The sequence below is a fragment of the Gorilla gorilla genome, chromosome 8 (genome assembly GCF_029281585.2).
Source record: "Gorilla gorilla gorilla isolate KB3781 chromosome 8, NHGRI_mGorGor1-v2.1_pri, whole genome shotgun sequence".
NCBI lineage: Eukaryota > Metazoa > Chordata > Mammalia > Primates > Hominidae > Gorilla > Gorilla gorilla.
Window position 1 is genome coordinate 94,131,751 of NC_073232.2, and position 112,613 is coordinate 94,244,363.

The 112,613-nt window shown below is 38.3% G+C and overlaps 2 long non-coding RNA genes across 5 annotated transcripts; one reads left to right on the forward strand and one right to left on the reverse strand.

The window, feature by feature from the left end:
- Window positions 1–24,655: 24,655 nt before the first annotated feature.
- Window positions 24,656–71,839, reverse strand: LOC129525060 (uncharacterized). 3 transcript variants are annotated; one of them, XR_010135256.1, is made up of 7 exons: window positions 71,742–71,839; window positions 60,172–60,293; window positions 56,450–56,520; window positions 49,573–49,648; window positions 48,622–48,662; window positions 36,819–36,988; window positions 24,656–24,912 (listed from the first exon to the last, which is right to left on the reverse strand). It is a non-coding gene; the product is annotated as an uncharacterized lncRNA (long non-coding RNA). The 3 variants fall into 3 exon arrangements; XR_008669090.2 differs by lacking the exon at window positions 24,656–24,912 and adding an exon at window positions 31,155–31,251; XR_008669091.2 differs by lacking the exons at window positions 24,656–24,912; window positions 60,172–60,293 and adding an exon at window positions 31,155–31,251 and having other exon boundaries at window positions 71,742–71,836.
- A 74-nt stretch (window positions 71,840–71,913) lies between these two features.
- LOC109028513 (uncharacterized) lies at window positions 71,914–105,103 on the forward strand. Of its 2 annotated transcripts, XR_002007523.4 has the most exons (5): window positions 71,914–71,982; window positions 73,001–73,138; window positions 79,542–79,725; window positions 80,044–80,113; window positions 104,665–105,103. It is a non-coding gene; the product is annotated as an uncharacterized lncRNA (long non-coding RNA). The 2 variants fall into 2 exon arrangements; XR_008669092.1 differs by lacking the exons at window positions 79,542–79,725; window positions 80,044–80,113; window positions 104,665–105,103 and adding an exon at window positions 77,307–77,640.
- Window positions 105,104–112,613: the final 7,510 nt, after the last annotated feature.

Consider the following 112,613-nt stretch of genomic DNA (forward strand, 5'->3'; position numbering starts at 1 on the left):
TGAGTTTCAGCATATTTTCATTGATTCTTTCTCATCTTCCTGAGTTTGTCTAATTTTGGTCTTCGAGGCAGCTGACCCTTGGATGGTGTTTTTGTGTGGGCTTTTTTTTGTTGTCATTGTTGATGGTGTTGTTGTTGCTTTCTGATTGATTATTTTTGTATAAGGTGTAAGGAAGGGATCCAGTTTCAGCTTTCTACATATGGCTAGCCAATTTTCCCAGCACCATTTATTAAATAGGGAATCCTTTCCCCATTGCTTTTTTTTCTCAGGTTTGTCAAAGATCAGATAGTTGTAGATATGTGGCATTATTTCTGAGGGCTCTGTTCTGTTCCATGGATCTATACCTCTGTTTTGGTACCAGTACCATGCTGTTTTGGTTACTGTAGCCTTGTAGTATAGTTTGAAGTCAGGTAGTGTGATGCCTCCAGCTTTGTTCTTTTGGCTTAGGATTGCCTTGGTGATGCGGGCTCTTTTTTGGTTCCATATGAACTTTAAAGTAGTTTTTTCCAATTCTGTGAAGAAAGGCATTGGTAGCTTGATGGGTATGGCATTGAATCTGTAAATTACCTTGGGCAGTATGGCCATTTTCACGATATTGATTCTTCCTACCCATAAGCATGGACTGTTCTTCCATTTGTTTGTATCCTCTTTTATTTCGTTGAGCAGTGGTTTGTAGTTCTCCTTGAAGAGGTCCTTCACATCCCTTGTAAGTTGGATTCCTAGGTATTTTATTCTCTTTGAAGCATTGTGAATGGGAGTTCACTCATGATTTGGCTCTCTGTTTGTCTGTTGTTGGTGTATAAGAATGCTTGTGATTTTTGTACATTGATTTTGTATCCTGAGACTTTGCGGAAGTTGCTTATCAGCTTAAGGAGATTTTGGGCTGAGACAATGGGGTTTTCTAGATATACAATCATGTTGTCTGCAAACAGGGACAGTTTGACTTCCTCTTTTCCTAATTGAATACCCTTTATTTCCTTCTCCTGCCTAATTGCCCTGGCCAGAACTTCCAACACTATGTTGAATAGGAGTGGTGAGAGAGGGCATCCCTGTCTTGTGCCAGTTTTCAAAGGGAATGCTTCCAGTTTTTGCCCATTCAGTATGATATTGGCTGTGGGTTTGTCATAGATAGCTCTTATTATTTTGAAATATGTCCCATCAATACCTAATTTATTGAGAGTTTTTAGCATGAAGGGTTGTTGAATTTTGTCAAAGGCTTTTTCTGCGTCTGTTGAGATAATCATGTGGTTTTTGTCTTTGGTTCTGTTTCTATGCTGGATTACATTTATTGATTTGCATATATTGAACCAGCCTTGCATCCCAGGGATGAAGCCCACTTGATCATGGTGGATAAGCTTTTTGATGTGCTGCTGGATTCGTTTTGCCAGTATTTTATTCAGGATTTTTGCATCAATGTTCATCAAGGATATTGGTCTAAAATTCTCTTTTTTGGTTGTGTCTCTGCCTGGCTTTGGTATCAGAATGATGCTGGCCTCATAAAATGAGTTAGGGAGGATTCCCTCTTTTTCTATTGATTGGAATAGTTTCAGAAGGAATGTTACCAGTTCCTCCTTGTACCTCTGGTAGAATTCGGCTGTGAATCCATCTGGTCCTGGACTCTTTTTGGTTGGTAAGCTATTGATTATTGCCACAATTTCAGATCCTGTTATTGGTCTATTCAGAGATCCAACTTCTTCCTGGTTTAGTCTTGGGAGAGTGTATGTGTCAAGGAATTTATCCATTTCTTCTAGATTTTCTAGTTTATTTGCGTAGAGGTGTTTGTAGTATTCTCTGATGGTAGTTTGTACTTCTGTGGAATCGGTGGTGATATCCCCTTTATCATTTTTTATTGCGTCTATTAGATTCTTCTCTCTTTTTTTCTTTATTAGTCTTGCTAGCAGTCTATCAATTTTGTTGATCCTTTCAAAAAAACAGCTCCTGGATTCATTAATTTTTTGAAGGGTTTTTTGTGTCTCTATTTCCTTCAGTTCTGCTCTGATCTTAGTTATTTCTTGCCTTCTGCTAGCTTTTGAATGTGTTTGCTCTTGCTTTTCTAGTTCTTTTAATTGTGATGTTAGGGTGTCAATTTTGGATCTTTCCTGCTTTCTCTTGTGGGCATTTAGTGCTATAAATTTCCCTCTACACACTGTTTTAAATGTGTCCCAGAGATTCTGGTATGTTGTGCCTTTGTTCTTATTGGTTTCAAAGAACATCTTTATTTCTGCCTTCATTTTGTTATATACCCAGTAGTCATGCAGGAGCAGGTTGTTCAGTTTCCATGTAGTTGAGTGGTTTTGAGTGAGATTCTTAATCCTGAGTTCTAGTTTGATTGCACTGTGGTCTGAGAGATAGTTTGTTATAATTTCTGTTCTTTTACATTTGCTGAGGAGAGCTTTACTTCCAAGTATGTGGTCAATTTTGGAATAGGTGTGGTGTGGTGCTGAAAAAAATGTATATTCTGTTGATTTGGGGTAGAGAATTCTGTAGATGTCTATTAGGTCCGCTTGGTGCAGAGCTGAGTTCAATTCCTGGGTATCCTTGTTGACTTTCTGTCTCATTGATCTGTCTAATGTTGACAGTGGGGTGTTAAAGTCTCCCATTATTAATGTGTGGGAGTCTAAGTCTCTTTGTAGGTCACTCAGGACTTGCTTTATGAATCTGGGTGCTCCTGTATTGGGTGCATATATATTTAGGATAGTTAGCTTTTCTTGTTGAATTGATCCCTTTACCATTATGTAATGGCCTTCTTTGTCTCTTTTGATCTTTGTTGGTTTAAAGTCTGTTTTATCCGAGACTAGGATTGCAACCCCTGCCTTTTTTTTGTTTTCCATTTTCTTGGTAGATCTTCCTCCATCCTTTTATTTTGAGCCTATGTGTGTCTCTGCATGTGAGATGGGTTTCCTGAATACAGCACACTGATGGGTCTTGACTCTTTATCCAATTTGCCAGTCTGTGTCTTTTAATTGGAGCATTTAGTCCATTTACATTTAAAGTTAATATTGTTATGTGTGAATTTGATCCTGTCATTATGATGTTAGCTGGTTATTTTGCTCATTAGTTGAGGCAGTTTCTTCCTAATCTTGATGGTCTTTGCATTTTGGCATGATTTTGCAGTGGCTGGTACCGGTTGTTCCTTTCCATGTTTAGTGCTTCCTTCAGGAGCTCTTTTAGGGCAGGCCTGGTGGTGACAAAATCTCTCAGCATTTGCTTGTCTGTAAAGGATTTTATTTCTCCTTTGCTTGTGAAGCTTAGTTTGGCTGGATATGAAATTCTGGGTTGAAAATTCTTTTCTTTAAGAATGTTGAATATTGGCCCCACTCTCTTCTGGCTTGTAGGGTTTCTGCTGAGAGATCCGCTGTTAGTCTGATGGGCTTCCCTTTGAGGGTAACCCGACCTTTCTCTCTGGCTGCCCTTAACATTTTTTCCTTCATTTCAACTTTGGTGAATCTGACAATTATGTGTCTTGGAGTTGCTCTTCTCGAGGAGTATCTTTGTGGCGTTCTCTGTAGTTCCTGAATCTGAACTTTGGCCTGCCTTGCTAGATTGGGGAAGTTCTCCTGGATAATATCCTGCAGAGTGTTTTCCAACTTGGTTCCATTCTCCCCATCACTTTCAGGTACACCAATCAGACGTAGATTTGGTCTTTTCACATAGTCCCATATTTCTTGGAGGCTTTGCTCATTTCTTTTTATTCTTTTTTCTCTAAACTTCCCTTCTCACTTCATTTCATTCATTTCATCTTCCATCGCTAATACCCTTTCTTCCAGTTGATCGCATCGGCTCCTGAGGCTTCTGCATTCTTCACGTAGTTCTCGAGCCTTGGTTTTCAGCTCCATCAGCTCCTTTAAGCACTTCTCTGTATTGGTTATTCTAGTTATACATTCTTCTAAATTTTTTTCAAAGTTTTCAACTTCTTTGCCTTTGGTTTGAATGTCCTCCCGTAGCTCAGAGTAATTTGATCGTCTGAAGCCTTTTTCTCTCAGCTCATCAAAGTCATTCTCCATCCATCTTTGTTCCGTTGTTGGTGAGGAACTGTGTTCCTTTGGAGGAGGAGAGGTGCTCTGCTTTTTAGAGTTTCCAGTTTTTCTGTTCTGTTTTTTCCCCATCTTTGTGGTTTTATCTACTTTTGGTCTTTGATGATGGTGATGTACAGATGGGTTTTTGCTGTGGATGTCCTTTCTGTTTGTTAGTTTTCCTTCTAACAGACAGGACCCTCAGCTGCAGGTCTGTTGGAATACCCTGCCGTGTGAGACCTCAGTGTGCCCCTGCTGGGGGGTGCCTCCCAGTTAGGCTGCTCAGGGGTCAGGGGTCAGGGACCCACTTGAGGAGGCAGTCTGCCTGTTCTCAGATCTCCAGCTGCGTGCTGGGAGAACCACTGCTCTCTTCAAAGCTGTCAGACAGGGACATTTAAGTCTGCAGAGGTTACTGCTGTCTTTTTGTTTGTCTGTGCCCTGCCCCCAGAGGTGGAGCCTACAGAGGCATGCAGGCCTCCTTGTGCTGTGGTGGGCTCCGCCCAGTTCGAGCTTCCCTGCTGCTTTGTTTACCTAATCAAGCCTGGGCAATGGCGGGCGCCCCTCCCCCAGCCTGGCTGCTGCCTTGCAGTTTGATCTCAGACTGCTGTGCTAGCAATCAGCTAGACTCCGTGGGCGTAGGACCCTCCAAGCCAGGTGTGGGATATAATCTCGTGGTGCGCCGTTTTTTAAGCCCGTCGGAAAAGCGCAGTACTCGGGTGGGAGTGACCCGATTTTCCAGGTGCCGTCCGTCACCCCTTTCTTTGACTCGGAAAGGGAACTCCCTGACCCCTTGCGCTTCCCAAGTGAGGCAATGCCTCGCCCTGCTTCGGTTCGCCCACAGTGAGCGCACCCACTGACCTGCGCCCACTGTTGGGCACTCCCTAGTGAGATGAACCTGGTACCTCAGATGGAAATGCAGAAATCACCGTCTTCTGCGTCGCTCACGCTGGGAGCTGTAGACCGGAGCTGTTCCTATTCGGCCATTTTGGCTCCTCCCCATCGTATTTTAACATTTTAAAGAATTATATTTTAAATATATTTAGTTAAACTCCATTTGTCTTTTAAATTTATGTTTTTACCTGTAGTAATTACTTTCATCTTCTTACCTCAAGTATATTTTTAATCTGCCTTTTTATGACTTCCTCAATTACATGTTTAGTTCATTTACTTTCACATTTTTCATTTAATAATACAAAGGAAGTCAAGATATGATTTTGCCAACAAGTACAACTTTGACCAGATGCCTAGACTCCCCATCTCCCTCATTTCTTAGACAATATGTCTTCTCAAATGTAATTGAGAATGCGTTTTTTCCTTGATTCTCATGGGTTAAGTCTATTAAGTAAAGATTTTTCATTGTTCTTCATAGAATAAAATCTACATATTCTCCTGATTTGAAATGGATTTTGTCACAGATTTTATAGGCTATGCTTCAAAGATTTAAATGTAAATCATAGCGATGAGGAGAATGTTATAATGTCTAGAGATTTTATTATGATAGATAGAGGCTCTACTAAGCCTATTAATTACTGAAAAGGACTTAAATTTGGATGCAATTTGTTGAATAACAGTTTATGAGTTACTTTTTCCGTGTGTAGCAGATGTCTTTAAAATCTGCTCTTTTAAACCACAGGTGATTGCAGTTGCTTCTGCTCCTAAGGGAATTATCTCTAGAGGTGACAGCTGGTTATATTAACAAAATCCTTTGAAATTGGGCTGTGCATGTGAAAAGTAAAGTCCATAGAGTTTAGATGGAGTATCAAAACAAATAAATATTTAAACTGTTTAGCTAAAAAGTAACAGGGACATTTTCAGTGTGGGAAAGTAGGGAAGGGAAGTGAGACAAGTGAGCTGGAAGGGAAGGAAAAAGGGACAAGCTGCATAAAGAGGCAACCTGAGAAATATCAGCCCCTGTACAATTCAGAACAGTCCATGAATATTTATTTATTTACTTATTTAAAAAATGTTTTTGAGACAGAGTCTCACTCTAGAGTCTCACTCTAGAGTCTCACTCTGTCACCCAGGCTGGAGTGTAGTGGCGTGGTCTCAGCTCACTGCAACCTCCGCCTCCCAGGTTCAAGTGATTCTCCTGCCTCAGCCTCCCAAGTAGCTGGGATTTCAGGCACACGCTGCCACATCCAGCTAATTTTTATATTTTTTTAGTAGTGACGGGGTTTCACCATGTTGGTCAGGCTGGTCTCGAACTTTTGGCCTCAGGTGATCTGCCCACCTGAGCCTCCCAAAGTGCTGGGATTACAGGCGTGAGCCACCACATCTGGCCCAGCCCATGAATATTTAAAAGCACTGGTGTCAAGTATTTAATCTTGAACATTGTTCCATGGTATTTTTCTGTCATCTTATTCCTTTCCATTCCACTGAAGCTTCATTAAAAGCAACTACTAGCAACAGCCTATAGTAAGAGGGATTACAGGAAATCAAGGACATTCGTTCAGTTCATATTCTTCCTTTCAGTTGTAGCACAGAGGAATGGACATGTGGTCTAGATTTCAGATACAGGAAAGTTTACCTGGAGGTGACTGTAAGAAGTGGCAAGGGCACAGGCCTCTCATCAAAATTAGGCTATTCACATACATTTTGAATAAATGATATGGATTCTAACTGATATGACTGTCATTATTAAGGTTCTACATTGTCAATATTCCTGCCTTGCCTGGCGTGCATTCACTCCAATAAAAGCTTGAAAGGGAGTTAAGGAGCCAAAAAAATTGAGCGCCAACACCTAACATATTTCTTTGTATATCTTAACGTTTTTAAGGTTAAGCTTTCCCCTTCGCCAATCATTCCATGATTTACTCTTTTTTTTTTTTTTTTTTTCTTTTTGAGACAAAGTCTCCCTCTGTTGCCCAGGCTGGAGTGCAGCGGCATGATCTCGGCTCTCGGCAACCTCTGATTCCTGGGTTCAAGCAATTCTCCTGCCTCAGCCTCCCAAGTAGCTGGGATTACAGACACGTGCCACCATGCCTGGCTAATTTTTTGTAATTTTAGTAGAGGCGGAGTTTCACCATGTTGGCCAGGCTGGTCATGAACTCCTGACCTCAAGTGATCCACCTGCTTTGGCCTTGCAAAGAGCTGGCATTACAGGCTTCAGCCACCGCACCCGGCCCCATAATTTACTCTTGATTCCAGCTTTTTGTTGCCACCTCCTCATCAAAGGACTAAGATGAGCTAAGATAGAGAATTTAAGATATTATTGTGTGCATTCCATTCCTGCATAACCATAGTGGAACTCTCTTTGCTGTCACTAAATATAGAGACTTTATTTCTGTTTCTTACTATCCAGTCTCACCAGCAATATATTTTGTAGGAAATCTGCCAAGTTTCTGACTCATAGGTGCAAGCTTCTATATTTTACAGGTTGATAGAGTTTGTTTATTTTAATATTTCTTTTTGTGTGTGTGTGAAGACCCCACATTTAGGTTACCTGATGCACAGTAAGCCCAACACTAACATATTAGTGCTTAGGAGCAGAGAAAGGTTTATTTGATTTGGCTAAAGTGTGAGGGTGGGAGAGACAAATTTGTCAAATCCAGCATGTCTTTGAATATAACTGGCAGCTCTTATGAGTAAGGTAAGTAGTGGGAGGTGAGATGCCCTGAGGATCAAATCTGCTGTGTCTCTTGGTCCAGTCAAACTTCTGGACAGCATCAAAAAGTCTCCATGACCTAAGAGTCATGGTTCTTTGAAAGAAAACCAGGTGCATTACTTTTTCAGGTAGCCACTAGGGGTTAGGATATTGGCCAATTATTCGTGACTACTCTCTACTGAAATGAATATGTGCAAGCAAGCATGCACACAGGAAAAAAAAAAGGACAAAGAAAAAGGAGAATAAGTAAAACAAACGTCTTAGATTTTTATAATATAGGCTCAGTAACAATTTTAGAAAGAAATTGAACAGTCTCAAATCACTGTTTGAAAACGAAAGCTAATTTTTCTAAAGAGGAATGAAATCCAGCCAGCCTTGTTCTTGGCTATTCGAACAGTATCTCTCTCACATTCTTTGTTTTTTCTTCCCAGTACACCATCACATGATTCATTCAAGGCTTGCAGCCTCACGCTTGGAACTTATCAGTAGACTCCTACTTCTAGTTTATGAGAAATGTCGCTCCATATTCACATTAAAGGTGGATTTTCCCTGTCCATGACATACATCAGGGAAAAGTACAGTTTTCTAAATAATATTTCTCTAAGCTCCCTAATTAAAACAGTTTACTATCTGTCATTCTTATTTAAAGAATCATTGGTATCAGTGTATAAAGAAATAAACTTATTTTGCTCACATTCGCTCAAATATGGGCTCCTTAGCAAGTGTCTATAGAATACCCATGCTTTGTGTTTTAGTTTACAGATTGTTTTTCATATGTACTACATCATGATGCTTAAGGGTCCTTCTCTGTCTCTGCAATGCGGCTCTTTAGGCCACTGCTCAATGGCATCTCTTTTGAAAGCCCACGCCATGTTCTTCATGACTCTCTCTATACATCCCTGTTCTACCACCTGGGACACTACTTCACATCCCTCAAGGACTTTAGCACCTGCCTCCCACCCTTAATTTCCAGCCCATTTGATCTCTGCTATTTTTCCCAGTGACCCACGTCATTAAGGGGGTGTCCCTGCTAACTGTCAATCTCACAGTTCCTGGGTCTTCTCAACAAAAGTCTTCAATTCCATCAGTCCACACCTCTGTGGAGGCATAGCTCTATTTCAGCCTTGTCCTCACCAAAAACATCCTACATATAAACTTTCTTAAGCAAAGTTTTCCCCTCTGATCAAATCTCAAGCGCAATATTCATTTAGCCATTCACTAATTTATTTACTGTCCCTAATGACTCCCTGCCATGTTTCATCAACCCTAGATCCACTATCAGGCAACTGAACCCCCACTTTCTGCTCATTAGAGTAGGTCCTGCTCGAGTCCTAAGCCCCAAATCTTATTATAAAAATTTAATCACTTTATAACATAGCACTAAAAGCATCTAACTGGTGAAAATTCTTTTATGCTTCTCTCTGATTTTGTAGATTTTGAGATAAGATTTTTAAGGAGAAAAATCCAAAGAAGAATGCACCCATTATTAGCACATGAGGGTACTTGAGAATGTTAACATTTTGATAACAGACAGACATTAAGAAAATATTTCATGTTATTTTATCAATGTATTCTAGTAGCCCATGTACAACATGTAAATGAACTCGTAAACATAATTTCCACATTCAAGGGAAATGGAAGACGTAATTTGTTACTTACTGCATAATGGGGAAAATGGAAATTTATAAAACCACCTAAAGAACTTTAAATATATCAGTGCCTGGACCCCATGACATATCAATTAAATCAAAATATCTGTGGAGAGGTTTAGGCATTCGTATTTATTCTAATTTGTACAGGTGAGTTATAAGACTCATCCAGGGTTGAGAAGTACTCATCTATGTAAAAGATCTACCTAACTCTGACAGTAGATTGTTCTGAGAACCATCAGAAGCCGTGGCAGTGTTAAGGGTTCACATGTTTATTTTCTATTTCCTGAGATTTAATTTGCCCAGATGGCTTCCTAATTGATTTGTTTTGCTTCAGGTTAGTTGAAAATCTCACTCATTCAAAATGAACCCAAAATGTACCATGCATTTTAATTACTGTGGTGATTTTAGCTTAAATCTAAGCTTTTATCATACAGTGATAAGAACATACAGAACTTCTGCTAATGTGGAATAACTTGAAAATTAAAATATTGGTTTCCAATTTCAGCTTTTCACACAGAATCGTGATTTTATTGTTTATTAGCTAATGTATTCAGAATGACTCAACAGTAGTCCACCTTTATCTGGGCTTTGCTGTCTGTAGTTTCACTTACCCATGATCAACTACTGTCTGAAAATATTAAGTAGAAATTAATTAAATGGAAATTTCCTGAAATAAACAATTCATAAGTTGCACACCGTTCTGAGTATTGTGACAAAATCACACGCTGTCTACTTTGTAGAGTCACTATTTGTCCAGTGACTTCATGCTGTCTGCACCACCTGCCCTTTGTCACTTACTAGCCCTTTTGGTTACCAGAATGACTGTTCAGATAGCCCAATACTTGTGGTCAAGTAACTCTTATTTTACTTAATAGTGGCCCCAAAGTACAATAGTAGTGATGCTGGCAGCTCAGCTATGCCAAAAAAGAAGCTATAATGTACTTCCTTTAAGTTGAAAGGTGAAAGTTCTTGACTTAATAAGCAAAGAATAAAAGATCATATGCTAAGGTCACTAAGCTCTATAGTAATAATGAATCTTCTATCTATGAAATTGTGAACAATATATTGTTATAATTGTTCTATTTTATTATTAATTGTTATCTCTTACTGAGCCAGTTTACAAATTAAACTTTGTCATAGGTATGTATATATAGAAAAAACATAGTTTATATAGGGTTTAGGATTCCGTATTATTTCTGGTTGCAAGCATCCACTAGGGGTCTTGGGACATATCCCCCCCAGGGAAAGGAGGGGACTACTGTAACTATTTTGTTTTCAAAGAAGCATTCTCAGTTAAGCCTGATGTTGTTTTGTTTTTTTGTTTGTTTACATTCATCTGTCTTAAATTGTATTTATTGCAGAGGGGATGGAATGGGTGATATACTTTCTAGATTCAAACTTAGGGATTTGATCCATATGTACAGTCAAAACTGCTTATAAATAAGATTGACGAACAGCTCAGGGGTGACTGTTGCAAAGAATATTATCTCATTACAGTGAGATGACCCATTTTATAGTGACATAGTGTATGTATATTTCCCTAGGAACACCAGTTGATCAGGTTACCCCCTAGACATTGCCTGTTCTCACCCCCATTCTTCCAGCCTGCCTGCTATGGAACAAAATAGGACTGACACAACCTGAACACGGCATCAAAGGTCATAGCCTGCATTATATACACAGTAACACTGCATAGCCTTGGAACCAGCTCATATACCATAGTTTCTCAATCATCATTGGCAGCAGTAGTAAATGCATGCCCTTTGTAGCTGGTTATTTAATAGAAGTGGTAAAACTGGGAGTATACTTGTTGTTCTTAAAAGGTCAAATGAATTAGAAAACAAATGCTGAGCCTTTTATATGGCAGCACACATTTTTATGACTTAAGCAAAGAAACTTGGAAACTGAATAAAATATACTGAACCATACAAGTAGAGTTCTAACAAACCTTGAACCTACTCGGCTGCCCTCTGTGAAGCAATCACTGACAAGTGTTTAAGATGCAGTGAAACGATTTCTCACAAAATAAGTAGAAAATGTATCCTGGATTTTGTGGTTGCAAATGTCTAACGCTTAGCTTGACCGTAAAAGACAAGGCAATCAACCTCAAGCACTGCACAAACCAGGGATCTCATCTTAATCCCCTCATTAGAAATATGAAAAACTGATGAGCAAAGGGGTTATTCAGTACAAAGTCACCAAATTCATGAGCTGCAGAGCTGGAACTAACACCCAAGTCAACTAACTTCTACTCTAGGCATACCCAAGATGTCTTTCAAATTTTGGAACAAGGAAATGGTCATTTGTTTAATTTTTGTACCATGGCTTTTTATTTTGATTAGGAAAAATCAATTAAAATCTTCTCAATTTCCAAATGGAACATTTCTGTTGTCTGAAGGATTCTGTTATCTTAATTAAGCCCAAAAAACGAAAGAGCTAATAGACAAAGGGTCTAGCCCCATCTCCCACACTGAAGTAGTTAGGTAAATGGGGTTGAGATAGATATACCTAAATTTCCTACTGACTTGTGATTCTTTAATCTATGCTAAAGTATCCACTCAAAATTCATTTGATATTTTCTTTTTTTCTTTCTATTTTTTTTTTTTTTTTTGGAGATGGAGTCTCACTCTGTCACCTAGGCTGGAGTGCAGTGGTGCGATCTCGGCTCACTACAACCTCCGCCTCCTGAGTTCAAGTGATTCTCCTGCCTCAGCCTCCCAAGTGGCTGGGATTACAGGTGCCTGCCTCCAAGCCCGGCTAATTTTTGTATTTTTAGTAGAGACGGGGTTTTGCCATGCTGGCCAGGCTGGTCTTGAACTCCTGGCCTCAGGTGATCCACCTGCCTTGGCCTCCCAAAGTGCTGGGATTACAGGTGTGAGCCATCATGCCTGGCCTTGATATTTTCTAATAATTAACTACGATGTAATGATTTTCTTTCAGAAGTATTCAATACTTATATTTGATTAGTGTACTTTGACTCCAAAGCATTCTTATGTATTAAAAACCAAATACTGATGTGAAAAATGGAAAAATAGCGCTTACATAACAGGGTTCAAGATAGTATCTATAGACAGCTAAAATAAGTTCATGGTAAATAAACTACCACCAATCAAAGAACATTATTATTGTAATGAACACTCTTATGCAACTCTAGAGGAAATTAGAAGTGGCTATGATAGCTTTAAATTGAAAAGTATTTGTATCTTCATAACATTACCTTAAAATAATCATCTGACAATTGTTTGTATTTTCTTAAAACCATGCTATCTGCTGACACTAGAATTGAAAGGAACACTAGAAACCATGTATTTCCAGGGAATCCCTAACTTTACCAGAACACTTTCTTCCTATTAAGGGAAAAGGTAAATGTCTACTATACATGGCTTTGAATTTATTTAGTTGAGACAGACTCTCTGTAGCCTCTTATCTTTCCACCCTCAATAATGCCTCAGTCAATCCTAAATAACACTCTTAATGAAACCACTGACCTAGTTCAACTCTCTTATTTTTTAGATGAGGAAGTTCAAGCCCAATGTTATCAAAGATGGTGAATTAGTGTTAGAAAAAGAATTCCAGTGTGCAGTAAAGGATTAACCTTGTGTAAAAAGAGGTATGGCCTTTGCCTTGGCTCCCGGGAACTAACTGCAAATCCCTTGGAATATCACTTGTCCAATGAAAGTGTGTTTGTTTCTTTGTGGGCTTTGGGACATGCATAGAGTCAATGCTAATAATGCAATTTAAGTGGGGGATGTTGGGCTTGGGACATATATCAGTTCAATCACTGGATGGGCTGGCAGCTAAGCTTGGTTACGTGGGTGGTACCTATATGTAACTGATTAAGCTCCGGTAACAATTCTGGACACCAAAACTGGGGTGAGCATCTTTCATTGGCAATACTTCATGCATATTTCCACATGTTGCTGGAAGCAATAGGGGCCATCCACAGGACTCCGCAGGAAGAGGACAACTGGAAGCTTATATCTGGTGACTCCTGGATACATCCCTTCCCTTAGCTGACTTTAGTCTGTGTCCTTTCAGTGTAATACATTGTAACCATGAGTAGAATGGCTTTTCTAAGTTCTGTGAGTCCTTCTAGCCAATTATTGAACCTAAGGGTGGGGACTCTTGAACACTGTAGGAAATCACTATCTCGACTTCCTTGGTGCATTTCTCTTTTTTTAATACCATGTGAATAACCCATACAACCCATTTTCAATGTGGCCCAGTAAAGAATAGTCACTATACATAAATACCCCCCAAAAAATAAGATTCAAAGTATAGTCTATACCCTTATTATTTTAGTATTATATAGATGAGGGACCATAAGTATAATCTAAGAAGTAAAAGTTTTTCTATTAACAATAAGGTCCACATGAATAAACTGGAATTTTTGAAACACATTTAATTTTACTAAGCATTTTTTACCTATTTATTTCATTTATTTTACTCACAGCTCTGTATAGTAGGCAATTATTATGGCCATTTGTATTGTGAGACCTAAAATTTTAACTGCTGCCTTCACATGTTTGAGCCCCACAGGGACCCAAAAGCTTGGGTGTTTTCCCACCTCTCACCAGGTATGCCCCAACCTAGTGGGAAAGGCTTCCTGCTCAGTTAGTTCCTTTTTCAGCTGGGGCAGCTGCACCCTATATGGTGCTCAATTGTTCCTCAGCAACCTAATAGGTTTCACCTACCTGCCATGGTATTCAAAGAAGCCAATCACATCCTCCCATGAGAACCAAAGGGTATCCCATCCTTTGCTACTGCAAAGCCTGCTTCCCACAGCCCCTTCTGATTCATGCTACTCCTGAGCATAACTTCCATGTACCCTGCATGGCATGCAGTGTGCTCCTCCACTGAGCTGTAAGTATCTGTGACCAAAAAACTGCTCCAGTCTCATCTGTCCAGTGTCGGGTATCATATATTTGGCCATATTGTATTATTTAGGGCATGCGACTCCTCCTTCACCATTACAATGAACAGGAGGTGATCAGAACACCATTGTGCAGATGAACTGAGCCCATCTTTTATGTCATGCACATGTATAACAAGACTTTCTAATCACATAGTTAGTTCATCATAAACATTTCTCTGTCTGCTGCATTCAGGCTGCCTTTTCAACTGTATGGCACCCAAGATGGAACAGTTCTGAGAGTTCAGTGTTAGAAAGAATAAATAAGGAGATATTTTTCTGGGGCCAGCACCAAGGTTAAAGTTTCACATGAGAACAATAGCTTCAGTTTTCTTTTTTTTTTTTTTTTCAGGCCAAAAAAATTACACAGACTTTCCTGGCAACCTGATAGCAACGGGCTAGGAAAATAGATTAATTTCAGTCAATACCAGTGTTTTTAAGAAACTGGTCTTTAAGGAAAGGGGAATCATTTCTTTTAGGTCATTTAGCCTGTTTCAGTTTCATGGCCACAGCTTACACCCATGAATGTAGCTTTGTAGCTACAATGGTGTTCAAAATGGGGGCACTGAGTAAACAAGCCCAGATGCACGGTGTAGTCTTTAAGGCAGGCAGAGGGTGGGGATCTGTTAAACTTTTCTTGGTCGCTCTGTTTTTGTAGGGAAAACCAAACCGAAGGGATTTTTCCATTCTCTTACTCAACTACAATCAACATAGAAGATTTCTGTGATCTCTGGTCATTAGGAAGTGTGAGGATGTAACCCCACTGATAACCAACGAACCAATTGTGCAGCTGGGTGTCCTAATTCAACTTCAACACCATCTATTTGGAGATAGCGTCAGACCACAGAAGTTGAGGGCTCATTCCCACAACACTGATCCCCGCTTCCAATACCAAACACAAGCCCCAATGTTTTACCTGCATTTCTGTCCAACTGGCAATAAATTGGAGTTCCCATGACCCCCTCCTGGGGTTTAATTAATGTCTTAGAGGGACTCACAGAACACAAGGAAACATTTGTTTACACTTATGAGTTTATTGTAAAGGATATTACAAAGGATACATATGAAGAGATGCATCGGGCAAGGCATGTGGGAACGGGCACAGAGCTTCCATGCTCTCCAAGGCCATGCCACTTTTTAGGAACCTTCACCTATTTGGCTATCTAGAAGCTCTCTGAACGCTGTCTTTTTGGGTGTTTATGGAATCTTCATCACTTAGGCATGATTAATGAAATCATTGGTCATTGGTGATTAACCTAATCCTTTGTCCCTCTCCCCTCCCCTGAGATTGGGAGGTGGAGTTGAAAGTCCCAACTCTCCCATCATGCCTTGGTCTTTCTGGTGACCAGCCCCTACCCTGAAGCTAGCAAGGGGCTGCCAGCCGCCAGTCAACTCATCAGCATACCAAAAAAAATTACTCTGAAGTCCAAAGATTTTTGGAATTGTATTCAAAGAGACTGAATGAAGACCAAATACGTATTTCACAATTACCCCAGACAATAATTTCTAGGATTTCATTATAGCGTACAGTGAACCCAATGGAACTGTTCTGGGAAATACTTACACAGCATCTTTAAAAAGTAATAAAGGTACTTGCTCAATGTTGTGAAGCTTCCTTTTAAAGGTAGTGGTGAGAGGTGACAGTGTGCTGGCAGCCCTCGCTCGCTCTTGGCGCCTCCTCGGCCTCGGCACCCACTCTAGCCATGCTTGAGGAGCCCTTCAGCCCGCCACTGCACTATGGGAGCCCCTCTCTGGGCTGGTCGAGGTCGGAGCCGGCTCCCTCTGCTCGCAGGGATGTGTGGAGGGACAGGCTCTGGCAGGAACCGGGGCTGCATGCCATGTTCGCGGGCCAGCGTGAGTTCCAGGTGGGCATGGGCTCAGCGGTCCTGCACTCGGGGTGGCTGGCTGGTGCCACCGGCCCCAGGCAGTGAGGGGCTTAGCACCCGGGCCAGCAGCTGCGGAGGGTGTGCCGGGTGCCCAAGCAGTGCTTGTCTGTGGGCGCTGCGCTCGAATTCTTGCCGGGTCTCAGCTGCCTCCCCACAGGGCAGGGCTCAGGACCTGCAGCCTGCCATGCCCAAGACTCCCCCAGCTGCCCTGGGCTCCTGTGCAGCCAGAGCCTCCCCGAGGAGCGCCGCCCCCTGCTTCGCGGAGCCTGGTCCCATCAACCGCCGAAGGGCTGAGGAGTGCTGGTGCAAGGCAGAGGACTGGCAGGCAGCTCTACCTGCTGCCCCAGTGCAGGATCCACTAAGTGAAGCCAGCTGGGCTCCAGGGTCTAGTGGGGACTTGGAGAACCTTTATGTCTAGCTAAGGGATTGTAGATATACCAATCAGCACTCTGTGTCTAGCTCAAGGTTTGTGAATGCACCAATCAGCACTCTATGTCTAGCTCAAGGTTTGTAAATGCACCAATCAGCGCTCTGTATCTAGCTAATCTGTGGGGACTTGGAGAACTTTTGTGTCTAGCTGAGGGATTGTAAGCACACCAATCAGCACCCTGTCAAAATGGACCGATCAGCTCTTTGTAAAACAGACCAATCAGCTCTCTGTAAAACGGACCAATCAGCAGGATGTGGGTAGGGCCAGATAAGGGAATAAAAGCAGGCTGCCCGAGCCAGCAGTGGCAACCCACTGGGGTGCCCTTCTGAACTGTGGGAGCTTTGTTCTTTTGCTCTTTGCAGTAAATCTTGCTGCTGCTCACTCTTTAGGTCCGCACTACTCTTATGAGCTGTAACACTCACCAGGAAGGTTTGCAGCTTCAGTCCTGAGGCCAGCAAGACCACTAACCCAACCAGGAGAAATGAACAACGCCAGACGGGCAGAACGAACAACTCCAGATGCACCACCTTAAGAGCTGTGACACTCATCATGAAGGTCTGCAGCTTCACTCCTGAAGCCAATGAGACCACAAACCCACCAGAAGGAAGAAACTCCGAACATGTCCGAACATCAGAAGGAACAAACTCCGGACACATCACTTTTGAGAACTGTAACACTCACCGCGAGGGGCTGCGGCTTTCTTGAAGTCAGTGAGACCAAGAACCCACCAATTCCGGACACAGTGGGACATTAAAAATTGAGGTTCTATTTTTTATTTATTTTTGATTATAAATTGACAATTTATAATTGTATCAATTTATGGGAAACAAAGTGATATTATGATTTATGAATATAATGTATAATTAAATCAAGCTGTTTAACTTTTTTGTGGTGAAAACATTTGAAATTTACTCTTAGCAATTTAGAAATATACAATGCCCTGTTAACTATATCTACTATATTATAAAATAGAACTAAAAAAATATATTCCACCTGTCTAATTGAGATTTGGTACCCTTTGCCCATCATCGCCCCAGTCTTCCCACCCTCAGCCTCTTTAGCCACCATTCTGTTTTGTGTTTCTATGAGTTCTATTTTGAGAATTGCAGGGCACTGAAAATAGAGTGGGCTTTCCATTCAGGCAACTCAAAGGTAATATTTACTTCTGCCTCTGTATAGTTTTGCATCTTTAGGCAAGGTTCTCTGCTCCTTTAATTTCTTCATCTGAAAATTGAGAATAATTATTTGGAAAACAAATATAATAGATATAACATTTTTATTATATCTAGGCACTTATTTCAAAACCTCTGCATTTGTAAGTATAAAGTTAAATTTTCTGAGAAATAAAATTAAAATGATCTAAAGATGTATATATTTTCCAGATTAACATACAAGTACAAAATTATAGAAAAGAGTCATGTGTGGCATTAAAAAAGACAACTGAGGGAATTTGCTTTGAATAAGAAAAAATAGAAATTTTTTTGTGTATTTTTTAACCATACTTGCCTGTAAGCAGAAGGGTGTTAAAAACCCTAAAAGTTGATTATTTTACTTCTGAAAATGTTGTCAGTACCATCTCTTAATTTTGTTTGAAATAATTTACTTATTCAAATGTTCCTGGGCTTTTTCTCATACAGCGTATGGTAAAGTAATGTAACTCTAGGCTTGTTTCTGACAGTCATCTGCAGAGGCTGAGGGAATCTGCAGTGAGTTAGTGTTAGAGCACAGGCACATGGGCACTGGAGGGATTTTGAAACAACCTTTTCAAAGCACAACCTATCTAGTGAAACAAGGATGTCTAATATAAAGCAGAAGCATGCCTTCTAGAGAAAGGACATTTTATGCCGAATTTATGCTGTATCGAATTTTGCAGAGTAAATTGAGAAGTGTGAGATAGTTTGAATTTCCCTTTATTGCTCCAGTCAGCAAAGACCAAAAACCCAAATCCAAGCCTTTATCAGATTATCTCCCTACAAATCCCTGACATAAGGTAAACATGGCCACATTTTTCCTGTCCTAATTCAATATTGACATGCAGCCTCACAACTGATATAATGGTTGTCTTTTTCCCAAATTTCACACACAAAAAAGTGAGTCTTGAAAAAATGAACGTTATGTGCAAATATATTTCAAAAGAGATAAATAAATATTTGAGTTGTTTTGGCAGACAATCTGGGGAGATTAAACTTTTATTTTGCTTTATGCATAATCCCATTTTGGTCTATGGACAGGGAAGCATGGAATCACCAGAGGTGATGTTGGTTTGGGCACAATGTAGACTGAACATAGAGGTACAAATAATTTTATTTTTCAGTTTTCAAAGTGTAGATATGACTGAAAATCCAAAAGTTTTGCTACAAACTGTTTCCTTTAAAATTTCAAACCCTAAAGAAGTTAAGTTCTTCTATGTTTGAGTAATTTGCCTACAAACAACTAAAAATGTTGTTTTGAAAATTGCTTAATGACTTAGGCACATTTCTAACTTTTTCGTTAATCTGTATGACTATTTTCCATGTATAAATACTCATAAGAAAAACTTTTTACTAAATGTCTCTGTGCTTTAGGACACATAATGTATTTTTCTTTTTCTTTAAATGGTAAAAAACAGCAAAGCAAATTATAAAAACATTAAATACCACAATGTTTATGCCAGTGTAAAAGAACGCTCTTATCTTCACCCGTACCCCAAGTCTTTCTCCCAGAGACAGTCTCAACAGAAAGTTCCTTGAATATTCTGTCAAAAATGTGCATGTGCTTGTAAGCATCTATATTTGTGTACTTTTCATCTTCAAAAATTACAGCATATTCTGTTCAGAGTTTTTTTCACTAACAATTTGACAGATACAAACACCAATTTTTTAGAGAGATACACCAACAAACACTTCTAACACTTCCAACAGCAACTCAAAAATTTTTTTTAAAAATTTGAAACATTTTTATATTTGTTGATTTGATTTTTAAAATATTTAAAAAGTCATATTAATGTAATTATAAGTGAAAGTTGCAGTCATCCTATAGGCTTATAAACTACTTAGATTTACGTGTTATTTTCTATTGACTTGATGGTGTTTTACAAGGTTATGTGTTCTTAAGATATTAAAATAATAAAATGCCAGCCATATATAATGCATTTTCAAATATTGTGTGGTTTTTATTACAAGATTGTTAAAGTATTGATATTCATAATTTATATACTTTTATTTATACAAATATATCAATCTTTTCCCTATGTGTCTGTATTCTGTGTCTTGGTGATCTACATCCTGACAATTATACAATGTCCATTTTCTCTCCACTGATAACTCTCCTTAGAGGTCAGAATGACATAACTAGCCAACAGTTCAATTTTATAGGTCTTGCATATTTCATACATAACCAAAACTAACTCACTATCTTTTTTCTTATCATCTTTTCTCATGCATTTTCTCTTTTCTACTGGACATGACCTCACTAGACCCCACTCCAGTACATCTGTTCTGACTGGTCAGTGTCCATGCCAGACCAGATGTTACATGTTTTGATTATCACTGCTGTTTACATTCACGCACACATGTGAAAGATTGCCTTGGCCAATGGAATGTGGGTAGATGCAGCCTCACCTTGTATGCAAGCAGAAACTCTAAAGACAATCACATGTTTCTGCCAGGTTTCATGCTTCTGTCTGACCTTGTTTCTGTAGAAGGGATATGGAGGAAGAGCGGTGGAGAAGAATACAGCTGAAAATCAGCAGAAAAGGATTTCAGTATTTCAACAATCATTTAAGTTACATCAGTGGGGACTGCATGACTATTTGTCTTGTAAGTGTATGTGAACACAACCAGCTCATATAGTTCACTGCCTGCTGAAAGGGAGACCTCAGATTCAGAACCTATCTAGACTGAAATATTTCACCTTCAATTGACCCCTCTTCATTTAGTTTCCATCTGCATTGGCAGCACCATCATCTATCCAGCCTTAACTCTTTAGATTCAGTAACTTGCCCCATCCAACTGATGAACAAGATGATCTCCTAAACAGTTTTCCAACCAACCCATCTCTCATTGCCCTGGAGCTTGGTTTAACCTCTCATTATAACTACACTTCTGCAAGGGCCCCTGAATAGCTCTTCCTGCCTCCCTTCTATAGCAGCTAAAGTAGCTTTTCTAGAAGAACAATGTGTTGACATCACTTTCCTTCTTAAGAACTTTCAATAGTTCCTCATTTTTATGGATTTAGTGGTTAGATCTCCAGAGTGTCCTATCTCCCCTCCAGAAGCCAGACCCTCTACAGCTCTGGCCTTATTGGCCCCTCCCTCCTGTACATATAACATTCTAGAAAAACTGAAACGTTTGTAATTCCTCTCACATTTATTGTTTCTCTGTACCTTTGATGTTACTCATGCTGCACTCCATTTCTTGAAAGTTATTTTCCTTTCTCTTTCCTCAGGCATTACTAAGAAAAAAAGTTTTTTACTCTTTCCCGTAGAAAAATAAGTGTCCCTTTCTTTTTACTCCCATAATGCCTTGTGCACAACTCTATTATATTTCATACATTATATTTATTTTTGTGTCTATCTTTTCCTATGACAGTTAGTTCTTTCTCTCTTTTTTTGAGATGGAGTTTCTCTCTTGTTGCCCAGGCTGGAGTGCAATGGCACAATCTCAGCTCAACACAACCTCTGCCTCCCGGGTTCAAGTGATTCTCCTGCCTCAGCCTCCCAAGTAGCTGGGATTACAGGCATTTGCCACCATGTCTGGCCAATTTTGTATTTTTAGTAGAGACCAGGTTGCTCCATGTTGGTCAGGCTGGTCTTGGACTCTCGACCTCAGGTGATCTGCCCACCTCGGCCTCCCAAATAGCTTTTTTTTCATTGATTGTAAAGGCTGGCAAATATATGTAAAGACTGGCAAATATGTGTAAATTTAATTGATTGTAAAGACTTTCCAATATATGATACATAGAGTAAGTTCTAAAATATCAAATAAAAAACATAATGGATGAATGAATAAATAAATGTGTAAATAAATGACAGATAGGGTATCATCCTTATTATATTGTATTTCAATTTCTGATTGTTATACCATTTTGCTTTCTATTTTCTAAGCTCTTAGATGGTAGGGATCATGCCTTTCAATGCAGTGTCTAAATCAATGACTCAGAGCAGTAGATACTTAAATGTTTGCTTAAAGACTGGCTGAATGAATGCTGGGAAAGTTAAATGTTAAAAGAAGAGCTGACAAGGGAGTTCATAGTCAAAAATAAGGCTTCAAACAGTAAATTATACAGTTTGGGTAATTCTTAGTGCTATTTTATTTCCTTTATAAATTCCTTTACAATATTCTTTTTCTTAATGAGCTAAGGGAATAAAGATATTATTCCAGTTGCGCGTCAGATATTTAGCATATGTAAGCCAGGAAAACAGAATTCAGCAGCTATTAAAATGTATTGAAGCTTGTGTGTATGTTTCTTAAACAAATAATTAGAATGTAAGGTAAATCTGACACCTTGCTGGTTTATTTTGTGAAAAATATTAAAATTTTCAGCATTTTAAGCAAAACTCTTTATTGCAGTTAAGATTTCATTTCAAACAAAGAGATTTACCTGTTTCTGAACCACTGAAGGCAATTCGTGTCTGTTTCAGCTGGTTTAGGAAAAGGTAGGGCAAATAGCAGAACCCAAGAGATTCATCTTAATTTCCCTGACCGAGTAACATTTAAGGAAGTTATAGGGCATGAAATAAACAAACCTGGAAGATCTTAAGAGGGGAACTATGGTTCCAAATGTGAACAGCCAGGGTAAATTCTGCTATTGGAAAGATATTAGATATAAGCATGTATTTAGAAATACAAGTTGGGATCTGGAGAGAATATCCCCTCCATTCCATTAAGACGGGCCTAGATGAGGAAAGGCATTTCCTAAAAGAGATATGGCAAAAAGGACCCTGGCGTGATTCTTCTCAGTTAGTAGGTTTTGATGTAAGTTCATTGCTCATATCTAGCATTTGAAGCAACATTGGTTAGTAAATTAAAGAGTGGAGCCTATATAAACATGGAGAAAATTAACATGGCATGTTCCTGAAACAAGCTCTTGGCTAGAATTTAAAATATTGTTTATCATTATCCATTTTATGCAAAAGAAGATGATTCATTGTTAAAGTAAATATTTCTGAGTTATTTAGGTGAATGTATATCTGTGAGTACAACAGCTAGTGAATACAATATTCCAGGGATAAAACTGTCTCAAATAGGGAGGGTCATTTCCTCAGTGCAGCCTGAGTTAACAAAGTCATGTGGAAGAAGGAAAAAATTCTTAGTCAATAAGAGCCCAGGTGGCAGCTAGATAAACAGTGCTTAGTGTCAAATGTAAAAGGCACTTCATAAATTTGTTTACTAACTTACAGGTTTGTGAAGATAATGGTCACCACTTAACCCCAACTCTTAGCATAATAACAAAACACAGCAAGAATTCAATAGACATCTTTTAGTTGAATAAATTAATAAATACATGAATATACCAGAAAGAATTTTTTTTAAATGCAAATCAAGAGTGGTTATCAGAGGCTTAGAAAACTGAAAGGAGTCCAAGCTAAGAGATTGGTTCAGTACTGAGGTCATGAGATACTGAATCCAGCAGCTCTCCTTTAAGATCAGGTACAATATATGTTGCTCGGTTGATCATTCCCCTTTGAAGTTGCTATACGGAAAAAAATAAAAATAGTTCTAACCAGTGAAGAAGCATTGACTAAAATAATCAAATAGAAACAATAGATCTATTTTTGCTTATTTTTTTAACACTATAGATTTAGCATTTGTATTTTGTAATGGTTTTCTAAATGACCCAATGTTAGACATTGTATCTTTGTAAGCCTACATTTTTTGACAGTGTATTCAATTAATAATACTGCCATCAATTTGTGAAATTTGTGTATATTTGAAGCAGTTCTGAAGTTTGCATTAAGATATTTAATTGAATAATGTTGTGACTGTAAGTATTACAAATGTTTCTTATAATCCTTTCTTTCTGTAACTGAGAGGAAAATGTATTTTACCAAGATGCTTTTAGAATAAACTTTATTTCCTCTTATAAAGAATGAAGAATATTCATTAAGAAAAAGTTGGAAATATAAAACAAAAATAATAATATAATGGAATACTGCATCGCATCCTCTTGAACCATCACTGACTGTAGTCATAGCTACAAATGACCGTTCCACTTAAGCTCAGATCACCTTCTGTTGTCAGCATTATCCTTCCAGCATCCTGATGCATATCTTTGACTTCGGCCCCAGAACTTCTCAAATGTTTCAGGAACCAACTCAGGTCTTGTGTAACCATGGGCTGGAAGCATAGGCAAGTTAACGTCCCTGCAGTCAACCATCAACCAAAGAAAGATGGGAGGCAGTAGATAAATGTTCCAACCTCCAGTCTTTCTGGAAGAGGCTCTAAACACTTTTTGGGAGTTTCTAGTGGAATAGAGTACCTGTTGGCCACAGCAACAACACTATAGGCTTTTCTGCCTTTTCCATCTCATTCTCCCCTTGCTCCTTCTCCTGATTTCACCTCTTAAATAAGCTACCTGATTGCAAGTCCTTTTTCTTAGCCTGTAATTCAGGAGAACCCAAACGAAGACACATAATAACAAGAAATATAGCTATGGTTACAAAACTTAGACATAACCAACCCTAACATTTTGGATGGCATCCTTCCAATTTGACTTCTTTTTTCGAACTCTATAAGATTATATATTTGGAAATAGTTTGAACATTACCAAATTATGCACAGCAAGTGATGAAAATTTCCTTCCACGTGTTCACCAACCACATTTCCAACTAACCTCTCTCCAAAGCAGTAAGTCATACTAAAGTTTAATATAAATCCTTCTTATTATGCTCTTTTATACATATAAATGTATAAATACAAACACATGTTCTATCTTTCTTGGTTACTATTAAGAGCACTTACAACTACGTACTTTTCTATATATCTTTGACCAGTTTTAATAAAATACGAAAAGTTATCATTTTTGTTATTTTATGAATAGTATATTATTGATCATTGATTACCTCTTTGACCCATGATATGTCTTTAGTAATTGAGATTAAATAAATAAATCACTAATGGATGACATACAATTTTTTATTTCAGAAATGTTAAGTGAATCTGAAATCAGCAACCTGTTTTTAAGTGTTCAGGATCTATGCCAATCAGCAATTGTTGTGCAATAGACTCTCTCAAAACACAGAATGAGAACAGTCACTTCAAGCATCTTTGAGTCAGCTGAGTACCAGCTGATCTTGGCTGAAATCAGTGGGCAGTGGGCAGCCTTGCTGTCTGCTTCAAGTTCTGATGGCTGGGATGGTTCTACTTCCATGTATTTGTCGTCATTCTCTATGGCTTGCCAATGTGAATATTGTTCTATTAGGTGTGCTGCTTTTACCTGAATAGAAAACCGACCAAAATTTTACCTACTGTAGAAGAAAATGCTGAATGATCAAAATGCTGTTAATCACTACTGTAACTGTGTCTCTCTCCCTCTATCATCAGTGTCATATTGTATGATGTATTGTCTCTATTATTAGGGAATAACTTTTCCCTATATACATGTATATGCCCCTTTCCACTAATTTCAATTATAGAGGCTTTTAATTCAAGACAAGTTTTGCATATTGTTTTATAAAATAAGTATATTTACTTTTTAGAAAACACATAAGCAAAATAAACAATAAGAAATGTTTTTCATGCCTGGTATCTAAAAACCCATAGCAGGGCTTCTCTGAAACACATAAAAGTTTTGTAGGATGGAATTCTATTACATAGCGACACAAAAAAGCTTGGGATCATCAAGGTCCTGTAACTTCCTCATGAAGATGAGGTCTTCAATTCATTTTTTATGGTTGTTTTCTCCCCTGTGAAATCTAGATTATGATTCAGGCTGCATCATACTCTTGCTCCAATGGAAGAAGAGTTTGTGATGACAGTTCCTATTTAAGCCAACTCTTTTTGTGACAATTTCATGGCTTCTCTCTTCTTCTTCTGACAAATGTGTTTAAAAGCAGCTACAGCTGTTAAAACCCCAATAAGCTGCTCAGTGATTTTGAGCTGAGTGGGCAGCCCTTCCATACTAACTGCCATGTCTTGCCTGTGCTATATTTTCTATTTAGTGGTTATGCCTAAACACTGGCTATTCTCAAAACCATCACAAAATCATGGCTCAAAATGAGGAAAGAGAAAAATCAGTTACTTGTGCAATGCAATTTTGGTACTAACTACCCAGAGTTAAGCCAGATTTCACAAGTTAAGCAGTCCTCCATATGACTGCCCTCACTTCAGACACCAGCTACAAACTTGGGGACTCCTAGGCCACCCACAGTTTTGAACAACTTGCTACAAATTTGGGGGTTCCCACTATCTGCTCTGCTTCAACGATTTGCTTTAATAAACTCAGAAAAATACTGTGCTTAAAATCACAGTTTTATTATAGCAACAAAGGATACAAATCAGGCCAGCCAAAAAAAGCGATGCAGAGGGCAAGTTATGGGAGGCCCCCTAGTGAAAAGCTTCTATGTTCACTCTCCATGGAACCAGGATGTATCTTCCTCCTGGCACATTCATGTGTATTACCAACCAGGAACCTTGCCTGAGCTTCGTGTCTGAGTTTTTATTGGGAGTTCGTGATGTAGACATGATGGATTGAATCACTAGCCTTGAGGTTGAACTCTTATCTCCAGCCCTCCTCCCCTCCATGGAATTTGTGTTAATTTCAAGTGGCACAAAGCCCCAATCCTCTAATCACATGGTTGGTCTTTCTAGCATGGCCAAGTCCCATCGGAATCATCTCCTTAGCATAAACTCATCTGTCATCCAAGTAGCCCACCATGAATAACAAAGACTTTCCTGTCACTCTGGGAATTCCCAAGGTTTAGAAGCTCCCTGCCAGGAACTGTGGACAAAGACCAGCCAAATGATTTAGTATATGATACCTTGGCATAATGATTGAGTATCTAAAATACACCTCTGTTATTTGATAACGAAAACAAAAAGAAGAGGAAGCAATAGAAGTAGAGAAGTGATGTTCTTTGTAAAGCCAGAGGAGCATATATAAACCACCTATTAATAATGCTCACATAAGACCCACACAATCTAGGGTTTTAACACAAATGCAAATACATAATAATGAAAGGAAAACCCAACTTTTAAAGTTGAGCAATCAGAGTAAGAATACTTAAATTTGAAATCCAGGTCTATCCTAGCTAATTTTACTTTTCAGCAAATCACTTAAACTCTGTGAACGAACTCAATTTCCTCACCTCTAAATCAGTAATAAAATATTTTCCAGGAATGTTATAAAGGATATAATTAATAAATACAAATGAGATTCAGGTTAGGGGTAAATAGCTCACTAGAGGGGAATCTGATTGTATAACACAAATTTTTTATTTCACCAATTGTGAAGATTCAGCTCCCCAATTGCAGTCACAGGACTTTTCTTCCTCCCTAACCCATATCCACCTAATCTCACAACTCTGGCTCTGAAGATGTGTTTAGGAACAGATAGGAGAAATAATACCCAACCAATAAGGGACTTTGTAACCTAATAATTGCTGGACCAGTGGCACATATGATTGCTATAAATTTTTTGCAACACTGGTTTACCAAATCTGGTTTCTTTCATCTAATTGGCCAGAAACCTTGGACATTCTCTCCGGGAGATCCTTGAAATGTAACAAACGACAGAAAGATATTTTTCTATCATATTGATGGCAACAGGGGGATGGTATCTACTCTGAAATTCCATACACAGTTGATGCTTTCTTCTACAATGGGGACAACCTTTAAGCAGCCTATTCTAAACAGCATCACAAATTCCTGCAGGCTGTTAGCTTGAAGACCTTTATTTTGTTTTGCTTTCAGTCCCTCTTAAGTTATGATTGGTAAATGATCTATAGATGGTTAATATGTTTTTCCACAGGTCTAGAGTTCTTGTAGCTAAGGAAATTAAACTCCCTCATCAACCTTAAATGTGAAATTAAAGAAATGTAGGTCCTGAACTGGATGCCAATATTCAAATGTCTTGAAACATGCTGACTTTGTCTTATACATAACTTCCCTTGTTGTTCTCCAGCCTTCCAACTGGGATCATCAAATTATCAGCCAGCAACTAGCAGCCTAATTTCTTATAGGCAGCTTCTTTGTAAGGGATAAGCAAAATGGTTGAGAAGCAGCAGTTTTTGCAATTGTGAGAGGATTTCTCGTATTGTAGAAGGAACTGATATGAAGAAAGATTATATGATAATATGTGCGATTATGTGATAATATGAAGCACCCCCAGATATTGATTGCTATGTTCCAGGTACTTTATGTACCTTATGCAATTGAGGGGTTTTACGTGCCTTGTTTCATTTAGGATTCACATGGTTCCATAAGATTAGTGTTATTGTGGTTCAGGTCGAGAATATTTAAGTAAATTGCTACAGGCAGTAAAGCCAGGAAGTGGTAGAGCCCGTTTGTATACCATTCATGCCACAGTTCTTGAAGATTATACTATACTGCTTGTGTAGGGAAATACATTTCACAGTAAATCATGTGGACGAGGCCTAATGCATGTTGTCAAACAACAGAAGTAAGATAAAATCCTGAAACTTACAGGGATGGTTAATCTATCTTAATATATGAGAAGGCTGATTAGTCAGAACTGTTCTTGGATCGGGCTGCCTATGAGTTGGTGAGCTGCCTGTTATTGATGGAGTCCAAGAAGATGGGAGATAAGCACTTTGTGGAGTGTAGTCAGGGGAACATAGCATCCTACGGACCTGAAAAAGATCCTTTCTGTGTTCAGAGAACATTCATTAATCACCAAATGTCCAAGCCCTTTATATCTATTTCCAGTCCTTCAGTTAGTCTAGCCTGATTCTTTCCTACTTATATAATTATTTTCAATTTTCCATTTTCGGTCCAGTGCTGTATAAGGAAATAACTTGATCAACTTAAGTCCCAAAGGAGAGATAACAGAAGCAATATCCTCTACAAGAATTCCTGGAAAAATGGTGTTGTGAAGAGAGTTTATTCCTAGCCTCCTAAATGGCCAGTCCTTGACTATCAGCTCAGTAAAAAACAAATCCTCCTTTGTGTCCTTAGAGATCATAATCATATCAAGTTATAATATTCACATGAATCTGTTTGTCTCCTCCTTTTCTCTACGAGTCCCTGGGAGTTAAAAGAGAGACCCAATAGCTTTAATTTAAAAAAAAATCCCTAAAATTACTGTTCTCAGTAATATGTTTAAGAGTATTTTACAAATATACACGATATAGAAACCTCCAGAAGCCTAGATTAAAGAAAATAACACAAAGACAAAATGATTAATATGCAAAAAACAGTAACTTTGATGCAGAAAAGAGATGACAAAAAATATAAAAATATTTTTGTTGTTTAACTTTAGATATTTGACAGAGAATTTCATCATTAGCTAGACCTAGTTAAATTTTAAAAAATCACAGTCAATTGCTTTCAAAATATAAAATTCAAATGACTTCACATCTCAGTTATATTTCAATGATGCCTGCGATCACAAGCACACACATCAAGGGCTCCCTACCCAGGTCCTTTCAAGTCATGCAATACACTGACAGCTGTGTAGTCAAGCATCTACTAAAGCTAGTTCTGTTCTTCATGTATCCCTCTTTAGACTTAGCCCTGGGCTCCATTCTTTATTTTCAGTACCCTCCGCCTCTCATTCATGAGAATTGTGTGAAGAGCTAATACTGGTTAAAACTTCTTATCAAAATCCAGACCTTTTTTAGCATTTGGAGGCTCCCAGATTTTAGAGATATTTCATAGCATACATATTATATATGATTTCACAGTACCAATAGTGCCTTGATTAACAAATTCATAATCAAACATATTAATAATTCTATGGAAAATTATATAAATATTTACTCTGAGAGAGATAAAGACCATTAATACCTGCACATATCTTTGGATCCAGATTCCTACCAAATAAGTCAAAAACTACTTTTGTTTTTTGGAGATTTGTGCATATCTAAATGGCAGATACAGGATGATAGACCAGTAGTGATTCTACAATGTGTCAGACATGTACTACATGCTGTACATTCATCTGACTTTGCTTTGTTGTAATACCTAATGTAGTTGCTCAATATGCCAGTTCTGCATATCATAGAGCTCAGAGAGGTGAGGTTTCTCACCTAAGATCACACAGATGGCAATCAGCGCCAGGGTGCTATGGTTTAGATATATCCCCCAGAGCTCATGTGTTAAAAACCTAATCCCCAATGCAGCATTATTAGAAAGGGAGGCCACTAAGAGGTGACTAGGTAATGAGGACGGACCCCCTCATGAATGGATTAATGCCATCATTGTTGGACTGAATCAGTTATCATGAGACTGGTGGTTTTATAAAAGGAAGTTCAGCCACCATTCTCTGTCTTGTGTGTCCACTTCCACCTTCCACACTTCCACCATGGCATAACCCTTGCCAGATGCTGGCACCATGTTTTCACATTTTCCAGTGTCCAAAATCATGAGCTGAATAAATCTTTTTTTCTGTATAAATTATCCAGTTTATGATATTCTGTTGCAGCAGCAGAAAACAGGCTAATACAAGGGTTAATGCCCAAGCCTCAGTTTGCATACACTTTACCACTAACACTTAAGCATGTTCTCCCCAGCTTTGATTCCATTTCCTTTCCATGATGCTCCAAATTGTTACCTAGGATAATACTGTAACAAAAACCGAGGATGTGTGTGAAGTCCAGAGGATTATTATCTCCAGAGAATGATGCCATGGGGTAGAGGAAAGGGAAAGTGGGGAAGTAAGTAGGAAACTCCTATGTGCTGAAGGGAAGGTTATATCACTTACTCTGCAAGTTGTATGGGGAGAGACACCCCCCACCAATACAAAATCTGACTTTCTATAGCAAGTTGGTATATAAAGAGGTAGAGACAAAAATAAAGCCCATTTCATAGATGACTCTGACATATAGCTTGGGAATCACTTGGTCAGTTGTGCTAAGTCCCAGTCCATGTTCTTAGACCTGTTGTCCAGCTTGAATTTATACTTCGCAGCCTTTGTACTAATCACAGGCAATGCAAATATGGTAATCAGAAAGTGCAATGGAAATGATAATTTAGAAAGAGGTGCATTAAATTTAAAAAATAAGTTTATGTACAGCTCAAAATTGAGCAAGGCATTTTCTTTCTACATATACACTTAAATTCACTCTAATAGCAAATATTTTGTCTAAGAACACTTTTAACCAAAGGCCAACATCATTTATTTGTGACAAATATCCCCAACAAGGAGAGAACTAGAGGGCCCCAATGAATGCAGGCCAGAGACAAGGAAAGCATCACAGATTGAGTCCAATTATGGGGACAGATAATTCCAAGAACTAAGGGAGGCATGGAGGCCTAAGGCCTTATTGGCTGACCCTTCCTTGACTTGTCAATCTAATGTGATTTTAATCAGGAGGTCCTAGTTTAGTCATTACAATGGTATCCAGGGTTCGATCCACTTCCTGATCTATGATGTGGGGCTGGCCCGGACTGGTGTCTCATCTCATTTGCCATATGGTTTGGAGCATCATTCTGGGATGTTCAGGCAAGTACCTGCTAGGCTGAGGCTGCCAGAGACTGGCATAGAATGTAATAAAGTTCTTGCCTGATGTGCTGTAGTCAATATTCGAGAAATTCAGTGTCCAAATGTAGAGAATCTGGCTCTGACAGTCTTGCTAAGTAATATTTGTGAGATAACCTTAAAAAGGGAAAAGTACAGTTTGAATTCAAACTTTTGCCCTCAAATTACATGTTTAACTCATTTAACATATCCAATTTCCCATTAACATGGACAACAGCATGTAGAAAATGAGGAAAATCTTTCTTATTATAAGTCAGAAAAATTACCTATATGCCACACACTTTGTGACATATAACATAGTGAACGTATGCATGACTTTTAACCCCACACTGCCTTGAATTTAACACCATCCTCTGACGTTTAGTAGCAGTGTGAATGTGGAGGACTATTTGGTATCTCATGCTTCTCATCTGTAAAATCTAGATAGTTGCATATCTGTCATCAAAATCTTGGTCACACAGTGCTTTGCGTGTAACTATAATTCAATGTATGACAGCTGGAATTAAAAATATTATTATAGTTATTAGTATTATTAAAGCCAAAATTAGTGATAGTCAAAGGACACAGAAGAAAAGACTGATCTACTGATTATATGCAAAGGAGAATTTATCAGGCACTATTAAATAAGTAATCGGCCAGAGAAACTGAGCTGACATCCCCAAGTCAAACAACATGATTTGAAGTAAGAAAGGACTGTCAGCCACGTGGTGAGAAGATCATGATCTTACAGAAGTCTGAATCAATTGCACTACCTTATGGGCTTCCCAAGGCAGCTAACACATGTACTGAGCTATGAAGCCACATATGACAAGGGCCGCATAATGAGGCTTCTCATGCCAGTAGACAAGTGGGTGTATCATCAGTTTACTGCAGGGGAAACAACAAATTTTTCATATGTGAAATTCTGTGACAAAGACCTGGAGCTTTTTGAGGCGGCTTTTCCAGGAACTAACTTCTCTATACTTTCCCAAAACAACTGGGTTTCTAATTTAGCCAAGTACAATTTAAATGAGTCTAAACATTGTCCATCTTCCTCCATCAGGGTTTAAACACAATATAAAAAACTCATCTCAAGTCTCACTACTGTACTATATTTGTGAATTTGTGAAAATAGTGTTAAAATCACCAGATTTAAGCAAAGATTCAGGAAAGCAAGATGATTAATATATGTCAGAATAAATCAGCTCAGTTAAAAAAAAACTATCTTTTTAACAAAAAAAAAAAGAGAGACATTTACAACCTTAAAAAGATTCAGAGTATTTTATCTACTAAAAGGAACAAACTGAGGTCAGAAATGATCGTTTTGAAATTAAAAATATTTTCTATATAAAAAATATAATTGAGTGCTTATAGGCAAATATATGTCTACCTCACCCCTCATATTCATATTTTAAACCTCAATGCCCAGTGTAATGGTATGGGCAGATAGGGCCTTTAGGAAGTGATTAAAGGTACTAGTGCCCTTATAAAAGAGCCAGGTGTGGTGGCTCACGCATGTAATTCCAGCACTTCGGGAGGCAGAGGCAGGCGGATCACGAGGTCGAGAGATCGAGACCATCCTGGCTAACATGGTGAAACCCCGTCTCTACTGAAAATACAAAAAATTAGCCGGACATGGTGGCGGGCACCTGTAGTTCCAGCTACTCGGGAGGCTGAGGCAGGAGAATGGCGTGAGCCCGGGAAGCGGAGCTTGCAGTGAGCAGAGATCTGTAGTTCCAGCTACTCGGGAGGCTGAGGCAGGAGAATGGCATGAACCCGGCAAGCGGAGCTTGCAGTGAGTGGAGATCGCACGACTACACTCCAGCCTGGGTGACAGAGTGAGACTCTGTCTCAAAAAAAACAAGAAGAGACACCCAGAGAAGCTCTTTGCTTCTTCTGCCATGTGAAGACACGGCAAAAAGGCTGTCTATAAACCAGGAAGCAAGACCTCATCAGACACTGATTTTGTCAGCACTTTGATCTAGGACTTCCTAGCCTCTAGAACTGTAAGAAATAAATTTCTGTTGTTTATAAGCCTCCCAATTTATTGTACTTTTCTTATTGCAGCCTAAACAAACTAAGAGATTGAGTCAGCCACAAATATGTCATTTATAAATGTTCAGAATATGGCTTAGTCACTACCCTGAGACAAGAACCAAGTGCTACATTTTTATTAGAACCAAATGCTACATTTCCTGAAATGAATGTTATATTTTTGATACTATTAAGACAGAACTTTCTTCTCTGAAAGGACCACATTGGGGTGAGCAGGCTCTTACACATTTTCCTCTTCAATAGGTCAAAATTTTCTCCTGAAGATGGTATTATAAAGGACAGGAAAGTGGGAGGCCCATTAAACATCTTTGTGTCAGGCACGGTGGCTGACGCCTGTAATCCCAGCACTTTGGGAGGCCAAGGCAGGTGGATCCCTTGAGGTCAGTACTTCGAGACCAGCCTAGCCAACATAGTGAAACCCCATCTCTACCAAAAATACAAAAAAAAAATAGCTGGGCATGGTGGCGGGTGCCTGTAATCCCCAACTACTCAGGAGGCTGAGGCAGGAGAATCGCTTGAACCTAGGAGGTAGATTGAAGTGAGCCGAGATCATACCACTGCACTCTAGCCTGGGCGACAGAGTGAGACTCTGTCTCAAAAGAAACAAACAAACAAGCAAACATCTTAGGGCCTTAGTTTATCCAGACTGAGGGCCCTTGAAATCAATTAGAATAAATCCTTAGTGAAAGAAATGTGCTTGGTAAATAAACATCTTTAAACATTAAATCCAGCTCGTCTTGGCTGGAGCACACTTGGCTGAATGTTAGATGGCGGATGTAAGTGAGGGATCTTCCTTTTTGCACTTGAAGAAAAACTGCAGCCTTGGCAGAAGAAGGCAGTGGCATTAGCCATGGCAGAGACCAGAACCAAGATCCAGCCAGGACATACCATATACTTCAGGCCATACTAGCACTGAAATGATTTTGTGAATGTCCCCTTCACACAGTCCTAATGTCAGGTCGGGGTGACCATATAATTTGCTATTCAAACTGGGGCTATTTTGAAAGTGTAACGAGAAACATGGGGGAACTAGGACTGTCCCAATTATACCGGGACTTCCAAATACCCTAACTTGTAGCAGAGTATTGTAAATGATGAAAGATTTTTGCCTCTGGGGCTGACAGAATTAACCTCTCTCAGCCTGAAAGGAGGAATCCTTTGAGGTTAGCACCCTGGTCTTCAATGCAGATTCCAGGGCTATGGTAGCTCATTCTTCATGAGCAATTTCAACCTAAAAGTAGCAAATTGCAGCCTAAGAAGTGAAACAGTGTGCGAGGTAGAATAACCGGAGAAAGTAAAATGTCCTCGATAATCAGGCCATATGAAGGCTAATGGAGCATTGCTGAGCAGCCTCCATTCTGAGGTCAAACTTGGACCTCCCAGTGGGAAATAGGCAAGGAGTTCCTAAAGAAGTTAGAGAAAAGCAAAAGGCCATATATTCCCCCCTCAAACACCTCTCATGCTGGAAACTGGAAGAAAAACAATACACAAGAAAGGAACTCAAGAAAAATATTTGTGTGTGTGTGTATGTGTGTGCGTACATATGTGTATAGGGACTTGTGTGAGACATGGGTACAAATCTACAATGAAAGACCTAAGAGAATAAAGTGATTCTAGAATTCAGAGGGAGAATTCCACAGTTTTGAAAGAGTGTTTATAAAGAAAAAGAGTAAGTTGGGCTTTGATGGAGGGGCAGCAATTGGGGAATTGTAGGCCATTCCGTGTGCTAAACACAACAGAAGCAAGAAGGCCAAAGACTGACTTTGCGGAAGGTTGAATTTGATCTATATACAGAAAAAGCTACAGAGAGGTTCGAAAGGTCACTATGACAGGTGCTGTCACTTTTGGCTGGTACATCAGTCAAACAGACCCTTCCAGACTTCTCTGGCTCCATAACCTGGGTGTCGACACAGTGAGAAAGTATCATCTAAAGGTCTCACTTATAACATTTTTTTTTTTTTGAGACAGAGTCTGGCTCTGTCTCCCAGGCTGGAGTGCAGTGGCCCAATCTTGGCTCACTGCAAGCTCTGCCTCCCGGGTTCATGCCATTCTCCTGCCTCACCTCCTGAGTAGCTGGGACTACATGTGCCCACCACCACACCCAGCTAATTTTTTGTATTTTTAGTAGAGATGAGGTTTCACCATGTTAGCCAGGATGCTCTTGATCTCCTGACCTTGTTATCCGCCCGCCTCGGCCTCCCAAAGTGCTGGGATTACAGGCATGAGCCACCGCACCCAGCCATAACATTGTTTAATACAAAGTGGTAGACTGCTTACTTTCTGTTAAAGGGATTGGCTGGTAGTGTGAACAATCACTCTCATTAATAGAATATATTACCAAAATAGAAGGCCTCAAGACACACCAGAAATAGTAAAAGTACTTGGGATATAGTTTAACCAAATAAAGATTCATGTTCTTAGGCAGAGAAATTACATTTCAAGACATTTTTTGACAAGAGAAAAGGACCCCCGAGGTTGCAGAATTGAGCCTCCGCTTGTATTATAATGTGTTGTATCATGTCAATAATGATAACAGCCATACCTTCCCATCCTGTTTATTCTTCTCACCATGGGCAGAGTTTGAGGGGTCTCAGGACCTAAGTCCAGCCAATCAGAACCTCTCTCAGGACTTTTATTTCAAAACTACCAAGGAATAGTTTTTGTCCCTCATTAGAGGTTCATAGTACTATAAGCTTATAAATTTAAGTCTGCCATGAGACACCCACCCCAATTCCATGGAGGAAGCTTCTTTGTAGTAGGAAAAAGTGAGTTCAACATGAAAAGATAAGCAGAGATGAAAGATGGGTGGAGAGAAGAAAAGAACCCTTTGTTTTTCCCCTTGAGATCCCATTTCCTGCCTTTTTGTCCTTAATTCTCTGAGCTATTCCAGTTGCTTTCCAAATTATGTGGGCCAATGCATCTCTTTTGTTCTTAACCTAACTTAATTTGGGTTTCAACCACTTACACATAAGTGCCTTGAAAAATACAAAAATTTATTTCATGAGACTCTGGATTTGGAGAACGTGCAGACTCTGGGATGATCATTGAAAGGACGTAGAAGATCTTCTAGGTCATCTGCAGGAACTTCTAGCTGGACACTTATAAAATAAAGAAGAGGATATGGACTGCCAGCTGCAGAATTATGAAACTGTGGCTCCTTGCTGTTTCATATTTGCCATGGGGAACTGCAGAGCAGCTGGTAAGTGGAAGAAACCGGACAGAAATCCAGAGTCCAATATACTCCAGCACTACCAATTTCATCCCTGCTGCTGCTTCAGCTGCTCCTATCTCCAAAGAAAATTAAGGACCACACTGAAAATCTGCCTTTCTCTATTCTTCCTGTGTTCTAGGATGCAAAGGACTCCATCTTTACAGAGATCTTAGCACAAATCGTTAATGGTTTTATTGGTGGAATAGTCAGAGAAGTGGATAAGGCTCCTCCTCTATAGTCTAGCTAGACCTTTTGCCTACATAAATGTTGATCTTCTCAGCAAGAATTAGCCTTTGATACTGTCTACAGGCTCTACAAAAAGCTTCCTTTGCACTCTACTTTTCTTACCTAAAACAAAAGTTTATTTTTGATCTGCAGCCACAGTTATAGAAAGAAACAAGGAAGACCCTTTGTGATAGACTCCATAATCTCTCAATACCTCAAGTGCTTCTGAAATGGTAGTCTCCACTTGCATTGTAGAACTTCAAACCGAGCTGGACTCATCTGAACTTTTTCTGGCCTCTTCACCAAGCCTTATCCAAGGCTATATTTACTGAAAATGATGCCGCTTTGTATTACTGTGGAACTCTGGATGGTGGGATGAAGAAACTGACAGAATAAAGGTAATCAGCTGTTTTATCAAACAAGATTTGAGCAAGTAGACCTAATGACAGACAGTGGCTGCTGTGATATCCACAGTTCTGAAAGCATTATCATTGAGCTGTGCGTGGGAGAAATGTGTAGATAATGCTGAACTTTGATTCTTAGCTTCACTTGGCTGGAAGTCATTGGTCCTGCCATCTCCTAAAGAACTTCTGTTTTGTTATGTTTTGTTTTGTCTTGTTTTTGTTTTTGTTTTTGTTTTGAGACAGGGTCTCACTCTGTTACCCAGGTTGGAGTGCAGCGGCATGATCTCGGCTCACTGCAATCTCCACTTCCCAGGCTCAAGCAATTCTCCAGCCTCTGCCTCCTGAGAAGCTGGGACTACAAATGCAAGCAAGCCACCAACACCCGGATAATTTTTGTATTCATTTGTAAAGATGAGGTTTTACCGTGTTGCCCAGGCTGGTCTTGAAGTCCTGAGCTCAAAGCAATCCGCCCGCCTCAGCCTCGCAAAGTACTAGGATTACAGGCGTGAGCCACTGCACCCGGCTTGCTTACTTCTGATTTCTGCTACTCTTGTTCTCTAAGTCATTTGTCAAATTCCATCCTTTGGCCTATCCTACAGCTTGGAATTCTACCCAAAGACATTTGTAATGGATATATGCTTCAGATATGAAACTGACTTTATGTCACTACCACAGCAAGCCCAAATACATAATCTATCTGGTCCAGGCAAAGGATGCCTCCCCTATACCCAAGACAAGCTTAAAACTCTTTATCAAGATATTAAACATACTTGAAGTAAAGAACTCCATTTTTTTTTTCTGAGGCCAACTGAGCATTTCACATAGATAGAAGATAAGGAAACTTCTTCTTTACATCGTGATCTCCTCTGACAACTCTGTGAGGACCATATACTTAGAAAATTGGACTATTAGGATGACTACAACTCTCTGTAATCAGGAAGGTGTGAGAAATGGCAAATAAAAATTGATCACCTGAAATGGGGGAATGGAGAGATTCATTTTGACATGTGCATTGCCCCAGTTCTCTTGTGGGGCTTGATAAGGCATTTCCCGATGACCCCCTTGATGACCTGAATGACTGCAATGGGGCACTCTCTCTCAGTTCAACAGTCTCCCAAGACATCCTGAAGTAGGATGCATGCTTGAGAGTCCAAAGTGGAATTTCTAAACTTTCCTTTTTCTAATCAAATGGTCTATATGGCTCAAGTTCTAGAGAAAAAAACAAAACAAAACAAAAAAAAACACCAACTCTGGACAAAGTTAACTAGTGATTTTCAACTTATTATCAGTGGCTCAGTTTTATGCCTTCAAAGGCCTGATAATGAGATTGAATTTTGTGTCAGGGTCTTAGAGACCGTAAGCAGCAGTGAAAACAAAAGTTTTATCTCTACACCAACCTTGGCTTATCCAAACTCAGGCCAACATCCCCAAAATGAGACTTGAAGCTATAGCACATCCAGAGGGAGCCATCTTATTACAGAAGATCTGTAGTTCTTAAAAAAAAATATCAAAGCCTCTTTCAGCTCTGGTTCTACATGTAAGGAGCTTGAGAGTTGCCATTGTATTTTAATAACAAGTAAAAAGCCAAACTGACTAAAAAATCAAACTCTTCTTGGATCTGTAAAAGGAATGAGGACGCAGGGCAAATGGCCACTCTCAAGACTGAAGAAACAAACAGGAAAATACAGGAAATCAAAGCTTACCAAAGCAGAGGCCCACAAGTGGAAACCACCACAGGAAGGAAAAGCTGAACTATAATTGATGAATCTCAGTGCAGACAAACCTGAGAGTTAAAAACCCTAGGGGGATCCAGGCACACATGGCCCCCCACAATATTGTGAAATATATCACCAAGAGCTTGACAATGTTCTCACAGTAAACATCAGGGAACAGTTGTCTTGTGCTTCCACAGCGGAAGGAGAAAAAGAATCATTTTGAAATATGCCAAAATATTTTTTCTTAACAAGTCCTGTGCTGTCAGGAAAAACTAGTTAACTAGAGCCTATCCTACTGGGGTAGTATCAAAGCCTAACAGACCAGGGGACAGAAATATCAAATTCCAGTAACTTTTAGACTTCCATGTGTGAGAAAGGAACTACTCAACTCCAGCCCACTCTAGTCCTCTAGTCATTCTGTCCCACCTAAAGAAGTAGAAAAAAAAAAAAAAAAGCTGAGAAACACTTCTGAGGTTCACAGTCCAGAGACACAGGCTTACTAAAACACTAAGACCTAATCCTAGAACTAGAGAATGCTTCCCTTCTCCCCACACCCTACCACCACATTACTAAAGGCCTATTTAGGGCAATTCCTTTTACCTGTTAGGTTACATCCAACTATCAGGAAAAAAAATACAAGGAATATCAAAAGACAAAGAACACAATTTAAAGAGACATAGGAAGCATCAGATCCAGACATGACAGGGGTATTGGAATTATTACACTGGATATTTAAAACAACTATGATCAATATACTAAAGGCACTAAGGGATAAGGCAGACAGCATGCAAGAACAGATTAGCAATGTAAACAGAGAGATGGACATCCTGAGAAAGAACTGAAAAGAAATGCTAGAGATAAAAAACACTGTGACAGAAATAGAGAATGCCTTTGATGGGCTCATTAACAGACTGAACACAGCTGAGGAAGGAATCTCTGATCTTGAGGATATTTCAATAAAAACCTCAAAAACTGAAAAGCAAAGAGAACAAAGACAGAGAGAAACAGAACAGAATATCCAAGGACTGAGCAGCAACTACAAAAGGTGAGATTTATATTTAATGGGAATACCAGAAGAAGAAGAAAAAGAGAAAGAAACAAGAAATATTTGAAATATAGAATTCCATACCCTGCAAAATTATCCTTCGCAAGTGAAAGAGCAATAAAGACTTCCTCAGACAAACAAAAATTGAGGAAATTATTGACAGTAGATCTGCTTTGTAAGAAATGTTAAGTCATTTAGAGGTAAGGAAAATAATATAGGCCAGAAACTGAGATATACAGAAAGGAAAGAAGAACATCAAGAATGGACTAAGTGATGATAAAATGAAACTTTTTCTTTTTCTTAATTGACCAAAGAGATAACATTTTTTTCAAAATAATAGCAACAATGTATTTGATTATGTATGCTTATGTACATAGCACATATACATATAACACATGTGTTATATGCATGTTAATGCATATATATACGTATGTGTATATATATGTGTGTATATATATATGCTTTTCATGCTTCATATAAGTGAGATGAATAAGAGCAATGAAAGAAAAGATGGGAGGGAAGAATTAGGTTTTCAAAATTATTATTATTATATTCTTGCACTACCTGTGAAATGGCATAGTGTTATTTGAAAATACATTTGGATTCATTGAAAATATATATTGTAAACTTTAGGACAACCACTAGAAAAAGAAAAAAAGCAATATAACTGATATGCTAACAAAGGAGAAAAAATGGAAACACATAGAATGCCAACTAAAACTACAAAAGGCAGAAAAGGATCAGAAGACAAAAAAAGGAACAAAGAACAAGGACAACAAATAGAAAACAGTACCAAGGATGGCAGACATTAATTCAACTATATCAATAATCACTTTGAATGTCAATGGTCTAAATGCACTATTTAACAGACAGAGTTTGTCAGAATGAATTAACAAATAAGGCCCACTTATGTTATCTACAAGAAACCCTGTTTATATAAAATTACATATAGATTAAAAGTAAATGGAAAAAATACATACCATGCTAACATTAATGAAAAGAAAGCTGGAATATGTATATTTCAGACAGAGGAGACTTCAAAGCATGAAAAGTTTTCAAAGATAAAGAAAGGCATTACATAATGATAAAGGGGTCAGTATTCCAGGAAGACATAATAATTCTTAATATGTATGCACCTAACAACAGAGCATTAAACTTCATAAAGAAAAAAATCATAAAACTGTAAGAAGAAATAGATCAATCAACTATCACAGAGACTTTAAGACCCTTTCATCAGAAGCAGACAGATACAGCAAGCAGAAGTTCAGAAAGAGCATAGTTGAACTCAACAGCATCATCAACCAACTAGATATAATCAAATTCTATAGAATACTTTATCAACTAACAGCAGGAATCACATTCTTCTCAAACTTATATGGAACATTTACCAAAATAAGACCACATTCAGGGCCATAAAACACATCTTGACAAATATAAAAAAGATAGAAATAATACAATGTCTGTTCTCAGATTACAGTGTAGTTAGACTAAAAATATCAATAACAGAAAGATAACTGAAATATCCCAAAATACATGGTAATTAGACAATATACTTCTAAATAACATGTGGGTCAAAAAATAAATCTCAAATATTTAAAAATTTTGAACTAAGTGAAAATTGGTATACAGCTTACCAAATTTTGTAGAATGCAGCAAGACCCATGCTTAGAAGAAAATTTATAGTATTAAATGCATACATTAGAAAAGAAGAAAAATCCAAAATCAACAATCCAGGGTTCCCCCTTAGGAAACTAAAATAATAAGAACAAATTAAACCCAAAATAAGCAGAAGAAAAGGAATAATAAGAATTAGAACAGAAACCAATGAAATTGAAAATAGGAAATCAATAGAGAAAATTAACAAAACCAAAAGCCCATTCTCTGAAATGATAAATAAAATTCATAAATCCCTATCCAGGCTAACTTAAGAGAGAGAGAGAGATGGAGAGAACACAAGTTACCAATATCAGACATGCAAGAAGGGACATTACTACAGATCCTACAGACATACAGAGCTAATAAAACACTATGAACAATTTTATGCTCACAAATTTTATAATCTAGATGAAATGGACCAATTCCTTGAAAGACAATTTTTAAAAACTCACACAATACTAAATAGACAATCTAAGTAAGCTTATGTCTCTTAAAGGAATTGAATAAATAATTAATAATCTTTATAACAGAAAGAACCATGCCGAAAGTGGCTCAGTGGTGAAGTCTACCAAACATTTATGAAAAATAAATACCAATTTTCTACAATCTCTTTCATAGGAGCAGAGGGAATAATTCCTATCTCATTATATGAGTTCAGCATTACCCTACTGCTAAAACTAGACAAAGACATTACAAGAAAACTACAGATTAATAATATCTCTCATACACATAGGTACAAAAGTTGTCACCAATATATTAACAAATAGTATTCAATAATATACAAAAATAATTATACACCACAAATTAAAGGCATTTATCCCAGGTATGCAAGGCTGGTTCAATATTCTAAAATCAATTAATGTAATTATCATATTAATTAACTAAAAAATTACATGATCAGTAGATGCAATATCAGTAGATGCAGGAAAAGCATCAGACAAAATTCAATACCCTTCCATGATTTCTTTAAAAAGTGTGGGGGGGAAGGGGTGAGTCAAATAGGAGTACAGGAGACCCTCCCTAACTTGATAAAGAATATCTACAAAAATCTTACAGCCAACATTGTATTTAATGGCAAGAAATTTGAAGCTTTCTCACTAAGAATGGGACCAAGGCAAGGATGCTTCCTCTTACCACTCATTTTCAGCATTCTACTAGATGTTGTGGCCAATGTAATAAACCAAGAAAAATAAAATGAAAAACACACTGATTGAGAAGGAAAAAATAAAACTGTCTTTTTTAGCAGATAACAGAATCATCTATGTAGAAAACCTAAAAGATAAAAGGTTAATATACAAAAGTCAATATTATTATTACTAAAATTACAAAAATTATATAGGCATGGTGGTGTGCACCTGAAGTCCCAGCTACTTGGGAAGCTGAGGCAGGAGAATCACTTGAATCTGGGAGGTGGTGGCTGCGGTGAGCCAAGATCACACCAATGCACTCCAGCCTGGGCAACAGAGCAAGACTCCATCTCAAATAATAATAATCTTGATGAATTTTAATGAATTTAAATATCATTTAAATTAGCATCTTCAAAAATGAAAACTTAGGTATAAGACGTACAAGATCTATATGAGTAAACCTACACAACTTCAATAAATAAAATCAAAGAACTAAACAAATGGAAAGATATACTATGTTAATAAGAAGACTCAATAATGTCAAGAGGTTAGTTCTTCCCAACTTGATCAATAGATTCAATGAAATCCCAAAAAGTTATTTTGTGGATATGGATAAATATTTTAAAATCTGCCTGGGCGCAGTGGCTCATGCCTGTAATCCCAGCACTTTGGGAGGCCGAGGCAGGTAGGTCACGAGGTCAGGAGTTCGAGACCAGCCTGACCAACATGGTGAAACCCCATCTCTACTAAAAATACAAAAATTAGCCAGGCGTGGTGGTGCACGCCTGTAATCCCAGCTACTCAGGAGGCTGAGGCAAGAGAATTGCTTGAATCTGGGAGGCAGAGGTTGCAGTGAGCCAAGATCATGCCATTGCACTCCAGCCTGGGTGATAGAGCGAGACTCCATGTCAAGAAAAAAAAAATCTAAAATTTATATGAAGAAGCAAAAGATTCAGAATAGCCAAGACAGTATTAAACTATATTAAAGGAGAAGAACAAAGTTAGAAGACTGACACTACTGACTTTAAGATTTACTACAAAGCTGAAGTAATCAAGATAGTGTAGCACTGGCAAATGAATAGACAAATAGATAAATGGAACAGAACAGAAAGCACAGAGATAGGTCCAAATAAATGTAGTCCATTGGTCTTTGACAAGCAAAGGCAATACAAGGGAGAAAAGAGTCTTTTCAACAAATGGCACTAGAAAACTGGATATCCACATGCAAAAGGATGAATCTAGACACCATCCTTCCAACCCTTCACAAAAAGTAACCCATAATGGACTACAGACCTAATTTAAAATTAAAACTGATAAAAATCCTAAAAGATAACAGGAGAAAACCTAGATGACATCGGATATGGAAATAAGATTTTAGGTACAACACCAAAGGCATGATTCATGAAAAAAAAACAATAAGATGAATGTCATTAAAAGTTAAATCTTGTTCTCTGTGAAAGATACTATCAAAAAAATGAAAAGACAAACCACAGACTGGGAGAAAATATTATGAAAAGACACATCCAATAAAGGACTATTATCCACAATTTACAAAGAAATATTAAAAACTCAAAAATAAGAAAACGAATACCCTGATTAAAAAAATGGGCAAAATAACAGGCACCTCACCAAATAATATGATACACAAATAGCAAATAAGCATATGAAACTATGTTCCACATTATATAGCACCAGGGAAGTGCAAACGAAAACAACAATGAGCTACCACTCTATACCTTCAGAAGGTCAGCATCTGAAACACTGACAACAAATGCTGACATGGATGTGGAGCAACAGGAACTCTCAGTCATTGCTGGTGGAAATGCAAAATGGTACAGCCACTTCAGAAGACAATTTGGTGGTTTTTTACAAAACTAAACATAAACATATTCTTACCATATAATCCAGCAGTAATGCTCATTGATATTTAATCAAAGGAATTGAAAACTTATGTTCATCCTAAAACTTGCACATGGACGTTTAAAGCAACTTTATTTATAATTGCCAAAACAAGCAACTGAGATGTTCTTTAGTAGGTGAATGGATATATAAACTGTGGTACATCCAAACAACAAAACATTATTCAGTGCTTAAAAAAAAAGAAACAAACAAGGAAAAAATATATATATCAAGCTATGAAAAGACCTGGAGGGACCTTAAAAGCATATTACTAAGTAAGATAATCCAATCTGAAAAGGCTATGACCTATATGATTCCAACAACAAGACATTCTGGAAAAGGCCAAACTATGGAGACAGTAAAAGGATCAAGCTGGGTGTAGTGGCTTATGGCTGTAAGACAAGGACTTTGGAGGCTGAGGCAAGAGAATCACTGGAACCCAGGAGTTGAGCCCAGCCTGGCCAACATAGCAAGACCTTGTCTGTACTATAAAAAAACAACAACAAAAATTAGCTGAGTGTGGTGGCACATGCCTGTAGTCCCAGCTATTTGGGAGGCTGAGGCAACAGGATCGCTTGAGCCCAGGAGGTACAGGCTGCAGTGAGCTGTGATCATGCCACTGCACTCCAGCCTGAGTAACAGAGCCAAACCTTGTCTCAACTTAAAAAAAAAAAAAAAAGAAAAGAAAAGAAAAAGTCAGTGGTTGCCAGCGGTTGGATGAAGGGAAAGATGAATAGGTGGAACACAGAGGATTATTAAGGCAGTGAAAATACTGTGTATGATACTTGAATGATGGATACATATCATTAGATATTTACTCAAACCCGTAGAATGAGCACCACCAACAGTGAGTAAAGTATGGACTCTGGGTGATTATAATATGTCAATGTAGGTTCATCAGTAGTAACAAATGTACCACCCTAGTGGGTGATGTTGATAATTAAGGAGACTGTGGATAAGTCAGGGCAGGAGATATATGGGAAATCTCTCTAGCATTCTCTTATTTTTAATTTTGATTTTGCTGTGAACCTAAAATTTCTCTAAAAATTAGTCTTTAAATTGTTAAATTACATATAATATATATTTTATATGTTATATAATATATATTATATTTTTAATATATTATATTTTATATATTATATACATATACGTGCACACACACACACACATAAAGCAAAGGCTCTACAAATAGCTAAAACAATCTTGAAAATGATTGTTTTAGCTATTTGTACCTAATTGTACACCCTACCTAATTGTAATTTAGCTACAGTAAACAAGGTGGAGTGCTATTGGTGAAAGAGTAGACATATAGACCAATGGAACCAAATAGAAAACTGAGAATTAGACCCCTGTAAATATTACCAACTTATTTTTATAAAAATGAAAAAAATCAGCAGAGGAAAGGTGGCCTTTATAACAAACGATGGAGTAATTGGGCAACAATGACCAAAAAACAACAAAGAAACACCTTAACCAAAACCTCACACATTATTCAAAATTTTTCTCAAAATGGATCATTAACTTATATGTAAAATATTTTAAAATGTAAAACTATAAATCTCTTAGAGAAAAGCATAGAGGAAATTCTTCAGAATATATGGCACAGCAAAGAGTTTCTAGTTTTGACACACAAGAAAAGATCATTAAAAATAAAAATTAATAAATTAGATCTCATTAAAAACTTCTGTTATGCAAAATATCCTGCTAAAAGGAATGAAAAATAAGCTATTGACTGGAAAAAAAATATTTGTAAGCCACTAGTAAAAGATGTCTAGTATTAAGAAGATACATAAAACTCTCAAAAGTCAACAATAGAAAACAAACAGTCCAATTAGAATGTAAGCAAAATACACTCAGACATTTCAACAAAAAGTATATAGAGATAGCAATAATTAAATGGAAAGATATTTAAGATAATTAACCATCAGAGAAATGCGCATCACAACCATGATGAAGTATCACTGCACACATATCAAAATGGCTAAAATAAAAAATAATGATCCCAGGAAATGCTGGCAAAGCTTCAGAGAAACTGGATCACTTACACAATGCTGATTAGAATGGAAAATAGTTCACTGTCTCTTACTGTGCTAAACATGCAACTACCTACAACTCAGCAATTGTACTCCTGAAGACGTGAAGGCATATGTTTATGCATTGCTGGTGGAATTGCAAAACCTTTAAGACACTCTAAAAAAGTTTGGTAATTTCTTTAAAAAGTAAACAAGCAATGACTATGCGACCCAGCAATTGACCTCTTGGTCATTTATGCTAGGGAGATGAAAACTTACGTTTACATAAGAACTTATGCATGAATATTCATAACAGCTTTATTTGTATTAGCCCAAACTGGAAACCACCTAACTGTACTTCAGTGGGTGAATGGTTAAGTCAATTCTAGCACATCCACAGCATGGACTACTAATCAGCAATAGAAGAAAGCACCCTGCAGAGTTCACGTAACTTGAGTGAATCCCCAGAGAATTAGGCAATGGAAAGAAAGTAAATTCCAAAAGTTATAGATTGTATGAGTCTATTTATATAAAAATGTTAAAATAGTAACATTTTAGAAATAGAGAAAAGATTGTAGCTTGTCAGGAATTAGGGAAGGGAGTGGAGAAGGTGGGAGAAGGAAGGTAGATAATGGCTACAAAAGGGCAACAGATGGGATCCTTGTGGTGATGGAACTATTCTGTGTCTTAACTATGATGCCGAATACAGCACACCTATCTACATGATGAAATTGTATATGAGTTTAATGACTTTTTTTTCCTACACAACAATCAACACAAGAGCATTCCCAAACCTCTTTTAGACCTGTCAGGTTAGTTTGTTGACAGATATCTAGATGAACTTTCTTTTCCAAATAAGTTATTCGCTGTGAAAGCATTTTGAGACTGCTTATGATGTAGTATTAGTAAGATTGTTTCTCTGATACAAATATGGAATTTATTCTCCATAATAGAATATTCAAACCTGTATATCTTGTTGTCTATTTCAATAGTTTTAACGATCATCTTTTTTTTTTTTTTTCACATTTGTTACTTTTACTCTGCTGGAAAATACCTTCACGCTTACAAGGATTCAAGTGTCCTTCAGAGTCCTCCTTAACAAACATGTTCATACCATCAAAATGTTCCTAAAAAATGTTGTCAGCATATGACATTGAACAAGATAAATATTTCCAAGAGGATGTACTAGTTAGTAGATTATTTTGTTAATACTAAATTAGGATGCTTTTTCTCTGTAAATGCTTTTCTTTGAAAAATATTTAAAAGCTTCTACCATGGCCAAGGCACTGGTAGAAGATAGAGATGTGGAGAGTAGATAAAGAAATAAACCAAGAAAGGATCTCTTCCTTAATTAAATCACAGTTTAATAGTGGAGATAATGATCGTAAATATATAATTATAATAATATAATCATCGTGCTCAATAGCTACAAAAAAGGCTGTATCCCACTTTCTCATTATCCCTGGTCCCTTCCCTGTGGACTGCACAGTGTGCTTTACTAGTTAACAGAAAGGAAAAATTGCTTATGGATTTCTTAACCAGCTCTACGCATTAAGAAAATACACTGATGATTGGTAATTCTGTCTGCCTGCCCTCATGCCTGACCCATTCTCCACCTATCTTCTATCTACTTTGTGTCCACACCTTGAGGCCAACCTTGACATCTCTGGGCTCCCATCCCTGTGGCTTTTAATTGGTGTTAAGAAGGCAACAGAAGGCACTGGCAGGAGATCAGAGCTAATGAGGAGAAAGATTTCAGGGTGATGGCCCTCCGCCACAGTACGCACACACACATACACACACACTCTCTCTCTCTCTCTCATTCCTCCCTGTCTAAGCACAAAGAATCTGGTAATTGTTATGACACTGTGTCTACTAGAATTGGGTGCAGCCTCCTTTCCACAGCTTCAGCTTTCAGCTCTCACCTGAATTTGGTAACTCTATTTCCTGTCCTTGCCCTTCAGGTAGACGGTGATAATGGCTTCTTGCTCTGATTAGTTCCAGGTAACTCAGTAGCACTTGGTGGTTTCCTTAACCTTGTCTATCCCTCTGTAATAGTCCCTTCCTCAGATTGCCTTCAACATCCCAGCTAAATAGTACTCACTATTTAGAAAGTTACTTACAGAAAATAGTACTTACTTACAGAAAATAGTACTTACTATTTTCTGGTAGGACCTAATCAATACACCTGGGATTATGCCTGTAATACAAAATTGGAAAGGAAAAGTGACAAATGGCATATGGATTAGAGAACTGCTCAGGTTCAGTGGAGTAAGACATCTTTTCCAGCTAGCAGATTAGAGTGAACTTCATGGATGAGAGGCAGTCAAGACAGACAAAGGTTAATTCTCTACCTTTCTAATGAGAATTATGGGGTTTTCTCCTGTGTGTACATGCATAGATTTGAACTATGCAGAAAGAAAAAAAAAAGAAAAAGAAAACAAACAAAACAGAATATTGCTCCTGGAAAGCACAACTAACTATGGGTTACAGAGTTTGCCTTTCTGATGAACCTGTGAAATGTCAGCATCTCTCTCTATGTGAGCCTGATTGGAATGCTCCTGTTGAAATGTCATGGGGCCAGCTGCATCCACAGTGGGGGGTGGCATGGCCTTAGCTGGGACTGTGCAGGGCTTCAGCAGCACCATGTGCAGAGGCAAGCCACTGTGAGCTCAAATAGAGAAGCAAATCTACCCTCCTTTCTCTCTCTGCATCTCCTCACCCTTATTTCTCCTGTAACCCTGTATCTCTGCCTCTCATAAACAGCACATAGTTTGCAAACAGCATGAGAGTAGCGGGAGGGGTGGGGAGACTTTTCTCTTTTTAAAGATCAAAACATTTTGCTCCTACTAAGAGGAATTAAAATGATATTTAAAAGGAGTTAGCACAATGATCAGGAAGAATTGCATCACACCACAGAGTTATATGGGTCATTGGTCATTCCTCTTATTTTAATTTCCTCACTCTGGCAAGCTCCAGGGCTGAGGCCCCATTCAGCACTCAAATCATGGTAATTCCACAAACACGTGGAGAGAAAACAGTAAGTAAAAATCTCAAATAACTGTTCCCAGGAGAGCTGTGGCCTTCTGGCCCTCCTTCCATTTTCTTACCTCTTGCTCTCTCTTTTCTCTTCCCTTCCTGTTTCTCTTTCCATCCACAATTCCTTCTCTCTTTTCTTTTTTCAGTCTGTTTATGTAGGAATAGGAGAGGGGAATTACAGTCATTATTTAAAATGTACCTTGGATGGTAATCAAAGCTAGAATTATTTCTAATGAGATATTGGAAGAAACAATACAAAACAACTGAATTGCTCTATAAAATTTAAAATGTTAAAGCAGCCTTACTTGGGCTTGTGTTGCTGAAGCCCTAAGACATTAAGGCATCTGAAGCTGGAGAAAAGGTCCCCATCATCCCATTTTCAAAGAAATTTAGGATCCACGGCTGTAATGAGGTCATATAATGGATTAGTGTGGCTCTTTTCCTTGTGTGTTCTCTACCTTCGAATTGGTTACTTTACAGGTGGAGCCATTAGATCAAAGAATGTGTATTAACTGAGTCACCACCTCCAGGAAGCCTTGCCTGATGCCTCTTCCTCATCCAGGGACATCCGTTATATTGCATGTCAACCTCTACTGCAACCTGCCTGTTTGCCCACTTTCCTCCCTCTCTAGACCTAAGTTCACCCAGGCAGGGACTATGTTGCATCCCCTCGGGATTCCTACTCACAGGCCAATGGATTCAGTGAGAACTCGGTGATTCCTGTTTAGTAAATAATTTATTAATAAACTGAAAGATACCTATCTGCAAAAAAAAAACAGGCATTTTTTGAATGTTTTTATCTCTTCCTTGTAGATAAAATCAACCCAGCATTCATTCAGTCTCTGCTCATGTCCTTATATTGCAAGATCTTACCATCACTCTGCAGAAAACTTTCAGAGAAATGTCAAGGGTTGCAGAACAAAGTCTGATCTCCTAAATTTGGCAAACAACAATTCCATGAAAACCCCAGCCAAATTCATCATGATCAGCACTCAGACATCCTGCCTGGTTATCTGTACTTCAGCCAAGTGAAACTATTATAGTTCTCTCATTAGGCCGGCTCCCCCCACCTCCCTGTTATCCCGCCCCATCCCCCTCCTTAGAAAGCCCTTCTCCTCCCCAGTTTCTTAATTGGTCATCTCCTTTTTGCCTGTTGAAGTTCTCATCCTTAGCTCAAGCTCCTCCTCCCACTGTTTCCTGCCCCCACTGTGATAGGGCTTCTCTGCAACCACAGATCATGTTCCCTATACAACTCCCAATGCTTATCGCACTGGGCTGTAAACAAGACTTGGTCTGTCTGTCTCTCCTCACCCTCCGTCCTCCAACCACACACATGCAACCACTCAAAATGATTTGACAGTGAGTCAGCACTGCACATTGCTTGGAAGGGAGATATTGCCCAACATGTGTTAACCAAATAAATGAATGAATAACCCAGCCAAGAAAGGAGAGCAAAGATGTCAATTTAGTCTTCAATATTGGTTTTTTGCACTGTGTTCTTATCATAATGCTAATATATGGTCATTATATTACAAATAGTAATTATTATAGTAGGTATTATTCCCCACCCTCGCTTATCTTTATCAATTAGGAAGGCAAAATAGAGCCTCATTGTTTACATTTGTGTTTTTATTATAAGTGAGATTAATTTTTTTCTCTAAAGTTTAATGTCCATCTGTAAATGTCATTACTAAATGATCTACTTGTTTTTTATCCATTTTTATTGGAGTATTCAATCTGTTGATTATTCATATATGAAAATTCTTCCTATATACAATTAACAATTATTTTTATCACATTTTCAAATAGCTTTTAAAGCTTACTTTATTCCTTTTATTTTTGTTTATTTTTGCCTGGTTAGTGAGACATAAATATTTTTAACTGTTGGAAGGCAAATATATCAATATTTTTAATATGATTTCTGCCTTTGAATTTATTTATAGAAAGGTTTTCTATTTGTTTCATTTTTAGATTTCATTTTTTAATCTTTCTGGAATTTATTTTGGCAGAGAGTATATAATTTCTCCACAGAAATAACTAATTGTCCCAGCATGATTTATTGAATAATTCATAATTTCTCCTTTATTTGAAATGTCACACTTATCAGATGCTAATAAACATTTTAGTTTCTATATATACATGAGGTCATTGCTTGCCTATCAAAATCTGGTTTTAAATGTTTATTTATATACATGAGGTCATTGCTGGCCTATCAAAATCTGGTTCCATTGAAAAAGATATTTTTCCTTCAACACAGCACTGTAAGAATTCAGTTTTTTTTTAAGATTATTTTATCTTACAAGACTTTTTAATATTTGGCAATGTAAGTCATATTTTACCTTCTCCCTCTTGTCTCCCATTTATTCTTCTAATTATTTTCTTAACCTATTCTCCAAGATTTACACTTTATATGAAATATAGGATATGTTTTGAAATTCCAAAACAAAAATGTTATATAAAACGTTGATTGAAATAAAATAAATGCTTTAAATGAACTGAAAAACATAGCACTATTATACTTCTGAGTACATCTCATTTTATATTCCTACATAAGGTTTTAAAAGCTATTTACAGCAAATACCTGATAAAGTTTATTCCAAAATATGGGATATTCTCTGCAGATTTTACGAAAGGGGCCTCTTCTCCCCCATATTAATTTTCTATTGCTGCTGTAACAAATTACCAGAAACGTAATAACTTAAACCAAATTTATTCTTATGGTCATGGAGGTCACAGTCCAAAATGGTTTTCACTGGTGTATTAATCAGGGTTCTCTAGAGGGACAGGACTAATAGGATAGATGTATATATGAAAAGGGAGTTTATTAAGGAACATTGACTCACACAAACACACGGTGAAGTCCCACAATAGGCCATCTGCAAGCTGAGGAGCAAGGAAGCCAGTCTGAGTCCCAAAACCTCAAAAGTAGGGAAGCAGACAGTGCAGCCTGCAGTCAGTGGACGAAGGTCCAAGAGTCCCAAAGCTGAAGAACTTGGAGTTCAATGTTCCAGGGCAGGACGCATCCAGCATGGGAGAAAGATGTAGGCCAGACAGCTAAGCCTCTCTAGTCTTTCCACATTCTTCTGCCTGCTTTTATTTTAGCCATGCTGGCAGCTGGTTAGATGGTGCCCATTCAGGTTGAGGGTGGGTCTGTGTCTCCCAGTTCACTGACTCAAATGTTAATCTCTTTTGGCGACACCCCCACAGACACACCCAGGAACAATACTTCGAAACCTTTGATCCAATCAAGTTGACGCTCAATATTAACCATCACAACTGGCATGAAGCGCCATGGCCCCTCTGAAGGCTCCAGGGGAAGATCCCTTTCCTAGCCTTTTCCGGGTTCTTGAGCTGCATTTTTTGCATTGCTGATCTCATATGGCCACTTCCTCTGTCTTCAAAGTCAGTGAGATTGCATTTTAAAATCTCTGTCTCTGTCTTCCTGCTCCCGTCATCACATCATCTTCTATAGTAAACTCTCCTTCTGCTCCCCTCTTAAAAGAACATTTAGGATTACGTTTAGTGCCCATGTAGATAATCCAGGATAATCTCCTCATTTTAATATTTCTAATTTAATCTTACATGCAAAATCTCTTTTGTCATATAAGGTAACAATAACAGGTTCTAGGGATTAGTACCCGGGTATCCTTGGGATCATTATTCAACCTACCACCAACACCCAGTACTTATGACTTGAAGTACATTTTAAATTTAGTCTAATGGTTTTCTAGATAGATGATTAAAGCAACTAGAAATACTGAAAGATTTTGTCTCCCTTAAGAAATTAAACTTTTTATTTTCCCTATCATATTGTATGAGGTATAACTTTAAGAAAAATAAGTAATACAGGTAATAGTGGGTATCTTTTCTTACTCTTGATTTTTAATGGAAATTCCTCAAGTGTTTCACCAACAGGTTATAATTTTTCAAAACCATTTAAACTTTCATTTTATTGATGTTGTATTATTGCATTCTCATATTAAAATAAAGGGATTAGAAATGAACTCAGATTGAAATTTTCAGATGCATTGCTCTTCACTGACCCTCTGCCTTGATTTCTATAATATTGTACTTTTGAAAAGCCAGAAAAATTACCTATTGTTTTTGTGTGGCCAGAACTCATCCTCTGACTCATTCTTTGAAAATATCTAGTGCCCCGTTCTTATGCACCATTCACTCTGTTAGGTCTTAGAAATGCCAAGGAAAACAAAACCACTAGAGTCAGAAGAAGAGGTGGTCATCTGGTCGGGCACGGTGGCTGACACCTGTAATCCCAGCACTTTGGGAGGCCAAGGCAGGTGGATCATGAGGTCAGGAGTTCGAGACCAGCCTGTCCAACATGGTGAAACCACGTCTCTACTAAAAATGTAATACAAAAATTAGCCTGGCGCAGTGGTGGGCTCCTGTAATCCCAGCTACTAGGGAGCCTGAGGCAGGAGAATCACTTGAACCTGGGAGGTGGACGTGGCAGTGAGCCGAGATCTCACCACTGTACTCTAGCCTGGGCGACAGAGCAAGACTCCATCTCAAAAAAGAAAAAAAAAAAAGGTGGTCATCAACAGAAAAATGCCCATTATTAATAAATTGTGTTCAATGTTATGAAAGTAAAAACAGTTCATTAAAATAAATGGAAAAACAGAGAAGTGGGATGACAAAGTGACAAAGTAGATCATATACAGAACTGTGTATTTTGCTTTTCAAGGCATAAAACCAACATAGATTAAGACAAGGCCTCTGGACAACAGAGGATAAAAATGTATGTCATTTTTCCATGCTTATGGAGAAAAATAGACTTTGCTGGACAACTGTGAAAATTATTCTAATTTTATAGTTAAAAATCTTTTGGGAAAGGATCTATTTTTGAGAAAGTCTTGGGCTAGACTCTTCTGTTTAGTTCCATGGCAAGAATGACATTAGATCAACAAAAAGATTTTCAGTATTGTGCTACTCCATCACTCCAAAATGACTGTTACTGGGACAGAGGCTAGAAATAGAAAGACTGATGGCTTGTAAATAATGTATTTCTAGAATCAACTGTACTTGACCTTAATAGATATCTTAGGTACATTAGTTCCCCTTTATCCATAGTTTTGCCTTCCTTGGTTTCAGTTACCTGTAGAAAATTGCAGTCTAATAAAACTAAATGACAGATTCCAGAAATAAACAACTCATGAGTTTGAAACTGCAAACCATTCTGAATAGTGTAATGAAATCTCATGTCACACTGCTTTATCTCATCTGGGATGTGAATTATCGCTTTGTCCAGTGCATCCATGCTGTATATGCCACCCACTCATTAGTCATCATCATCGCCTGCTCTTGACATTTAACCATCCATAAACATCATCATGGCTCTATCATCCAGGGTCACCAGAAGCCAATGATCCTCATTCTGAGGTATCGTCAGAAGGCCAATAGTAGTGCAGCGTTATGTCACAATGCCCATGTCATTTACCTCACATCTCATCACGTAGGCATTTCATCATCTCACATCATCACAGGAAGAAGAGTGAGCACAGTAGTACAATAAAATATTTTAAGAGAGAAAAAAGAGAGATACCACATTCACATAACTTTTACTACAGTATATTGTTATAATTGTCCTATTTTATTGTTAGTTTTTCATCTCTTACTGTGCCTAATTTATAAAGTAAACATTATAGTAAGTATGTATATGCAGAAGAAAGTATAGTGTATATGGAGTTTGCTACTATCCTCAGTTTCAGGCATATACTATGGGTCTCAGAACATATCTCCAGCAGATAAGGGAAGGCTCCTGTTTCGGCAACTGTTCTGTTTTGTGAGATTAATGTATATTTTCTCTTATCTCTTTACCTTTATTTGATTTTGAAATCACAGTAATACTTAGTGTACTGTAGTTTCTAAATTTTATACACTTGTCAAGCTTATTAGACATTTTTGAATAATGCATATTTTAGGCTCTTTCATGAAAACTCAGAATCAGAATCTCTGTTCTGGAGCCCTGAAAATATGCATTTTAAACATGTTTCCCGATAATTACATGCACACTGAAGTTTGTGACCTATAGGTGTAGTGATTAATTCCAGTGGCTTCATAGTCTAAAAATATATTAATCATCTGACTTTTGAAAATATTCTTTATCTTAATTTACTCATTTATGAAGTAGAGATGAAAAATCTTGCAAAATAAGAGAGGTTTTAAGAATTATTTAAAATAATATTTGCAAAGAACATAGCTTGGACCAAGGTCTTTTTTCACAAATACTTCTTTTGATACTTTTAAAAATTGATTTCATATTTATAGCACTCGTGTTATTATAAGTCACTACCTAATTGGGTTCCAGGTTCATATTCACATTCAGTTCAGTTTTAATGTAACATAACAACTCTCAATTTAATTTTATTTGTCTATTTCATGGCTAAAGAAATCCTTGAGTGTTTTGTTATTCTTTCACAGGGAGTACTCAAAGTCAGAATCGTTAGTATTCTGAGTCAAGGAATATTTAACTGGATAATGGATTTAGAGTTCTAGGATGTGATTTTGACTGCCCTTCCTGGAAAAGTCATAATGCCTCAGGCCATGGAAACAGGAAACTGGAACTGAGTTTCTCACATAAAGTTCTGTACCATCAAAGATCATTCTCATCGTGAAACGGGAAGTAGAATATTTTACTCACCAGTCCTAAGGAAGCACGATCAATCTAAGTTCATTCATTTTATAAAGTAGAAGGTGTAATATGGAAATGGAAAGGAGCAAAGAGATTCGCTGTCCACCTGGAGTCCTATGAGAATAGTGACCCAGGAGGAATATCAAACCTTAGCCTATGCCACGCCTGAAGGCACTGTCTGAATTTACAATACCTACCAGGTATGGGAATCTAAGTTATGAAATTAACATAAACATATTTGCACCATGATGAAAAAACTAAAGCATCTTAGCAGAGGCAAAAGGTAATCCTCTACTCACCAGAAGGACCCCTCCATGACTGATGGAACTGGAAGACCAATGGAAAACATGCCCCAAAAATGGCAAACTGCCTGTCAAATATCACAAATGACACAAAAAAAGAAATTTCTATAAGAGTCATAAGTTACAGCAAATATAGGAATATGAACCCCAAGAACTAAAAAAATTGTCAATTTGTTGTTTCAAAGTACTATAAATGTATTAATATCAACAACTAAAGAAGATAAAACATAAACAGAAGAACAAAAAAAATGATAAAACAACCAGAGGATATTTGAAAGAACCAAATAAAATTACAGAAATGAAAACAATAATCATTTGATGTGGGGAAAAAAGCCCTCAATGGACAGACTAAACAAAAGATAGGCACAGTTGATTACATAAATAGTTAGAGCATGGATTTGAGGAAAAGTCATGTAGAGAGTAGAGTAGAGAGGTTATTAAACAGAAAAAAAATTAAAAAGTTAGGAACATGGAAGACAGAAGAAAAGGCACCAAATTAAGTCAAATAGGTTTTCCAGAAACAAAAAATAGCAGGAAATGTGAAGATAATGTATTTCAAAATATAATGGTAAAACATTTTCTAGAATTGATAAAGGATAAACTCTTAGATTGAGGGACCACACAAAATACCAAGAAGGATGGATTACAAATAGAAAATGTGGTTGATAGCAATTGTTGGTAAGAATGTGAGGAGTCCAGAACCCTTGTGCACTAAGTACATGTATGGCAAATTGGTATAGCCACTCTAGAAGACGGTCTAATATTATATTGTAAAATTAATTCTAGAACCCAGTGCGAGTACAGAAACACTTTTAGAAGTATTCCTGTACTCTCTTTTAGAAGTATTTCTGACTTCTGCTTCTGGAACTACGTATCATACCCACCTTCACTCTCAAAAAATATTCTTAAATTGGTCTGTAAGGGAACATTCACGAAAGTGCTTTCCATAGTTATCTTTGGGTTAATAGAGACTTGGAGGCAACCCAGGTGTTTGTCTCCAAAAGATAATTTAAATGTAGTGGATGGTAATCCCATTTTTGCCCTAGGTAGAGCAAAGGAGCCCAGCATGAGGGTTTGACCAAATAGCTTAATCCACCATTAACAAGTAGAAGTTCCCTCACCATTTAACCTTGTCGCTTCCCCATTCTGTGGTCTTATTTCAAACATTCTTATTACATGAATTTTGAATCTTTTTATTTTACACTCCACTTTTCTCAAGCTCTCATGTTTTCCAACATTAATGGTTTTTATTTTTTTTTCCATCTGTGCTGTATTCTGGTTAATTGCTCATATGTTAATTCAGTTTATGATTCTCTCTTCATTTGTATCTAATTTGCTGTTTAAATTGTTGATTGGATTTTTTATTCCAATGACTTTATTTTTTATTTCTGGAAATTTGATTAGCTTCTTTTTACAGATATTCCTTTTATAGTGTTTGTATTTTCATGGGATTTTAATTACTGTTAAAATATTTTGGTGATATTAAACTTAATTAGTTTGTGTTCTCTTTTTAATTGTTTTATTTTCACAGTGTTTCAGGCTTCAATATTTCTGTTAATTGAGTCTACTAACACTCCATTTTGGTGCATTGTTTAACTTTTTAAACAATAAAAATCAAAAAAGCTTTTATTGTAAGCTAATCTTTTTTTTTTACTGTAAAGATCTTTTCATAGCATAAATTATGAAACTGTCTGGGTAAAGAGATTTTGTGTTTATGATGGTAAGAAATTCTAGGGCTATCACTTACCCAGAATTGGTGCTCATTTTATTTTCTAAATATTTAGAATCCAAGATATCTTTTGGTAAATTGAATCACAATATGAGAGGTTTTTGGACTCATAGAAAATTTTCTTATCCCACATTGCAGGCAGAGAGGAAATGAACAAAATATTTTCTTTTTTTTTTTTTTTGGTTTTTGGTTCTCTGTTCAATTTAGGTATAATCCTCATAGGATTAAGGCTTTTCTTTTGGGTAATACAGTTTTAAATTTTCATCCCTGTGAATCAACATTTTCCATTACTGTCCCTATAGACATAAAGCCCCACTCTCTAGACCAGGGCTGTCAACTTGAGTACTGTTGACTTTTGGCGTCACAGAATTCTTTGTTCTGGGTGGTTTTCTTCCGTACTGTAGAATGTTTAGCAGAATTCCTAGCTTCTACCCTCTGCATGCCATTAATACCATTCATACTATGCCACTCCCATAGTTGTGACAAACAAAAATTTGCGGATATTGCTTAAGTGTCCCCCTGCTTCAGGGCAAAATTATCTCTTAGCTACTTGAGAGGCTGAGGCAGGAGTACCACTTAAGAACCACTTTGGGCCGGGCCCAGTGGCTCATGCCTGTAATCCCAGCACTTTAGGAGTCTGAGGTTGTTGGATCACCTGAGGTCAGGAGTTCGAGACCAGCCTTGCCAACATGCTGAAACTCCATCTCTACTAAAAATACAAAAAAAATTAGCCAGGCATGGTGGCGCTTGCCTGTAATCTCAGCTACTTGAGAGACTGAGGCAGGGGAATCGCTTGAACCCGGGAGGCGGAGGTTGCAATGAGGCGAGATCATGCCATTACACTCCAGCCTGGGCAACAAGAGCAAGATTCCATCAGAAAAAAAACAAAACAAACACCACTGATGTATGTTACTGATCTTTATCTCTTTCAATTGCTCAATCCTCCTGTCTTCCAGCCCCTCCCCACCATGAAAGCAGCACTGCAACAACTCCTCACACAATCATTTCAGTAATTTCCAGTTTATTCTCATTTTTCTGTCCTGGTACCTGAGAAATTTCTTTAGAATCTAGCAATCTCAGCTATATAGTTTTTAAATGTTTGCTTAAATTTGTTGTGCACTTCTATATGTTTCCAATGAAAGAGTTTTTGAGTTATTTCAGCATAGCACTTATTGCACAAGCAGGAAGAAGTCCTCTGACTCTCCAAAGAGGATTCTCTTCAAAAAACCTGCTCTTTAAAAACCTGATGTAAACTCCTGATAACCCAATCAAATAATACGCCAATGGCAATTTTAAGCTTCAGGAATATCAACAACATCAAACATCAAATATCATTGCAAGCATCATTAAGTTATTGATATTCAACCACAAGTAGAGGATTACTTTTCGTCTTTAGTGTAAAGACCTCTCTTCTGAAATGTAGGCTGCACATATTTCTATTCATTTGTTACCATTCTTACAAAAGCACTACCAGGAATGTCAGAAAGACATAGTCTGAGATGGTTTGTTCCATCACCATGGCCCTAATATGTGTAGCCTATTTAAAAAGAGATAAAATGCTAATTTTGATTCTTATAAAGCATTTCTTCAATTATCAAAATATTTCTTCATAAATTCTTAGATAGTAAAAAATTTTATAGTAATGAAGAGACCATTGGCTTTAGAGTTAGAACCCTAGGATCAAATTCTGACTCTCAATTGTGTGACCTGAGACCATTTGCTTAACTTCTGTGAGCTTCAATCTCTTTTTCAGGTTACAATAATTGCTGCTTTACTGAAAGTTTTACAGATTTAATAAGACAATGTTTATATATTCTTTACTAAAATACAATGAGCTGGGCACAGTGGCTCATACCTTAATCCCAGTGCTTTGGGAAGCCAAGGTGAGAGGATCATGTGAGGTCAGGAATACAAGACCACCCTGGCAACATAATGAAACCCTGTCTCTACAAAAAAATCTTTTACATTAAGTGGGAGTGGTGGTGTGCACCTGTAGTCTTGGATACTTGAGAGGCTGAGGCAGGAGTATCACTTAAGCCCAGAAGTATGAGGTTATGATGAGCTGATCATGCCACTGCATTCAAGACTGGATGACAGGGCAAGACATCATCTCTAAAAAAGTGAAAGAAAAAGAAACAAGGAAAGAAAGGAAAGAAAGAAAGAAGAATGGATTTTACAATCATAAAATATCACAATTTATAGATGAATCTATGGGAAATGCTGAGTTTGAGGTTTTTCAAAATCACAGACACAAATAATGGACAAAATAAAAATTCAGACTTGTAAAATGATTAATCCGAATTCCTAACACTGGAGTTAGTGGCCTCTGCCCTTCACAGAAAGCTAGCTAGTCAAGAATCTGGTCATGTATAGAACAAACACCAGCTTTTCTCAAAATTCTCTGAGATGAACTAAGTCCAGCTTCCAAAATATGAGCCTTTAAATATTTGTTATTTTCTAGGTATAGCCGGTCAAATTCCTCTAAAAGATCACTGCTATTTTGGAATTCTGTTGGAAACCTGATTTCAGGTACTTTGACATGATTCTGGGTTGTGTTGCTAAAATGTTTCAGGGTAATTATAGACATAATGCTATGTTATTTGTCAGGCAGAAAGAGAAATTCATCATACCTCATCATTTTTAGACTATTTGTGGATCAACCAGTGACTTCAAGGAGGGAGCATGAATTATCTGCAACTTTCGTTGAATTATTCAGTACCTACCATGCATGATTCTAATTGTTTCAAAGGTATCTCCCTTAAAAATAAATGGCTTTTCAGCTAAATTTTTGCCTGCGTCTTTGTTCGATATGCAACAGCTTTATATCACCACTGAATTATAGAAGAGAAATTTACATTTATTGACAATATATGTGTATATACAGACACATCCACATGAAATATATATGTATATGTGTGTATTTATGTATACACATATGTAATCTATATATACACATAAATGTATGCATAGCTACATATGCATATATGTATAAATACATACAGATACACAAAGCACAAACATACATACATACATATATATACACACACACATAAATATATTCATAGCTCTTCTTTTGAAAGTGATGAACATATTTTTCCACACAGGAAAATATTTTATGGTGAGCAAAATTGTGAATGTAATAGTGATAACAAGGTAACATTATATAAGTGGAAGATACACTAGAAATCGGAGGAGCTATTGAAGGAAGGCTGTGGAGGGCACCCGTGTAATGAGATGGAGAGGAGAAAGCCTTGAGTTCCCTCTGGAGGTTGGTGTATGCAGGTGTTTCTCCTCTACACCTTTTTCTCTCATCCTTGTCCTAGGGCAGTTAGAGGAAGGCTGTTCCCCTAGAGAGAAAAATGTAGTATCAGGAAGAGAAGAAAACCTTTCCCTGTTTTATTTTAATTCCATTTTATTTTAATCCTTCTAAGTGTTTCTTAATGGCCATCTTGAAAAATGACATAGGTAATAAGATTCCTAAAGATTGATTAATAGTTCCTTAGAACACTCAAAATATCAAGACATTGCTGGAATTAAATTTAGCCATATCTATATTATATCCTAGGTCAAGCAGTGGCTGAACTCTCATTTTCCCATTTCTTTTCTTTCCTTCTTTCTTTTTTTTTTTTTAGACAGAATCTTCCTCTGTCGCCCAGGCTGGAGTGCAGTGGTGTGATCTTGGCTCACTGCAGCCTCTCAGGTTCAAGCAATTCTCCTGCCTCAGCCTCCTGAGTAGATGGGATTACAGACATACACCCCCACACCAGGCTAATTTTCATATTTTTAGTAGAGACAGGGTTTCGCCATGTTGGCCAGGATGTCTCAAACTCCTGAACTCAGGTGATCCTCCCGCCTTAGCCTCCCAAAGTGCTGCGATTACAGGCATGAGCCACTGCTCCTGGCCCCCATTTCTTATAATACTTTACTACATGCCCAGCCAGAATTACAAGTCTAGGGTATAAAATGGGTACCAGATAGCAACATAGAATCCCAGAAATATCAAATGTCACATTTTTTGTAATGCTATAAAACATGTTGTGAACTCATTATCAATTCCATTATTTGGTAACACAGAGGGAGTAAATTCTAACACAGTGATTACATCCTTATCTTAATCCTGAAATATTTTAAAAGCTTTTGTTTTTCTGTTTATATAATCCTCCCACTTCCTCCTGGCCACGTAGGAACTAAGCCAGAAACCTCTTCACCATCAGCTAATGCCTGGTATGCAAGTGAAAGTGAGGTTGCTCCTTTAACACCTGTTAACATGCAGTACCCACCCTACCTTTCTTTTTCTTTTTCTTTTTTGTTTCTTTTCAAATTCCATGAAGATATTTTAAAAATTAGAATACCAAGATATCACTGACATTATTTAGACAATGCACTGAAGATCCCCCAAATAAACTGTGACTACTGAAGCAGCTTACAATCTTCAGTACAAATTCCATCATAAAGTAGGAATATTGAAAGAAGAAAACATGACAGTGCCTGGTGTGAATTCATTGTTGCATACCACAGAGCATGGTATTATCTGAGGAAACAAGGTGGTCAGGGGAATTATAAGAACAGTAGCAAGTTTTTTGTGTTTTCATTTGAGTGTATCTCCAGCATCTATTCATTCATCCTAATTGTCTAGAATCCACCTGTGAACTGACAGGGAATTTACATAAATAATACATTAAGAACTTCTCCAATTATTTATTGCTACATAAAAACCACACCAAATTTTATGCCTTAAAGCAACAATTTATTATTTTCTCTCAGAATTCTGTGGATTGACGGGGCCTAACTAGCAGCTACCATTTGTGAGACTTCAGTCAGATGACCGCTAATGTTATCTGAACATTGACTGGGATGGATAAAGACATGACTCACTCTGATGCAGGTAATCACCATTCTCACTGGGCAATCGCACTTGCCTGGAGGTCAGGTGGGATTGTTGCCCAGAGGACCCTCACATGGCCTCCTCACGAAGGTTGGACTTCTCACCTTATGGTGGCTGGATTGCAAAAATTGGAAGAGGCCCAGAAAGAAGCCTCAAAGCCTTTTATGACCTCACCTTGGAAATACAACATCACTTTCACTAAGTAGAATCATCAACAATCATTAAGATGGCCTAGATTTAAGAAGAGGTGAATTTGATTTCAGCTCTTGACGTGAGAAGCAGCATGCACAAAAAGGTAGAAGAACAAACTGATGGCAGACATCTTTGTACACTAGCTACCAAAAAAGGTTAACTGTAGTTCTGATTTCCATACCTTGGAGAAACAATTTTTACTACTAATGCAAACTGACACCTCTTCATAACTAAAACACTAAATACTCAGGCAGAATTTTACAATGATGGTATCTCCTAATCCCCAGGTAATTCCTGAATTCCCTCACTTCCTTCAACACTCAATCTATGTATTTAATATCACCTGATCTCTATTTCCATTGTGCAAATATTCTCATTGACCTCCAACCACCACTTTTAGCTTCTTGCACTTCTAGCAGCCTAATCGTAAGTTAAGTGGACAATGTCCAAGGATACAGCCTACTTTCATACACAAAATTTATCTTGGGAAAAGCTGTAAGCAATTTCATGGTCTTGCATTCCTCAAACACACGCTCAAGCTGGCTTTTAAAAAATTTCTTCAACACAGTGGGATTCAACAATTCTTTTAGCTCTGAGCCACTGCTATTGAAAGTTGACTACATGGAGAAATAAATAAGATTTCAGAATCCTGTAAAACAATACATCCTTCTTATTACATGTGCTTCTCCCCAAAACTTTGTTGTTTCTAAGCATTTAATATTCTTCCCTGGACCATGAATAAACCGTGCTACTGAGTGAAAAATCTTTCTTCAACTCCTTTTATTTATGATTCCATTTCTTTTTTTGAGACCGGGTCTCACTCTCTCGCCCAGGCTGGAGTGCAGTGGCGTGATCTCGGCTCAACGCAAACTCTGCCTCCTGGGTTCAGCCATTCTCCTGCCTCAGCCTCCCAAGCAGCTGGGACTACAGGCGCCTGCCACCATGCCTGGCTATTTTTTTTTTTTTTTTTTTTTTTGTATTTTTAGTAAAGATGGGGTTTCACCGTGTTAGCCAGGATGGTCTGGATCTCCTGACCTTGTGATCTGCCCACCTCAGCCTCCCAAAGTGTTCGGATTACAGGTGTGAGCCACCATGCCCGGCCTATTTATGATTCCATTTCAATAGAAATAACTTCTCAATCCCTAAGTGCAACCTAATGATGAGAAGAAAATCACTTGAGACCTTCCTGAACATCATCCCACCCACTGATATCTGCTCCCGTCAAGGGAATGGATTGTACAATTGAGTCAGCTGAGACCCTAGAAAATAATTTTTATTCCCACAGACATCAGACTCGACCCAATAGATCCAAAGGGACCTTAGCTAAGCAGTGATCCATAGAGAACATTCAAATATGATCCCTTAGTATCTGGATAAAATCCAGAAACAGACCTTAATGAATAGATTTCCACACAATCTGGAATTCGCACTCTCGAGGTAGAGCTTTGCCCATGATAACATGATTCTTAACATTTAAAAACATGAATAAATATGCTCAGGCTTAAAAAATAAATGCTTATTTTCACTACCTCCAGAATCTCAGCAACAGAAACTTTCTGAGAATCAAGCCTGCTCATTGAAAGACACACCTTAAACCAAATTTCTTATTTTTGATAAAATCAACCTTGCCTTCTTTCTCTGAGCACTAGAAAACACTGTCTAGGTGGTGTTCTCTCTTACTGTGATAAGCAATAAACTTAGTATGCTCTATCAACACGTCATGCTGATGTTTAGGGAGTTGATATTCCACCAAAAGTAGTGCTCAGATGATTTTTTTTGGATTTGACCCCAAAAGCACAGGCGACAAAAGCAAAAATAGCCAAATTGGATTACATCAAACTACAAAGCCTCTGTACAGCAAACAACGAAACAAAAAAGCAATTTATAGAATGGGAAAAAAAATTTGCAAACCATACATCTGATAAGGGGTTAATATCTGAAATATAAAGGGCACTCACACAACTCGATAGTAAGAAAACAACCTGATTAAAAGTTTGTAAAGGACCTAAATAGACATTTTTCTTCAAAACAAGACATACAAATTGTCAACATGTATATGAAAAGGCACACATCATCATCAATCATCAGGGAAATGCAAATTAAAACCACAGTGAGATATCAGTTCACATTTGTTTGTCATGCTGGACCTCTACTGATTCCAATATGGAGGGCACCTTGTTGGAGAGGCTGCAGAGAAGACCAGAGACAGGGAATGAGACGTTGGGTTTATTGAGGACTTACATACAGAGGCCGTCCAGTGGCAGTGAGCTGGACAGGAGAACGGCTAACGTTTGTAAAAAGCGTGGAGTTTATACGTCATTTTTACTTAGCAACCTCCACCCAACAACCTCCATTTAACCCAAAACAAAAGGCTGGTTGCCCTGTATGCCCACATCCCAACAAGTGGGCCTGGGGTTCAGATGTCCTTCATAGATAAGGAGTGAATCTTCAGGTTGACCATTCCCAGGTTCCTTAGCTTGGAACTCCAAACACATATTCTTTTTAGACCATAGGGTCATTCTCAGGATATGCTTTTGACAGTGAAGGGATCTGTTCAGGTGGGTTTACATTCTTGGTCTTATAGGGAGGAGAAGAAAAAATCAATTGTCCTTGATGGGTCTGGATCTTAGGCAGAGAAGGACTTTGGGAGGACAATGAGTGGGGGATGGTCAGAGAGAACTTGAGGTTTACTTCAATTCAGCATGTCAACAATCCATATTTTGGTATATCTGTTTCTGAGCCCCAACATTGCTGCATATCATAAATATATACAATTTTTATTTTCCAATTAAAAATAATTAAATTAAAAAAAAATAGTGCTCAGAATGCTGAAAACAAATCTGTCAAAGTCCTAGCAGAGGGGGAATGATAAAGTTGGCACAGGCATGCAAATATGGCATCAAAAGGTCAAAAGTGTCACTACTATTTTCCCTCTATCTTAGGTCACATAAAGGATGTGCTCAAATAAGGCCTGTACTTCTTGAAATATTAAGGGTTTTGGGACACTTTCTAGATCCTCTGAATTATCTGACTTAAGGTTAGGAAATATCCAGGAAGCCATCTTTCAAGGTCTTTCTAGGTCATTGCAGATACACACACTTGCAGGTGAAACTGTCATTGCAAAGATTATGGTAGTGAGAAAAATCTAACATAGCTGACTCCATCTTGCTTCTAGCCTTCTAGGCTGGCTGTCTTCATGCATTCCTGGGCATGGACAAAGATTACTACAAAAGAAATTTAGTTTATAGTTTCACTTGGAAAAGATGATAATGTTACCGGAAAGGGATCTCAATCCAGAGAGGGTTCTTGGATCTCACACAAGAAAGAATTTGAGGTGAATCCATAGAGTAACGTGAAAGCAAGTTTATTAGGAAAGTAAAGGAATAAAGAATGGCTACTCTGTAGGCAGAGCAGCCCCGAGGGCTACTGGTTGGCTATTTTTATGGCTCTTTCTTGATTATATGCTGGACAAGAAATGGATTATTCATGAGTTTTCTGAGAAAGGGGTGGGCAATTCTTGGAATTGAGGATTTCTCCCTTTGTTAGACCATATAGAGTAACTTCCTGACATTGCTATGCCATTTGAAACAGTTATGTTGCTGGTGGGCGCATCTTTTAGCATATTAATGTATTAGAATTAGCATATAATGAGCAATGAGGACAAATGAGGTCACTTTCAGGACCATCTTTGTTTTGGTGGGTTTTAGCCAGTTTATTTACCACGATCTGTTTTATCCGCAAGGTCTTTGTGACCTGTATCTTGTGCTGACCTTCTACCTCATCCTGTGACTAAGAATGCCTAACCTCCTGGGAATGCAGCCCAGTAAGTCTCAGCCTTATTTTACCCAGCACCTTTTCAAGATGGAGTTGCTCTGGTTCAAATGCCTCTGATAATAACAGTCTCTATCTAAAACTAACTCCCTTCTTGCTCAAGGAATGAAAATCTAATGAAAGGCCACAAGATTAGGATTATGGGAGGGGCCTGAACTCCCAGTAGTCACGTGGCCAGAAACCACAAGATTGGTAACTTCCTCAATTACTCCTGTTATACTGTAGATAACATCACTATTAAAGTACCTAAGATTGGTTTTTTAAAATGTCTTTTAGACTTTTGAATTCTGACAACTGATTGACCCCACTGGAACTCAGGACTCATGACTCATCCAGTCCTGTGGCCCCCATGCAGAGGCAGACTCAGCAAACAAGAACCATTTTCCACAGCCCTATGATTGCATTCCCCAACCAATGAGCAACTCCCATTTCCTAGTGCCCTGCACACCAAACTATCCTTGAAAAGCTCTAACCTCTGGACTTCTGGAAGACTGATTTTAATGATAACTCTATCACCTAAATGACCAGCTTCTTTCTTTACTGCAAAGCCACAGTCTCAGTGAACTGGTTTTTGTCTGTGCAGTTCTTCTTGCGCAGCAGGCAGGAAGAACCCATTGGGCGATTACACACACACATTCATACGCATGTATACACACACAAATGTACATGAATACATAGAAAGAGAGAGAGAGACATGGACTGTGCCTGTTCTTGCCCCCCACTTACCTTGAATTAGGACAGCCTTTGGAACAACTCTAAAAACAGAACCGACATCTTAACACATTAAAAAACTGATACTGTATTGAAGATTCATTCCATGGGGAAATGGGGAAGAAAAAGTATAACACACAACAGAAACTTAATAAAGTCCCTTATTAGACATATTCATTCTTTCTCCTTCCAAGTTCCTTAAATTAGCAAACCACTCCTCTCTCCTTTCTTTTGCTTCCCACTTAATACAAATCCCTTCTATAGTTCAGAGCAACCCATCCCTTTCTATCTCTTAACAAAACAAAAGTCTGCAATTAGCTAAAATTCTCCTGCTTAGAATGCAATTTGGGGAATAATCATCTGCTACTCCAGCCAAAGCAAGTGGAGGGATGGTGGGGTGGGGGGGGGGGGTGTCACCTTCTCTCATAAAAGAATTTACCCCAAAATTTTACATACGCAGTTCATTTGTACAATATTCAAGTTACATCAGACCTCCGTAATTGAACTTTGGCTAAATCCAAATCATGTATGCTGAAAACGGAAGTAATATTCTACCAGAGGAAGAAGTTTTTAATCAAGACGAAGTAACAGGAGTCTATAGACAAATATTCAATGACCTGGAAAATTAAAATGAGGATTAATTTCAACCAACAACTTGCTCTGTGTGTGTGTGCGTGTAATTGCGTGTGCATGTGTGTGTGTGTGTAGGAGAAAGAAAGAAAGGGACAGAGACAGAAAGGGAAAGAGATTTATTTTAAATAGTGAAAAGCTAACTATCTTTGTTTTTCAGGTAATTACGTGTTTATTTGCTCTGCTGCAACAGAAAGTGGCTGAAACTGATTTACATTTAGGACACAAAATTGAACACTGAATAAAGATAATAATAGATAAGTTACATACATAAATGCATAGTGACACCCACATTAACATTTAAAAGATGTGATATTTTTGTTATGTCCCTAAATCCCTGTGTTATTTAAATGAGGAAAATCACTGATGCTTAGAGTAATTCAGGAGGAAAAGAAAGCATTTTGGTGAAGGGGATAGATGACTGGACTTAGAAGAGAAATAGTGTATGAGTTCTTTCACTGACTGATTGTGTAAGATTGGCCTAATCTCTTCCCAATTTAAACACTGGGCTTTCTTTTTCCAGGAAAATGAAGCAGTTGAATTAAGATAAGCCTCAACTCTGTTTTGCCTATGGACACCCTGGGTTTATAATTGTGCTAAAAAGTGTGGCCATAGCCAGAAATATGTAATCACAGTGTTTGAGATGTACTGATTTAGGAGAGGCTTAACAACAATTTGGTGCTGTGGTAGGTTGGTATTCTGTTATTGTTGCTGCTGTTGCTGCTGTCATTCTGGGAAAGCAAATATTCTTTGCTGATCGTCACTGTTCTGAGGTATGTGCATCAAATAATAGGCAGTTTTCAAGCCTCTTTGACAGGTGCAATTACATGCAACCAGACTCCCACACGAATAAGCCTGATGAAGTCAGACATCTGTTTTCCTACACATACAGCTCTCATCCCACTAGTACCTCACGATATTCTTTCTTCTAATGGGGTATGAGAAGTGGTAAGTTCTCAGGAATTTGAATACTTGAATTAATCCACAAACAGCCCAGCCATCTACCATGGCCATAGATGGACACACAGACATGAGATGACCCAAAGGAGAAACATATAGTGAGGACAGTGCCAGACCAATGGAAGAGCAGGAAGGAACTGCTGGCCTTTAGCTTCAGAATTTACCCTAATAGTGTAGGTTAACTTCCTGTGCACATCAAAGTCTCGTTTTATCTAGAGTGAGAAGGCTTAAAGCTTTAGATTAAGGCCAAGCAATTTCCACAGTCCTCTTCCAGCAGCAATGAAGAGGAAGAAGAGAATCCAAAAACACAAATTCCAAGAGATGCTGATCACAACAAGTGGATGAATTAAATAACTGTGAGAAAAAATAAAACCTGCAGACAGAGCATGAACTGTCTGCTCTTCACACTGAAGGTTGTATCCCTCAGAACTGAAACTCAGTGGCTGCCCTTGTCATGGGCTTATGGCCATTCTCTTGGAAGAGATGGATAACATGGAAGGATGTCTGGGTGACATTGCTATTTCATAATCCAGGACAATGAGGAACACCGGAGGCCTTGCTAACACAGGAGGCCTTGTTAACACAAGGGCTGGGCTACGCTTTTGCTAAACATTAATTCTTCCATTTCATAACGATTTTTACTATTTTGAACTGAATTGAATATAAAGATTGCTTTTTCATTGTAGCTGAGTTATACCCTGTTGATATATATCTATTGATAAATTACATGCAATCACATCCTCCCCAATGCCTAATTAATAAATTCATCCTTTGATAAGTTTGGTTTTATAAGTTGAAGGTCACAAAATGGAAATTTACTTCTTCTCTTTCTTTCTCTCCTAATCAAAATATTGGCTGTAACAATATTTACTATCATATAACAAATTACATTGACTATGTGCTATATCACCTGATTACTTATTTATTTATTTCTTTTATTTTTTTGAGACGGAGTCTCACTCTGTCGCCCAGGCTGGAATGTGGTGGCGCAATCTGAACTCACTGCAACCTCTGCCTCCTGGGTTCAAATGATTTCCAACTAATTTTTGTATTTTTAGTAGAGATGGGGTTTCATCATGTTGGCCATGCTGGTCTCGAGCTCCTGACCTCAAGCGATCTGCCTGCCTTGGCCTCCCAAAGCACTAGGATTACAGGCATAAGCCACCGTGCCTGGCCTTAACTAATAATTTCTATTTAAAGACTGTATAAGAGATAATTCTTTATAAATGGAAGATTAACAAGAGATTTCCATGTAAATCTTCCATAGTACATGCCCCTTAGAGCATGATTTTAATATATTTATTTATTCAATACATTTATGATGTTTCAGGTACTACAGTAGGTGTAAGGTAGGCAATACTGAACAGAGCTGAAATACCCCTGTCATTATGACATATACAGATCAACACAGAAATGAATATATAATTTTCATTTTGGCTACATGTGTAATTTTCCTGTGATAGTCAATATTACTGAACACTTATTAAGTGCCTTCTAGATGTCAGGCATTAAGTAAACAAAAGTAATAAAACTCAGACAAGCATTCAAGAGTCTTAAGCCCCAACTGGAGATAGATCCACATTTACATTGTTCGAAAAATAGTGGAATTAAATGAAACTGAAAAGTAAAATTGAGGACAGTGCCTAAAACTGTTGGTGTATTTATTTCTGGGAGTCTGGGCTACTACTTTATCTTCCTTCTAGCCTATCACATATTCCGTATTTTATATATTCTACATTTTGCAATAGAAATATAAGAGTTTGTTTATAATCTATGAATGTATAATAGCACCAATAAATGGTGAAGATAGTAAGTAATGCATTACATCAATTAAGGGAAAGAGTCAAGGGCTGGAGTGTAATGGTAGAAGTAATGTACAAGTTAGCAAAAATGATACTTAGTTGGTAAAAGTTGACAAATCTAGATAGAATAGTATAATCAATAAAGTAGAGGGAAGGAAGTCATATTCCAACTATTGAATTTAGCATGTGGAAAGGACCTGAGACTAGAATTTTAATGGTAGGATCTAGAATGCCTTCAGTAAGAGTTTCAAGTTAATATAAATGCTACATTGGAGATGAGGCTGGAAAAGTGGATTGCGGCTACCTTGTGGAGGGCCCACAAAATCCACGGTCATTTAAATAGTGGAGAATAATTTAGGATTTGAGGAAGATGGTTTTAATTAGTATTTATTTAATACTTTTTTTCTTTTTATTGAAATGAGATCTTGCTGTGTTGACCAGGCTGGTCTGAAACTTCTGGCCTCAAGAGATCTCTTCTCTGCTAGGATTATACAAGTGAGCCACTGTGCCTGGCTCAATTAGTATTTACTTAGATGATCCTAGTGTTACCAGTTGTCCTTGTTCTTGCTCCTAAGATGGTGGTGGGCTGCTTCCTAGGTGGTGGCAAGCCTCTTGTTCTCTGACCTGGAGTTCTTGGCCTCAGGGATTCCAAAGAATGGAATCTTGGGCCACTCAGTGAGTGTTATAGCTCTATTAGAAGCTGTGGGTCACAAAGAGAACCGTGGAACCCAGCAACTAGTGTTCAGCTCGATTAGGATGAACTCGGGCACTTAGCCGTGCAGGAACAATGGTGAGCCTTTAGCCCTATCGGGAGTGGCAATGGGTGCCTTGCTGGATCAGGAGCGCAGTGGACACCCTGCCAGATCCAGAGGGGCGGAAGTCAGTGGCGGGTCTGTGACGGCAGCAAATAGCAGTGGTGGATGGCGAGCAAAAGCTCAGCTCAAGTCGTAACAAACATGGACCAGAAGAGAGTGCAGTTGCAAGATTTAATAGAGTGAAAACAGAGCTCCCATACAATGGGAGGGGACCCAAAGGGGGTTTCCGTTGCCGCTAGAATGCCTGGGTTTATATCCCGATCATTGCCCCTCCCCCTGTGCTCTCAGGCAATAGATGATTGGCTATTTCTTTACCTCCTATTTGTGCCTAATTAGCATTTTAGTGAGCTCTCTTTACTACCTGACTGGTCAGGTGTGAGTTAAGTTGCAAACCCCGTGTTTAAAGGTGGATGCAGTCATCTTCCCGGCTAGGCTTAGGGATTCTTAGTCAGCCTAGGAAATCCAGCTAGTCCTGTCTCTCACTAGCAATAAAGAATAAAATGGGTTGGAAATGTGAGGTGAGCAGAGTTTAGGCACAGCCATTGACTACTATAAGATGGTTTAGTTGCTCTGACTTCAAGTGAGGACTGAATAGTGAAGTAGAACTAATATTGAAAAGGAAGAAATAGATGAACAGTTGTGATTCAGAAATAACTGATAAGACTTACTAACTACTTATGTTTGTTGGTAATGTGATAAGAAACAGTCAAGGATGACTCCAATGCATTGAAACTTGAGTGGCAGGTGCAGTGTCATAGTGAGAGAGAAAAGATAAATTTGGAGGATTAGGCAAGTTAGAAGAAACAAGATGAGTTCATTTTTGCTGTATGTAGTATGAATCTACAACAGTGTTGCCCAGGGACGTGGTACCTTGGCACACAGGCAACAAGTGAAGGTCATATATTTAGCTTTCAAAAACATATAATCAGGTAGGTGGTAATTTGATTAAGCTCTTTTATATTTTATGGCAACCTTCATCTTTGTATTCCACAGCCTATTATCTTGAATCATTTTAGAAATATAATAAATGATTGCCTAGTGAAAAAAAAAACTGAACAGATGACTGAAATCTCCAAGGAAGCATGTATAGACTTTCATGAGAAGAAAACTGAAAATTGATTTTTGGTGGAGGTATGTATTTGAGGAGTAGGGACCAATTCAAAACACTGGAAGGAGTATATCAAAAGATGATAGGGGAGTAAAGAGAGGGTAGTGCCAAGAAAGCTGAGGGAGTAAGGAATCCTAAGGAAGAAAAAGTGGAAAATAAATTAGAACTCTGCACGTACCAGAAAGAAAAGGAGTAGAAAATAGACCATAGCCTTTGGTCTAAAGGGGGCTTTTGTGGCCAAGTAAAGAGCTAGTGATTTTAATGAGAGAGAGTGGAAGCTAGATTCCAAAGGAATGGAGAATAGGAAAGCTCTGAGTATGCAAGGACAGCCAGCAAGATCTCCCAATTCAGAAGTCCTGGGGTAAAAGAAAAATGAGATGGTAATGATGGTAGCTCCAAACAGTATGAGAATTGCAGGAAAATATTTATGAAATTAGAGGAGCTTTCAGCCTTTCAGCAGAAAGAAAGCAAGATAGTTATTTTTAAGACACCCTTTTTCATTGTTGAATTTATCTAAAACTATTGCTTTTTTCCTTATTATGCTATATAATTCATTACATTTTCAGCATTAGTTATTAAAGAAATCAGTTTTAAGGACATGTTGGGGTGTGCACTAACTTACTTTCTGCTAACTCTTCTACTGACGCTGTAATCTGCTTGAAACTAATTCACTCTAATTCCGTAGAATGGATTATACTAGAAGAAGATAAATTGATTTTTTAAAGAAAAAGAAAGACCTGGAAAAGTGAATGGCAAACACATTTTTTTTTCCACTCAGCAATATCCGGTTAGCTGTAACTGATGCTCGTTATTGCAATAGATCTTGAAATCCTGCCTTAAAAACTTTAATGGGATTAGTAGATCAGTGAGTGTTATTTAAGGTTTTGCCTCATTTACTGTGATTTAGGAAGCAAGATGTACAACAGACAAATCCTAGGCACTTTATGAATGGTGCTGCCACCTAAGGCATACAGCTAGCCAATATTCATAGTGTGATATTTTATAATTTTTCCCTGATATGTGTATTTTGTGTCTATATATGTGTGTAATAAAAGTGCTTTGAGGATTGCAAAGCACTTTTTAAAAATGTTTTTACTTTATTTACTATAAATGCTGTACTCTAGATGAACTACTTGACCAAAACTATTGAGTCACTTAGTTGATGATCAGATTTTTTTTCAGTAAATAAAGCTCTCTGAATTAATTAATCAAAGAATGTCACAGAAGAACATTCATGGGAATTTTTGTTTTAAACCTGAGGTTCGCAAGAAAGGCTATCAAACCATGAAGCAATCTTTGAAATAGTAACAATAATTATAATATAAAATATGTTGTAACAGTTTTTAATTTTAAAATAATGTATTCATTATATGTTTACATGTTTTATACTCATGTCTACAAAATGAAAATGAAGCTTTAATGGATAAAAAGCCTTACTAAGCTTGGGCGAAACATCAAGGAAACATAGAATAGCACTAATCACCTATCCGAACTATGCACCTTTATACACATCACACATTTAGCAAATAGTCCTTTCTAAGGAGGCAAAATCAATGCTGTTTTTTTTGTTTGTTCGTTTGTCATTGTTGTTGTTTTTGGAGACAGAGTCTTGCTCTGTCATGCAGGAGTGCAGTGTGCAGTGGCATGATCTTGGCTCTCTGCAACCTCCAGTTCCCGCATTCAAGTGATTCTAGTCCCTCAGCCCCAAGTAGCTGGGATTACAGGCATGCACTACCACACTAGGCTAATTTTTTGTACTTTGAGTAGAGACCGGTTTTGCTATGTTGGCCAGGCTGGTCTCAACTGATATCAACTCCTGGCCTCAAGTGATCTGCCCTCCTCAGCCTCCCAAAATGCTGGGATTACAGGAATGAGCCACACCATCAGGCCCAATGCTGTTATTTTATTGGCTTTTCTTCATCTGCAAAAGTGTGAAGAAGAAATTAAAATGAGTAAAGGGATGCAGGAAAAGTCTTCCCAAACTGAAAAATAAAGTCAGTTCTTATACAACATTTACCAATGGCTACAACTTGTCTACATTTTTATTAGGCACACCCTTCAAAATGGTGACTGGAACTGTTGAAAGCAAGAATCATACAATAGCTATCACTCTGACAGTATGGAAATCAGTTTGAAATTTCTGTAAAACATTACACTTACATGTCATATTTGTGTGACAAACCTCTGTTAAATGCTTGCAAGTTTGTAGAATGGTTTATCCACACTATCACATTTAACACTGATTCTGTGAGAGGGGGCTTATTTTGACCATTTCCAGACAGGAAGCAGGTACTGAGAGGTGTCAGAAGTGGTAAAACCTGAATTTTCCATTCAGGCTTACTATCTCCCAAGCAAGGGTTCTCAAAAAGCATCTTTGTGTGGGGGTATGAAAGAGATTAGAGATCATACGGATATAAATTCAAGTCTTAATTCCAACACCTGACAGGTAACTTTGCAAGCTTTGCTACAAGTATTGTTAAGCTCTTTGAACGTTCTTTGCTGTAAGGTTTTTGTGAGGCTTAAATGAGATAATGTTTATGAAAGCACTTTGTAAGTATTAATTTTCTATCAAAATGTTAACAGTTGTGATGTATTTGCCAAAAGAAAGCTGTACTGATATTTGGAATGGCCTTGTGGGAATGATTTTAATGGGAAATAAATTGCCTGTGAAACAGTCCCAATCACGAATGCAAATCCTGCTGGCAAATGTGGCAGAGCCTGGAAAAGACACATTCAGATATTGTCTCCTTATCCCTCTAATGTCTCTGTGACTAAGGGAGTGTAGCAGCTGCTGCTATTACTATCACTGTCATAATCGTTATTTTTAAACTATTGATGGAAAACCCAAGAACAGGAAAGTGTGATGTGCATCTGTCTGTGGTGTGTTTGAAGAGTGTTTACGTGTCTGTGTAAGTTTTAACTCAATGCCCCTAGTACATAGAAAACACTCAACAAATTGTGCTACTATTGCTGCTACTGTTTTTATGCTATTTTATTCAAGAAAGCAAGTTTTAGCATCTGTTATTCAGAGATAATCTCCAGGTATAAGTAGATTCCTTGGATATCAAGAGACCACAAGGAGAAGTATTTGATTTAATTTGGCAATGGGGACTCATTTGAATAGGTAGAATTAATAATGAGTAATGTGATAAAGAGAAAATAACAGTTTTAAAATATTAAATGCGATTTTTGAAGCTGGAAAATTTAGTTGACTATGAGTTCTAAGACTGGGAGTTTTCAGAGTAGCAATAATAATCAGAAGAATTAACATTAGTTGGGCCCTTATATTATGCACCAGACATTATGGATGTTTTTTGTGTGTATCATCTCATTGGAATCTTGCAAAACCCCCATAAAGTTGGCATCACTTAGATTCTTTGATGAAGAAACCACGCACATGGATAGCAAATGGCGGAGTCTGGCTATGAACGCAGGTAATTTCACTCCAAATTGGTGTTATTACAACACTATGCTATTCCCTCTCCCAAAATACTATTGAAGTTTATACTGAATTAATGTGACTATGGTGTACAGGAAAGGAGACTTAAGGGGTCCTGTTCTGCACTTTGGCTGTCAAATCACTAGAGGCCAGGGCAAGCAATGAAAGTTACAAATAAATGTTGCCCTGGTGTAAGACAATCAGGATGATGAAGACACTTGAGTCCATGTTACATGAGAGCATTTGAAATCATACTTATATAGTCCAATAATATAAATGAGTCATCTTCAATTATTTACAGGGCCATCAGATAGAAAAGAAATTGGGAATGCATTCTTAAGGGATACTTTTAGGATTATTGGGTGAAAGTTACATGGAGATATCAGCTCTCTCAACATATGCTGGAAATTCCTTTAGAGCAGACAAAACATAACAGTCTGACTCCGGATGTCTTCACATCTAGTCCTGTGTCATTAGTGGTATTTAAGCATCAGTTTTCTTATCTGTTATGCAGAAGAGCAATTTAGATAAACAATGAGGATATAACTGGAGGATTTTAAATACTCTTCCAAAATTTGCTTTCTGCAACTTTGAGAAATGGCCAATTAAGCCTTAATAAGACTGTGCTGAGGACTAAAAATTGTGAATATAAGTGTGTTTGCAGATTCCTGCCCTGCCCCCCAAATCAAGCTAAAAGACTTATGTACCTGCAGCCTGATTTGCTCCCAATTTCTTCCCCTCCATTCTTGCAGGAAGGACAAGGATGCTATTTCCTGCAAGAGAAGACAAATCTGCATAAGAGAAGGGGCCATAAGACATGGGAATGTAGTGCTGGCTTGTATACTGTGGGTTGAAGTGAATTGAACAAAACCATCTGAGGGTTGTTCAGAAGATAGACGGGAAGATGGTCTCAGAAAAGTTTCTGTGACCAAAGTTAATATAGGAAATTCCTCTGATGTTCTTTGAGAAGCAAAAGTAAATAATTGGATGTTTCTTAAAATACGTTTGGCTGGCAAACTGTGTTTCTTCAAAATAACATCATTCCGGGGTTGAGTCATCCTTTTGGTTTTTTGGGGTAATATGTTAGAGGGCTACCATCCAGGATTTTGCATTTCAGCTCCAGCACCCAGCCATACTCAGTCAGGATGAAAGTCATCACTAAAAATGTGAGTCAAAAGTGTATTTTCATCCTTACTGCCAAGCTGTTGGAACAATGGAACTGATGAGGAAGAGTCCATCAAATCAGGAATTATACAGGAACGCTGAAGAGTCTTCAAGAGGATGATATGCTAGTAAGATTTTCATCATTTGAAAGAAGACTCTATTCAATTATCAAATTTTTCACAAGAAACACAAACCTATGCATGATCTCTAGCTTGAGCAAAACTCTGCAAAGTAACTATCCATCATGACATACCAATTTGGAGCTTGTGATTTGTTTTGTTTTATTTTTCTCCTAACTGCCACAGATACCAATTGGTATCACATGAATATTGAGAGAAGTTATGTCCTACTTGAATTGTTTAAGACATTTGTTTTTGCTTCCATGATCAAGATTGCATGATCCATCAGACAGACTCTGGAACGGTGATGGTACAGGTTACCCGTACACTTAAAGTTAAGACTTCAATGATAGAAAGTAGGCCAAGAGTTGAAACACAACCCGATACCACATGAATATACCAAATTGTATTATTAACAAATGTATTCCTCCCCACCCCCACATCTGTGGAATGGAGAAAACTTCTGTCTGCTTACTTTGGATTTGGTTGGGTACTTGCTCTGAGAAATGGAATGTGGACAACAGTTACCTTGTGTCAGCTCTGAGTGGAGATGTTGAGGGACATCCATGTGTCTTCTGGATCTCCTGCAGCCCTGCTGAGATGAGCACAGCCAAGTAGGTGGTCCCAGAAGAAGAACAGCTGAGCCCCACTTAAAACCTGGAGAATGACTGAGATAGCCTACATACAAAGTTATGAAAAAAAAAAATAGTTTTATTGCAGGTATTAAGTTACTTCCAAAAACCCCAAAAAGTTGTCTAATCCATAAGACAATGATAAAGAGGGTTAGAGATAAAGAAATGTCATTGATTGTGTACAAAACATTTAAGGGACCATATAGCCGATATTTCTTTGAAGAATACTGAAATGAATGTATGATAGTGATGGGGTTCTTACACCAAAATTAAAAAATAAATCTGTATCATAGCAATGAGGGTAAGCATACTTGATTTTTGTACTTAGACTAGAAAAATACTAGGAGCACATAACGATGTAATGGTGTGCAGAAGAAAGACTCCTGGTTACTCATAAGCAGTTAATTGAATAAATTTGGGTGCATTTAGTATCAATAATTATATTTTTTATATAATGAATTATCACAAATTTAGTGGCTTATAACAGCCCTCATTTCTTATCTCACAATTTCTGTGGATCATGAGTCTGTGCACAGATTAACTTTCCTGAGCTCAGAAATTTACAAGGTTCAGGTCAAGGTGTTGGCCAGAGTATGTTCCCATTTGGAGGTTTCACCATGGAAGGACCCACGTCTAAGCTTGCTCAGGTTATTGGCAGATTTCAGAGGAATGGTGAGAGGAAGGGAGGTAAGGAGAGAGAAAAGGAGAGAGAATGAGAATGAGAGTTTATGTTCCTTAGAGCCTTTAACTTCATGGAAGGTCTGGATCCTCTTTAAAAGAGCTCATCTGATTAAGTCAGGCCCACCCAGGATAATCTCCCTTTTAATTACCTCAAAATCAGTGGATTGGGAATTTGAATTGCCTTGAAAAATCCTTTCATCTTTACCAAATAATATAATTATGGAAATGATATCCCATCTCTTTTGCCATAGTATACTATTAGAAGTAAGTCACAGTTTCCACAGCATACAAAGCAGGAGGATTATACAATGCTGTGACTCATTGGGGGTCACCGTCAGGTGTCTATTACAGCATTCAATTAACTACCTTGGACAACATTATTACTCTGCAGAGCCCCTCAGTTTTCCCATTGATGAGAACAAGCCAGACAGCGGACAAAGAAAGATATGGTGACTTGAAAGTAGGGATGACTAATGAAGTTCAGACCGGAAGCCCTGTGAGGAGATAGGATGGCTGGGATAAGACAGCTAAAATGTGTTTCTGAAAAGCCACCAAGAAGCCATGACTGATTCACTGTGAGTAAACTGGTTCCTTAATCTCCATCAGAGACACACAGATGTCCAGAGACAGGATCATTCCCAGGTTGGAAATAGGCCCCTCTAATTTGCTAACACTGTGGTGGGGCTGGGCAGGCACCCCGGAGTATCTATCTATTTACACATCAGAGACCCCAGGAAGGATGGGAAGTGTGGTTGGGTTTCAATATTGGCTAGGAGAGACATCTAGTGGCAGCTGGAAACTGGGAGGGTTGTCATCTGGTAAGCACATACCCTTTAGCAAGTGAATGCACAGAGATTCTTAGTGGGGTTGCTGATGGTGTGTTTCTTCTGCAGGGAGCCATTCATCCACCAATTTCCAGTTGTGAGAAAAGATATTTAGAAGATCATAAACAGGCTACATCTGGTAATATTTTCAAAGGCACCTAAGAATATTTACATTCCTCTAAGGAGGTGTGCTATCATTAGAAATAATTGTAACTTCTCGGAGCCACATTGTATTTTGGAGTGTGTGTGTGTGTTTGTGTGTTTGTGTGTGTGTGTGTGTGTGAGAGAGAGAGAGAGAGACAGAGAGAGACAGAGCAAAGACTGACCGGGAGAAGATTATGATATGGTAGAACGTATACAGATAGAAAGAAGGAAGGGAAGGAGGGAGAGAGGGAATTATAATGCTCTGGCCTCTCCACACTCTTCCCAGTCTCTCAAGACAATGTTTTTTGTTTTTGTTTTTGTTTTGCTAGCTTGATTTTGCCTTCCCCACTCTCTAAGGTCTATAGCTTCCTGCAAAAATGGAATTTAGAATTTTGAGATATCTTTAAAACTGAGCAGAGGAAGGTGGGGCTTGAGAAAAGGGAAAAAAGTGAAAGATAAGAAAACTAAATTGATCTATGTAGTACAAAGCTGAGAGGATCGGGAGAGGTAGGGATAAAGAGCAGTGATGATGCAGTGAAGGATGGGCTGCAGGGATGAGCAGAGCTTTGAGTGAGGGGCTTTCATTAGCCTGAGGTGAGAGGAGGTTGTGAAGGAAGGAAAAGAGAGGAGTGTTGTTGAGTTTATTTTAATATAATTAAGATTTTCTGACAGATACAAGTTAAATATTGGAATTATTTTAATTATTATTTTGACTGGTTTCATCCTAGCAACTAGTTAAAAGCCCACATGGTGGATGTCCAATTACTATTTCTGAATAAATGAATATTATTAGTTGCCATCCTCAAAGGCCAGGTTGTACCAGTCTAGGCACAGTCAATATGAGCCATTTGCAGAATACGATGGTAGCTGATGCCACAGTGAAAACAGAGCCCAATAGTCTGGCAATGCTGCAAATCTAAGGCAGGTATCAGAGTTTTCCAGTGTCACCTCAACACACCTTTTCAATCAATCCAATTTAACATACAGTTAATGGTGGCTTATCTCATTCAGTTCACTGCAATAGTTCATGTTAGATTACAAAGATGAAAAAAAGGCACAGGAAGCCCTCAAAGTCAAGGTGTTTAAATATAACAGGTGTTTCAAATACATCTGTCCAATAAGACCTGTTCCTTCAAAGATCGAATAATTCCCATCATTTGTTTTGTTTATTGATTTATGCTTCAGTTCTTTTATCTACTTGAAATTTTTTCTCCCCCCCTGTTTACTCTTCTTCATTTCTAAGGCTCATCCCCAAACTTTTCTCATCTGTAAAATTAGCAGTTTTGAATCTTAGAAGGTTCTGAGGCTCTTCCTGACTCTCTCCTAAAACTTCCCACGGTGTTCTGTCGTCACGAAGTTGTGGCTGATATGAAGCCTTTATGTGCAAGCACTGTGCCTCACGCCACAAGCTCAAGGCTCCAGGCAGTTTAGGTCTCTTCCTGGACTCACCACAGAACTGCCTCTGCTCCTCACTGGCAGCAGCTTTCTTTCTCAGGCTTTTGTACTCGTTCGTGTGCTTGCGTCCTGTTTGCCTATTTGCTTTCCAGACTACAAGCCTTTTGAGGAAAACATACTGTCTTATCTCCCTGGACATTTTAAAGAAACATTCAAATATAAGGGAAGGGAATGCTTTAGTTATTAAATCTGGCAGGAAATCAGTTTGTCAGAGATTTAGCAGTAGTTTGTGTTACTGAAAGTATCTGAAATAGTAAAATTGAATTTCTTTGGAATTCTTCCATTATTTAAAAGTTTTGAAATTCAAGTGAAATGGAGTTTTCCTCAATTACTCCCAATTAGTAATGTCTAGTTTCATGTATAAACTATATACACATGCATTACCAAAGGATAATAAATTCTGTGGGCTTTTCATTGCTTCCTTGTCATGAGATTTTGTTATAAGAAATACTGTGTTTTTCCCCGTCCTAGCCTGAAGGGAAAGACTTGACTGCAAGTTGTTTTATTCAAAAGAATAGCAGCCCTTTGAACTCAGCGGGGAGGAGCAAGTGTTATCATGAACATTCCATTCTCTTACCTTTTCATCCTCTAAGTTAGTGATCTCTCTGTGTTTACATGTTGATTGGTAGAGTTTGAGGCAGTTATATTGGAATTGGATGGGTGTTTGTGGCTCAAGTATTTGAAATATAAAGTAAGTGTTTCATTATTGATTCCCTGCCTACTTCTAAAAATTAAAATAGGACAAGATACAATAAACAAAGGGGTTAAATAAGACTACTAAACAAGGGTAAAGAAGCAAGAATTCGATAATGTCATAGCATGCCCAGCTAGGAAAGATGGGGATTTAAATACCAGGGAGCTGACACTCTGCCAAGTGAGGTTGTTTAAAGAGCTAAGTAGAAAAAGGCAGGATAATCCACCTGGGATGCTTTCTTCCCCTTTACATTGATAATGTCTGCCATCTCACCCTAAAAGTTACTTTCTTAGACGAGACCTTCTTATACCCCCAGACAAAGTCAGGCTTACCTCTTAAATATTCTCCTAGGATTATTTCTCTTTATTTTATAGAAGTCTTTATAGAAATCTACATTGATATGTGTGACTATTGGATTAATATCAGTATGATCCTCTAGAGTATGAGAATGTGCCTGTCTTCTTTATTGTATTTCCATTGTGTTGCCAAGCATCAAGATTGGCAAAAGGAAAAGCAAGATAATTGTTGAATAAATGCTATTGAATCAATGTGGGGAAAAAATAAAGAATGGGGGAGCAGAGATATTTAAAAAGAATCCCATGAGTGAAACAAAGTCAAGCCAGAAAAAAAAATTAGCAAGGAACAACTCCAATTACAAAAGTGGGATTGAGTATATAAGAAAAGAAAATCAAAGGTCCAAGATGAGTAGATTTGAATAGAAGCAAACACAAGGCCTGGTGTGATGGCTCACGCCTGTAATCCTAGCACTTTGGGAGGCTAAGGCAGGTGGATCACCTGAGGTCAGGAGTTCGAGACTAGCCTGGCCAACGTGGTGAAACCCTGTCTCTATGAAAAATACAAAAATTAGCCAGGCGTGTTGGTGGGCACCTGTAATCCCAGCAACTCTGGAGGCTGAGGCAGGAGAGTCGCTTGAACCAGGGAAGTGGAGGTTGCAGTGAGCTGAGATTCCATGGAGCTCTGGCTTGCTTGTTTCTAACTCCAGCTTGTTGTACATTGTGGGATTGTTTGGTTCAATGGCTTAAGTCAGCATGTACGATACAGTGGGGGTAAAAATCAGAAACAAAGACTATGGGAATCTTGTCTACAACTGAATACAAGATTTACGTGAACATTATTAATAGTCAAGGAAAAGAAGAAAGTATAATGAATTCCAGGGAAAAATATAGTAGCAAATTCTAGAGAAATTTACTGTTGATGTATATAGCAGGAAGAGAGGAAACTAAAAAATAGTTATTCTTAGACTGTAGACCCAACAAATCACAACTCAGCCTTCCTCTCCCACTGCAAAAAGCAAAGTGTAGAAATATTGGTTACATCTCATAAAGAATGGCTGTTAATGCCTCAGGAGAGAAAATGCTTATGTTGCAGGGAGAATTCATAGAAAAGTCCTTATAATCAAGTCATTAAAGTGACGTTATAATTAACCATTTACATATATATATATATATATATACACATATATATATGCCAGGACATTGAAGCAAAGACTGGCTGCTGTCCATTTACAAAAGGGACTGAGTACCCTACAGTGAACTGAAAGGATGAGAGTCAAGATACACAAATTTCATCCAAAGACAATGGACCATTTTGGGGGGAAGGAGCCAGACTAAGAACTTCGAAGCGTACAGCTCCTTTATTCTTTCCATACAAATGCTCCATGGATGAATGTCAAGAATCCTCACAGAATTGAGTTGCCCTATAGAGGGAGCCACTTTGATGTCTTCTGGGCCTTCATGTGAAAGAGACAGGGTTTCAATGCCTGGCTCTGCAGGCCCATTTTATTGAAGATGACACATGTCTAAATGGATGTGACACGTATCTCTGGAAGAATTTAAAAGGAGCTGTGATCTACAGTTCCATGAGAATTAGTAGGGGCTCACTTTGTAATGGTTATTGTGACTTTATTTCTGCCCCTGCCTAAAGGTTAACTTACCTATAATTGTCAAATATTTTCTTTTCTGAAACTATTATTTTAATGACATTTTATCTTCATACTACATGCCAAAGGGCATATGTGCTATCTACAGTCATTATGACAGTTGCTCTTCTCAACAATCATATGGAAAAAGCATTATTATTCTCTTGTACAGATGAGAATCTTAAATTTACAGACACGCTATTGCTTTATCCACAAATTCACACTTAATGTGACACAGAGCTGGGATTCAAGCTCACTTATTTGTTTGAAGTTATTTCCAACAGACCATTCTGGCTCTCCCAGACATGCATTTATATTCAAGACAAACCAAAACATAACATTTGGCTTACACTGAATCATTTATCTTTGTCTTTTGGCACTGTGATTATGTAGCATTTATAAACTCTCTGTCCAGTCAGGCAAAAACTTGCACTTCTGTGCTTTGATTTAGTGCACTGGGTCCCACTATCAAAGTTACTAGGCTTGCAAATGGTCATAATCTGAGTCTAGATTTCTAGGTTTATGCTTCTAAATCACTTGGCAGAGAAAACAGTTAGTGTTAGAAAAGGAATCAGAGGTAAGATGGGCTGAACAGCCATCACACATCAATGAGAAATGAAGTGGTTTGATTTTAGTGTGGATCGTAAACAAAACACACACACACATGCACACACACACACAGAAGATTAAGCTAGGATGTAACTGATTTAAATAGGTATCCTCCAGGAAAACATTAAATGTCATAATGGCTGTTATATAAAAGTTGAAAATTTTTGACACAGTGTAACTTACTCTTTTGGTAAAGTAATGTTTAGAAATAAAATAATTTATAGCCAGCCGTAATGGCATGCACCTGTAGTCCCGCTACTCAGGAGGCCGAGACAGGATAATTGCTTGAACCTGGGAGGCAGAGGTTGCAGCGAGCCAAGATGGTGCCACTGCACTCCAGTCTGGGTGACAGAGTGAGACTCTGTCTCCAAAAAAAGAAATAAAATAATTTAACTACAATTTCAGTTTTCAAAAACATATGACTACAAAGTATAATGCAGTCTTCAAATCTTCTATAGGTAGAATCCAACTTAAACTATAAAAATCACATTTTTGATCAGAGGAAAATCTTTGATTTCTTTTTGTTTTCCATATGGCTCAAGGGTATATTTAATAAGAATTTGCTTTATACCTCAGATTTTTCTATAGTGCTACATGAATACAATGCTTGTGGATGAATTGCATATATCATACATAATCTTCACTTAGGAGATAGTCTGTCTCCTGAGACCTCTAAATCCCTAAGAATTTGAAGGCAAGTTGTGTCCCATTGAAGTCTGTTTGTTTCGTATCATGTTAAGTCATATTTGATTTACATTGAAATTTTCACCTGGAACTTGGATATTTGTAGAGATAAAGTAGGCATATTTAGAGTTTTTATTCCTTTATCTTTCAACGGACCTATTTTAAAGGGTAACAATAATACCAAATGTAAATAAACATAAGCAAAACGTTAATTTGGCACTTTTTGTTTATATAGGCATTTGTCTTTTCTGTGAGCCACAAACATGCGTATCCAATGGGCCTTTCCCACTCAATATTTTCCAAATCAAATTCATAAACTCATCACCATCCAGCACCTGTATCCTCAGAGATGGCACCATCATATATTCAGTACATCAAATCAGAATTCTAGTAGTCATACTTAATGTCTTTCTTCCCCTTATCCTTGATATCTAGCTTATTGTCCTTGGAACCCAATTTGTCCTTGAACTGTAAAAATCTTCTCTGATGTGGCACGAGAAGAGGAAGCAAAGACAGGGAGAAGACCTTGACTCCCTCCCTAAGAGTTGCCTTCTGTGGTTAATGCTTACTACATTTACCTAACAAAGCATGAATACACTTTATGCACATTTGAAATAATACTATATAAAATGGTAATACAATCTTAATTTATGCACAAAATGTGAAGTAATGTGAATCTAATAAAATTAACAATTTACTAAGAATTGTATAATTACAAACCTGAAAAATTGAGTGAACTGTAAGTTGTATTTATCCCACTGCAACATGGCAGGGCCATTTTAGTTGCTAAAGAAATCTACCTATGATCTTTACCTCATTTATTCTTAATTTATGTGATTTTTAGTTAATAGGAAGGCAGGAAAGCATTTTTCCCTTAAAATGTGGCAGCATTGTAATTGTGTATTTGTGAGAAAGACCTTTTTTTCAGCTAACATGAAAATCTTCAATGGCATTTTTTTATTTGGTAGTAAAGCCTTCTGGTAAAATTTTGTTCCATTTTTAAGTCTTCTTTATGAGCCAAATCTTTAACATGAAAACAAAACAAACAAACAAAAAAACAACAGGGAGAAGGACAGGGAAGAAACACGGAAAATTATATGATGCAACACAGCTGGTAATTCCCTGCACAATTGTTATTTGGGAATTTATTTGAACTAGGCTTTCTTGAGCATTTAAAATGGCATTTTGGTGTTGTTTCTGGCTGAGTTAAAATTTATTATTAGCATTTAGTTGCTGCAGTTTCACACAATGGGGATCTGGCAATCAGGTACTCTTAACAGGCTTATTATTGGGAGTTTTAATCAGATTTTGAATGTTAAAGCAACCTCAATTTGGCTTTACAGGGTATCTGAGAAAAATGTACTTATTTCCACTCCCTAGTTCCTATAACGATGCTTTTTTATTTTTAATTTTTGTAATTGATGCTGTATGGTCAGATAGTCAATTTGCATATGGGTTGCATCCGTTGAATCTCATTATGAATTGATCAAGCTTGGCTTCATAGATATCTTCACAAATGTAGAAAGCCAATTGTGTCCCTCATCTCTCATACAAATAATTATCTGGTTATCATATCATTCTACCTTTTCTTTCATTTTCCAAGAAGAACTCACAGACCTTGTAATAAATTCTCTCAGAACCACCTCGTCCACTCCTTGGGCTCTGGTGGCCTATCTGAACTGCACTTAGCATTATCTATGTTCCACCTAAATCTGTAAGTCTGTCTTATGATCTGTCATGGGAGGCATCACTCACCTTCTATATTTTGGTCCTTAATGCTCTTTATATCTTTTCATTGTTCATAGCTGAGAAGTGGGGAAAAGATAACTACACCGGGTTGCATAATATGCAGATAATTCTAATTAAACCATCAACTTCCTTTTTGGAAATATAAAGTTTTTTCTGAAAATGAAAGGAAGTTATAATACATACTTTAAAAAATGTAAATTTCAAAAACCAGTGAATGGAATTGTTTGTGACATCAAAATAGCAAAAACAGTATCAACTAATTAGCTCCATTTCATATGATATAAAGAATATTAAATTAGGTAGCTTTTCTCCAGTAATGATTACAACATGTCAGTAACTCTTTGAATCCCTTAGTATTATTATTTCATTAATATTGACGTTAACCATATAAAATAAAAATTATAATTACCTCCACCCTACAGTCAAGGTGGTTGAAACAGAGAGATTTTAATAAATCATCATGAAGCTGCAGGTAGTGGAGCCAGGGTCTTCCATCAAAGCCATATGGCTCCAGAATCATGTGTTAAGCTGATTCCCTGCAAGTGGCAAATAAATATATTAGTACTAGTCCAGGTTGTGTGGTCTTTGAGAAAATCCTCATGTGCCCTGTGTCCGTGTGTTCTCATTGTTCAATTCCCACCTATGAGTGAGAACATACAGTGTTTGGTTTTCTGTCCTTGCGATAGTTTGCTTGGGGAACATGATACTCCGGGGCCTGTCATGGGGTGGGGGAATGGGGAAGGGACAGCATTAGGAGAAATACCTAATGCAAATGACGAATTAATGGGTGCAGCAAACCAACACAGCACATGTATACATATGTAACAAACCTGCAGGTTGTGCACAGGTACCCTAGAACTTAAAGTATAATAATTTAAAAAAATCCTCATGTGCTCTCTCAGTCCACATTAGCTTTCATATCTTCAAAATGTAAAAGTTCTTTGAAGCTTTAATTCTTCCCTTTTTCCACAATGTTCCCTTTTCTAACACATTCTTTTTCCTGTTTCTTCACACTAAACCATTACTATCATAGGTCAGATAACCTAGAAGATCTGAGTGCACACCAGCAGACAACTAGTTAGGGAGAGAAAGAAGCTGGGAGAAAAAAGGGAAGATCCTAGCAAGGCTGTATCACACAGAGAAAAAGGATTTAGTCAAACTGGTAGGGGAAATGGGAGTGTAACACTGGTCTAGAATTTGTTCCAACCCTAAACAAGGGGAGCTGAGCTTTCATGGTTTCACTCTGGTCAGTTAAGTATAAGGGCGCCTCTGGTAGGAATGTAAACTCCTGGATAATTCAGGTTTTCTGCATGTCCAGCCAAGAAGGCTCTGACTGACTGAGGGTGGTGTCCAAGGAGGAGTGGCAATGAATGACAAAGAAAGCACACAGAAGCCAGGGGAAGATCCCACAGAAATGCTAAGAGAGTTTCCAGGGGATTCCGACAGAGAACCAGCAGTGTCTGCCATGATTACCTAATATCTATTTAAGAACAAAATTCTAAATATTTACTAATAATTTTGATTTACTAAAATTCTAAATGTTTATTAAGTAGAAAAATTATAAACATATTTGAAATTAAGCTATACTTTTGCAATGCTTTTCATCATTAATATGGAAAATGGAAAGAAATACAAATAAGATAGGTACAATCAATTGACAAAAGAGGAAATATAATTAGTAAACATATAGATAGAAAGGTGATTAGGTCAAAATTATCAGAGAAACTCAAATGAAAAGAAATGCTACTTTTTATCTATTGCATTTGTAAAAACAAAAAGAGAGAATGAGAGAGAAAGAAATAAAGGAAGGAAAGAAAAAAAATAAAATGTCCACTGTTTATATAACAATGTAGTGAATAGAACAATATTTTCCATTCTTGGGAATCTAGTGTAAGAAATACTTTTTAAAAAGTTTCATATAAGAATATGCTATGAAGAAATTGGGACTTGCTTTTATTATAGACCTATGGGACTGTGATTCATGATTAACCACTGTTTGTCAAATTACTTGTTTAAAAATAAATTAATAAGAAAAATGCTCAGGGGGAAAAAAAGGGGAAGGAAAGACAAAAAAGAATCCATATATGTCTACAGCAATAGTGGTGGTTTTTTTTTTTTTTTTTAAAGCCTATGCTTAGCCTGTTTCTGTGCCAGGAAGCAGTTCAGCTTCACTGCTCTGTTCACACCCTGTGCCTAAAGCCCTGTCTCTCTGTCTGCTTAGCTTAACTGCTATCCGACTTCTCGTTAAGCTCCTGCCTTCTGGAACTCTTCAGTCACATTAGCTTTCAGTTTCAGGTTCACAAATATAGAGTACCTATGTGCCAGTGTGATAAATCCATTAAGGGGAAGGTGGGAAAGAATTTGTTTAAAATCACAACCAAATACAGCCGCTTCTAACTCTTAAAGAGACCCAAAGAGTTTTCTCCTGCAATAGTGCATTTTTTTAAAATATGAAAACATGTGGATGGGTCACTAGGGTGTGGATAAGTGGCTAATAAAACTGAGAAAAGGAAAAGAATAGACTTGCCCTAAATAACGAAGCAAGAAGAGTGTGGATTTTCCACGAGCAACCCAGTAAGAGTGGAAGAGAGCTCCCACTTAGAGTGGGTGGAACAACATGACAAGCGGGAACCGCAGAGAAATCGGGAGAGAGAAATGCCCTGTAGAGGCGATGGCTTACAGACTTTCAAGAACAGATATATCTAAAAGTTTGTTTCAAAGTTATCTGCCTTTATTAAGTGCTGTGATGTATTTTCTTCCATTACCTTCAAACCATCTGTAAAGAGACCTACGCTTACAGCCTGGAGAGGATATTTTGGAGGTAACATTCTTCTTGCTTGTGAGCATGTCAAGTAGAGCCACAGGGCTCCATGCACAGAAGACAGCAGCGTCAGCTTAAGGTCCAGTGTGCTGCTGAGCCCTCCATAAACATGACACAAACATTTTGCCCACATTGTCTAAAAGGAAGTTATCCTTACAAATGGGAGAGGTGGGAAAAGTTATGTTACAGGAAAGTTGCATAATTTAGTCCTAGTGGGAACGTATGTAGTTGGTACCACCTCTGCTAAAAAATAAAAATAAAGTAGATATCAGGTTTTCCATGTTTACCATATTTGTAGGATTCCTTCCTGGCAGCCTCACCATTGTTTCTCAAATGTAAAATGCAAGCGAATTATATGAGGTGGTGAGCAGGTTGTTGAATTGCAGATTCTGATTTATTGGAGTAGGGCAGGACCTGAGATTTTTTACTTTACAAAAGCTCCCACGGGAATTTTTCAGGTATGAATGAGATAATACATATATAAAGTGTCTATATGTAACAGGTATTTAACAAACAATATTATTCGTATTTTTAAAAACAATCTACATTCAGGTAAGGATGTTTGGCCTTATAATATTCCTTTTTCTTCGGAAGACACTTCAATTCCATAACTATTCAACAATTTTTTCTACATACATATAATTGGATAACCATCGATACTATGTATTTCTAGAATATTTCCAACAAGCAATAAGAAACACTATACCCATTAGGAATCACTCCCCATTCTTCCCTTACCCCAGTCCCTGGAAACTATTAACCTGCATTCTATCTCTGTGAAATTGCCTTTTCTGGTCATTTCATATAAATGGAATTTTTAAATATATACTCTTTTAAGCCTGGCTTTTTCTCACTTAGTATAAAGTTTTCAAGGTTCATCTACAATGCAATATTTATCAGTATTCCATTCCTTTTTGTGACTGAACAATATTGGATTATATGAATATTCCATATTTTGTGTATTCATAATTTGATTGGTATTTTGATTATCTCTATTTTTCAGCCATTATTAACAATGCCACTGTAAACATCTATGTAAGGCCTGGTGCAGTGGCTCATGCCTGTAATCCCAGCACTTTGGGAGGCCGAGGCAGGTGGATCACGAGGCCAGGAGATCGAGACCATCCTGGCTAACACGGTGAAACCCCATCTCTACTAAAAATACAAAATATCAGCTGGGTGTGGTGGCACGTGCCTGTAGCCCCAGCTACTTGGGAGGCTGAGGCAGCACAATTGCTTGAACCCGGGAGGCAGAGGTTTCAGTGAGCCGAGATGGCGCCACTGCACTCCAGACTGGGTGACAGAACGAGACTCCGTCTCAAAAAAAAAAAAAAAAAAAAAAAAAAATCTAAATCTGTGCAAAAGTTTTTGTGTGCATATGTGTTTTCATTTATCTTGGATATATACCTATGACTGGAACCACTAGATCACAAATTAATTCCATGTTTAACGTTCTGTGGAGCTGCCAAACTGTTTTCCAAAGCAGGTGCACAATTTAACCTTGCTACCAACAATGTATGAGGGTTCCAACGTCTTCAAATCCTTGCCAACACTTATTATTGCCTTTTTAAAACTTACAGTCATCCTGGTGAGTATGAAATGATATTTCATTGTAGTTATGATTTGAATTTCCCTAGTGACCATTGAGCATCTTTTCATGTTCTTGTTGGCCACTTGTATAACCCCCATATATGTAAGGGATTCTTTAGGAGAAATGTCTATTGAAATCCCCTGCCAATTTTATAAATGGGTGGTTTGTTTTTTTATTGTTGTGTTGTAAGAGTTCTGAATACTGTACTTTTTCCTACACTTTTATCAGCTATATGTTTTTTAAATATTTTTCTGCCATTCAGCAATGGGTTTTTTGTTTTTTTTTTTTGTTACTTTCTTCATAGTGTCCTTTAAAACACATGTGGGCATGTCTAGTAAAGCCATAGAAACTCCATGTGTAGAAGAGAGCAACATCAATTTAAGGTCCACTGTGCTGCTGGACCTTATATTATTATATGCATTACATTGTAATGAAGTGCAATTTATCTGCTTTTTCTTTGTTGTTTGTTCTTTAGTTGCCATATCAAATAAACCATTGCCTAATCTAAGATAACAAAGATTTACACATATGTTTTCTTATAGAGTTTAACAGCTTTATCTCTTATGTTTAGATCCTTGATCCATTTTGAGTTCCCTTTTGTATATGGTACAATGTCTATCATCCACTTCATCTTTTGGCATGTGGTTAATCAAGTTTTCCTAACACCATTTGTTGAAAAGACTATTCTGGCCTCATTGAATAGTCTTGGCATCTTGTGGAAAACCAACTGCTGTAAATTTTGGATATATTTCTGGTCTCTTAATTGTATTCCATTGATTCATGTCTATCCTTATGCTAATGACAGACAGACAGTCATGATTAATACAGCTTTGTGGTAAATTTTGAAATCAAGGAGTGTGAGTCCTCCAAATTTGTTCTTTCTCAGGATTGTTTTGGCTTTTCTATATCCCTAGAATTTCCAAGTGAATTTTAAGATTAGTTTGTCACTTTCTGGGTGAAGAAGGGAGCTTGTATTTAGATAGAGATTGCATTGAATCTGTCCATTAGTTTGTTATTTAAACAATATTAATTATTTCAACTCATCAGGACTGGGTGTCTTCTCTAATAGCTTTCAATGATTCTGTAGTTTTCAGTGTATTAATCTTACATTTCTAGTGTAAAATTTATTTCTAAATATTTTATTGTTTAATGATTTTGTAAATGAAATTTTCTTAATATTCTTTCAAATTTTTCATTGCAAGTGGTATAGAAAGAAAACTGATTTTGTATATTAATTTTATATCCCGCAAGTTTATAAACTATGTTAAACTAGTTTATTTGCTCTAACTTTTATGTTGCTTAGTTTTGTTTCATTTTTTGGATTATTTATGATTTTTATATGCAAAATCAGATGATCTACACGTAGCAATAGTTTTACTTCCTCCTTACTAATTTAGGTGCCTTTTATTATATTTTCTTGCCTAATTGTTCTGACTAGACTATCCAGTACAATGTTGATTAGACATTAAGTTAGAGCAGACATTCTTGTCTTATTCCTGATTTTCAGAGGGAGGCTTTAAGTCTTTCACTATGACATATGATATCAGCTGTGGTTTTTTCCTAGATGCCCATTATCAGGATGAAAAATTTATCTTCCATTGCTAGTTTGTTGAGTGTTTTTTGTTTTTATCATTAAAAGGTTTTGAATTTTTTCAATGTTTTTCCTGCATTTATTGAGATAACCATGTGGTTCTCATCTTTTATTCTGTTAATACAATGCATTACATTGACTGATTTTTGGATATAACTTCCATTCCTGAGATTAATTCACTTGAACATAGTATACAATCCTTTTTACATGTTACTGAATTTGATTTGCTAATACTTTGTTGAGGATTTTTGCATCTACATTCATAAGGGGTGTTGGTATGTAGTTTTATTTTCTTGTGATGAATCAGGATGATACTAACTTCATAAAAGAGTTAAGAATTATTCTCTCCTTTATTTATTTTTCAAGAGTTTATGAAGAACTTGTGCTAATACGTCTTTAAATATTTGGTAGACTAAAAGAGAGAAGCTGTCTACTTTTGGACTTTGTGTTGTGGGAAATTTTTTGACTGACAATTCAACTTCTTTACTTGTTACAGGTCTACTCAAATTTTCAATTTCTTCTTAAGTCAGATTCAATAGTTTTTGTCTTCCTAGGAATCTGTTTGTTTAATCAAGATTATCTAATTTGTTATCACAAATCGTTCATAGTATTCCCTTAAAGTTTTTCTGTCTGCCTATCCATCTATCTATCTATCTATCTATCTATCTATCTATCTATCTATCTATCCGTCTATCATCTTGTACTAAGGTTCCTTTTTTATTCATTATTTTAATAAGTTGAGTACTCTCTTCATCTTCATCAGACTAGATAAAGCTTTATCAATTTTGTTGATCTTTTCAAAGAATAAGTTGTTTCATTAATTTTGTATTTTGTTTCTATCTTCTATTTCATTAATTTCCACTCTACTTCTTATTATATCATCCTTCTGCTTGTGTGGGGGATTTATTTGCACTTGACAAGAATATGTATTCTTTTCTTGTTAGTGGAGTGTCATATACAGACTTATCTAAAAGATATTGCTGCTTTGATTCCAGACCACCACAACAAAGTGAAATATTTCAATAAGCAAGCCACATGAATTTTTTTAGTTTCCTAATGCATATAAAAGTTATGTTTATACTAGACTACAGTCTATTAAATGTGCAATAGCATTATGTCTAAAATATAATGTATGCACCATAATTTAAAAATATTGCATTGGAAAAAAATGCTAATGATCATCTGAGTCTTCAGCTATTCATAATCTTTTTGCTGGTGAAGGGTCTTGCTCCAATTTTGATGGCTGTTGACTGATCAGGGTGGTGCTTGCTGAAGGCTGGGATGGGTTTGGCAATCTCTTAAAATAAGACAAAATTTGCCACATCATCAACTCTTCATTTCACAAAAAATTTCTCTACCATGTGATGCTGTTTGACAACATTGACCCACAGTATAAAGTCTTCCAATATTGGAGTCACTTCTCTCAAACCCTGATACCATTTATCAATTAAGTTTATGTAATACTCTAAATCCTTTGTTGTCATTTCAACATTGTTTGCTGCATCTTCACCAGGAGTAGATTCCATTCCAAAAAACCACTTTCTTTGCTCATTCACAAGAAGAAACTTCTCGTCCATTCAAGTTTTATTATAAGAGTGCAGCAATTCAGGCTCCACTTGTAATTCTAGTTCTCTTGCTCTTCTTACTACATCTGCAGCTGCTTCCTCCACTGAAATCTTGAGCCTTTCAAAGTCATCCATGAGAGCTGGAATCAACTTTTTCCGAACTCCTGTTAATGTTTATATTTTGACCTCCTCCCATTAATCATGAATTCTCTGAATGGTATCTGGACTGGTGAATCCTTTCCAGAAGATTTTTAATTTATTTATCTCAGGTTCATCAGAGGAATCACTATCTATGGCAGCTGTAGCCTCATGAAATGTATTTCTTAAATAATAAGACTTGAAAGTTAAATTTACACCCTGGCTGACTGCAGAATGAATATTGTGTTAGCAAGCATTAAAAACAGCAATAATTTCCTTGTACATTTCCATCAGAGTTCTTTGGTAACAATGTCAATGAGCAGTAATATTTTGAAAGGAATCTTTTTTTTCTCAGCAGTAGGTCTCAACAGTGGACTTAAAATATTCAGTAAACCACACTGTCGGCAAACTTACTGTCATCCAGTCTCTGCTGTTTTATTTATAGAGCACAGGAAGAGTAGATTTAGCATAATTCTTGAGGGCCCTAGGATTTTCAGAATGGTAAATGAGCATTGGCTTCAACTGAAAGGCACCAGCTGCATTAGCCCCTAACAAGACAGTCAACCTGTCTTTGAAGCTTTGAAGCTGGGCATTGGCTTTTCCTCTCTAGCTATGGATGTCTTGGATTACATCTCTTTCAATAAAAGGCTGTTTCATCTACATTGAAAATCTGTTATTTAGTGTAGCCACTTTCATCAATGATCTTAGCTATATCTTTTGGATAACTTGTTGTAGCTTCTACATAAGCACTTGCTGTTTCACCTTGCACTTTTATGTTATGGAGACAACTTCGTTCCACAAACCTCATGAACCAAACTCTGTGAGTGATTACTCTAAATTAGGCCTTGGCTTAAGAGGACATTGTAGGAAGTTTGATCTTCTATCCAGACCTCTAAAACTTTCTTTGTATCATCATTAAAGCTGTTTCACTTTCTTATTATTTGTGTGTTCACTGGAGGAGCACCTTTAATTTCCTTTAAAAACTTTCTCTTTGCATTCACAACTTGGCCTCTTTGGCACAAGAAGCCTAGTTTTCAGCCTGCCTGGGCTTTTTATATGCCTTTCCCAGCCAGCTTAATTATTTCTCATTTTTTCTTTTCTTTTCTTTTTTTTTTTTTTTTTTTTGAGATGGACTTTCACTCTTGTTGCCCACATTGGAGTGCAATGGAGCAATCTCAGCTCACTGCAACCTCCACCTCCTGGGTTCAAGCAATTCTCCTGCCTCAGCCTCCTCAGTAGCTGAGATTACAGGCATGTGCCACCATACCCGGCTAATTTTTTGTATTTAGTAGAGACAGGGTTTTACCATGTTAGTCAGGATCGTCTCAAACTCCTGACCTCAAGTGATCCACCTGCCTCGGCCTCCTAAAGCGTTGGGATTACAGGTTTCAGCCACTGTGCCCGGCCTCTAGCTTTTGATTTAAAGTGAGAGAGGTACCAATTTTCCTTTCACTTGAATACCTAGAGGCCATTATAAGGTTGTTCATTGACATACTTTCTATATTGTTGTGTCTCAGGAAAGAGAGAGGGCCAAGGAAAGGAAAGACATGGTGGAATGACCAGTTGGTAGAGTGGTAAGATAACCCAACATTATTGATTAAATTCATTGTTTTATCTAGGTGTAGTTCATCGTGTCCCAGAACAAATGCTACAGTAACATCAAAGATATCTGATCACAGATCACTGTAACAGATATAACAATAATAATTTTAAAAGTTTGAAATAGTGTGAGAATTACCAAAATGCAACAGAGACATGAAAAGAGCACATGCTGTTGGAAAAATAGTGCTAATAGATTTGCTCCATGCAGTATTGCCACGAACCTTCAATTTGAAACAGATGCAATACCTGAGAACCACAATTAACCTAACTGCAATAAAATTAGGCATGTCTGTATATGTCTATTAGGCCTAGTTGGTTTTATTGTTCTTCAAGTCTCATATTTCTTTGTTACTATCAAGTTCCTTTATTTATGATTAAAATTGGAGTATTGGAGTCTGCAAGTACTATTGCTCAATTGTCTGTTTCTCTTTTCAATTCTGAGTTTTTGCTTCATATATTTTTGAAATGCTGTTGTTAGGTGAATAATTATTTATAATTGTTATACATTCATGATAAATTGGTCCTGTCTTCATTTTACAATGCTCTTTTTTTCTAGTAACAATTTCTGTCTTAATGTCTATTTTGTCTGATATTAGTATAGTTATTCCAGCTCTCTTTAGGTTTGCATGGTATTTCTTTTTGCATTCCTTTATTTTCAGTCTATTTGGGTCTTTGAATCTAAAGTGTGTCTCTTATAGAGAGGATATATTTTGAAATTTAAAAAAAGCCATTCAACCAATTTCCACCTGCAGTGATTGATCCATTTACATTTAATGTAATTACTGACAAGATTTTCATCTGTCCTATTGTTGTTTTCTATGTGTCTTCTTTCTTTTTTGTCTCTCTTTCTCCATTACTGCCTTCTTTTGTGTTATTTTACAGCAAACCATTTTAATTTTCCTGTTTCTTTTCACTATATATATTTTTGTGTTATATTCTTTTTTTTTTTTTTTTTTTTTGAGATGGAGTCTCGCTGTCTCCCAGGCTGGAGGGCAGTAGCGCGATCTCCGCTTACTGCAAGCTACGCCTCCTGGGTTAACGCCATTCTCCTGCCTCAGCCGCCCTAGTAGCTGGGACTACAGGCGCCCGCCACCATGCCTGGCTAAATTTTTGTATTTTTAGTGGAGACGGGGTTTCACCATGTTGGCCAGGATGGTCTCAATCTCTTGACTTTGTGATCCACCCGCCTCGGCCTCCCAAAGTGCTGGGATTACAGGCGTGAGCCACCGTGCCTGGCCCTCTGAGCTCTTTATTTTGTTTCACTGGTCTATGTGTCTGCTTGTATGTCATTACCACTTGTTTTGATTATTATAACTTTGTAATATAATTTGAAATCAGAGGTGGCACTGTTTCTCAGTTGTAGCTAGAAACACAGTCAGTGAGTCTGTAACCTGGGCATGGGCTCACCTTCACAAAATGGCTTTTCTTGGTCTTGGTCTCCACCAGGGTTTCACAATCTTCTACCTGGATCCCTGAGCTTGCACAAAAGCATTCATCCATGGATGGCTGTCAAATTATTGTTGCTGTGTGAGATACGTGTGTAAAACCTCCTATCCCACCATGTTATTTAATGTCAGCCTCCTTCATTTTTAAGGGATAAATTTACTGGATGTAAAATTCTTTGTTTAAAGTCTTTTTTTCTTTTAGTTCTTTGACTATGACATCCCACTGCCATCTGGCCTTAATGACCTTTATTACCTTAATGAAAAACCAGCTGTTAATTTTATTAAGGCTTACTTGTAAATGATACTTTGTTTCTTTCATCCTCCTTTCAAGATTCTCTCTTTGTCTTCTGTCAATTTGATTATAATGTATTTAGTTGTGGATCTTTTTGAGTTTTTCCTATTTGTAGGCTGTTGAGCATCTTGGGTTTGTAGATGTTTTTCATTAAATTTGGAATTTTTTGGCCGTTATTTATGCAAATATTCTTTCTGCCTTCTTTTATTCTTTTTCTTCTCCTTCTGGGAATCCCACAATCCCATTATGCCAATTTTAGTATGCTTCCTGTTGTCTCAAAGTCTCAGAGACTCTATTAATTTTTTTTCTTTCTTTTTTTCTCTTCTTCCAACTGGATAGTTTCAACTGATCTATCCTGAAGTTTGCTGACTTTTTTCCTTCTGCCTGCTCAAATTTCTGTTAAGCCCTTATAGTGATTTTTTTTGTTTTAGTTTTTGTACTTTTAATCTCAAGAATTTTTATTTGGTTCTTTTTTTATCATTTACACTTCTTTATTGATATTCTCTATTTGGTGGGACTTTATTCTCACACTTTCGTTTAGTTCTTTAGACATGGTTTCCTTTATGTCTCTGTATGTGTTTAGCAGAGCTGATTTAAAGTCTTTGTCTAGTAAGTCCAACACATACGCTTTCTTAGAGAGTTTATTTTGATCGCTTTTTTCCTGCATAAGAATCAGGCTTTGTTCATTTGCAAACCTCATAATTTTCTGTTGTGAACTGGGCATTTTTAGAATATAATGTGACAACTCTGAAAATCAGATTCTTCTCCCCTCGCTAGGGCTTGTTGCTATTGTTGTCTGTTTTTGTTTCTTCATTTGTTTAATGACTTTCCCAGACAAATTATATAAAATCCATACTCTTTGTCATATGTGGCCACTGAAGTTTTTGTTCAGTTAGTGTAGTGGCTAGTTAATGACTGGGCATAAATTTCCTTAAATACTTGAAGCCAGCAAGTCTCCCAATCTTTGCCAGGTGGTTCTGTATGTGTTAGACCACATTTTCAGTGCTCTGTGAGTTTACAACTCTCTTCCCCCTCACTTCCTGCTTACATAGAACCTCAAGGTCAGCCACAAATGAAAGTGTAGACCTTTGTCAGTTCTTCCCTGGGTGTAAGCATAGCCTTATGCATGTGCATGATGTTCTATATTTTGAAAAACATGTTGGAGCTTTTCAAAACCCCCATGGACATCTCATTCCTAACCTTTTCCTTTTAAACTTTTTGCTTAGCTTAGTGTCTGCCCCAAATGTTGTCTACTGCTTCGGGTGTACGCAAACTTAAAAAATTGCTCCTAAATCTTACAAACACATGCCCCTGAGAGAAAGAACTTTTCATATTGGTGATTTCTGAGTCATATTAGGTAAACTCAGCCTTGTAATTGGCTTTTCTAGGGAACTGTTAGATGGGTCAAATAATGACTATTTTTTGGGAATGAGGCTTTGAAAAAACTCCAACCCCATTCTGCCCCCTCCAGTCTGCTAGTTTTTACTGGTGATTGCAGACTATTGATTTTCAAGGTTACTGTGGAGCTGGAGAGAGAAGGATGAAAATAGTGTGTCCAGAATTGGTGGGTTCTTGGTCTCACTGACTTCAAGAATGAAGCCGCGGACCCTCGCGGTGAGTGTCACAGTTCTTAAGTCGGTGTATCTGGAGTTGTTCATTCCTCCTGGTGGGTTCGTGGTCTCGCTGGCTTCAGGATTGACGCTGCAGACCTTCGCGGTGAGTGTTACAGCTCATAAAGGCAGTGTGGGCCCAAAGAGTGAGCAGCAGCAATATTTATTGCAAAGAGCGAAAGAACAAAGCCTCCACAGTGTGCAAGGGAACCCGAGCAGGTTGCCACTGCTGGCTCAGGCAGCCTGCTTTTATTCTCTTATCTGGCCCCACCCACGTCCTGCTGATTGGTCCATTTTACAGAGAGCCCAGTGGTCTGTTTTGACAGGGTGCTGATTGGTGGGTTTATAATCCCTGAGCTAGACACAAAGGTTCTCCACGTCCCCACTAGATTAGCTAGATACAGAGTGTGGACACAAAGGTTCTCCAAGTCCCCACCAGAGTAGCTAGATACAGAGGGTCGACTGGTGCATTCACAAACCCTGAGCTAGACACAGGGTGCTGATTGGTGTGTTTACAAACCTTGAGCTAGATACAGAGTGCCGATTGGTGTATTTACAATCCCTTAGCTAGACATAAAGGTTCTCCAAGTCCCCACCAGTCAGGAAACCAGCTGGCTTCACCCAGTGGATCCCGCACTGGGGCCACAGGTGGAGCTGCCTGCCAGTCCCGGGCTGTGCGCCCACACTCCTCAGCCCTTGGGTGGTCGATGGGACTGGGCGCCATGCAGCAGGGGGCGGCACTTGTTGGGGAGGCTCCGGCCGCACAGGAGTGGCTGCGGGCATGGGGGGAGGCTCAGGCATGGCGGGCTGCAGGTCCCTAACCCCTGCCCTGTGGGGAGGCAGCTAAGGCCCGGGGAGAAATCGAGCACAGTGCCAGTGGGCCAGCACTGGTGGGGGACCCAGTACACCTTCCGCAGCTGCTGGCCTGGGTGCTAAGCCCCTCATTGCCCGGGCTGGCAGGGCCGGCCTGCTGCTCGGCGTGCGGGGCCGCCAAGCCCACGCCCACCCGGAACTCCAGCTGGCCTGCAAGTGCCGCGGTTCCCACTCGCGCCTCTCCCTCCACACCTCCCTGCAAGCTGAGGGAGCTGGCTCCGGCCTTGGCCAGCCCAGAAAGGGGCTCCTACAGTGCAGCGGTGGGCTGAAGGGCTCCTCAAGTGCTGCCAAAGTGGGAGCCCAGGCAGAGGAGGCGCCCAGAGCGAGCGAGGGCTGTGACGGCTGCCAGCACGCTGTCACCTCTCAATAGGACATGTTTTTTGTTCTTACCAAGATTCAGCCTTTTTTTTTTTAATTGAATAAATGCTCCTCAGATTGCTGCTCTGGTAAATTTCCGATATTTTTAAAAAGTTGACTCTGACAGTTTTTGCCAATGTTCTCGTTGTTTTCATGAAGAAGAGGATTCTCAGAGACCCTTACTTACTCTACCATTTTACTGACATCACTGATAGTATGCTTCTTTAGACAGCCCCCAACTGCTCACAAAAGATACTTTGATATTTCGGCAAAGACCTTGATTAGTACATAAATGCTGTATTATGTTTTAAGTTCCTAACATGAGAGGTCTCATATATAATGCACTAATTTTTAAGTAAAATAATGATAAAAGTGACTCTGGGAAGTTGCTATATCTGTAACTGTCAAGCAATAAGCAGTCTTTCAAGTTAGTACAGGACCCATTTATTTGTTTGGATTTTATTATTTCAACCCACTAAATCAGGCCACCAGCAATAATAGGAAGAACTAAAAACATTGCTACAAAACATGTAATCATAAGATGTCTGACTCCAACAGAACTGAGGGAAGTGGAAATTATGACATAAAAGATCCAAAAGGAAAGTGTTTGGGCCAGCTGAAGAGAAGAGGTGGCTCCAAATTAGTCCTCTCACCTCCACCCTAACCCCAAAGGGCAAAGAATGACAGCTTAGACAGCATATATTCCTATTGGTTACAAGCTTGCCAAAGCAGTAGCTTTCAAGGAATGGCCTAGCCTGTGCCCCTGGGAATGTGTACCCTGGAGAACTTTCATTTGCTTTTGGTAGAGAGGAACCTAGAAAGAACAAAGGAAGTCTGACACATAGTATAAAATTGTGAAAAAAAGTTGCCCTTTTACATTCCAGTTTGAGATCTTTTAAAAAACAGTGAAGTTTACATATATTCCATATCATCCAATATAAAGACACAATTGAATACAATAAATGTTCATAATCACATTGATTGTATTTGAATGTTTTAAAATATATGCAGAGTGTTTTAAAATATTCAAAATATATTCACATTTGTTTTCTGTTTTAACATTATAACAATCCTGGCCATGGTGCTTCCCAAATTTTGTGAACAATATAACTGAGACCCAGAGACTTTCATCAAATTGTTAGACAAAGTAAGATTCAATCATAGCCTTCCTGTTTGTTAAAATGCATTCTCCACTACCCATATCCTTCATCATATTAGAGAATCAAGAATTTACTGTTCATAGTTTCAACTCTCCTCTTTGCTCTATGTACACACATTCTCTAAATCCATCAAGTATTTGATATCTGTGTTTTCAGAAATTACATGCGACCCTTGGTTAGCTTAATCAAAATATTTGCAACTCCGTTTAAGTCTCCTTTGAATGCACAGTGAGACAAGACAACTTTGATGCACAGAGTTGTCTTTCTTCAGGATGACATTTCTGACATCATGTCTGGAAACAAAAGACATAATGACTCCATGATATTCCATCTCAATCACGCAAAAAAACTTAAAAATTAAAAAAAGATTTTTAGAAAGAAGAAATTGCCATTTTTTCTGCAGGAAAGGGGAACTGCTCGAAGAATTTGAATGATGTAAGTTTGTCTGAAAGCTTTAAAGATGAAAGGTATCACTTTTTACCCATTAGCATTATAGGATGATGAGATCCTGAATGTGCCTTGCCACTTCAAAGGGTCACTGGAATACAGCTTTCAGAAAAGACTGCCTGCAAGATTGTGAAGGAGGTTCAATTCCCTTCAGGTTCTTCTTTCAGTGCACTTGAAGATGGCTACAACTTTTAGAATTCGCCAAAGTTTTTAATGTAACTTCTAAATCTTTCTATTTCTGGGTCCCCCTTGTAAATTTCCATATAGAACCTCAGATTTCTTTTGTCCTTCTTCAGGCCTACATTGAATTTCTAGGACTTAGACCAGGGTTCTAGCCTCTTGCTTAAATATTTATGCTTATCACTTCAGTGAACAGAAGGTACAGGTGCACTTTGGGTTCAAATTCTGGAAACCCATCATGCCTTGCCTAAGAGGTATCTTGCTGCTAAGACAACTGCCCAGAGAAATCAGATGTGTGTCCTGGAGAAACATGAGGAATACCAATTGTGAGTTTACTTCTTTAGTCCTCCCAGTGAGAGAAAGGACAACAGACAGAGTTATGTGTGGGGTGGCAAATAGTGTGTAATTATTTGCAAATCTGCCTTAAAGCAAGAGATCACCAATATATCCTAGTCTGCTTACCAGGGGAATACTTCGTAGCTAATTGAAAATTTCCCAAGGAGGTTATTTTTTGATTATGTCATTCCCAACATGATGATTTTGAGACTTTTGACTAATATTTTCTTTAATATTTAAACCATTAACCATAAATAGTGTTGTTTTGATTTTTAATGTTATTCAATGTAGTGGAGACTAAAAACTGTTTTCCTTTGCAGTGACTCAGGGGAGATCAGAGTTGGGTGAACCTTATTCCAGTTCCTGGTAGAGAGTTTTCCATATTAACAACCATCAGCAGTGGGGTTGGACACCATTCTAAACTCCTCTTGTCTGCTTCTGAAGCAGCTTGCTCTCTCTCAAGCACAATAGGAGCCATTCGGCCTGGCTAGTCTCTCAGGGGGGTCAACTTTACATTTCCCAACTCTGTGGAATTCCTTTGAGTACGTAAGCCTAAAGAGCTTTCTGTTTTCACTTTCTGTCTCTTAATTCTGTATGAAATCTAATTATCACTGTTGAGTATATAGTTTTCATTAATCTAGACATATAATTCCATTTCTATTCCACCTTGTTCCCTGGAAAATTTTAATGTAAAAACTGCTTCCATATCCCCCTGTGTTACGTATGTCACCACACACACACACACACACACACACACACACACACACCCCAAGCACAAGCATGCACAAACATGATTGGCCAAATGTGTTATTCAATTGTCCTACGATGTCTATATTCAAAGCAGAAGATGTTTTCCCATAGTCTTTCATTGTTGCATTAATTAAAAGCAATGATATTGAGACAAAAAATGTACACTAGACAAGCTCCCACAAAAAACAGTTAAAAATCTTGACATAGTTTGTGTATGTTATAAATTACATAGGATTATACCCATGGCTTTAAAAGATTTACTAGGATACCGTTTTGTGGCTTCTAAATTCTAAAATATCCTCTAACTGCCAAGCTAACTAGAACATGAAGAATATTTTGTCAAATGGAGATACACATGGTATTCCTATGGTATTTCACTGTTTTTCACTGGTAGTAAAGATTTGGGAGTAATTTTACTTTGTATTTTCCATGTAAGGAAAAAAGAAACATGAGTCTTACAGGATATTTCCACTCTTATCATTACTAAGAATTATTAGCACAAACACATTCTTATAATGTTAAAAAGAGAACATAAATTTATATCAATGTCAATATTGAACTTTACCTGAGCCCTATGCCCCTACGGAACAGTAATGCTTAAGGAATCCACCCCCATAATTTTGGTTTTCAGAAATCCCTTCCCATTTCTGTGTTCCAGGAAGTGGCTCACCACCAAGAACCACCTTTTCCCATGGGACTGAGATAACACTGCTTGTCCACTCTTTCCCATGACTCCCATAAGACATGGATGACCCCCTGGTTGATGATGAGGCCAAACACAGACCTTCCTTTTTCCTGTACCAGCTGAAAAGGTCAGACACAGACCCTCCACTTTGTTGTTCTTTATCTCATAAATGATTAGCTTAAGACTAGAACTGTCCCTACCCCTGAAACTGGCTAGACACAGAGATAAACATTTCCTGTTCAGCTAAGTGACTGGGACTCCACCTAATTGTACAATAGCCCCAGCTGTAAATCATGCTGTGTTCCTCCCTGTGACAGTCCAGGGCAAAACCACTGTGCTAAGACATTCTGATTTGCAGACCTAGTGTGCTTTCCTTATTGTAATAGCCTGAATAAAATCAATTTCCTTACTGGTTCTCCTTTTGTCTTTGGCATCAGTAATGCTGAACAAAACTATGACACTTAAGAAGCTACTCAGACAATCCTGAACAATACTCTGAAGGCAGTTGAGAAGTTCACAACCAGCTAGTCCTTGCATAATCTTTTTTCCTTTACTATCTGCATTCAGCTTAAGCACTGCCCACTGGCAAAGTTACATAGACACATAAATACACATTGGTACTTTTATTCATTTTTGTTTAAAACAGGGAATCACCTTCCACCAAATCATAAAATTCTCAAGAGCAAGATAAAGAACACGTTTTCTAAGTCTCCAAAACCCATTGGAGTATCTTTCTTACAAGGGATGGGCATTGTTAGCCTGCTAGGTTTCAGTTGATAATTTTGTCTAAATAAACTAGGTGGTGTTTTCGTTTTTTCTTTCTCAATTTAGAGTACTGAGCAAGTTTTGTCCTCTCAGAATGCCCTTCTTGGAGATAACAGATGGGCCAAATCTGCTATGAGATATCAACATGTATTCCTCTGTAATTCTGTGGGCTTTGTTGTTGTTGTTGGTGGTGGTGGGGTAGCACACAGGGGAGGGAATGAAGATGCATTCATCACCTGGGGCTATGAAGTCCATGCCTCGCCACAGTGCCCCTTCCCTGGCCCTGAAGGTCACATACACTGCCAAGATCCAGCTTGTTAACAGAAATAACAGAGCACCAAACTCCTGTGAATATCTCCTGCAAAACTTGTTGGAAAAGGTAGGCTCTAAGATAACGTTCCACACTGGCAATTTGGATTTTCATTACAATACCTGTTACTACCTCTGACCTGTCTACTATATGCCAACCACAGCACTGAGCACATCATAAGTGACACTTTTCAACCACACAACAACTTGCTGAAAGTCAGGTTCAAGTCTGTCTGAATTCAAAGCCTCTGCTCTTTCTTTACTGACGATTGATCTATTATCAAGAATACATTTCTTTACCTGATATGAGGGAGAGATTGTGGGCCACCTGAAAACCTTCACAGACTACTAATAATCCTCAGAAAGATTGGGAAGTGGGTGAAGAAATTCTAAACTCATACTTGTATCTTAATATTCTATGAGATAAACAAGTTAGGGCCATGTTGAGCAGGTCAGCTATTGTAAGCAAAGGTCTCAGATGTGGCACCAAGGCTATCTGTCCTCGGATTTCTCTGAACAGCTTAGCAGGGAGTCTCCATGGTGTAGGCATAAAATGAACCAGTGAAGAAATGTAGAAAAGTATTTGTTTGTTTTCTCCCATAGTGTGTTACGAAGGTTTTAGCCCAAAATCTAAGGAAGCAGAATGAAGATTTCTAGAAAACGCAGGTGAGATGAAGCCAAAGTGTTATTTATACAAACATGAAATCACATCAGCTCGTTCTGAATGCAGTGTAATAAGCTGCCTTTCTTAGGAATAATGAAGCTTGAAACAAAGATGTTTTTCCTCACTTATAGGAAAGCATTTCAGAGAGCTGGCATCACATCCCTTCTATACTAGAAGTTCCTTTACACTGACCCGATCCAGGAGTGGTGAGAAGCATGTAAATTGTCAAATGAAATCCTGCTTGTGGTTTGGAAGGAGGAGAAAATCCCACCGCCTTTGTTTCTAACCCTGCTGAGAAGCCGTTTTTTAAAAACCCTTTCCAAAGCACTGGGTCCTCTGAGGGTGCTTGATCAGTGAATTGTCAAGGTAAATTTCCATCTACCAGTTCTCCAGTTTTAGATCCAATCAGATGATTCCAAAAGAATAGAATTGCACAGTGAAGCAATCTAAGAAAAATATATCTACCAATGTTGGGGGAAGATGCCAGGCATGACATGGATAGAAAGGCAAAAACTAAGGCTGGGCATGGTGGCTCACGCCTGTAATCCCAGCACTTTGAGAGGCCGAGGTGGCTGGATCATGAGGTCAAAAGATTGAGACCATCCTGGCCAACATGTTGAAACCTAATCTCTACTAAAAATACAAAAATTAGCCAGGCGTGGTGGCACATGCCTGTAGTCACAGCTACTTGGGAGGCTGAGGCAGGAGAATCACCTCAACCCAGGAGGCAGGTTGCAGTGAGCCAAGATCGCACCACTGCACTCCAGCCTGGTGACAAGAGTGAGACTCTGTCTAAAAGAAAAAAAAAGGCAAAAACTATCGACAAGGAGACCAAAAACTAGATAGACAAAGAGCAATGGCAACTTCGAATATCAAGAATAACGTACCCATGTTGGTACCTTAAACTACAGGCAGTTTGAATGCAATGCGAAAAGAATTACATAAACATCTATCACATTCACATCCTTTACCACTGACTTTCCAGCTCATTTTCGACTAATGCTCCTCTCCTCTACACTCACCCAACATTCCACCTGGGCTCTATCTTCGTGCCTTCTGAGGATGGCAAATGCTTAAATTGTCTGCTGCTGCCACAGCCCACTTAACCCATATCCTTGATTTGGCATTCCTGAGGCTTGTGTCCCAATCCAATGAGGTTCATTCAAACACTAAGGGTCCCAGATTGAGCTCTCCAGGATTCTCTTTTAGTCCCCTCTCACCATAGAGTCATGCTGTGCATAAGGACGGTCCAGTCAATGATGGACCACACATATAGTGGTGGTTCCCTAAGATTATAACATCATATTTTGACTGTACCTTTTCTATGCTTAGCTATATTTATATACACAAATACCATTGTGTTACAATCTTCTGCAATATTCAATATAGTAACATGCTCTACAGGTATAGCCTGGGAGCAATAGACCACACCCCATAGCCTAGGTGTGTAGATCGCCATACCATAGAGTTTTCTCTAAGTATACACTACAACGTCACACAATAACAAAATCGCCTAATGACACATTTCTTAGAACATATCCTTGTTGTTAAGTGATACATATCTGTACTTGAAGAAAAAGGCTCTGTACTTGTGTTCCTCCCCCACTGAACTCAGGCACAACTTCTGCTAAAGGTAGCCTCTTCACAGAAATTCTCCCTGGGCTGGGCACAGTGGCTCACACCTGTAATCCTAGCACTTTGGGAGGCTGAGGTGTGCAGATAACCTGAGGTCAGGAGTTTGAGACCACTCTGACAAACATGGTGAAACCCTGTCTCTACTAAAAATACAAAAACTACCCAGGTATGGTCGCGGGCATCTGCAATCCCAGCTACTTGGGAGGTTGAGGCAGGAGAATCACTTGAACCTGGGAGGTGGAGGTTGCAGTGAGCCAAGATCATGCCACTGCACTCCAGCCTGGGCAACAGAGCAAGACGCCATCTCAAAAACAAAACGAAACAAAACAAAAAAAAAACAAACAAAAATTCTCCCCCGATCTACAATGTGTTGTGCTACCTACCCAGTTCATAGTTAACCTATTTTGAAATTTGGGTATTGTTTTCTGGCACCTCCCACTAAAAATTCACATCTATTTTTTTCCTTAGTGCCTTATTAAAAACTTCTAATTCCACATCCTGTTATACCGTAGTCAGCATTTTCTAATTTATGATAGTGCAATTTGGTAACATTCCAAATACCTTAAGTCTTTGAAGATTGTTACAATCATCTTTTTTGTGACTATCATATGGTTAGAACTAGAATTCTTCACTTTCCACTTTCAGATTTTGCTCTGTATACTTTTTATATTTTATTATTCATTTTATTTATGATATTGGGTTGTAATGCAGAAATGCTTGGGAATCAAGCTGTTATGAATAATGTGATCCATGTGGGGATTTTCCAGTAGATTTTTGGGTTGATCCTACACATACAGCATCAAGAACCCACAAGAAATAAAATTACTTATTGAGACCTGTGAAGAAAGCAATCAACTTTTCTTTTAAAAAGGCCACCATGATTACTAAAAAATGTGTATCATTATAATCACAGTAGTGGACTAAACCAAGGGAGAAAAAGGACATATGCAGTCATATGGAAGGTTAACCTTATTCATGCTTTGCAAAATGTTTACTCTGTGAAATGTGTTCGGGAACCACATTTCCTCTACACGATTCCAGTAAACATTATGAAGAATATTAGGATTTTGCAGGCCAGACTGGCTTCAAAAGTGAGTACACTAGCCAGGGAACCCACAGGGAATAAAAGAGCACTCTGGTGTCATATTGCTAGGAATGTCAAGTTCTCATGGCCTTGTGGGGATGGGAAACAGATTGAGGATCTTGGATTGGAGATGTCCTTTGTAATTACACTAATTAGGCAGGTTCTTGGTGGTCCAAACCTGCACTTTTCATTTTCTGATAGACTATAAAATTTATCTATTGTGTTTGTTCATCATCAGTCTCTCTAAAATATAAGCTCCATGAAGGTAGGGGCCTTAACTGTGTTCTCTGTTATATCCTCTGTGCCTGGTACATAATTTGTAAAAGGTTTCTATAAAGAATGAGCTAAGGAGAAAGAGTGAATGTATGGGAAGGCCGACTTTTGTCTCAACAAAAAGACTTTTCTAATTATGTACACTGACAGGCTGGGTGGTCTTCCCCAGGAAGTGCCCTTTGCCAGAGAGCCAGAAGAAACCCAACACCTGGGACATGTGATGAGATGACACATCAGAGGTGTTTGGCCACTGAGGTCATTTACAGCCTTGTGGTTTCAAAGATGAGCCTTTACCAAAGACTTTGCAATGGAGGAAGCCCTGGACAATCATATTGTAGAAAGTAAATGACTTGACAACTAATTGAACTTGGGAAATGGGGGGTAAGGAGTCAGATGGCACTGAGACTCTCAGCCTGGGGATATTGGTGCCATTGAGGGGAAAACTGCATTTCAATAGAAATGCTGATTTGTGTCAAACTTTAGGCAATGATTAGAAATCCCAAGTTTAGTGTGTCAGTAGACCACATAGGAGATATCCACAGGTAATTATAGTCAGGCAGATGGGAAGCTCAGGGGAGGCTGAGGCATGCCACACCCATTTGTTAGAATAATTATCGCCACATGAAGATACCTGAGGATAATGCTTAAATGGTGCCATAGGTGAATAGTCCATTTAGCTATACAATTTCATATAATTACGTAGAATGTGGGCATCATACCTCCATTTCACAGTTGAGAAAACAGTGGCCCAGAGTGATTTTATTGCTTATAAGTGGCAGAGCTCTAACTTGAATCCCTGTCTTAAGAGTCTGAGCCTGAAGCTGCTTCTTCAGCGTTCCGCTCCAGAGAGCTCTGAGTCACCAGAACGAGGCTCCTCCCTACCATGGGACTGACTAACTGGCTGCTTATTAGCAGTGAGAGGGTCCACTACTTGTCCTTGACACAACTGTGGACAGCCCCCTCCCCATTCTCACTTCCAGTGCCAGTGCTTACCACCTGCTACCAGGGAGCCTCACAACAAAATTGCAAGTTAATGATGGTTGCACCAGCCAAACATTCTTGGATAGGGTGGTACAACCTGTTCCCCAATACAAGGCTATCAAAGCAATGTTTTGATTTTTTTTCTCTCTCTCTCTCTAGTGATGATGTTCACTGTGAGAACAACCAATGGGTAGCTGAGTACGGTGGCTTGGGATCTGGGGCAAAATGAGCTCAACAGGGATACATGAATAAGCTGTTAAAGCCAAGTGGAAATGAGAAGTAGAGGGAATTTGGAGAGGCAGATGAAGAAGGCATTAGGGAGTACTGAGAGAACATGGAGTGAATGCTGTCAGACTGTGGCTTCAGGAAAGGGAACATTTGCCTGCATTTGCCCAGCTGCAGCATTATAGCATCCCTTTCTGTACACTGGATTTACTCTACCAGGCAGAAAAAATGGGAGAGACCACAGGAATACTGGCAGTGGTGGGGATGGGCAATGAATTAGGAGTGCTTGGGAAAAGTAATTTTCTGTCTCAAATAGCTGACAGTAGCACCTGCTATAATTCCAAAGAGTTTTGCAGGAAAGCTTTTATTTGCTACACAAGAAAGACTGGGCGAGTAGATTCCTAGCTGGGAAGTAGATTCCTAGCACCTACAGAAGGTAGATACTGGGTCAGTTTTTACTTAAGATGGCAGTGCTTTACAATGGAAAGCTGAAGGAATTTGGATTCAAAGGATTCTGGTTTTTTTTTTTTTTTTTGCTTCCAATTTTTGGAACCATAATTCAGCACTACTAGATTAAGGCATGTTCCATCAAACTAAAAATCAAAAGCTTTCCTATGGGGAAAGTCTCAATGTTATAGCTGAAAGAGGTGACAGCCGCATTACTGCCGTCAAAAATAATTTATTAACCGTGTCTGTGCAAAGTACTCTGGTAGGCACCAAACCCCAGGGGCTTCCTGTTTCAATGCATCCTCTGCTCTCTGCAGTCTCTTCAGTGTAACGTTTGGCTCTCCCCCTGTGAATAAAATGGATACCTTGAAAACTTCATCTTTGTGGAGACTATCACAGGACAAGAGAATGCGGGCTCCATCATCCACGCCAATCAGACAGTGCTGTGGAAATGTATTAGAAAGTTGCCTTTCTCAACCTCATATTCTTAACGCTTGTAAATAAAAACCCCTCCTCTTCGGTTTTCACTTTAGACCAGGAAATCTGGGGAGAGTCGGCAAGCAAGGTTTTGCACTGTCGGCATATGTCATGCTAACATTGGCTCTTTGCCCCTTGCCTCGGCAGGTACCACACAGCGCTGGAGAAATAGGTACACAGGTGCCTCCCCAGCCAAGGGAAGAAAGCAGTAACGGAATTTGGGAGTCCAACCCCAAATCGTTTTATATTTACCTCTCACAAACACTTGCCTTGTAACTTGTGTACCTGTGCGTACATTTACACGTAAAGACAATATTTTAAGGCAAGTTCACATAAATGGCTTGGAGATATCTGACAGGTCTGATTACACAAAGGTCTTCTGCTCCACCTGCATCTCTCAGGAACTCAGGCAAAGGTGGCCTTCCATCCAGCCGCACCGCCATCCGGCAGGGGAGGGCACGGGCACCCTCCCACCCGCATCCGCCCCCGCCCCCTCGCCCAGCAGCGTCAGTCTCTGACCCCACTGGATCCGTACAGGAGACGACTCACAATCGTTCGGAAGCTGCTTTTGCCCCCCCACCCCACCCCAAACGGGGGTTTGCTTGGATCATTTATCTATCTTGTGTGCATTAAGAAACCAGCATTAGGTTCTAGTGGGAGGCGCTACTCTGCCCGAATCCCAGCCCGCCGCGGCGATTCTGCACACACACACGCACCAGCCTGGTAGCCACAGCCCGTCTGGAGACGCCCTCGGCCCGGGGTCTGCGTTCCCCGGGACCCCCGACGCAGTCTCCCGCTTCCGTCCCCCACGCTCAACCGGGCAGGGCGCCGGGGCGTGATTTCCGATCCTCTGCTTGCTTGTTGGGTCCCTCGGAGGCGGGTCAGACCGCACCCGCCGCGGGCGCCCGGTGCGCCCCCAGCCCCTGGCTCGCGGCGGCGACAGCGGCGCTGTTCGCTGGAGTTTGACTCTCCGGCGGCGGCGGCAGCGGCGCGCAGCAGCGAACGGCTGGAGCAAGGCGAGCCGGCCCGCTAGCCCTCCGCGCTGCGCTGGGATTGGTCTCT